Raw genomic sequence first — 126,272 nt, forward strand, 5'->3', positions numbered from 1 at the left:
TTAACCGTGGGGGAGTTGTGATGTGACAGTCAATCCCACTATTCGCTGGTAAAAGAGTATCCCAAGAGTTGGCGGTGAGTAGTAATGACTAACTGACTTCCTTCTAGTCTTACATTGCTAAATTAGAGAAGGCTAGCGCAGATAGTTCTCGCGTACGTTTGGGCGAAATTTTTTAAAAAAATCATAATTTAACAAGTAAATTATTGAACACAAAACTTCTGCTATAATTTTAAACACATATTGTTTCTTTTGTTACACAAAGAAATACAACGTTCGATACACTGATTTACTGTAAACCACTGATGTAGCAAGGATCTGGTAAGTTCTACGGGTTATCAGTGATGCTGTGCTGGCAATGAAAATGTTGTTTTGTTGTTTAAGAAATGTGATAATGTTTCTAACAGTGTCCTATATTACAGAAACTGAGGTAAACTAGACAATTGGCAAAAATGTCATTTATAACAAACAGCATTGGCATTATTAAGGACAGACTGAAATGTTGTGTAGCAGAGTTCATTATTTAAACATATATCTATTTAAATATATATATTAGTGAATATAAATACATTTTAATGAAGTTAAATAGTTAAATAAGTAAAGTCATAAGGAAGGAATGCATTAAAAACAACAAATCCAAACCTCTGATTACTTTTATTACTTTGTTATTTTAACTGAAAAACAAGCCGAAGGTAAAACAAATAAAAAACACACTGCATGAACTATAATGATCCAAGGGTAAAAGCTACAATGTGGGATTATTAAATGTACTCTAGGTTTTGGTTTTGATTTCATTAAAATGTATTTATTTTCACTCTGAGATATTTTCAGTTGATGCAGCGTTTTTATTTAATTTATTTTTGTTTTCGTTTGTTTTTGAGTTATAGCAAACTAATATATATACACTTTCACAAAACATTCCAACCTATATCTTTACTGGTGAAACAATGTTTATAATAAATGAAGTATTTTCGAAACGTACAATTGTCTTGTTTTTTCCCAAGTTCTCTAATTATGTAATTTCGCCAAACACCGACGGCTTCATGTGTATTATGTGATTAATGTCTAATAGAAATGTCACCTGTTTGCTTTATTTACTTACGTACGTTAAGGTAGGATATTCATATTCCAAACACCATACACACAAATCTTTGGGCCCGGCATGGCCAGGTGGTTGAGGCACTCGGCTCGCAATCTGAGTATCGCGGGTTCCAATCCCCGTCGCACCAAACATGCTTGCCCTTTCAGCAGTGGTGACGTTATAATGTGACTGTCAATCCCATTATTAGTTGGTAAAATAGTAGCCCAAGAGTTGGCGGTGAATGGTAATGACTAGCTTTCTTTCCTCTAGTCTTACACTGCTAAATTAGGGGCGGCTAGCGCAGATAGCCCTCGTGTAGCTTTGCGAGAAACAAACAAACCAAACAAATTAACAGCGCCATCAATAATAGCTAATACTACTTGGGCATCATTTAAGGACAAATGTGAGTTGATAGTATTAGCAATATATTTTGTGTTTTAAGAAGCGAAGTCGTAAAGGTGCTCGGTTTTGCATTCAATAATGAACTAGAGACCAACGCGATACGGAAATTACTAAGTACTGCTATGTATATACCCCCTGCTTAAATCAAACAAAATAAAATCGCCTGGTGATTAGCAAGTAGAATCGATGAAACCTCTAGGTGGTGGAATTTATAGAACATAAAAAGAAAAATGAAATAACAGTACGTCGTTAGTCATTCGCATTACTTTCAAATGTATATAAATACATACATTTTACAAAGAGTTAGATGTTTATACCTGAATCTTCCACAAACGTCATTTGAAATGACGCCACCGTCATCTTCATCATATAAAACTTCTGCAACAATAAAAGAATTTATAACAATAAAGTTATACTGAGATTAAACAATAAATTGTCAAACAAACATCTTTTTAAGTAAGGTTAATTTTCTGAATCGTTGAAAAATCGGTATGAATATATAGTTTATTACGCCTTCATATCAGTAAAAAAATAAATCACAAAAATAATAAATCACTGAACTGAAAATTAATAACACTTTAACGTATTTGTTCGTTAGTTTTTTTGTTACAGCCAACAGATACGACAGGCTTACAAAGTTCATATATTATCATATCGTACAGCCAAAAGACCGAGTATTTCTCTAATTTTAATTAAGAGTGTTTGACTCCATTTAAGGTAGCGCAAAATCAAAATTTAAAACGAGGCTTAGCACGATATAACGGTTTAGATCAGTATTAATTTTCTACATCCTGGTTGTAAAGGTGGGATTTAGTTTGTTTTGAATTTCACGCAAAGTTACCCGAGGGCCATCTGGGCAAGTTGTCTTTAATTTAGAAGTTATGAACTAGATGTGTGTTTCAAAAGTCTAGTGTTAAAAATAGTTAATATGTTAAATATAGAGTTGCCGGTGGGTTGTGATGACAAGCTGCTTTCCTTCTAGTCTTATACTGCTAAATTAGGGACGACTATCGCATATAGGTTTCGCGTAGCTTTGCGTGAAATTCAAAAACAAACACAAATCTTTACGTTTTTTTATTACCAAATGTCAAACGAATTGATAACATCTTCTATATTTGTTTCTGTTATGGCACAGCTTCGATCGAAAGCGTCCCTCCACGTCCATATTTCTCAGATACAACAACTAGTATAACCTTGTATTACATTTCCAGATACAACAACTTTATTCTGGAACTCAAAATTTAGACAGAAACGTAAATCACATCAAAGAATCAACTTATACGCTTTCAGGTATACTGTCATCTGATATTGGAGTACAAGATTTATGTCAAAAACAATAGAATTTGCAACTCGTATGTCGTCAGAGAGATGAAATATTCCAATATAGTGTCTTATATACCAACAAAACGGATTGTCTGTGATGCAACTTGAAAAACAAACGGTTTTTTGAGGTGAATATTTAGACGAGATAGCTTTCCCAACCGTCCAGTATTAACATTAGTCCAAACATAACACACAAAGTTTGTTCTGTAAATATTCTTTTACTATTTTTATCCTATTTTCCAACACGTAAAATACAGATATTTTAGTCACATATTTTTTTTACAAGTGAAAGAAACGGATGATATTTTATTTCTCTTACAAGCTTCCTCTAACTTCTTTCGGTTAAGCCTTATGACAGCTAATCGCACCTGTTTCAGTTATGATTTCAACATATAGGGTTCCATGTTATCGAGTACTTGTTTGTTTGTAGTCAAGTGCAAAGCTACACAAGTGACTATGTGAGCTGTGCTCGACGGGAATCTAAAAAACAACAACAACCATTTCTTTTGAGCACGTGGTAAGCCATTACCTAACTATTAATCCACTGATGTGGGTGTTATACAAACTTATGGCTAATACGGTGCTCCTATCTTGCTTCATCCTAATTCAAACATTAACATCATACACACGTACAAAACTAAATAGTTATCGTAAGGTTGTGAGTACTTATGCTATACACACAACATGATAAACGAGTTTCTATTTAGAAAAACGTTCTCTGTAAACGGTAAGTTTAATTTTGTTTCCTTTAACTTAACATAAATGATTACTTTACGCGGAGAAATGAAACGTTTAACTAGCATTTGTTTGTTTGTTTGAAGTTAATCACAAAGCTACAGAATGGGCTATCTGTGCTTTGCCCACAGTAGGTATCGAAACTCTATTTTTAGGGTTGTAAGTCCGTAGACATATCGCTCTGCCTCTGGAAGGCATTTTGTACGAAAGAAAAGCTTTTGCTACTCACGAAACGTCGGAATTGTTTCACAGATGATAAAAATATGTGTTGTTTTTGTAGTGAAACAGATGTTGGACACAAAAACAAAACGAGAAACGAAGCAGTAAAGGAGTGTTCCAAAACTTGAAGGAACATGAAAGAAAACTAATCTCAGAAGTAATGACATATCTTTCACATTCAAAATATACACATTTCGCATGTTTTGAAATCAGTTTCAAATGTTTCTATCGTACCAACAAGATTAAAGAAACGGTATTTCAATCTATTTCGTCGAAGGATGATTCACTTCCAGACTATAGCTATTGCGTTTCTGTGACTCTGACGAGACTCACTTCTTGATTCAAGTCTCCAGTGTAAAACTAGCAAAACTACTTGAAGATACCTACATTTACTGTATTTGTACGTTAATTAACAGTATCTTTTTTTTTTTTTTCGCGAACTCTGCTTAATTTGTGTACTCATTAGCTAGAGCTGATAAACGCATTTATTTAAGATTGGGGGAAACTGCGTCGTTAGCCATTACAAAGAGTTCGATTTTAGTAACACGCGCTCAGCGAAATGGTGTATTAAATTCAGCATAGTAAACGCGACGTGGTGGGAACCTAGGGTTCCTAAAGTACGCGATATGACATATATTTAAATAAAGATTTCTGTATAACGGAGGCTTAGAATGTGAAGTACGGATCTTATTTACTGAGCTAAAACAGGTTCAAAGACTCTATACCTGATGGAATTATGAACGTAAAGCAAGCAACTACAAGACGTGTGATCAGTTCCTTCATTCAAATGGCCTGATTAGGTTTTACTGCAGTAACACTTTAACGAAACTGACGCCAGTGATACGTTCGAGTCTATATCGTTCCCGCAGATGATCCACACGCATACGTAAAATCTTTCTTTGCACTCAATACAGATCATCCATTAATGGTAAATTTTTCTATTGAAAAAAAAATATTATCTCTTAGAACCTTTTCAGAACTTTCATTTGTAAAATAAAGAACTATACAACTAAAGTACTCCAAACGTAAATTCCAGTCTCAGTCTGTTATAATTTCTTACCAACAATGTAATTATGTCATAATTCGATCGATATACTAACATCTTTATATCTTATCAACAAAAACAATTACAAACACAGAAATTAGAAGACTGAAATATTCCTAAAAAATTTAAGAAGTAAAATCCAGTAATATAATATAATAAAATTATTGTAAATTTCGTGATAAGAATGAAAACACGATTAACACATCAACACGGTGCTAACTGTTACTAAATAATTAAAAGGCTTTAAAATTTAAAACTGTTTTTTTTAATTCTGATATTTCTTTCATTAAACACCGGTTGCAATATTAAGCATAATACATAACACATTCAAATTGTCCTTAATAAAAGTGTTAAATGGATAGACAACAACGATATTTTCGTAAACAATAATAAATATTGACATTTACGTTAATGTTGTCGTGTCTTTGGAATCCTTATAACATTATGTATGTCCTTGTCAAGATCTCCTCTTTGTTGTGTTCGACTTCGAATTTAAGCATTTGGAACAAGACTAGACGGATTTCTCGTATTAGTTAAATATGTAGTTTTGCTTTTATATTGTACAAAATTGCTTTCATTATTCCCTTAAGTATTGTTAAAACGTTTTATACATTGTTGGAAGACATGTTATACTATCTGATATATATCTGTTTACTAAAGTCATTTGATGAAACCCCAAGGGGTATTGACCAGAGTAATAATTATATATTTATTAGAATAATACGTTTACATATTTAGATATATTGCGTGTTTCTCATCCATATAAATAAAATGTTGTGTTTTCAAATTATTTAATCAAATGATTAAGTTTTAAAATTAATCCTGGTTAATTTGTATGTAAGTAAGCACAAAACTGCACAAGAGAGTATCGAACCCAGTTTTTAACGGCGTGAGTCCGCAAACACACCACTGTGAGTCCACAAACAAACCACTGTGCCACCAGAGGTGTTTTCTGATTTAAAAACAATACTTTTTTGGCTAATAATAATGTGTACTTTAGGTATAAGGCTTATTAGGTATTGTGAAATTCTAAAGGCTAGATATAGTTATGGAAACTATTTGAATAACTGACAGGTTTCTATCGTTTTTCAAATCTCTTTAAGGTTCACTACGATTCAATACTTTATGTATTATTGAAAACCTAATTAATTAGTAGTTTCTCAATCAAACCTAATATTAATGTCTGTGGTATCTTATATATCATCTTATAATCATGTGTTATTATCGTTTGCGGTTTTCTTTCCCTGTTGTAATATATATATATTATAGATTTATTGGAAAGCTTTCAGAGAATGGCTACTATGATGATTCTAAAGATGGCGGGGGTTTCTTACAGGGATATTTTATGATTTTTGACTTTTTATATTTTTGAGAAAAGATTTGTTTGTTTGTTTTTGTGTGTGTTAATTTCGCACAAAGCTACTCGAGAGCAATCTGTGCTAGTCGTCCATAATTTAGTAGTGTAAGACTAGAGGGAAGGCAGCTAGTCATCACCACCCACCGCCAACTCTTGGGCTACTCTTTTACCAACCAATAGTAGGAATGAGCGTCACATTATAACGCCCCCATGGCTAAAAAGGCAAGCATGTTTGGCGCGAAGGGGATGCGAATCCGCAACCCTCAGATTACGAGTCGCACGCTCGGCCATGCTGGACCCTTTGAGTAGAAAGGTAATCTTGTTGAACTTTACAAAAAGAACTGAAGGAATGGAGAATGAACACCCTTGATCTTTGTTTTCTATGTCCTGAAGATATGTTTATATTATGGTTGTTACAAAAAACTATTTTAAGACAACGGTCCTTAATTTTGGCGTAGACAAAGGGTAGATAGTCAACAACACCCACTGTCTACTTTTAGTCTTTTCTTGTTTTATCAAATCTGAAGTTTGATTGTCACCCTTACAACCACCCACAACCCCCTATTTTTTATTTTACTTTTTCTTGCGGTAAAGCGACGCGAACGTTGAACTCGTATATCCACTGGTCTGAATGTTAATCACATAATAGACAAAAATTCAACACCACTAGGTTTACATTCTCCATATTATTTTTAACTTTAATTTTAAACTATTATTCTCCAACATATTCTACAAGAAACTGTTTTTTTTTCTGCTTTATCATTTGCTTTCACGCTGAAACTTTGAAGTCCAATTAGTCTTTACGTCATCTGGTCAATCCAATGTAAAAGTTGAACTCTTTACTTTCACGTATGAAAAGTTTCACATTCTCAATAATAGCAGCAAGTAGGTGTAATAAACAGGCAGTAACAAACTAAGATCGTGATTACAGTATTACAGATTATATGAAACAAAATATCAAAATCGATTTTCTTTCTCGTGTAATTTAGACTTTTAATATGTATCGAATTATTTATCCACAGAGAGTTTAAGTTTGCAGAGATAGCGCTATACCACGTTTTATTTTTCGTCGTTACCAGATAATGTTTAATTGCTATGTTTATCCATATGTGGATTTTAAAGCATATTCAATAGTCATTAGTTGTAATTACTTTGGTTTGTTTTGTTTTGAATTTCGCACAACGTTACACGAGGACTATCTGGAATAGCCGTCCCTAATTTACCAGTGTTAGACTAGAGGGAAAGCAGCTAGCAATCATCGCCCACAGCCAACTCTTAGGTTACTCTTTTACCAACGAATAGTGGGACTGATAGTCACATTATAACTCCCCCACGGCTGAAAGGGCGATAATGCTTAGTGTGAAAGAGATTCGAGCCCGCAACTCTCGGATTACGAGTCGAGTACCTTAACCACCTAGCGATGCTGGGCTAAGGGAAACGAAGTTGTTTAGTTAGTTTATATCAATTGGTTCTACGAATACACTGATAACTGGCCCGGCATGGCGAGGTGGGCTAACCCTGGAGCAAAGGGTTATAAACTGGACAGCCAAGTTCTTCTACATCAACCTCGGCGAACCATGTCTTTATGAACCTCGCTTTGTGCAGCGGGGTATTGTCATGCTGAAACGAAATAGGGCCTTCCCCAAACTGTTGCCACAAAGTTGGAGGCACTCAATTCTCTAGAATGTTGCTGTATGCTGTAGCATTAAGATTTCCCTTTACTGAAACTAAAAAGCCAAATTGTGAAAAACAGTTCCAGACCATTATTCCTCCTTTAAAAAACTTTACAGTTGTCACTGTGCATTCAGGAGTAGCGTTCTCCTGGCATCCGCCAAATCCATCAGACCGCCAGATAGTGAACGTGATTCATCACTCCAGAGAACGCGTTCCCACTGCTCTAGAGTCCAAAGGCGCTGTGCTTTACACCATTTCATCCGACGCTTGGCATTGTGCATGGTGATCTTAGACTTGTGTGTGTGGCTGCTTGGCCATGGAAACCTATTTCTTCTGACAAACAGTTCTTATGCTGACGTTGCTTTCAGAGGCAGTTTGAAACTCGATAGTGAGTGTTGCAACTGTGGACAGACGATCTTTAGGCACTACGCGTTTTATTTCATTATCGGTCCCGTCCGTGAGCTTGTATGGCCTACCGCTTCGTGGCTGAGCTGTTGTTGTTCCTGGACGTTTCCACTTCACAATAACAGCACTTACAGTTGGCCGTGGTAGCTCTAGTATGGCAGAAATTTGACAAACTGACTTATTGAAAAGATGACATCCTGTAACAGTGCCACGTTGAAAGTCACTGAGCTCTTCAGTACAACCCATTCTACTTCCAATTTTTGTCTGTAGAGATTGTATGGCTGTATGCTTGATTTTAAGCACCTGTTAACAATGGGTGTGGCTGAAATAGCGAAACCCACTAATTAGAAGGGGTGTCCACAAATATTTGACCATGTAGAGTATATAGAGAGTAAAATCAATTACAAATGAATTTGTTTGTAACTAAAATATGGTGAATATTTCAAATACAGTCTTGGCCAGAATTTTTGCACACTGTTCTATATTGAGTTCTTGCCTACATTCATGAAGTAGTTATTAAGTAAATGTCTTAGTAGTAACAGAGAAGGTAGCGTATGGTTGGACAAACATGTAGGAGTTGTTATTCTGGTTTGTGTAAGTTGTTTTGAGCAACTGTTTGTCAAAATATACAAACACACCTGTTTTATATAAAAGGTTGTATTTTTGATATAATGCTTTTCAACACAAATCAACACCTTGCCCAGACAGTTTCTCTGTGATTAATCTATAGTCACACCTTGTCACGTACCAGAAATTATAGGTTGTCAAATTACTCAACTGTCCAGAAATTCTTTGAAGCAAATGGACATTACCAGAACAGTAGGGTACCTCAAATATACTGTATCCAGAATTCTGAAACGTAATCAGATTACAAAAACCGTTGCTCTTGTAAAGTACACTGGTTGAACCGAAAAAATAGTCTGAGGTGATCGTATTTTGATCAGGTTAACATGTCAAAATTGAAAGAAGTCTTACAACATCTTACGACAGGAAAGACCCGAACACGTTCATTCCATGGTATTCAGAAGAACAGTGAATAATAGACTGACCAAAACGAATTCACAGTAGTCACCGTGCACTAGAGCACTAGCAATATGTCAATATTTACTTCTGTTTCCGACTTATTAAAACTGATGGTAGGATTCATGTTCATCGTTTATCAGGAGGAAAGATGTTTTTTTCCCACAGGAGGTGGCGCAGTAAATCTTTGGGCAGCTATTTATCATGGAAAGAAAATGTTCTTCCTATCCTCCATGGAAATATTAATAGCGCCTTGTATATGCATCACTTGTGGACAATATTTCTGCCACGTGCTCAGGTCAGGCTTGTAAACAAACTTATGCTTTGCAATGACAATGCCATTGTTAATAGTGCACATATTGTGTACAGAATTACATCGACCAGGAAATGAAATAATTGTCACAGTCATCAAGTTTTCCAGATTGTAATCCCACTAAGAATTGTGCAAAAACGAGCCATAAAATTGCTATTTACAACCATAAACCAACTACTGTAGCTGAGTTGCAGCGCCTTCTAGTGGCAAGCTCAGATGAAATCATTGTGAATTACATCAGTAATTTTAACAGGAGCATGTCCCGCCACCTAGCGTACGTTATTTGAATTTAGAGAAGGACCAACCAAATAATGAGTGTTTAATATAAACTGATATAAGGTTACAAGCGCTATTTATTATAATTTGTGCTATATTTTGTTATTATATATGTTTTGTTTTGATAGGGAGAGTTCTGAATTACACTTCTTTCTATAGCTGTCTGATAAATTGTTTGTCGTTCGAATACGTTGTTCATGATGTCCATAGAACCTGTTTCATTGTACAAAATAAATGTGTTGATATTTGATGTAATATGAATTTATCCAGTTGAAAAAGCTAAATGTGATTGTCTCCTACTTTAATAATGAGGCTTGGCATGACCAGGTGGTTAAAGCACTCTACTCGTAATCTAAGGGTCATGCGTTCGAATCCCCATCGCACCAAACATGCTCGCCATTTCAGCCGTGGGGGCATTATTGTGTTACGGTCAATCCCACTTTTCGTTGGTAAAAGTGTAGCCCAAGAGTTGGCGGTGGGTAGTAATGGCTAGCTGCCTTCCCTCTAGTCTTAAACTTCTAAATTAGGGACGGCTAGCGCGGATGGCTTTCCTGTAGCTTTGTGCGAAATTCGAAAACAAACAAACTATCAAAACATGTGAATTAGTAAAAAAAAAAATCTAGAAACGATTTTCGACCGCCAGGAGTTGTTTCAGTTATTTCTTTGGTTTTAAAGGAAACTCACCATCAGCTAACCAATATCAATGACTACCAGTACTTGGACTATTATTGTAAAGTAGGATTTGACCATCATTCTTAGAACACACCGACGGCCAGAAAATGTTATCTAGAGGTAAATGGTGAACTATTGAGCAACATCAGTCGAATAACGCCTAATATTTGCAAAAAAAATAAAAAAAATACGCCATCTGCAAACATTCTTCTTGTCACAAATTTTTTTATTTATCCATTTCTGAATCGAAATCAGGTGCGTGCGTTTAAAAACAGCATTTCAAATATTTTTCTTATCTCCCACAATGCACTATTCAGTAGGTTTATTGGTCATATAATAATTCATCAGTTAGGAAGGGTAATTACAGAAAGAAAATTATATATATATATATATATTGTAATTTCAACTCAATCCAGAGCTGTCGGGCTACCAGAATGTTATGTCCTCTTTTCGTTCAAAAATGTGACGAAGCCAAAACAGGGATGTGTAAGAAGCTCTGGTTTATAAACGAAATTTAATTGTATTTCAAAAAGGAACATAATGGATAACTGCGAACAAAAAAAAAAAAAAAAAAGACAAATAAGCCAACTGTCTGGATAATTTGGTTTGTTATGAATTTCGCGTAAAGCAACACGAGGTCTATCTGCATCAAATGTCCCTAAATTACGATTGAAATCCCAGAAGGAAGGCAGATAGCTATTAACACCCACTGCCATCTTTTGGGATACTTTATTACCAACGAATAGTGGGATTAACCATCACATTATAACGTTCTCATGGCTGAAAAGACGAGTATATTTGGCGAGACGGCGGATTCGAACTCACGACCCTCAGATTGCGAGTCAAGCGCCCAAATCACCAGCTAATTCTGGGGCTCTGTCTTGGTAAATACAACATCCAATGTGAATATAATGTTGTATAATTTATGTTTCTCAGTTACTTATGAGAAAAATGCAAACTGTAAAATGTCTAAAGGGGGCACGGCATGGCCTAGCGCGTTAAGGCGTGCGCTTCGTAATCTGAGGGTCGCGGGTTCGCGCCCGACTCGCGACAAACATGCTCACCCTCCCAGTCGTGGGGGCGTTATAATGTAACGGTCAATCCCACTTTTCGTTGGTAAAAGAGTAGCCCAAGAGTTGGCGGTGGGTGGTGATGACTAGTTGCCTTCCCTCTAGTCTTTGCTAAATTAGGGACGGCTAACACAGATGGCCCTCGAGTAGCTTTGTGCGAAATTCCGAAACAAACAAACAAAATGTCTAAATATTTTTTTTCTTTTCTGTATAGAATAAACTGTATAGAACAATCCTGGAATAAACTAATATCATGAGAACAATCCTGGAAATATTAAACTACAGATTTATTTATGTGGAACAAAAAAGACACTGCAACATCGAGTAAAAGTAATCATTGTTCAGTTCAAGTATTTTTTTTGTATTGAAAATAACGTCCAAGTATCAAGGATTAACTGTTTGTTTGTTTGTTTTGAATTTCGCGCACAGCTACTCGAGGGCTATCTACGCTAGCCGTCCCTAATTTAGCAGTGTAAGACTAGAGGGAAGGCAGCTAGTCATCACCTCCCACTGCCAACTCTTGGGCTACTCTTTTAGTAACGAATAGTGGGACTGACCGTCACATTATAACGCCACTTATGGCTGAAAGGGCGAGCATATTTCGGTGCGACCGGGATTCGAACCCGCAACCCTCGGATTACGAGTTGAACGCCTTAACACGCTTGGCCGGGCCAAGAGGACTAGCTGTACCAAGATCATTCTTGTGAAATATTCACGTATTTTTATCAACTTACACCTTTTTTAGCTGTTCTGTACTTACGTATAACCTTCAACGTCATCCAGTCTTGTGTGGTTTCTGCCGTAAGGTTCTTAACAGCAACGTAAATTCAGAAATTCGAAAACGAGATACTTGCAAAGATACTTAGGGTATTTCCAAAATCACTAAAATATCTAGAGAAATGTTATGAACATATAATGTTTTACAAAAAAATATTATAAAAATAACACACATCGAACTGTTTAGAAAATTGAGGATTATGGTTTAGTACAACTGATGATAGATATTTTCTAACTGAAATAAAGTTTCTGAGAATCACGACTTAGTACGACTAATAATCAATATTTTCTAACTGAAATAGAGTTTCTGAAAATCATGACTTAGTACGACTGATAATCAATATTTTCTAACTGAAATAGAGTTTCTGAGAATCATGACTTTGTACAACTGATAATCAATATTTTCTAACTGAAAGTTATGCTTTTCTCGTGACCACAATAAATAGTATATTATTGTTATAAAGAACATTTTATAAATAGAGAAAGCTGAAAGTTCTGAGGACAAATTAGTTTTCATTTGTCAGGTGCCCTCACTTCAAATTCTATGCTCCAACTTTCATTTTTTAGCATTTTGTTCCCTGTTGCCATTATTTTGAGAAACATTTTTGACTTCTGACAAGTAGAATATTTATGAAGTTTTCAGAGAATGTCATTTTTGTAAAATTACATTAAAGAACATTTAGATCATTTTCAATGTTCTATTTATTCACCCAAATATCTAGATATCGACGGATTCCGAGGCGTTTGATAATGGTCCATTAGGCGTACTATCACAACAACACTCATTATGGTCATATGAAAATCGTAATGTCCCTCTGTGGCACAGCGGTAATTTTATGGACTTACAATGCTAAAATCAGGGGTTTGAATCTCCACTGGGAGCACAGCAAATAGTCCAGATACGGCCTTGCTCTTAAAGAAATATGTTTTCAAGAAATGTATACGTCCAGTCTGTAATGCCACATTTCTTTTGTATTTGTGGCAAAGTTTGAAGACGTAATAAATCAGTCTTCCTGTTATCGTGATAATCTCAGTGATGTCGAGAAAACCCACTTGTAGAGAAATCGTCATCGTCAGGTTCACGACCAAAGAAGGTCGAAACGTTGTTCGCTCTTCTATGTAAAATATTTTCTCAACCCAAACGAGCCGTTTTTTCCATATATATTTCGTGATAAACTCAGTTGAAGATCAAGCAACTGCGGTTGATGTCCACAACAAATAAAACCCGGAAGTACAAGTGTATTGGTTCGTAAGTTTGTGCTTCATTAAATCCTCGTTAACGTCTAGAATATTAGATATTATATAAGATAAAAATTAAATAAGCAAATGAGAAACCAATATAAAACCAATTATTTCATGAAACTATTACGTAGTTTAATTAACAAAAAGTGCTTTTTAATTTAATATTTTTGTGACAAACTAAAAACAAGGTGTCGCTTCCTAAGTTTGTTTGTTTGTTTTGTTTTTGAATTTCGCACAAAGCTACTCGAGGGCTATCTGTGCTAGCCGTCCCTAATTTAGCAATGTAAGACTAGAGGGAAGGCAGCTAGTCATCACCACCCACCGCCAACTCTTGGGCTACTATTTTACCAACGAATAGTGGGATTGACCGTACTTTATAACGCCCCACGTCTGAAAGGACGAGCATGTTTGGCGCGACGGGGATGCGATCTCGCGACCCTCAGATTACGAGTCGCACGCCTTAACACGTTTGGCCATGCCGGCCTCTTGGTAAGTCAGAGGTAAATTTATCATTTAATTTTGTGTTAAACCAAAGAAAATTAAAATAATTACGTTCATTTATATTTTCTGTTATGATTCTGGCAGTTCGCCAAGAAGTAAAATAGAAATCTAGTGTATGTGTAAGCGGGCCGTATGCAGTTAGGTCAATTTTAATTACAAAGCAATTTAACTGTGCGATCTGCAGGCGAAACGTCATTTGTTTGATGACCTAGTTAATTACAATACAAAGAGTTGAGTTCTGGATAAAATTAATTATTTACAATATTAAAAAGTCTAATTTAATTAAAGATGTCATTTGTCGTTTTCCAGGTGAAAGCTAATAATTTTTCCTGTCAGTTTATTACGATACCTCAAGGAAAAAATTAATCAAATAATGTTAATTCGTGTTAGGAAAATAAATAATTCTATAAGATTGTTTAACCCTTAAAGAGCAGGAATGATGTAAGTGGTATCATCAATTGATGGTAACCGCCGTTTAAGGGTTAACTATTGGAAAGGAATTGTATATAAGCTAAAACAATGTGCAAATTGTAAACATAATTAGTGGACGTCAGGATGTAGGTGAGTGATGTTCGTGTAAAGTAACACGTGTATTAAATAACTATTTAACGTTAGACTACAAATTCTAATAATGAAAATTTCAGTCTTTTGAATGTCACATACAGCTTCATGAAGCCTATCTGCACTAGCCGTCCCTAATTTAGCATGAAAGACTAGCCATCACCACCTACCGCCATCTCTTCAGTTACTCTTTTAACATCGATTAATGTGATTGACTACAAATTATTATAACACTCCCACCGCTGAAAGGGCGTCCATGTTTGGTGGGACAGGGATTCGAACCCACGACTCTCGTATTTTCAGTGGAATTGCTTCTTTACTGCGTTTCCAATGTGTTATGTTGTAGTAATACAGATGATATTTAGATTATTAGAAACAGAATAAGATGTTGGAATGTTGTCCTTACTAGAATTGTGCATTATCTCAAGCTTTATGCAGTTTCAAATCACTGTTATTATATAGTGACATATAGTTTGTCTGTAGAGCCTAAAGTGAGTTTTAAGACCATAAGACGAAGAATGATAGAGTATAGAGTACCTGGAGCTCGATTTTTGTTTGGTTACATGTCGTTTGAAACATTTGTTTTCCTTATATCAGCTAAGATTTAACACAAAATAATATTTGTTTGTATAGTCATCATAACACGTGATATTAGTTAATAAAGACGTTTACTGAAAGATATTCAATCCACTTACCAGAAGTTATCAAGCTATTTATTGGAAGCTATTAGGCCATTTACAGGACGTTATTCATCCATTCAGTGCAAGCTACCAGGGCTATTTATATGAAACTATCAGAAAATTTGTATCTCAGAACGACTGGTATGGACATTAACACCTTTACTAATAAAGCAGACAACAACGTTTCGACCTTCTTAGATCATCTTCAGATTAACAAGTAAAAGTGTTAATGCCCTCAGATTACGAGTCGTATGCCTTAACCCACCTGGCCATGCCAGGCGTGTAAAAGCTGTAACTTGTAATAAAATGATAATAATCGGTAAGTAAAGTCGAAAGGAAACCATAATATATCACTCAAAATAGATTTTTTCTTCTCATAACTACGATGTATTTGTTATTCACATGGAGTATACATAAGAAATGTTACTTATACAGATTGTATACAATACTGTGCAAAAATAGTAGGACAAAGTAAAAAAAAATTGATTTTAGGCTACTTTCAAAGAACAATGGAAAGTAAATCCGAGATGAAACATTAAAACTCAGTGGAAGTGCTTGTGTTCAGCAAACAGTTAATATTCTGCATGCCCACCTATTGATTTATTAACTACAGAGAGTATTTCAGTATTGTTGCAACATATTTAATCAAAGTGTCCTTTGGAATTTTACTCCAAGTGTCTCTAATACATTCCCATAAAGTTTCCTTTGAAGTAACTTTTGATTTGTCAAGTTTTTGACCTATGAAATCCCATTTCTGCTTAGTTGGGTTGATATCGGGGTTCTGTGGGGACCATTGCATCAGTTAAATGACGCCAGAGACGTTTTTCTTAGTTAAGTAGCTTCTACATAGGTCTGATGAGTGTTTGGAGTCATTATATTCTTGGTAGTGGAATTATTTACCAATAATACACGAACCACTGAGTATACTATTACAGTATTACAGATTAGTATCTGATGGTACTTGTACTGGTACATTACTCCATCTATTGTTCAAATATCTTCTGTCGTCTCAGCAGAAAGAAAAACCTTGAAACCATCACACTGCATCCACCAGTCTCCATGGTAGGTGCTATGCATTGAGGTAATTAACTTTCATCTCTCTTCCATCCGATATACAACCTACACTTTTAACCAAATATTTTAAACTTGGACTCATCCATTCATAACACCCTTTACCAATCATTAACAGTTTACTTTTTTGTAATTTTCAGCAAATTTCAGTCTCTTGACAATATTTGGAAGATTGAAATAAAGTTGTTTTTAACTGCTACATGACCAAATATTTCATTCTAGTTGAATATTATTGATACTGTAGATCTGGACACTCTTCTGTGATCTGGCACATGTTTATCTCATGCTTGAGATAAGTGGCAGTCTTCCTTCTGTCCCAAAGGCTACATAAACAAAGATACTTAACATCAGTATCATTGAGTTTAGGTGTTCTGGCTCTTTCTTTCCTATTTTAAAATTTATCTGTCTCAGTATTACGATCTAGGATGTACTTGAAAGAGTTTGGGGAGCATTTCAAGTCTGCAGCAATCTGTAGGATAGTCCAACTAGCATCACATAAAGTATGTGGCACCATGGCAGTTATTTCACACTCTAAATTTGATGAATATATTCATTCAAGCAGAACTCTCATAAAATTTCATTGGTACCAGTACATAAGAACTCTAAAAAAATGATAAGTGTTTTCATTCAATTGTCAACAAGGATCAGTGAAACATTACTATAGTGTTGAAATTGATGACAATTCCAAAATATAGTAGATGCTTCGAAAGAAAGAGATGCAATATCTTTTAGTTTATAACTATTGTATGCTGTAGTGGGCGTATTCAACTTATTAGTGTCGTGAATTATTTTACTCAAACTCAAAAAGTGTTTTTCTGTTTGTTTGTTTGTTTGTTTGTTTGAAATTTGCACAAAGCTACATGAGGGCTGTATGCACTAGCCGTCCCTAATTTAGCAGCGTAAGACTAGAGGAAAGCAGTTAGTCATCACCACTCCCCGACAACTCTTGGGCTACTCTTTTACCAACGAAGTATGATTGACCGTCACTTTATAACGCTTTCATCATGTTTGCTTGGATGGGAATTCGAGCCCGTAAACCTTTGATTGCAAGTAGTGTTCCCTAATCACCTGGCCATGCTGGGCCCGTATTAAATCTAAATAATTATACGTGAACTGCATAAGACTGATAATTCTAAAAACCAAGTTTCAATACCTGTGTTGAGAACAGAACAGATAGCTCAATGTGTATCGTTGTGCCAAACGAAAACGATTTGCTAAATAATTAATTTTTGTAAAGTTTGGTAGACTGAACACTTATTATATTATGCAAAAGTACTTAATATAATTCTCAGTTAACAAGAAAACTTGTATTGTATTGTGCAACAAACTTAATTTACTTTATTTCAATGATACGTGCTTATGAGCTACATTATCTCTCAATTTCACCATTGGATAAACCTTAACTTCTGCTGTAAATTTGACATAGCTTAATTAGTGGTAGTAGTCGATTCGCAATCTTTGGACGACTTGTTTCAATTCTCTTTACTGAGCCTTTAGTGTTTGATACCCCCCACGTGCGAATCCACATCTAGATGGAATTAGGATCTAACACAGAATAAGAACCAATAAAAAATTATATCTTGGAATCAAAAGAAATTACATACTTGAAGAACTAGAGAACAAATACAGAATATTTATTCAGAATAAAAAACAACAAAAGAATTTATTTTGGTGATTCACTAATCAACAGTCAACTCTGTCACCATGTTAAGTGTTTTAAGCCCTCTTGTTACGTACATTGAAGATGTTTTAACTCGTATAAAAATGATCAGATTTCATCATCTTACCAGTTCGCTCAGGTACAGAGCTCTAGATATGAGGTTCATTGGTTGGTTTATTGTTAAGGGCAAAGCTGCACAATAGACTATCTGTGCTGTGCTTACCACGCGTATTGAAATCCGGTTTTTAGCATTAAGGGCCTTAAGAGTTATCGATGAACCACTGAGGAGGTAGAAGTAAAATGGCACAAACAAAATTATACAGAAAATTGATATGTGATAGAAGCTGATACCTTTCTATTTTAGCCTTAATTTATCTTAGTAAGAAAATAGAACGTTATTCTGATAAAACTTGAGTACTCTAATTTGGATAAAGTGCTCTTTTCTATAAGAATTCAAAAGCTATTTTTCTTTTGAAAATAGTTGCATGTTCAATGTTTATATGTATATATAAACACACATGTTTACTCCAAGATGATGAGAGATTGGATGACATCAATATTAAAGATAGAATTTTTTTCCTGTTTGGTGTAACCAGATCTTCCACCGAAAATGCTCTGCGATCGAATAGGTTTTTCAAGATCGATTTGGTTGTTAGTGTAAAAAATGTTTTTCTGAACACTATGTGATTTTAATTCAACAATAAAGGAAATTAGAAACATGTGAAGTCGCTTTGATTTCCTTTTGCTTTTTTTAAATTCTATTTTCATGAGCTCAAAGAGTCACGTCTGAAAACTCCATCATTCTAAGAACCACGATTGTTGTAATGTTACTAACTGTATTCCATTTTTAGAGGCCTGGCATCGCCAGGTGAGTTATAGCGTTCGATTCGTAATCTGGGTTTCGCGGGTTCGAATCCCCGTCTCACCAAACATTCTCGCCCTTTCAGCCGTGGGGGTGTTATAGGGTTACGGTAAATCTCACTATTCGTTGGTAAAAAGAGTAGCCCAAAAGTTGGCGGTGGGTGGTGATGACTAGCTGCATTCTCTCTAGTCTTGCACTACTAAATTAGGGACGGATGTCGTGTAACTTTTATCCCAAATAAAAAAATGTATAAACCAGCGTTTCGCATTAGGTTTGTTTGTTTTTGGAATTTCGCGCGAAGCTGCTTGAGAGCTATCTCCGCTAGGCTTCTCTAATCTAGGTTAATGGGAATAGATATAGTTCATATTACCCACCGCGAACTCTTGGGTTACTCTCTTTTGAACGAATAGGTATGATTGACCGTCATATCATAACGCTCTCACAGCTGAGCATATTTAGTAATACAATTCAAACTTGTAACCTACCGAATGCGAATCCAGTATCCTTAACCATCAGGCCATTCTGGGCTCTACTTTGTGTTTTCGTTGCATTTTGGCCCCTCAGTGACACAACAGTTTGTGTGAAGACTCCCACCCATTAGAAACCGGGTTTCGATACCTGTGGTGGGCAGAGCACAGATAGCCCGTTGTGCAGCTTTGTGCTTAATTCCAAAAGGAAACAAACAGAACAACTCGTCGAATTTTGAAACTTATGTTATTTGTACTTTTGACAAATGTCATAATTAAGTAGACAATACATATTAAGAAATGTTAGATTACTCGACTGTTCATTTTAAGTTTAATAGGAGGATATTATTTATTTTATATAGTGCGAGCGTTGGAGTAAGCTAATTCAGGAGCGATAGTTTAAGCAAGTTCATTTGTTGTGTAGTTCAGTTGTTGTGAATTTAAATCAAGTTACTCGAACCTTTTGAATTTCTCTGGTTGTTACATCGATTAATATCTAGTGGTGTATAGAAAGTTCTAAATTACTATCTGGCGTACATATGTATATACACACACATATATTGGTGTGTGTCGAAAGATAGTGAAAAAAAGGAATGCAGATAGATATAAACTGGGTGATCGTAATTTTCACCATAAAGAATGTATAGTGGTGACTTTTAAAGTGTAATAATCACGGATTACATTGTAATAAGAGGCTAGAAAAGAATAATTCATCTTTCCACTTGGTCTCTTGAACCGGACTTTGTGGACTTTTGACATAAAATAAAATTATTTAAAGCTCCGTTTTAACATAATATTTTTAAACAAGTGGACTATGTGCGTTTTATTGTTTACATTTATCGCCATAAAGTCACATACACCTACTGTAAAAATCGCTGCCCTATAAACGCCTGACAAGGAGATTTTGCTTAAATATGAGAATTGAGCCACCTCAAAAAATACACTGAGGCTAAATTCTTAATAAAAAACACAAAAAAGTACAAAGTTATATGTTTGCTTAATATTGCGGTTCCTAATTTATTATCATCCAAGTATATAAAATTCAGAAAGAGCTTTTTTTTTGCGAATTATACTAACCTCATTAACACGCAGACAGCTACACTTAGTTTTGCTTTGATTAAAGTTTCAGGCAACATACGCATTATTTCTACAAGAGTTCCATCTGTAGAATTATTAGTACAATGGTCTCCAGGTAGTTATAACAACAGCAACCTGTCAGCACGTGTTTTACGTGTTTGTTATTGATAGCATCATCTGATAAAGTTTGTTTGATTCTGTGCGACCCGATTGCACTTCGTCTAACGCTGTTCGCTTATTTCAGGAACCTCAGCGTACAAAAAAGTAGTAAGAAATAGACAATCCATGAAGTCTCTGTATTTCACCTTCTTTAACGTATCAAACGCCAAGAGCTTTGTACTTGCCTATAAATGAAAAGAAACCTAATAAACCAAAATCGATCACTTTAACAGACTGCTACTACAAACAACAAGTACTCATTTTCGGTCAACGTGAAATTGATGGTGTTACAACTCTAAAATTCGTGGTTCGATTTACCGCGTTAGAGCGATCCAATTCACTTGCTTTAATATTATTATTAAGAAATAGTCTCTTATAAAAGATGACAAAATTTCACCACGTGGCTTATGTGCTGTTAGTGCTATTATTGATAGATACAAGAGATACTTGACTGTTCTGTTAACTGTTATGTTTGTTTTTGAATTTCGCGCAAAGCTACATGAGAGTTATCTGCGCTAGCCGTCCCTAATTTAGCAGTGAAAGCCTAGAGGTAAGGCAGTTAGTCATCAACATCTACCGCCCACTGTTGGGCTACTCTTTCACCAACAAATAGTGGGATTGATCGTCACATTATAATGCCCCAAGGTTGAAAAAGCGAGCATCTTTGGTGTGACAGGGATTCGAACGCGCGATCCACAGGTTGCGAGTCGAGCACCTTAACCACATGACCATGCCGAGTCTGTGTTGCTAATAAAAAACTAATAGTAATGATAAGTTCAGCTACTAGTAGCTGACGTTTGTTTATCCAGTGAGAATGTTTTCTTCACATTAAAATTTAGCGTGAAAAATAATCCTGGTATAAACTCGTGTTGTTTTGGGAAATCAAAAGTGGTGGTGCCAATTATAAAATTAAAATAAAATCAGTTTACTATTACTTTCCACACTTAAACCTCGGTTAATAACATTTCAAAGTCTGGTTTAATTAAGTTTTTAATCTTTACACTGTAGGAAAAGTTTGCATTTTAGTTACTTTTGTGTCTAAACCTTATTTTTTCGCATGTTTGTTTCTCGGAGGTTGAATGTTGCAGTTTTCATATATTTCACAATAACTTTAGTTGTTTTTTTCTCGATATAATAAAGAACTTTGGAAAAGCCAGACGTAATTATTTTCATAATAGTAGTTATCTATTGGTGAATGTGGAAATATAAGAAAATATTTTGCGTATTGCTATAGTTATCTGAAGATTTAATACTTCCACGTCAGTTGTCTAGCCAACACATGCATGTGTGTTGGGTACGTTTCTCAAAGCAGATAGCTATAAAGAGTATGTCGCATCAGATCTTAAGTCCATTAACTTCTTTGCGAAATAGTTTCTATCTATAATTCTTTGCTCTTTTGCTGGCATTATTTTATACATGACTCAAGTGTCACAACCTAGTGTGAACGGTGGGATATGGTTGTACAAAGTAGTGACTTTTGACAAGGTATTATAAAATAACGTTTCTTTTCTAGCATGAATAACCAAGTCTTCTAGCTGTTTTTGTATAAAATTGGATGTAGTCAGATTAACATTTTACACAATCCAGTTGCTATGTTCATATGTTTGATAACAAACTAAAATTTGTCATTGTTTCTCTTATAATCTGAGCTCTTGTACCTTAACTGATGCTAGGAAACGTCGTTATTCGAACAAAGCTGACATATTATACGTATTAGTTCACCAGCGCTTATTTACATTTGTCACCAAAGTTTCATCTAAATCTTTTCAATCCGTGCGCGGGATGAATTTTTTCCATGTCCACCACTCTCGAGGCAAAGTGCGCTACCTTTTTTTTTGGGTGGTGGTGGTGGTGGATTTTTAGAACATCGATCCTTTGGGATCCGCTATCTTTGGTTTATTTGAACTTTAGGCCTATAATTACCAGAGTTATTAAGTCCCTCATCATGTTGAGACTCGTCCCCATTAACGAGGATGTGCCTGGATGAAATAATAAAGTGCGATCTCTTGATTGGTTGTGGTGCTGCCGCACAGCTAAGCGAGAACACACATCATGACACTCATCTTACTTGTAAAGTCATGGACAATATTACGACTACTTATATAATTCTACTTCTACTGGTATAAAATAAACATGAGTAAAGACGTTTCATAGTAAAACAAAACATAGTAGAAGTATTTTCCTGTTATCTTTTAGAGGCGTTTACTGGAAACAAGTAAAATTATGTACATGTATATAGTTTTCAGACAGCAACAATGCACCACATTCCACCATGAAATGTGTGCTAATTTATCTCATGGTTATCATTTTCTTTCCAAGCACTTTGAATAGGTACTTATGAATATTTAATAAATATATATTTATGTATGAAAATATAAAATGCAGAGGTTCATTACGTCTAGACTGTTGTAAGGACATTTTTTTTAAATATTTGCGTAAAGTTACGCGAGTGGTATTTGTATTAGCCTTCTCTAATTTAGCAGTGTAAAGCTAGAGAGAAAACAGCTAGTCGTCACCACCCACCGCCAACTCTTGGGCTACTCTTTTACCTGAATAGTGGGAGTGACCGCACATTATAACGCCCCTACAGCTTAAAGGGCAAGCATGTTTGGTACGATGGAGGTTTAAAAAGACTAGAGGGAAAACAGCTAGTCGTCACCACCCACCGCCAACTCTTGGACTGCTCTTTCACCAACGAATAGTAGGATTGACCGAATTTTATAACACTCCCACGGCTAAAAAAGCGAGAACGTTTGTTGAAACGAATCCACGACCTTGAGGTTACTAGTCAAGCGTTCTAACCTCCTGGCCGAGCCAAGCCTCACTGATTGAGACTTAACATTACCGTCGCCGTTGAATTATAGGAAGTTTTGATTTATAATTATCACCGTAGGCTTAGATTAAGTCTCAGGTGAAAAAAATCGATAATTTCCCAGTAATAAAACTTCATTTATTATTACTAAACTAAAATACTGTAGGTCCTATTCACTCAAACAAAAATAACAAACGTAACAATCACTTAACTCGTATTGTAACTTTTTTTTTTACGGAAACATTAGACAAAGGGCGGCTAGTCAGCAGAGGCTTCTGCCATCTCATGGACTACTTTTGTCTAATCAAGTGGTGAATTTTTAAAGAAACTGATTTCGCGCTCACGTCTTGAGCAGAAGTAGAGAGTTAGATTATCTTACTTATCTTGTAGTTAGTTTTACTGACAAAATCGCAGACCATTTGATTAACAACAGGTGTTGAGAGACACGTTTAATCAAAGCACATGCAGTAACGTTAATGATTTATAAACTAGGATCTCAGGTTCCAAAGTAACAAGTTGCGTGTTACTCGCAACAAATTTACTTATTTTGTTTCATATTCCATGTTTTATTTTAGCTACTAGTAAAAACACGTTTTCTTATTTTGTTTCATATTTCATGTTTTATTTTGGCTGCAAGTGAAAACACGTTTTCATATTTTGTTTCATATTCTATTTATTATTCTGGCTACTAGTGAAAACACGTTTTTTTATTTTGTTTCATATTCAATGTTTTATTTTGACTACTAAGAAAAACACGTTATCTTATTTTGTTTCGTATTCCATGTTTTATTCCGGCTATAGAGAAAACACATTTCTTTATTTTGTTTCATATTCCACGTTTTATTCTGGCTACTAGTGAAATCACGTTTTCCTATTTTGTTTTATATTCCGTGTTTTATTCTGGCTACTAGTAGAATCACGTTTTCTTATTTTGTTTCATATTCCATGTTTTATTCCGGCCACTAGTGAAAACACGTTATCTTATTTTGTTTCGTATTCCATGTTTTATTCTGGCTACTGGTGAAAAAAAAGGTTTTTTTATTTTGTTTTATATTCCATGTTTTATTTTGGCTACTAGTGAAATTACGACTTCTTATTTTTTTCATATTCCACGTTTTATTTTGGCTACTAGCAAAAACACGTTTTCTTATTTTGTTTCATATTCCATGTTTCATTCTGGCTAATAGTGAAATCACGTTTTCTTATTTTGTTTCATATTCCATGTTTTATTCTGGCTACTAGTCAGAAATCGTTTTCTTATTTTGTTTCATATTCCATGTTTCATTCTGGCTACTAGTGAAATCACGTTTTCTTATTTTGTTTCATATTCCATGTTTCATTCTGGCTACTAGTGAAATCACGTTTTCTTATTTTGTTTCATATTCAATGTTTTATTTGGCTACTAAGGAAAACACGTTATCTTATTTTGTTTCGTATTCCCTGTTTTATTCCGGCTATAGTGAAAACACGTTTTTTTATTTTGTTTCATATTCCATGTTTTATTCTGGCTACTTGTGAAAACACGTTTTCTTATTTTGTTAGGCCTGGTATGGCCAAGCGCGTAAGGCGTGCGACTCGTAATCCGAGGGTCGCGGGTTCGCGCCCGCGTCGCGCTTCACATGCTCGCCCTCCCAGCCGTGGGGGCGTATAATGTGGCGGTCAATCCCACTATTCGTTGGTAAAAGAGTAGCCCAAGAGTTGGCGGTAGGTGGTGATGACTAGCTGTCTTACCTCTAGTCTTACACTGCTAAATTAGGGATGGCTAGCACAAATAGCCCTCGAGTAGCTTTGTGCGAAATTTCAAAAACCAAAACCAACTTATTTTGTTTTATATTCCGTGTTTTATTTTGGCTACTAGTGAAATCACGTTTTCTTATTTTGTTTCATATTCCATGTTTTATTCTGGCCACTAGTGAAATCACGTTTTCTTATTTTGTTTTATTTTCCGTGTTTTATTCTGGCCACTAGTGAAATCACGTTTTCTTATTTTGTTTTATATTCCGTGTTTTATTTTGGATACTAGTGAAAACACGTTTTCTTATTTTGTTTCATATTCCATGTTTTATTCTGGCTACTAAGGAAAACACGTTATCTTATTTTGTTTCGTATTCCATGTTTTATTCCGGCTATAGTAAAAACACGTTTTTTTATTTTGTTTCATATTCCATGTTTTATTCTGGCTACTGGTGAAAAAAAGGTTTTCTTATTTTGTTTTATATTCCATGTTTTATTTTGGTATTCCATGTTTTACTACGTTTTTTATTTTGTTTCATATTCCATGTTTTAATTACTTATTTTGATTCCTTCTTACTTCTTATTTTTCCATATTCCATGTTGTATTTTGGCTACTAGCAAAAACACGTTTTCTTATTTTGTTTTATATTCCGTGTTTTATTCAGGCTACTGGTGAAAACACCTTTTCTTATTTTGTTTCATATTCCATGTTTTATTCCGGCTATAGTGAAAACACGTTTTTTTTATTTTGTTTCATATTCCATGTTTTATTCTGGCTACTTGTGAAAACACGTTTTCTTATTTTGTTAGGCCTGGTATGGCCAAGCGCGTAAGGCGTGCGACTCGTAATCCGAGGGTCGCGGGTTCGCGCCCGCGTCGCGCTTCACATGCTCGCCCTCCCAGCCGTGGGGGCGTATAATGTGGCGGTCAATCCCACTATTCGTTGGTAAAAGAGTAGCCCAAGAGTTGGCGGTAGGTGGTGATGACTAGCTGTCTTACCTCTAGTCTTACACTGCTAAATTAGGGATGGCTAGCACAAATAGCCCTCGAGTAGCTTTGTGCGAAATTTCAAAAACCAAAACCAACTTATTTTGTTTTATATTCCGTGTTTTATTTTGGCTACTAGTGAAATCACGTTTTCTTATTTTGTTTCATATTCCATGTTTTATTCTGGCCACTAGTGAAATCACGTTTTCTTATTTTGTTTTATTTTCCGTGTTTTATTCTGGCCACTAGTGAAATCACGTTTTCTTATTTTGTTTTATATTCCGTGTTTTATTTTGGATACTAGTGAAAACACGTTTTCTTATTTTGTTTCATATTCCATGTTTTATTCTGGCTACTAAGGAAAACACGTTATCTTATTTTGTTTCGTATTCCATGTTTTATTCCGGCTATAGTAAAAACACGTTTTTTTATTTTGTTTCATATTCCATGTTTTATTCTGGCTACTGGTGAAAAAAAGGTTTTCTTATTTTGTTTTATATTCCATGTTTTATTTTGGCTACTAGTGAAATTACGACTTCTTATTTTTCCATATTCCATGTTGTATTTTGGCTACTAGCAAAAACACGTTTTCTTATTTTGTTTTATATTCCGTGTTTTATTTTGGCTACTAGTGAAAACACCTTTTCTTATTTTGTTTCATATTCCATGTTTTATTCTGGCTACTAGTGAAATCACGTTTTCTTATTTTGTTTCATATTCCATGTTTTATTTTGACTACTAAGAAAAACACGTTATCTTATTTTGGTTTATTTTCCGTGTTTTATTCTGGCTACTTGTGAAAACACGTTTTCTTATTTTGTTTTATATTCCGTGTTTTATTTTGGCTACTAGTGAAAAAAAGGTTTTCTTATTTTTTACATATTCCATGTTTTATTATAGCTAGCAGTAAAACACGTTTTCTTATTTTGTTTCATATTCAACGTTTTATTTTGGCTTCTTGCAACAACACGTTTTCTTGTTTTGTTTCTTATTTGATATTTTGTTCTAGCCGCTAGTGAGAACACGTTTGCCGTTTGTGTTTGTTATTTACAAAAATTTGAACTTCTTATGTTATTCGCGACAAAAGGTAAAAAGTAATATATTAGCAAACATTTTCAATCAACTAGTGTTTTTATCTCCCAGAATGTTTTACTACAAATCATACTTTTAAACAAATATTCAGAAACTAGAGACGAAACACGAATTGTGTTCTGCGATTACCTTTTGAAGGAGAAGATTTTAAGGCCTTGTTAATAAAGTTTGTGTTTTCAAAACATATGTCTGAACAACGTTTTGTTACCATGTACTATAATCACAAGCCTCGCAGTGGCTTCGCGGTATGTCTGCGAGTTACAACGCTAAAAATCGGGTTTCGATACCAGCGATGGGCGGAGCACAGATAGCTCATTGTGTAGCTTTGTGCTTAATTCAAAACAACAACAAACAACAGGTATAATCACAACTTACGAAACTAATAAAAATGTTTAGTTACTACCTATGCTAATTAAAATCATTAGATTTCAATGGTAAAGTTGCCGCCTCTTCTAGTTAAAATGATTAGATTTCAAAGGTCAAGCTACCATTTGCTTTAATTAAAATAATCCTACATTAATTAGTTTTGTATTTCCCAATAGTTTTGTGAGCCAAGACTTTTTATATCCGGGTAGCTGACAAAGTCAGCATCCATGAAGGACGAGCACGAGGTTACAAGTGAAGTTCTCTAACTACCAGGACATGTCAGGCCCATCAAAATAATTAAACTAAATAAGTTAGCTTTACGACGAACTTTAATGAAACACGAGAAATGTCAGTTTAAAATGTGCTCTGACTGAAAACTTATTGGACTAAAAACTCTAATTTTCCTTGAGCTTTAATCAAACTTAACTGAGTTCAGTTATACATCATTACTCAAGAACTGAAATCAAACTATTTAGCCTGAAACAAATGTCAGGTTACAAAGTACTCTACACAAAATACACTTTACATAGAACAATAGCATTATAACGTTTCCTTCTAATAATATCTTATTAGACCTAAAAATGTTTTGTTACCACGTACTCTTAAACATATTCACCATTATAATTAACCAGACAAAAAAAAAAAGACCACAAAACAGATTATTCTAAAATACTAAGGATCGCGGGTTCAAATCCCCGTCGCACCAAACATGCTCGCCCTTTTAGCCGTGAGGCCGTTGTAATGTCAAGTCAATCCCGCTATTCGTTGGTAAAAAAGTAACCCGAAAGTTGGCGGTGGGTGGTGATGACTAGCTGCCTTCTCTCTAGTGTGACACTCCTAAATTAGGGAGGGCTAGCGTAGATAGTTCTCGTGTAGCTTTGCGCGAAATTAAAAAACAAACAATCGAAAATACTGAACGCGTGTTTTTATTGAATTTTGTACGAAATACAACACATGAATAAATATATATATATTTTAAACATTAAACGTCTTTGATGGAAAATTAAACAAAATAGCATGCCTTGCGAAATATCAAACAATTTATTGAAATTCCGTAGTAAATATAACATTTTAAAGAGACTTATTTTCTGAAAGTCTAAATTCACAAACAACTATGTCTTAATTTCATACCTCCAACTTTATACTGAAATATCAGGGAACCAAACTATCTTCGTATGGAATTTCTACACAATTTCATGACTTCCTTTATTTACGTTGCAAAGTCAAAAGCAGCATTTATGTGTTCGCATCAAAACACCTTATCGTTAGGGGAATTTACAAACTATTTTACGACTCAATAGTGTTACGTCTTATATTTAGTCGTATATGTATTATATTACAAAGTTATAAGGGCTCACATTAAAATGATAACTAAAGAGAAAAACCTGTCTGTTTGTGTGTTTTCTTTTAGCAAAGCCACATTGAGCTATCTGCTGAGCCCACCGAGGGAAATCGAACCTCTAACTTTAGCGTTGAAATTCCGTAGAGTTACCGCTGTACTGGCGAGGGGCATGAGAAACACCATGTTAAAAAAGAATTTGCGCAAGTTCTTAACGAATTGGAGATAAATCCGTGGTTAATGTTAGGCCATAATATCCATGGAAACTTGAAAATCATACAACATCTTTGTCCATTAGAACTGACTGATATGTGGTTTATTATACATGTATTGACAAAAGCTGAACTGCTATATCTCACTCTCTTCTACATGTATGTAGACGTTGTTGATATAACGTGTGGTGCGGTTGTAACGGTAGTCTTTAAGATGTAATATGTTATTTTTGTTGTTCTCTCTGACGGTGTTGTTATCAACCAACCTTATTATAAGGAAGCTGGTTTAATACAAGCGCATTACCCATACTGACGCTGGTTGTGTTAAGAGAATTTGCTTATTTGCTTTGTGAACTTCGCTCAAAGCCACATGAGGACTCTCTGCTTTAGCCGTCCCTGAATTAGCAGTGAAAGCTAGAGGAAAAGAAGCATTAACGCCCACCGCTAATCCTTGAGCTACTCTTTAAGTAACGAATGGATTGAACGCCATATTATCACGCTTCCACGGCTGAAAGAACGTGGTATGGGGAATCGAACCTGCGACCCTTGGAATGGGAGAGAAGCACCATAACTAGCTAGCTATGCACTCGAATCAGTTTCGTTACTAGTAAACCTACCAATTGTTTTACAAAACGAATGTAATCCATCCCTTGTCCTTCTAATGAGATAAACGTGAAAAATACGGACAAACGTATGTATGCGTGTGTGTGTATTTTACAACCGACTCAGAATAATATGTGTGCATTCATATGATCGAATACCATCATATTAAAAATATATTGAACACATGTTCTGTAGAGTCTGATTTAGTATTTATTGAGGGAAGCGATTACCTTTCGAAAGATTGACTTGTATGCAAAATTAAAAATAGCCAGGTGTGACAACATGCATTTACAAGAGCCTGACAGGGAAAAGTCTTGTATTGATAACCATGTGTCACCTTGGGGGAATTTTCTCTACAATCTATTTTCAAATGAAGATGTGGATTTGAAAGGAACCCAGTCTCATGAAGAACAGCTTAATGTACTCTATACGTATCGTTTCTATATTAAAACATTACTAACTTACATCAAATTCAAAAAGTTTGTATCTGTCTAGTACACCGTGGTACAGGACACCAGATGCAGTTCATGAATTAAAACATTAGTTGAGTCAGTTAGTTAATCTCGTCTCCTCCCTGGGACAGCAGTAAGTCTACGGAATTACAATGCTAAAATCAGGGATTCGATTCCCCTCGGTGGGCAGAGCAGATAGTCCGATGAAGCTTTGTTGCAAAAAAACACACAGAGTTAGGTTAATCGCACCTCTTCATTAGAGGCCCGGCATGGCCAGGTGGCACTCGACTCGTAATTAGAGGGTCGCGGGTTTGAACCCCTTCACCCCAAACATGCTCGCCATTTCAGCCGTGGGGGCGTTATAATGTAACGGTCAATCCCGCTATTCGTTGATAAAAGAGTAACCCAAAAGTTGACGGTGAGTGGTGATGATTAGCTGCCTTTCCTCTAGTCTTAGACTGCTAAATTAGGGACGGCCAGCGCAGGTAGCCCACATGTAGCTTTGCGCGAAATTTAAAGCAAACCAAAACCTCTCTATTAGAATTTGAGGAATCGTTCACTTATATATTTGTGTCATTAAAGACGAGTTTTACTGAATAGAACGAATGTGCAAGTACATTTATTATGTCAGAAAGATAAGTTTTATTTTTCAGCTTAATGTTGAAAACCTGCAACCGAAATGGTTCGCCATGACCAGGTGATTTGGGCACTTGACTCGCAATCTGAAGGTCGCGGGTTTGAATACCTGTGCCACTAAACATGCCAGCTCGTTCAGCTGTGGTGACGTGCTAACGTGATGCTCAAACCATATGTTGATAAAAAACAATAAGAATAACCCAAAGGTTGACGGTTTGTGGTGAAAACTAGCTGCCTACCCTCTAGTCTTCCACTGCTAATTAAGGAATAGCTAGCACAGATAGTGCTTGTGTAGCTTTGCACGAAATTAAAAAGAAAGAAAAAACCGATTCGAGCATCTGTCATCATCATTTATTTTAGATTATGTCCCGAGGCGACATCTTGCGCCCGCAATCAAAACTATTTTTAAAAACCTTTTGTTCTGGCACGTTTATCCACGTTTCAGAAAACGGTACAGTGACATGTCTCAAGGAACCAAATAGATTACCAATAGATTGTGCAACCTCTGTGATGTTTCATTCTAGTAACCACACTGTCTGGATAAAAAAAACAAAAAAAAAACACCTGTAGTGTCTTGCTGCTTACAGCAGGCCTAAATATTACACTGACCACAAACCATGACCTTTTATAAAACATAATGATATTATGAGTTATTCAATCATTTAGCGAAGTGTTTCTTCCCTGATCGTCACTTATATTCATTTTTATCACTCGAAATTGGTATCTATTCAAAGATATGTAAAATGGAGAAGGAAAGGTCTGAGTTCTAATGTTCATTTCAAAGCAGCAGGCAAGGCATGTCCTCTACACTTGACACATGAATGATTAGCTATTGCAATAGTAACCTAATAACGAAGCTTGTGTGGCATACTTGGCTGTTTGTTCATTTTGTGTTTCCACCGGCATTTCCAATATTTTAACTAGACTAGATTAAAAGAATAGGTTCAAATACTCTTGTCCTATCGATCCTCGACCATATTTAATCAGTTGAGTTCTCGGGTAAGTGAACAGAGGAAACTTTAGATTCTTTCCAGGTGTGTTTCAGCCATTTGATTAATGGCCGAAAGAAACATTCTAATGGAACTGCCATGCACAGCTATTTGACTGAATATGGCGCCATTGTGTAGTAATGTGGTAAGTCTATCTGACGTGTCTAGTAATATTGCCCAATTAAGGGGGAAATGTATTTCGCTTAATCCAACTTTTCATTTTGCACCAAACGCCGTAATTTAATCGCATGGTGTTGGTGTTGAGGTATTGTGAGGATATCATAATTTTTTCGAGTTACTACTAGCAACACATACAAGTGGTTTATCATTGTTTAAACCGTAAAACATAGATAACTGAATTCTTACCTAAATGAGGGTATCCGCTATCAGTTTATGTTTCACATGGGAAGGAAAAAAATGCAGGAACAAACACGTGCACTGAAGCCACTACTAATAAAAACTGAACTCGGCTATCTATTAAGGGCGAATTATCAGAAGTATCAAAATAAGTCAGTAACCTTAAGTTAACTTACAAAATAAGTCAGTAACCTCAAGTTACCTTACAAAATATGTCAGTTTTGTTTGTTTAGAATTAAGCATAAACCTACACAATGAGCTGTCTATACTCTACCACCACGGGTATCGTAACCCAGTTTTTAGTGGTGTAAGACCGCAGACATACCACTGTGCCAATGGGGGGACGAAAATATAACTATAACCATAGTTATCTAACCATAGAAAACACTCAAATACTAAATAAAGAAACAAACATAAACAAATGCAAAATTAAAGAAGCCTTACTTATACAACAACTTAAATCCAAAATAAACCAATATAAAGGAACGCCTTTATACTTATATTAAATATAATAAAACAAATAATATAAAATTATATATTCAAACATCAAACACCGCCCTCTACATTCCGACACTTAGTCACACAACCCCTTCCATACATGTGGTCAGCTTCCGGTCAGTTACCTCTTTCTTTCTTTGTGAACCTGACGATGACTGAAGAAGGTCGAAACGTTGTTCGCTCTTCTATGTAAAATATTTTCTCAACCCAAACGAGCCGTTTTTACATACATATTTCTCTACAAGTGGGTTTTCTCGACATTACTGATTATTATTTCATCACGGTAGTTGTACGAGAAGTGTAAGTTTTTGTGTTTTTCTCAGTGTATTTGTACTTATCCATTACCATTATGTCTGAACTAGCATACCGTACACCACTATTAACAGTACACGCTCACACGATCGTTAAGAAACTAAGAAATTTAAACCAAAGAATTATCAATAGAAGAAGTGACATCTATTTCATTCAACAATGTAGAAAAAAACAACTAACCCCAAATTTTGTAAAGGTAAAACTTTCAAAAAATTTTAATAGAAACACAAACATTATCCAAAATTTACAGAAAAAACTACTTAAAGCCATGTTGAACACAAAATACAAAGAACTACATGACTTACAAAAACAAATAAATGAACCTAGACAATCAACTGGTATGCTGCATTAAACCAGAGATTTACGGACTTATACCACGAAACATAAACCAAATCAATACTAAGAACGACAGAGACAAAAAGATCTGCCACAACAAAAAACTAAAAAAACTAAGATGCAAACAACAGAAAAGACATCAACATGACAAACCGTTGACTAGCCTCATAATTGACAGATCCGACCGACAATTAAACACAGACGAGATACATCTACTTAACAAAGGACTCAACTTCGCAATAGCAGCTAGGTACATTCCAATCTTAGAAATAAAAACATGTTTAGAAGATCTAGCCAGGAGACTTGTGATACTTTCTACAGAAAACAAAAACAAGGAAACAACCAAGAACAACCAACAGAAAGAAAACAACTTCGACAATTTTATTGACATCCAACAGCCAAACTTCCCAGGTAAAATTAAAAATTTATATTTTCCAGAAACACCTAAAAACAACATCTTACACGATTTTTTCAAAGAATTTTCTCACAAAACCATCAACATAATTTTACAAAACAGAAAGCTAAAAAACAATCTTACAAAAAGAGACATTAATTCCATTAAAAACCTAAAACAAGACAAAAACATAAAAATTCTAAAAGCAGATAAAGGTAACGCTATAGTCATAATGAACATAAATGAATACATCCAAAAAATGAAGAACATCCTATCAGACACTAACATATTTAAACAAATACACACAAATCTAACAAAGACACACGAAACGCAACTAAACAAATTACTACTACAAATGAAAAAAGCCAACACAATTTCACAAACACTTTATACCTACCTACGTAAAACCGACTCACGCACACCACATATATACGGCATCCCCAAACCTCATAAACCAGATTGTCCATTACGACCAATAATGTCCACATATGAATCATTTATTTACAATTTTGGTAAATACACAGCATGGGCATTCTCCAAATATGCAACATCAGCCAGCTCATTCATCAAAGAATATTTTAATTTCAAGTCTAATCTAAATCAACTTAATCATAAAGCCTTAATGGCCAGTTTCGATGTTATATCCCTCTTTACAGAAGTACCAACCGCTGAATCCTTCAAGATAGCCTTAGAACTCTACATCCAAGATCCTAACTCATCAATAGACATTTCCAGCAACCAATTATCTACCCTCATAGAATTCACCGCGATAAAGACAAACTTCATGTTCAACAACCACAACTATATACAAACAAATGGCCGAAGCATGGACAACCCAGTATCACCAGTTCTAGCCAATATTTTTATAAGACAAGTTGAAACACAAGCAATTAACACAGCATTACAATCACCACGATACTGGTACAGAGATGTAAATGACACGGTTGCGGGATTCAGATCTACAGAACACACACTTAATTTTTTCAATCACATTAACTCTATACATCCCAACATTAACTTCACATGTGAACAGGAAGAAAGCAATCAAATATCATTCCTTAACCTCAAAATTACAAGAACCGATACACAATTAAAAACAGAAATCCACCGAAAAATAACCCATACTGGACTATACATTCCTTGGGACTCAGCACATGAAACAAAACAAAAACTCAACATACTAAGAAACCAAATAAACACAGCCATAAAACTATGCTCACCAGGTAAAATTAACGATGAATTATACAAAATAAAACAATACTTCATCAACATCAATAAGTTTCCTCCACAAACCGTAGAAAACATTATACGCACACACATAGACAGAAAGCAAAATCAACCAACTAAAGTAAATATATCCCACGAATAAAAAAATCACGAAACCATATACTGCTGTACACCATATATTCCTGACATCAGCAGACAAATAACCAACATTTGGCAAAAATTAGTAACAAAATATGACATTCCAGTTAATACCAAATTTATTCAAAAACCAGACACAAAACTGAGGTCTTTTCTATGTAAAAACTACACTGACAAACACCACACCAACATTATTTATAAAACACAATGTGATAACTGCCACGACTTCTATATTGGAGAAACAAGTAGAAAAATGGAAATCAGATTCAAAGAACATAAAAAGTCACCTTCACACGTTTTCGAACACTGCAAGTCAAATAAACACAACATAAACGTAGAAAACACTCAAATACTAAATGAAGAAACAAACATAAACAAACGCAAAATTAAAGAAGCCTCACTTATACAACAACTTAAATCCAAAATAAACCAATATAAAGGAACGCCTTTATGCCTATATTAAATATAGTAAAATAAATAATATAAAATTATATATTCAAACATCTAGCACCGCCCTCTACATTCCGACACTCAGTTACACAACCTCTTCCAAACATGTGGTCAGCTTCCGGTCAGTTACCCCTTTCTTTCTTTGTGAACCTGACGATGACTGAAGAAGGTCGAAACGTTGTTCGCTCTTCTATGTAAAATATTTTCTTAATCGAGCCGTTTTTACATATATATTTCTCTACAAGTGGGTTTTCTCGACATCACTGATTATTATTTCCATGATTGCAACTTCTACCTTAATAATGTAGAGGACGTCGAGTTCCTGCAAGGAGAGTTGAGCTGAATTTGATAAAGGGGTTTCTCTTGTGTGCTTCTACAATTTTACTCCTGAATGGACTTGCACATAAATCCATTGGTCTTACAACGCAGTTACCTTTGCTTTCTGTCATCCATCTGGGAACCAACCATTTTGAATTTTACTCATTACTGGCAATGAGTCAGTCACCAATATTATGTTAGTAGTGCTGTTCTTATGTTTGTTTCTTTCAGTTCCGTTTTTTTGTTGTTGTTGTAAGGAGCTTGAATATTGTTTTATCATTATATGATGAACACCTAACCAGTTCTCTTGCTACTTTTGGTGTGGAGAACAATCTGCGGCTACAGTAACAAGTGAAGGTCTGCTGATAAGTTTGTTTATTTTTCGCGTAATCTATTGACCTTTTTTTTTTTTTTTTTTGTCTACACTGTTCTTCTTAGGTCTCAACAGCGTCGCCTATTTATTTCATGTGCAAAAGATCTCAGACAAGTTAGTGATTAATTAATTTATTATTGGCTGTAGAGTACCCGTAACTTATGGCTCGCTTTTGAGTTGCCTTTTAAGCAATCTCATGTTTGGTGCCTATCTGCTTGTTATAGATCTGGAATATTTCATCTCAGCTTATATTGGGTAAAACTTTTGTTAGCCTGTTTAGTTGATCAGCATGACAGAAAACAATGAAATTGAAGCTAAGTAATGCATAAGTTAGGTACAACAATGTACATGTTGCTCCTTCTATACCATATTATCAAATAAACAAAACGTTATATAAAATTAAAAGCCAGTCATTATAATTCAGGTATTTATCAAATTATCCCTTAAGCTCAGCCTTGTTTTTCGTATTTGTACTGTCTGACAAGTAATAATAAAACAAAGTTTTACAGGCGTGTTTTTTAACGCGTTTGAACATTATTTTCATATAATTGTCTTAATTACAGGATTCATGGTATTAAAGGTGGAAACCATCTTTTCAGCTCTTACGACAACTTTATATTTCTAACACTGTTTGGGGATGGCCTTTGAAAAGTTTTTTTTTTCTGTCATATTGATCAACTGAGGAAACTGTTTAACAGTTTTTAACCTATTTATCATTTAGTTACTAAGCCAGTTAAATTTTAGGACATTCTATCTTCGTGTATGATATTTTTGTGTGTGTTCTGAAACGCATATTTGAAATAAGCATAAGTAATTTTGTAGACAACCAAAAATTAGGCTTAGCTTCGCCCATCGACGTCAAAAGGCACGAGTCGAAGTGTAAATAGTAATGCATTTATTTTTTTATGTACATTTTGTACTTACTGTTGCGAAAATAACTAAACCATACAAATCAGGAATTTATTAGTATAGACAATTAAACATAGATTAAAAATATTAAATAAGAAATTTCTTTTGATAGTCAATATTTTAGCACGTGCAAAATGCAGGCAGTGCGTGTGATTGTATTTTTTTTGCTTATACGAAGCTGTCCCACTGTGATAAATAGTTAGCGTGTTGTTATAAAGGGTTTCTGGGTATTTTGAGATGGTCTAAGTACATCTACAAAGCAATAAAACTTAATGAAAGCAAATGTAAAAGGACAGTAGTTTAAGCTGTTAGAATAGATAAGATAAGTGTAATTGTCTATTACAGTTCCAAATATTCCAGAAGGAAAACGACTACAATTAAATTTACTTTTCCTATTTTCCAAATATCCATTTTACCCTACATTATTCATTTCACTGCATTTAGGGTTATGTCAGGAAAGATAATATAAAATAGAACAGTTTACTAAAAAATATACATTTTTATATTCGTGTAGAAGGATCTGGAGGCTATGAAAATGAAGTATGAAAGATAAAAAAACGCATTTTTAAATCTTAACATAAAAATCACTACACTGAGAGAGAATGTTCGTTTGGTTTGTTTTCAATTTCAAGCAAAGCTACTCAAGGGCTATCTGCGCTAGCCGTCCCTAAATTAGCAGTATAAGACTAGAGGGAAGGCAGCTAGTCATCACCACCTACCGTCAGCTCTTGGGCTACTCTTTTACCAACGAATAGTGGGATTGACCGTCACATTATAACGCCCCCAAAGCTGAAAGGGCGAGCATCTTTAGTGTGAGGGGGATTCGAACCCGTGATCTTCGGATTACGAGTCGAGTTCCTTAACTTCCTGGTCGTGCCGGGCCTTGTTTGTTCGTAATTAAGCACAAAGGTGCACAGTTGTGCTCTGCCTATCACGGGTATCGAAAACCGATTCCTAGTGTTGCAAGTTAGCAGAAATACCGCTGTGTCACTAGAGGGGTGCTCTCAAAGAGACTCACCAACATTCTATTGCAACACTGATAATCCTGAAGGCTTATAACTGTAAAAACTGGGTTTAAATACCCATATTAGATACATCATAGAATATTCCTTTGTGTAGATTTATGCTTAACAAACAAACATACAAATTTGACTATTCGAAATCCAGCAGAAATCTAAAATTGAATTAACAAAAGCTTACAAACTTCGGACACAGATTTATAGCAAAAACATTCTGTTAAAGAATCTGATTTGTCCGTACAAAGTATTTATAATACTGATTAAAATCTTGGTAAATTTTGAGACTACGCTTGGCGCATTCAGTGTCATGGTAGATGTAATTTCATGGTTTCCTAGTGGTCAAAATGAAAACAACTCTAGGGAGGTGGTTGCTATATAGAAGCACAATCAGCGATTTTAAACTAGTGACTCTGATTATAAAGGTGTATCAAACACGAGGGTTTTCTGTGACTTTATTGTTTATTGTATTGTTAGGTAAGTATTGCTCGAAATAATAATGTATTTATCTATTATAATAAAAGAGAGTGTCTGCGTGTTTGTGTGTGTTTAACCACCATAGCTTCAACAGGAAAATATATTGCACCTATACTAAGTGAACCCTGACGGTTTGCATCTGGGCATTATTTATCTTATTCACGTGCGTGCACATCTTTTTTTACGACCCAAGATAGTGAAAAAGCACGTGGTTTCTTATATAATAACATCTAATATGTAAAAAAGCCAGTACGTTTTTTCAACAATGTTATCCAACAATGAATTTCATGTTATGTCGCTTAGCAACAAAAGTATAATCTAATATTATTATTAGTCTGTGTACGGAACATATAAAATAAAACTCATAAACAACGAAACTGAAAAACAAAAACAATATATTTGTTGAATTCTTGTTTTAGAGTCTCCATTGATTAAATTTAGAAACAATTTAAGTTTAAAAATGGATAAATATTTTATGCACTTGATCTAGGCTAGGTAATCTCACATTATGTTTTCACTCTAGGCATATTTATTAATTTCATCGGCCTGGCATGGCCTAGCGCGTTAAGGCGTGCGCTTCGTAATCTGAGGGTCGCGGGTTCGCATCCCCGTTGCGCCAAATATGCTCGCCCTTTCACCCGTGGGGGCGTTATTATGTGACGGTCAATCCCACTATTCGTTGGTAAAAGAGTAGCCCAAGAGTTGGCGGTGGGTGGTGATGACTAGCTGCCTTCCCTCTAGTCTTACACTGCTAAATTAGGGACGGCTAGCACAGATAGCCCTCGTGTAGCTTTGTGTGAAATTCAAAACAAACAAACAAACAAACAATCCATAAGGACACAAGAGAGAATCCTCGATAGCTGCGGCGCTTGATGTTGTTTTAGGCAGGATTAAGGTAAATTAATGTATAATACTTTTTTTTCTTTCTCTTTTCATTGGCTGTATTTCTGTATTCTAGTAATACCAAGCGTGGTGCGCGCGCATATCCGATTCGATTTTATTACTCATAAGGATTTCTACTAGACTAACCTGAAATTGAAATTAGTTTAGGCAGGCTTAGAATAAATTAATTTATGATACCTTGGGAGAGGTTAAATAAACTAATCAAAAGGATTTGACCTTCTGGGTCAAAAGCTGTAATTAGATCTCAAATCGGTCAAGAAATGAAAAGCTATGGGCGAAAAATGTGTACTTGAGAAAGCAAACCCTGATCCGTTTTATGAGCCACACAGCCGCGGCTGAAAGTGAAGTTCCAGTTTTTCACTCTGTAAATTTGGTAACCTTAGATAAACTGCTTTTGAATCGCTTAAACATACACGTCTTGCTCGTGCAACTGTTTATCAGCTACCTCGCAAACATGTAATATATATTACCCACCAAGCCAAGGTCAAGGACGTTTTTCCTCTCAGTAATATAATTTATGTTATAATGTGTCTTTATGGGCAATATCAGTGGCAGATCTAGAGTTTAGCTTAATCTATCATTCTCTGTTTGTGATTTCGAAATCCTCTGTATTTAAAGTTATTAGTATTTTTTAACTTGAAAACAACTTTTTTCAGTGTGTGAGACCGGTAGCTGAGTTCGCTGGCCAATGATGTGTGCCTGTGAAAACGAAACGAAAGACTTCTGCACGAGTAAATAGATAATCTAATATCAGTAAGTGAGTTTGAAAAAAGCAATGACAAAAGCTTACAATCTGAACTGTCCAGAACAGTATCTCCAGTTACTAAATGTCATCTGTTCAGCTAAATTTGTCTGACATGCACTATTTTCTACTTCATTCATAGTTTTTCAAATATAGATCGGAATAAGGCTCAAAAAATAGGATTTACTTGCTTATATATATATAATATTCTTGATACACCATTTTTACCAAAAATACCACAAGTTGGTTGATTGATATATTGGCATGGAAACCAGATTTTCAGTTTAGTAAACCTAAAGACTTATCGCTTAGCTATTACGGAGCTAATATCATAAATAAAATGATCATTTTCGGAAACTCTTTCCAGATGAACACATAGCATGTGGTCTCAGTTTTGCTACGATTTTAGGTAGAAAAATTCGATCTGTAGAAACAAAAATCGTTTATTTACTACTTTATCTTACATTTTATAGTTAAAATTGTTGTCACGTCAATTTATTTTTTATAAAGATATCTAAAATTACTTGACACTGTGCGTGTGAACTTATAAAACAACCTATTTATATATATTCTGTTCACGTAACATATTCCGGGTTATTCGTGGAGTTCTCGCAAAGCTACACGAGGGCTATCTGCGATAGCCGTTTCTAATTTAGCGGTATAAGACTAAAGAAAGGCAGCTAGTCATCATCACCCACCGCCAACTCTTGGGCTACTCTTTTACTAACGAATAGTTGGATTGACCCTCACATTATAACGCCTCCACGGCTGAAAGGGTGAACATATTTGGTGTGACGGGGAATCGAACCCCCGACCCTCGGATTACGAGACAAGTGCCTTAACCACCTGGCCATGCCGAACCTTAAGACTAGGAAGCTATGTCGTTGGCAATGGAGTTGGCTATTGTAGCGGAGTTCGCGTACTATTAGAATGCATTTTCTAATTCTTGAAGATGTTGGAAAGAACTCAGAGGATGGCTACTAGGATAATACCCTGGATGGAAATGATATCATATGACGACAAGTTAAGATTTCCTCATGAAAAAAAAAAGGTTAGAGTGTATCTCACTGAAGTGTTTAATATTGTTAAAGCAATTATTTGTGTTGGTGAATCATATTTATAGATATTTCATGATGAGAATGGAGGTAGGGGTTAAATCACCTATATATATATAATACAGCTTTATTTTTCTAACAGGGAGGGTGGTCTCTAGAGGAGGTCACATTCAAGTGTGGTGGATGTACTTAATTTAGGGATATTTAGGAGAAAGTATGATAACTATTTAAATAACGCTTTAGTTTAACTTAGTGGATAAGACGGCCCACCTGAAGTAAAACGTATCTTGCCGTCCTTCAATGTTACGTTATTTAGTATTAATCATACTTACGTATGTGATGTTTATGAGAACATACACGAACTCTCCAGAACGAAGATATATCATTGTTAAAATTGGTCTCGAAAATCACTTTCACTCAACGAATTTACTATTGGCTTTGTTTCTGTAAGTAACAATATAAACTTGATATTATTATTGATAAGAAACTCAGAAAATAGGGTATTTGAACTTAACAAGAATCCTCACTTTACTTCACTTTTCAAAAAAGTTGTAGGATTGAATGTTAAGCACAAAGATACGTAATGGCCTATCTCTGCTCTGCTCACCAAAGAATAAAATCATTTTAAGGGTATTTGTCTATGTATTAATCTTGAGCTGAATGGTGAAATACTAGAGTCTGTATTATCAACATTTCTGTGTTTTTTTATTCATTTACTTGTATAAGTTTTGACAAAATAGCCTAGCATTTTTTAAGGAAAAATAGCCTAACATTCAGCTTCTGAGGTCTTAATCGATACAAAATGTTAGCGAAAAAATTCGTGTGGGTTCGAGACATTTGGAGGACATTCAGATGTTACTGTCATTAGAAATTGTTAATATAAAATCAGAAATTTTCAAATTTTAACTCTGATCGAGAGTTAATATTTTAGAAATTGCGTATTCTTCAAATTAATTACCTTAAATTATTCAGACCTCAAATAAGGCAGATCAACTTGGTTTAGAGGACTCTCTGAAACGGCTGGACAAATTTAGAAGATGTGAGTGGTCCAAGAGAAAAAGTTCGCTATTTTAGAAGTCTAATAGAGCAAGGCACGCAACAGTTTCTGTGTTTGCTGTTGCCCGTGAAATTACACGAGGAATTTGTTCGCATTTATTTTATCAGGTTATGAGATAGTATGAGAGTCAAATCACAGTTTTTGATATTGTTTTACAAAAGTTCTAGTGCTTACTGAAAGGATTTACATATTTGAGAAAAACGTTTATAAAAAGAAACGATCTTTCTTTAAAATCCAAATAATGAAAATAGTTTTATTTTAACCGACGTTTCGCTTCAGTCGCTTCTTCGAGACCAGTACACAAAATTCTAGCCCTGAAAAACATGTAAAGTCGCTTTTTTCTAGCTTCATTATTAAAGCAATTTTTGGAATATTTTAGTCTTCTAGCTTTTGTATCATTAACTGTTTTTGTTGATAAGATATAAAGATGTTAGTATGACGAACGAATTATCACATAATTACATTATTAGCAATGTAATTATAATTTAATTGCAATTAAAGTATTATAGATAATATCAAACACCACAGGCCCGTAATGACCATGTGAGTGAGGCACTCGACTCTTAATCTGACGGTCCTGGGATCGAATCCCTGGCACTCCTAACATGCTCACCATTTTAGCCCTGAGAGCATTATAGTGTCATAGTTAATCCTACTTTTCTCTTTGTAAAAGAATAACCCAAGAGTTGGCAGTGACGACTAGCTGCCTTCTCTTTAGTCTTACACTGCGAAATTAGGGACTGCTAGCGCAGATAGCCGTCGTGTAGCTTTAGGCGAAATTCAAAACAAACAGAAGCATTTTTTTTTTTACAAGTGGTTATTTAATAGACGATGACACCCGGATAATATGATACAAAGAACAAACAGGATTCACTACACCGTACAAGCCACTACAACAGAACAAAACAAGTTGAAAATTATGCTTTTATACCCTGAGAATTATATAAAGTTTATGTTCAATACACAGAAACAGAAAAGGAAACAAAAAGGGTAAACCTAATTATGTCATACTCCAGTAACACAATAACTTCCAAAGTAGGAAAATTAATGAAATATTCATTCGCCGTCATACTAATAAAGTTACCGGATAAACACCTCAAAATAATAACAGTTTCATTCTTTTTCTATCCCGAAGTACAGAGAGAGAGAGAAAAAAACAACAACATTTGCTTTGTTAAAGAAAACAGAATTAGAGAAAATGTGTAGTTAACAACATACTCTATTAAATTACGACAGCTGAGCACGTTGTATCAAAACGACGTCAAATATGCAAATCACCAAATAACGTGACGAACGTAGTTGATACGTGCCTGCGGCGGAACAACATTTTGTAAACGATGTAATAACATTAAGCAATAATCACTCTTAGCAAGCGTATACAATTAGATCTGTTGAAAGGATGTTCAAATGATGACGTCCCTCGTGCGTAATGGCTTTGGAAAAAAATTAATATGGCTCGAGTTAATTCACCAGACTTGCATCACGTTGTACCTGAGCCGTAGTTGAAATTTGAATAACTAACTTGTCGCGAAAAGCCAAACTCATTGATGACCGGTTCACTTCAAGAACAGTTGGGCGTATTTATTATTTTATTCACACTTTTTTAACTATGCAAGCTCTTAATAAATTTTGTTTGTCTGCTGTTTTGAAAGGCAATGTAATAAATGTCCAGTTTGTGTGCTACTGTAATTTCAGTTCAGTTACAGTGTCGTTCCATAAGAACGACTCGGCATGGTCAAGCGTGTTAAGGCGTGCGACTCGTAATTAACGTTCCACAACGTTTTGTGGAACGTTAGAAAATTGGCCAATCACAGGAAACCTTCTCTCATGTTCATTTATTTTTTGAAGTTAAGCAAAAAGCTAAATAACGGGCTGTATATGCTCTGCCCATTATGAATATCAAAATTCGATTTCTAGCGTTGTAAATCCGAAGACACTTCTCTGTGCCACTGGGGACTCTTCCCTCATCTTCAAAATGGCTACAGTTTCAGCATTCGAAACTATGATAAGTGGATTACGTTTTTCATTCAGTTTTTAGAAGGTGAATAAATTATCTGGCCCCACATGGCCAGGTGGTTAAAACACTCGACTCGTAATCTGAGGGTCTCAAGTTCGAATCCCCGTCACACCAAACATACTCGCGGTTTCAGGCGTGGGTACTATATAATGTGACGGTCAATCCCATAGTTCGTTGGTAAAAGAGTAGCCCAAGAGTTAGCAGTGGGTGGTGATGATTAGCTGCCTTCACTCTAGTCTTACATTGCTAAATTAGGGATGGCTAGCGCAGATAGCCCTCGTGTAGCTTTGCGCGAAATTCAAAACAAAACAATCCAAATTAGCTATGACGAACTGATCATTCAAAAAATCTTGCATTGTATTGTATCATAACTGTAACCCAAATTCATTTTTAATTTCTTTTTCATCTCCATCTGCTAAATCTGTACTTGAAAACTAGTAAACATTATGAATATCAACCATTTCTGTTGTCCTCACGCCTTAAAATGTTTCGCGAAAGGCTGAAAGTTAAGCCTCACGCTAGTGTAGCGGTAAGTCTACGGATTTGCACCGCTAAAATCAGGGGTTCGATTCCCCTCGGTGGTCTCAGTAGATAGCCTAACGTGGTTTTGCTATAAGAATACACACACACACACACACACACACTGAAAGATTAAATGTAGCTCCTAATTTCTAAGTTTCTTACTTCTCACAACGCGAAATAACGTATATACAGTGTTCTTGTTGTTTTGAATTAAGTACAAAGCTACACAAGGGGCTATCTGTGCTCTGCCCACCACGGGCATCAAAACCCGGTTTTTAGAGTAGTAAGTCCGCAGACATACCGCTGAGCCACTGGGGGGCTATACACAGTGATACAAGTCAGTTAGTGTGACGTCGACAAGCAAAGAATCTTAAAGATGGAAAAATTCCTTTATTGCTGGGTAGGTAAAAGATGATGAAAAACCATTTATTACGACTAAGCCACTTTCTATCCTCCGTTACCTTTTATTATAATTACATTTGTCAGATTCGTATTAGGTCTATTACGTTTTAAAACACCGCATTCTTTATCTTAACCCTCAGGTGTTTTTTTAAGAATTAGGATAATTATAATAATCATATTCCAACCATACCATATTTGCCAGGAACAAGAAGCCATTATTGGATGCCAGTTACACCAGGTGGTATTATAACGACCAATCAAGAGCAAAGAACAATGTGTTACAATGTGCTATTGATATATGAGCTCTATCAGCACGAGCTACATTACAGACTTCAGGACATCAGTGACTTTCGTGTGTAGCGGCTTGACCATGTTAAGTAGCAGTACTGGAAGTGCTTCTTTTACTGCTTTATGTGGTACCAACTTCCTAGATTTGATCCTCATTATGGCTTTCCGGAAGTGAACTTAGTGGATTATGAAGAATCTAGGATTAAATCTAGATATTTCTGTATCGTAGAATGTTCCAAAGAGTGTCCATAGAAGCAGACATCGAATTCACGTTTAGCAAAGGAGTTGCTTAAGTGAAAGCACTTGACGTGGAGTTTGGTCAAAGCCTCCACTTCAGGAAGTAAGTTGCAAGAAGCTTAAGGTCTCATGTAAGATGTGCTTCAATCTCATGGAAATAAAATGACTGGACTTTGAGAAAACAGATCGTCTACGTTGGTTACTAGTGGGTGTACTTTACTGTTTATCTCTATGACCTTCTATTTCTTTTCCACCAGAAGTGGACTTGGTTTAACGTATGAACCAAATAGAAATGTGCGAAAGCAGTGTGGTTTACAAGGCAGCTCTTGACTATCTTCTTGGCTGTGTTGACCTCAGAGAGCAGAACTGAAACTTAGGTCAAGTTGAAGATACGATGATGTTTGCACTGACTAAGTTGTCTCCAGATAGCATGGATCATATTCTATAGGCAGGTTAGGCATGAGCGCACGTAAATATATGGTCAAGGAGCTTGACCACGGGCTTATTGCTGAAATTAAATTTTACGCTAATGTTTAATTTGTTAGATGAAGTTAAGTATTTTCTGTGTTGCTATCAATCCTGACCTATACGTTACGTTAATAACCTCTTCCAGAGGTATATATATGTATATATATATATATACAGGTATATTATTATTTTCACAGTTAAGTAAATATTAACATTTGTTTGTTTGAATTTAAGTACAAGGCTATACAACAAAATATCTATGCTGTGCCCACCGTGGGTATCGAAATCCGGTTTCTAGCATCGTAAGTTCGTAAACCTACCGCTGTGCCACTGGGGAAGAAATATTAACATCAAAAGGAAGGGTTGTGCTAAAAACTACGGGGCTAAACCTGTGATAAAAAATGTACTATTATCAAAACAGCTACAATAGAAACGCTGGACACTTCAGAAAGCTCACCACATAAAAAGCGTTTCGTTGTAGCTGTTAAGGCTCGTTTTCATAATTAATATGTATATATATATATATATATGTATGTAAATGCAAATCATAAAATATTTCTTTCTACTCTTCCACTGGTTAAATCGGATTTCGATGCCTGTGGTGGGCACAGCACAGATATCCCACTTTGTTGCTTTGTGCTTAACAAGTATCGACCAAATAATTTTTTATTGTAATAAAAATAGTAAGTTCCTATTTTAAAACAATACTTAATTAGAAACGTAGTAAACAGCAAATGTATTGTAAATTAATGTGTTGAATATACTATATGCTAAAACTGACACGGCAGCTACAGGTTTAAAAATTTGATGTGCGCATTACGTTTCTGTTTCTCTGTTGCGGCCCCTTGATGTAGGTATTCAACTGAAACTTTAGTGAATAATGGTCTGTTACATTTCAAGTAAAAGGTGGTCTAGCTACTCAAGCATGAGTGGAATATTTTATATCGCACTATAATAACTAATAGCTTGAAAAACATATCCTCGTTTTATTTCCTTCAAATTTTATTTGTTTTTATTAAAGCACAAAACCACACAACCTTTTTCCTAGCGGTGAGTCCGCAGACATGCCGCTGGTGAGGGGTTCTTCAAATTCATAATAAAACCAGAATTTTTGTTTCACAGCCTCTTTATTAACGTTACGAAACTTTCTATAACGTAAGCAATCACTCATATTTTTAACCTTATAATTTAAAGAGAGAGTAATTAAGCTATTAATTAAATTTGAATACGAAAGTTTGGAGAAATGTTTCAAATTTTAATTAAACTTGTTTATATCGCTTCATTAGGATCGGTGGCTATCGAATTACAGTGATTTACTAAACTCAATAAAAAACGTTGTGTCTGAATTAAATTTGTATCCAAATGGTTAACTGAACATATGTTTCACAATGTTTTAACTGTTCTAATGAAATAACAGAGGGAGTAGGGTTAGCCATTATTGCTATACGGTGGTTCATTACATTACAAATATTACAACATTACTTTTGATGTAAAATAATAAAAAACAATAACTAGGGTTAGTATTTTGATTAATACGTAAATAAACTCGCAACAACCACAAATTTACAATAAACTCAGAGTCTAAAACGCCATACACTGGTATTATGTGCATGTGTGTGTTTTTCTTCTTATAGCAAAACCACATCGGGTTATCTGCTGAGCCCACCGAATGAAATCGAACCGCTGATTTTAGAGTTGTAAATTCGTAGACTTATCGCTGTACTTGGTGGGTTCACTGGAATTAAAACGTTAGCATAAGATTATTGTTATAGAAGTAACTGACGTGTGAATTAGAAACTTATTAGGTTAGATAAGACAGCTTTAAAAAAATAATTTTTCGTGATATTTGTAATTAACTTTTCACAGACTGATATGACAGCAAATTTTCTTAACATAAATAGTTTTGAGTATTTAAAGACATTAGCTAAATGTAATCTAAAACAATTATTAAATAGTAGCAATATATCTTTATGATGGAATGATTTAATATTTCAAAGTCTCATGTACAATGCAAGACAAGATTTAATAACACAATTTTACACTGTATTACATATGTACAATGCAAGACAAGATTTAACAACACAGTTTTACACTGTATTACATGTGTACAATGCAAGACAAGATTTAATAACACAATTTTACACTGTGTTACATGTGTACAATGCAAGACAAGATTTAATAACACAGTTTTACACTGTATTACATGTGCACAATGCAAGACAAGATTTAACAACACAGTTTTACACTGTATTACATGTGTACAATGCAAGACAAGATTTAATAACACAGTTTTACACTGTATTACATGTGTTCAATGCAAGGCAAGATTTAATAACACAATTTTACATTATATTACATATGTACAATGCAAGACAAGATTTAATAACACAATTTTACACTGTATTACATGTGCACAATGCAAGACAAGATTTAATAACACAATTTTACACTGTATTACATGTGTACAATGCAAGACAAGATTTAATAACACAGTTTTACACTGTATTATATGTGTACAATGCAAGACAAGATTTAATAACACAGTTTTACACTGTATTATATGTGTACAATGCAAGACAAGATTTAATAACACAGTTTTCATTGTGTTACATGTGTACAATGCAAGACAAGATTTAATAACACAGTTTTACACTGTATTACATGTGTTCAATGCAAGGCAAGATTTAATAACACAGTTTTACACTGTATTACATGTGTACAATGCAAGACAAAATTTAATAACACAGTTTTACACTGTATTACATGTGTACAATGCAAGACAAAATTTAATAACACAGTTTTACACTGTATTACATGTGTACAATGCAAGACAAGATTTAATAACACAGTTTTACTCTGTATTACATGTGTACAATGCAAGACAAGATTCACTAACACAGTTTTACACTGTATTACATGTGTACAATGCAAGACAAGATTAACTAACACAGTTTTACACTGTATTACATGTGTACAATGCAAGACAAGATTAACTAACACAGTTTTACACTGTATTACATGTGTACAATGCAAGACAAGATTTAATAACACAGTTTTACTCTGTATTACATGTGTACAATGCAAGACAAGATTCACTAACACAGTTTTACACTGTATTACATGTGTACAATGCAAGACAAGATTAACTAACACAGTTTTACAATGTATTACATGTCGTTGTTTTTCTGACAGCGAGAACAAATTGTTGTCGATAAAAATGTTTGTCTATTCTCTGGTTTCTCTGCTTACCTTTAAAGAGGCTTAGAAGAGACTTGTCCCTTATACTTTTCGAGTGTTTTAAGGGTATAAAAACATAAAATGTATGTTTATCTGTAAGAAAAACATTCCAGTTTCCTAGCTATTCGTAAGTTCAGAGGATTATAACCTTACAATTTGGGTTTCATTATTCGTGATTGACATAGCACAGATAAGCACAACGCTACACAATAAACTAGCTACAAACGGGCAAAGTTTCATGGATTTATTGGGATAGTAGTTACAGTTACTGAGTTTAACTTCTCTTCACTATTATGTCGGAAGACTTGCAACGAACGCTGGAAATAGAATTTCGATAACCGCAACGGGCAGAGCACACGTCAAAACAACAACAATCTCCCCCTAGTGCCTATTTGATAACATTCACAAAATAAAGTACAATATCAAAAGTGTATATATATATTTATATTATATAATATTTCATGGAAAGTTCTGTACTTCCAATCACAAACTAATATTTATTTGCTTTTCCAAACCAGCGAAGATAATGACGCAGGTACCTTTTATTAGATATTGTGTACCATTACCAGTTATAGTGTACCTTAACTAGTTAGTGTATATCTTTACTCTACCTGATGTAAGACATGATGTTATTTGAGGTAATACAAATGACATTATGTAAAACATGATATATGAGTTAACACCACTAATTTAATGTAAAGCACAATGTTATGTGATATGAAACCAATAACCTGATGTAAGACATGATGTTATATGAAATGATATAAGTAACATGGTGAAACACATAATATGTTATATGAAATGATATAAGTAACATGGTGAAACACATAATATGTTATATGAAATGATATAAGTAACATGATGAAACACATAATATGTTATATGAAATGATATAAGTAACATGGTGAAACACATAATATGTTATATGAAATGATATAAGTAACATGGTGAAACACATAATATGTTATATGAAATGATATAAGTAACATGATGAAACACATAATATGTTATATGAAATGATATAAGTAACATGGTGAAACACATAATATGTTATATGAAATGATATAAGTAACATGGTGAAACACATAATATGTTATATGAAATGATATAAGTAACATGATGAAACACATAATATGTCATATGAAATGATATAAGTAACATGGTGAAACACATAATATACCATTATTACTTCTTCATCGTTTTTAAACATTTCTGATTTCTGATATTCAGTTTTCAATTGTTAGAACACTTTTTTTACAAATTCTTGCTCTAACCCTTAACATATTTATGTTACACGTGTGTTTCAAGGAACTGTGATTTTAAATGTACATTTTCTAATGTTAAGGAAAACTAAGTTGAATATTTTATGTGCTATATTGCTATGATTAATTCGGTTATTTTTATATGAGCTCTAAAAACAATTACATTAAAATCTGTTATTCGTTAATATTAGTAAGTTAGTCTGTATGTTAATTTTATTCATATTCGCTTATATTGTTATATGCAAGCACGTCGTGTGTTTTTCATCTGCTTTAATGATATATAAGAATTTTCTCAGATTTCCATTTATTTGATTTGTGTACAATTTTTGCATAAAATCGTGGTCGAAAAGGTAAGTTTGATTGCTTTTTTTTAGTTATTTTGTTTCTCCGTTCTATATACCAGCGCCTCTGGAGGGTCACCAGTAAACTTAAAGTAGTTTAAATCAAGGGCTCGATTCTCTATAGTGAACAAAGAACCCGTTGTGTAACTTAGCACTTGGAATTGATTGTTTGGGATCAAGCGCAAATCTGCACATTGGGCTATCTGTGCTCTGCTCACCACGGGTATATTGGGCTATATGTGCTCTGCTCCCCACGGGTATATTGGGCTATCTGTGCTCTGCTCACCACGGGTATCGTGGGCTATCTGTGCTCTGCTCACCACGGGTATTGAAGCGCGGTTACTAATGATGTAAGCCTGCAGACATATCGCTGTGACATTTGAGGGGCGGCACTGAAAAGTAAGGACGTTTATATAAAAACGACAAAACCCTGTTACATGAGCGCTTTTGTTCTTCTTCGGGGGCAAAATGGGAATGGTGTTGTAACAGAATAAGTAATATATGTAAATAGAGTTGAGTAACGTCATGAAGGTCATCTATTCTTCAGACCATTTTTTCATGTACTGTTGTAAGCGTATTTAACTTCTGATAACAATGCCGGTAACAAGAGCGTTATGTAAAATAACACATGTTAGAGATATTTGTTTTAGTTTCTGAATTTCGCGCAAAGCTAAACGAGGGTTATCTGCTCTAGCCGTGTCTAAGTTAGCAGTGTAAGGCTAGAGGGAAGGCAGCTAGTCATCACCACTTACCGCCAACTTTTGAGCTACTCTTTTGCCAGTGAAGAGTGGGATTGGCCGTCACATTATAACACTCCCACGGTTGAAAGGGCGGGCATGTTTGGTGAGACAAGGATTCGAACCCGCGACTTCAAGATTACGAGTCGAGTGTCTTAACCATTTAGCCAAGCCGGGCTAGGGATATTTAGAAATGGTTTGTAATAGACGGTATTTACTCTACCTAAAACATTATTGTAGTAACTGTTTGCTTATCCAGTTGACATATACCAATGCTATGAGAAAAGAAATGTTGATTGAAAAACCGGGGGCCAAAAGGATGTTGGATACTATTCTTTTCTGAGTAACTGAGTTAGTTTTCTGATGCTAAACACCATCCGCTGTTCTATAGTTACTTCAACCATGCTATTGAGTTATAGGGCTTTTGAAGAATATATCACTGACACTCGCTAGATTTTTCGTAGAGCTACATGAAATTCATTACAGATACACGATAAACGGAGGATTCTAGCTTTCTTTGAGTGCGTATTGGAGCGACATTGTAACAGCAAGAAGCTTAATCTTTATCAGTATGCCGTAATTTCAAAACTTTTGATTTTTCTGAAATTTACCGTATATTACGTATTGCGTAAAGCGTGAAATACAAAGTAGTTGAAGTTGACAATCTTTCGCTTATGTTACAATAACTACGAAGCATACCGTTGGCAGGTAACTGAAGTGGTTTGTGTGGTAGTTTGGAAACAAGCTGTGCAAACTAAAACAGTACTTTATGTGACACGATGGTGAAGTATGTAAATACACTGCTGGCCAAACTCTTAAGGCCAATGAACATAAAGAAAAATTATGCATTTTGCGTTGTTAGACTCAACCACCTATTTGAGTAAAGCTTCGAAAGATGAAAATAAGAAAAGGGAAAATAAAAATAAAAACGTTTTTAGCATTTGATAGGAAAAATGTGAACATTATTAAATTAGCCTAAATACTAGCTGGTCAAAAGTTTAAGACCATACCGAAACGAAGTGTTAATCGGTAAACACGAAACGAAATTTAGTCACTTGTGTTCAAGCATTAGCGTTGTCAACATCTCCCATTCACATCTCCTGTGTTACATTGGGTAAAAACATGGCAAAGGCTAAAAAGTTGACAGAGTTTGAACATGGCAGAATTGTCAAGTTGCAAAAGCAAGGTCTCTTAACGTGCTATCGCTGGTGAGATTGGGCGTAGTAAAACTGCTGTTGCAAATTTCTTAAAAGACCCTGAGGGATACGGAATGAGAATTTCAAATGGTCGGCCCAGAAAATTTCGCCAGCATTGAGCAGGAGGATTCGATGGGTTGTCTGGCAAGACATCAACTGATCGTCGAACGAGATTAAAGCCCTTATGGATGCAGAATGGAGCTCAAGAACAATAAGACGGCATCTACGAGAGAAAGGCTTTATAAACTACAAACGTTTTCAAAGGCCACGCCTCCTTCCACACCACGAAAAGTTCGGTTAAACTTTGCTAAGAAGCACAAAACATGTGACGTAGAAAAGGGAAAGAAGGTTTTATGTTCTGATGAGAAAAAATTTAACCTGGATGGTCCAGATGGTTTCCAACGGAGACATTTTCTACACGACACAGTGGAGAAGGTTCCATCGTGATCTGGGGTACTTTCCCTTTCCATGGAACAATATAGCTTCAGGTTATACAGGGGCGTCAAACAGCAGCTGGCTACATTGGCATGTTGGAGAGAGCATCCTTATTGACTGAAGGCCCTGGCTTGTGTGGAAATGACTGGATCTTTTAGCAGGACAACGCTGCAATCCACAGGACAAAGGACGTTTTCATGGCGAATGACGTGATTCTTTTGGACCATCCAACGTGTTCGCCCGAACTGGACCCCATTAAAAATGTTTGGGGGTGGATGGCAAGGGAAGTCTGTAGAAATGGACGTCAATTCTAAACAATGCATAATCTTCGTGAAGCATTATCACGAAGTGATAATGATAATAATGAATAATGAAGTGAATTATAATGAAGTGATAATTCAAGCATTATCAAGTGTTCACCACTTGGAGTAACATTCCAGCCAGCCTTCTGCAAACGTTTATATCGACCATGCCAAAGCGAATGTTTGCAGTTTTTCGCAATGATTGCCGTGCAACTCACTACTGAGATCTCTTGTTGAGCATTTACCCTGTTTAGGACTTCTTTTTGATATGGTCTTAAACTTTTGACCTGCTAGTATTTACGCTAATTTCATAGTGTTCACATTTTTCCTATTAAATGCTAAAAAGCTCTACTCAAATAAGTGGTTGAGTCTGACAACGCAAAATGCATATTTTTTCATGTTCATTGGCCTTAAGATTATGGCCAGCAGTGTATATATATAGATATTTTGGGTTTCCGTTTCATATTAGTAATAGCGCACCCTGGTTATTTCATGTTATATAAACCTGTGTAATAGAAAAATATTAGAAATGTTCATGAATATTTTTTTCAAGTGTATGAACTTTCCACGTGCTGCTTCATGGGTGCATGCAAGCAAGAATCTGTTCGTTTATGGTACTTTTACTTATTGACATGAGGGTTCTAACTTTTACTTTTTAAGGTTTAAGGATGTCTTTGTGCATTTAGTTTTCATGTAACTATGGATATTTTTGAAATCATTGTTAAAGTGTCATTTTTGGGAATGAACTAACTTTAACACGCTCCTTAATCATGCCACAAGTTTAACAGCCGCTATTATAAAAGTTGAACTGTTGACTTGAAGTTAAGCACGGAAACAAGAAGAGAGGAAAAATATTGTTCACAGTCATATCATACGTTTACCTCATCTGATATAAAATATTTTCATATCTTTAATTTCAGCGCAGTCTTCGCAAAAACATGTGCGCTTAAAATCTTTGATATTTTTTTCCTCTAAATTATTTGGTTTTTGTATTTTGCTTACCAGGATTTTGTACTGGTTTTTATCATTTAGCACTGCAATACCCTTTGGTAGATGGTCTGGTTTTTCACTGACCAAGTGTGACAACCAATCAGTGCTGTGGAAGAACAACAGGTCACGATGTGATACTTGTAATTAGATAAAGAATCTGAGTTCACATGTGGAAGTCAGGACCGCTTTCTCAGCTCACTTCTATTAAGAGGACCCTGGCCTGGCCAGGTGGTTAAAGCATTCGACTCGCAGTTTGAGGGTCGTAGTTTAAGAATCCCTAACCATCAAACATACTCGTCCTTTTAGCCGTGGAGGCGTTATAATGTGCGGTCAATCCCATTATTCGTTGGTAAAAGAGTAACTCAAGAGTTGGCGGTGGGTGGTGATGATTAGCTGCCTTGTTCAAAATAATGGATTGATGCTAGTAAGTTTGTTTTTACTAATCTACTAGGCACAATTAAACGAATATATTACTATATAATACTTGTCTTTGTGTATTTTACAAACTGAAATTAATTCCCAACTTAGCAAATTTCTTCACCAACTTATAATAGGAACGATACATAAGAGACTAATTTTTTGATACTACATGATTTATCTTTTTTCACGAGGTACTACAAAATATCGCAAAGTAACACAAAGTACCGCACTTGCACGTGAATTAAAATCAAATATTCTCGGCCACTACTACATTGTAATTTCATTTGCAAAAACCATCAAATTACAGCGAAGGTTAAGTCTGTTCTTTTTATCAGTTCATAAAACTATCTTCTTATAACGCGTTTTGCTAATATTTTATGTTATCCAATAAGCTAGGATTTTGTTTATTTCCATTATTACTTGTAATCCGAAGGTCTCGGGTTCGAATCTCCGTCACACCAAAACATGATCGCCCTTTCAGCCGTGGGGACGTTATAATGTTAGCCGTCCCTAATTTAGCAGTGTAAGACAGCTATTCATTACCACCTACCGCAAATATTCTTTGAGTAGCTTTGCGCGAAATTGAAAGACAAAACAAACAAATTTCCATTATCTATATTAATGATGTATATAAAACATTAGTAAAGTTACGTTTTTTGTATTTTTATTTTAGAAAGTTTCTTATTGTAAAGTATTTCTCTGTAAAGTAAAAAAGTATAGTTTTCGAAATTATATCTACTTACCCATATATTGTATCTTATTTAGTGTGTGTATGTGTTTTCTTATAGTAGAGCCACATCGGGCTATGTGTTGAGTTTACCTAGGGGAATCGAACCCCTGATTTTAGCGATGTATATCCGTATAATTATCGCTGTACCAGCGGGGGACGTCTTACTTAGTGAATTTGTCATTTACTTTGTGGCCTGGCATGGCCAAGCGCGTAAGGCGTGCGACTCGTAATCCGCGGGTTCGCGCCCGCGTCGCGCTAAACATGCTCGCCCTCCCAGCCGTGGGGGTGTATAATGTGACGGTCAATCCCACTATTCGTTGGTAAAAGAGTAGCCCAAGAGTTGGCGGTGGGTGGTGATGACTAGCTGCCTTCCCTCTAGTCTTACACTGCTAAATTAGGGACGGCTAGCACAGATAGCCCTCGAGTAGCTTTGTGCGAAATTCCAAAACAAAAAAACAAAAAACATTTACTTTGTAACAAGCTGTGGTACTTTATGGTTAGTTGGTGGTAATCTGTGGTCAGTATGATACCTCGGGGTACTTAATAAGTCCCACTGATTGGTTAATAACACAGAAACGCCTAAAAAACAAACTAGTATTTGCGTTGCTGCAGAAGATTCAGAAAGTAAGCATATTCCAATTTTTAATAAATAAATATTTTTATTTATAAAAAAACTACAATATAAAACTATTATCGACCATAAACCTAAACCTTCACTAAACTTCTAAGAATTCTAAATTATCTAATTATTTTGTTTTGAATCAACTACGTTGTAACTCATGCAGCACCAATCAGGATCATTATTCTAAAAGTAAAATAAAAAATTGACGAATATTTAATTTGAAATGTTACAATTATTGCTTACAATATATAGAAAAAAGCGTGTTTTCTTTAGTAAAATGAGTTAGAACACAAGAATCTTGCAAATTAATGAAGATTTTAAGATATGCAACCAGGCTATCTAGTTATTGTTGTTTTTAATTAAGCACAAAGCCTCACAATGGGTTATCTGTGCTCTGTCTACCATGGGTATCGAAACCCGGATTTTAGCGTTGTAAGTCCGCAGACATACCGCTTAGCAACTTGGGGGGGGCAGCCTTTTTAGACTTCTTCTATTTGGAGTACCATTTAAAGGCATGAGGGAAACATAGGGCTGTCATATTTGAACGCCGATCCCCCAGATATCACTATATGGGGGTTCTAAGAATACATTTCATTTCTAAGAAAATTCTAATAATATTTCAACCTCCATGACCGAAAATGCTTTACTTCCACCAGAACCAAGTTTATTTCCTTAAACTAAATATTTTTTCTTAGCGATTCACAAATATAGTCCTGCAGAAACGTAAGTTACTGTAAACAAAGAAAAGGTGACCGTGGAAAACGACATCAAGAAAGAAACATTTTTCAGACATAAAACATCTTCATATTTCACTTACTTCCAGTTGTGTCATCAAGTTTTCCGATATGGAAAACAACCAAAAGAAACGATGGATATAGATTACGGAACGGCACTGTGTGTTATCGATTAAGAGACCAAGTATGAACGAACCAGTCCATATCCATTCTGCTTACGGCAGGTCCTCCAACAGAACAAGTTTGGCACGTGACAGTACGGACTGCTCCTTCCTTTCTCTTTCAGAGAATCACGGTCTGTATTGGAACTACCAACGTAGTGCCTGTTCTGGTCTTTTACTGGTTCTTTTACATTTACGGTCACTTGAAGTAATTAATGTAGGTTTGGAGAAAATTGAAACAGGTGGTATGCCGCGAATGGAAACATGTTGCTTTTGGAAATCCCCCAAAACAGGACCAATGATCTGTGGATGCTACACGTTGGTAAGTGAAAATAGTGTTTTCTATACTATTAACCTGTACACGCGTTTTATGTATTCTAAAGTAATGATTTGCCGTGGAAAAAATAGGTGTTATAACACACATTAATTCATCTTCTTTTATCAGACATTGTTTTATTATTGTTTAGTGTTTTAAAGAAATAATACATAACTACTTTACACAATATATACTTTTAAAAATAACTGGTTAGTGAGACTTTAAATTCTACTGCTCTAAATGTCTGATCTCGAGAAACGTACAACATTAGACGACAACGAAATATTGTATAACTTATTGTATTACTCTCATCAATTCTGTTAATTTGGAACGTGTAACATAACGTTCCAAAAATGTTCGCTGCAATTTATTCATTTTCGTTCGAGAGAACGTCTTCAAGAAAAGCCAAAAAAAAATTGTTCTCGTTGGAACAGGAAATGTCACACAAATCATATAAACGTAACGTTTTTATAAGTAATATACGGACATTATTAATTTTTATGGCATTAGCTTAATTATGTGCTTCAAAAAATGTTACCTCTCTAGTGATATTATACAACTGAATAATTTAAAATATTACAAGAACGTCAGCACATAACTGGTACAAACTGTTTACTATATTACAAACTACTTTAATTAATAAACAAGTAATAGCTAAGAAGGCAAGCTAATTGATATTTAGACATTTGTAATTAAGTACAAAGCTACACAATAGGCTATCTATGCTTTGTTTTCCACAGGTATCGAAATCCGATTTCTAGCGTTGTAATTCCGCAGATATCCTGCTGTGTCACTGGGGATATTTAGACGAAATAGTGATATATAGTTAAATAACACGAGAAAACCAAAATGAGAAAGATGTAAATAAGCCATGTCACATACAAGTATTTTAAACGAACTTGAAGGCATCTTCTTTGACATACGGAGAAATCTATAAAATTACATGCTGCTAGCCAGAGAACATTTCTCAAATCGAAGATACGGCATGGCCAGGTGGTTAAGGCACTCGACTCTGAGGGTTCGAATCCCCGTTTTACCAAACATGTTTGCCATTTCATCCGTGGGGGCGTTATAATGTGACGGTCAATCCTATTATTTGTTAGTAAAAAAGTATCCAAGAGTAGGTGATGAGTGGTGATAACTAGCTGCTTTCCCTTTAGTCTTACACTGCTAAACTAAGGACGGCTAGCGCAGATAGCTCTCGATTAGCTTTGAGCAAAACTCAAAACAATCCTCGAATCGAAAATAAAAATTATTCTTCTGAAACGTGTAATTAAACCGATGCATGTTTAGTTATTTTCAAATAAAGTTTTATTTATGTATAACCAAATATCATTTCTGAACTGAATTAGAATGCAGATAATCCCCAATAAACTAGACATGTTCCAAGTTAACGATCCCTACAATGAAGTATATTAGCCTAATTTATTTCAAAGCTTTATGTAAAGGTATTGTGAAAGAGTTAGGCTTAAACTTGTGTGTGTGTGTATTTTTATAGCAAAGCCACATTGGGCTATCTGTTGAATCCACCGAGGGGAATCGAACCACTGATTTTAGAGTTATAAGAGCAAACAATCAGAAGTAAAAAAATGAGGAAATATTAAAAATTACATTTCACACACGTTTGTAGAATTTTTTCACCCAATCGACCGCTTGGTACCGCCTTACCTTGCTTACCTTTAACTAAAAGAAATAACGACGAGTGATGCAACTTAGTTTCAAGAAAATTGTGATGTATTTGTCAATAAAGCTTTGAAGACGAAGGAATTGCTTTATTGTGCGAATTGGCGACATTATGGGAAAGTACCAACGCTGCAATAAATATCGCAACAACAGCGCCATCTTTAGATAAATAAACTAAAAAGAATTGTTTGTTTGTTTTTGAAATTCTTGCAAAGCTACATGAGAGCTATCTGCGCTAGCCGTCCGTAATTTAGCAGTGTAAGACTCTTGGGCTACTCTTTTACCAACGAATAATGGGAGTGACTGTCACGTTTTAACGCCCCCACCGCTGGAAGAGCGAGCATGTTTCGTGCGACGGGAATTCGAACCATCACCTCTCAGATTATGAGTCAAGTGACCACCTGGTCATGCCGGGCCAACTAGAAAGAAATCCCACGATAAAAACTTTTTCTATGTTACCTCAGTTGCTTTATTAAATCTTGTAATAAACCACAATAGAGATAGAGGAAATAATGCATATTTAAATATTTATTTTAATATTATTTTTACACTATGTAAAGGTGTTTATTTCAATATTCATGTTTTATCAATAATAATTAATATTTTAAAGTTATTGTTTGCATTTACCTTATTAACTCTAAAGTCTGGTGTAAAACATAATAATGGTTATTCTTTCGAAAATTGGTCAACAGCTAGATACATTTACTTTAGAGATATTTTTACAGTCGTAAAAAGCTAATATTCTACGAAAAACCGAGCCTTTCAGGAAAGATAAAAAACAGTACAATGTAATAGAGCATAATTTAATAACCGGTTTGATATGATCATTTTACTGCATTACTTACTTTATGACGCGAGTCCGGAAAATTACTGTTATCGATTTAATTAAACCAGCCTCAGTTGTTATTGGTTGGTGTTTTTTGTTTTGTGTTTTGGCGCAAAGCTGCATTCTGTCCACCCCAGAGTATCTACATCCCATTTGTGTTTTAGCTTTGTACGTCCGGAAACTAGTCGATGATCTAGTGGGGCAATTAATTATGTAGTGAAATTATTACAAACGTTTTTACTATAATGGACGTAATGTGTATGTCACTATTTATGTGTGTACCAAAAATGTCTGCGCCGTCTATTGAGTAAGACCACAAACAACAATTCATAAAAAATTTCCACGCTTTCGGTAAAGACGATTCAGGAAGTTAGAAAAATAACTACGGCATGTACAACAACTATTTCTTCATCACATAACACAATCTTAAACAGAAGTACTTTCCTCACAACGAAAACACTACTTTCGCTCGGACTGTACGTGAGGACCTGATTATATTTTTCTTCACGTAATTTGTAAATATCACTTTTAACGTATAAAAACATTACAGATTATATTACTGAAACTTATGAAAGTTCTGAACACTGTACAGTGAATTAATTTGATGTAATGAGTTGCGTATGACTAAAGAAAGACAATACGAATATGTTTCCTGTGCAGTAGTTCCCCGGAGCAAGCATTCTCATAGAGGTATGAAAATCACATTTAGAAATTAGTAGCGCAAACAATACCACTGAGTATTTTAACGCGTTGTGTTGCAAACCTACATGTTTTTGTTGTTAACTATTCAAATTTCTCTCTATATATTTATAACTGTTTTTTTTAACTTTCAATGTTTGAAAGCAGTTATTATTTTAACACAATGCTTGTAAATGCAGCAAAATTAATACGAAGAAATGAAAAATGAAAGATAGTTTTATAAGAACGAGTAAGAAACGAACCAACAATAAATATTTATAATAAATTATTTATTAATAATATTTATCACTAGCTAGAGTACCCGTTCCTGGGTCAGCATGGCCAGATGGTTAGGGTGCTTAACTAGTAATTTAAGTGTCGCGCGTTCGAATCCCTGTCGCACTAAACATACTTTCCATTTCACTCGTAGGGGTGTTATAATATGACGTTCAATCCCACTGTTCGTTGGTAAAAGAGTAGCCCAAGAGTTTACGATGGGTGGTGATGCATTCCCTTCAATCTTACATTGTTTAATTAGGGTCGACTAGCGCAAATAGCCCTCGTGTAGCTTGGCGCGAAATTCAACACAAACCAACAAGTACCCGTCACCTGGAGGGAAGTTATTTAAATTTGAGATTAATTAGATATTATTTTAAAGCATGAAAATCTGTTTTCCTTAGAAAAACGTAAATACTCCCGTTAAAATCTCTAAAACATGAAAAAATGAGACCACGAAGACCCAACACGCCTTCACGCCAAATTTCGTGAAAAATCTATCAGCAAGGACGAAGTAGCGTTAAAACAAGCGCCCATAAAAACCACAAAACTGAAACTGGACCCAATGGACCACCACGACAGATTTGGTGAAGATAGACTAACAGGAGGCAACGTAGTGGTAAAAAAAAAACACGCAAAAATGTCCCAAAAAAACCCACACACCTCAAAATTAAAAAAATGTATATATCCTCCTAGGAATCTCCAGACCAATGTTGATGAGAATCCAGCAGCTCTGCGAAGTTGTTATATAGACATAGAACAGACAACTCCTTGTTTAATATAGGTTTGAAATTCACTTTTTTATTTTCAACTAGGCAACGGTTAACGGTTTATAATAAGATATTACATATTTTGTAACCTGTTCAGCCAAAACAACGCACAGGTAAAAAATTAAGCCTTCAGTTCCCGTAATACTCACCAGGTATTTCTGAAGAAACATAAAATTTTAGTTGTTTTTTTGTAATTTTAATTTGCCTTACATTACAGTAATATAATTTCTTAAAAAATACTCACATATGTAAGGTAATTTTAACTTTATTACATTACAATAAGGCTATTGCAAAGGCCTGTTTGTTTTTGAATTTCGTGAAAAGCTACACGAGGGCTATCTGTGTTAGCTGTCCCTAATTCAGCAGTGTAAGGCTAGAGGAAAAACAGCTCGTCATCATCAGCCACTGCCAACTCATGGGCTACTCTTTTACCAACGAATAATGGGATTGACCTCCACATTATATCGACCCCACGGCTGAAAGGGCGAGAATGTTTGGTGTAACGGGAATTCGAGCCCGCAACCCTTAAATTACGATTAGAGCGCCTTAACCACCTGGCCATGTCAGGGCCCTATTGCAACGGAAAAGTTAGATAATCCGATATGCCCACACCTTATGAGAATACATAAGCTGGAATTCAAATTTCAGTTACAAAGAGCTACATTATTGTTTTTAATGTGTATGACAACAAATCTCATTAAAACAAGGTGAATCCACGACAGTGTTCCTAGTTTCTATATACATTGTAAATGTATAATTCAGATTATATTTAGTTATTTTTATTACACGTATGTCATTACCTTTTCTAGACTTAACGTGGTTTTTCTAATACAGACTGTGGATGATGTTTGTAATTTCCCACTAGATATCACAATTGTATAGGTATAAGCTCATGAATTAGGTATTGGCGATTTTCTCTATTTTACATGGGGGTGAAAATTTGATACCTTTTACGTAAAATTGGGAGTTATATTCACGAAAAAAAGTAAATATACTTAGTGATAAATTATATTACTTATAACGTGTTGTTCAGTGATAAATTATATTACTCATAACGTGTTGTTCAGTGATAAATTATATTACTCATAACGTGTTGTTCAGTGATAAATTATATTACTTATAACGTGTTGTTCAGTGATAAATTATATTACTCATAACGTGTTGTTCAGTGATAAATTATATTACTTATAACGTGTTGTTCAGTGATAAATTATATTACTTATAATGTGTTGTTCAGTGATAAATTATATTACTCATAACGTGTTGTTCAGTGATAAATTATATTACTTATAACGTGTTGTTCAGTGATAAATTATATTACTCATAACGTGTTGTTCAGTGATAAATTATATTACTTATAACGTGTTGTTCAGTGATTGAATTATGATTTTTGGTTGTTTTTTTTTCTAAATACACTCCTTTCAGAAGCTTTACTGTACAGTTTAGTTTTTAAAGCAAACACAAGTTTCACTTATTATTCCCGCCAACATTAATTTTTTTTTTTACGAAGTCATGAACTAGACACCGATAACATCACACTTGCTGCATTTCCAGACGTTTGGAGAATCAATAAACGACTTTGTATTAGTCTTAGTTTTCTAAATTAAATATTCTTTATTTTTGCAAAGAAAAAACAGCTTAAATAGTTTGTGCCTTTTCAAATGAATTGATATTATATGCAAAACAACACCTTCCTTAAACTTTACGAAATGACATTGTTTGAAATGTAATACCTTCGGAATATAATTACTGCTACCAAACTAGTTGTATTTCTACAAGGTCTAAAATTTGTTTCAGGAATTTAAAATAAAATTAAAAGAGAAACATATTTTTATTTCTTGCTTTTGAAGCTCCTATGCTGTGTTATAGTCTGCCGAGTACATAATTCTTCTCGTGATTCAGGGCATGCGCACATTTTACTGTCATCACTTCAGTACACATTGTTATGTCAAGAGTCTTTTATGTGACATTATTTCAGTGACTTACGGACAATACACTACTGTATAGTGGTGCCAGTAATTAAAATAAGTGACCCCTCCAGACGACTTTAGAGCCCTTTCAGGGGTTCCTTGCTGATACAACGGTGAATCTACGGGTTTATAACGCTAAAATCAGAGGTTTGATTCCCCTCGGTGAACTCAGCAGATAGCCTGTTGTATGTGGCTTTGCAACAACAAAACTCACACTCATCTCCTTTAAATAAGATATTTTAACATTACTTTCATGTGCATTTCAAGAGATTATTCAGTATTTTTGCAGCCTAGTTACGAATGTTCAAACTAATAGCTCAGGGTGAGTTTCAGATCCTACTAGTATCGTACCAAACATGCTCGGCCTTCCAGCCATGGGAGTGTTATATAGTGATGGCCAATCCCACTGTTCATTAGTAAAAGAGTAGCCCAAGTGTTAGCGGTGGGTGGTGATGAATAGCTGCCTTCCATCTAGTCTTACACTGCTAAATTAGGGATGGCTAACGCAGATAGCCCTCGTGTAGCTTTGCACGAAACTAATCCAAAAGAAATAAAAAAACAAACTTGTGCATGTTTAATTCTTTCGACACAAAGGTTATATCACATACTTATAATTGTGATCTTTCTTTTGTAGTCACAGTTTTAATGTTGTTTCAAAACCTATTTTCTAGCATTTTAAGCATGCAAACTTAACGTTGAGACAAGAACGGACATTCTTTAATATACTTTTCGTTTTAAAATGATATCCTCGTCATTTCGTGTAAATAAAAAAGACAAAAACTATTTGATTCCGAATATCCAGTAAACAGATAAATATACATGTGTTTGGGACAGGTACCATTCACGAACAGAATGGGATTGTCTACTTGTAACGGATTTTATCAAAAACATACTAGTACCTTAACTACTTATTTTCCATTACATAAAGATGTAAGATGCGATCTTAAATAATTCAGCTCTTCTGAGCCACCGAATAGTTTGTGACAAGGTACAAAACTATTGCTCGTTTGAGGTTGATATGTTAAGATAAAATTATAGTTTTATTATTGATTTAAATGGCACCTTACGTGACACTTGACTAAGTGGCCAAATCAGGAACCGCAGAGAGTAGTACAACTGTTCGTTATTTTTGGTTGTGCGTTGAATTTCGCGCAAAGTGGCTCGAGAACTACCTAATTTAGTAGTGATAAAATAAGGGGAATAAAGCTGATCAATATTACCCAGCTTAAACTCTCGGGCTGCTTTTTACCAACGAAAAGTAAAATTATCCATCACATTATAACGCTCCGAAGGATGAAAGAATAGTAATTTTTGGTAACAGTATTCGAACGTGCGATCTCCCGTTTGCGAATCAAATATGGTACCCACCAACCCATGCCAGACAGTGAGAGCAGTTAAGAATGAGTGTAATTAGTCAACAGCGTTCTTAAACTGTCACTTTTTAACGTGATAACAACTGAAACAAGGGAGATTTTACCGGTATATCGTGGGATTGAATCTTGGATTCAACGATACGCAACCCGAATCAAAACAATAGACCTGATATATATATATATATATATATTACAAGTGTTAAGAAGACCTCAGTTAGGAAGCCATTGTCAATCCCAGTCCGACCTTAAAGTCGTAACAGATAACACTATGTAACACAAATTTTGTTCCTGGACAGTATGTGTTATTTATTAACTGCTTATGTTGTAAAAGTACAGAAAATAGCCATTATTCCCTTCAAACTTTTCTTTCGTGATATAGATAATGAAATTTAGAAATTAACCTATTTTCTATGCAAAAACGGGCAAATTTGCACATTTTCATTTACATAAGGTCTGAATAAAACAACATATAAATCAAGATTTACATGTATTTATACTAAAGTTGAACAAAATGTTTAGAAGTGAGTAGTTTTTTTGAGATTTGCGACTGTAATGTAAATCACTTTTACGTATCAGCCCCCAAATATATTCTCCCATCATGTTTTCGTTATACGCTCCCAGGTCACAAAAGCAAAGTTTGAAGAGAAAAGTAGGTCTTTTCCATTTACTTTAGGCATAAACAATTGTGAAATAACACTTTCTGCTCAGGAACAAGAAAAAGTAAAAATTTTGTTACATAGTGTTATTCTTGTGGTAATAGCTCACAAATACGTTAGGCATATCCCATCTGCAGGACAAAATAAGGCTGATATTAAACTAACCAGTTGTCATAGTAAATCTATTAAATCTATGGAGATGAATGTTTACATCTACAACGTCTCAACTCCTACTGCTTTTCATTGCTTGTAGCTAGTTGTAAGAAGGCAGTTAGTTATACAAGATCTTATAATTCCTAAAGTTGAGATGAAATGAAGCAACCCTAATATCAAGTTCGTTATTCTTTTATTCTGGTGATTTTAATCGCCTATTAAAGATTATTGTAAGTATATAAGGTAGAAAACTGTGGCCACTTTTATGGAAAAGAACAATAATGTTTGAAGCGTGTGTGTGTGTGTTTTCTTTTCGCAAAGGCACATTGGGCTAGTTGCTGAGTCCACCGAAAGGAATCGAACCCCTGATTTTAGCATTGTTAATCCGTGGGAGGGACGTGTTTGAAGCGAAACCTTAATTTGAGGACGGAAATCGATGTTAAAACCTAATATACATAATTCTGTTTTAGAACTAAAACACTCTTTCTACGGCTGGAGGATGGAAAATATAACATTAAATCAAATATAAGTTTATAAGTTTGAGTTAAGAGAAGCGATGGCACATAAAAACATTCCCATAAAGATGAAATGTTGAGAGGTTTGAAATACATCATAACACATGTAAACAAATAGCTATTACTTACATCAGAACTAAAGAAAGTTAAAGACATTATTTATAAATTAATGAAGGACTCACAATCTGAAGGTCACGGATTCGAATCCCATCACTGAAGATGTTTACTCTTTCATCTATTATATGGCCAGTTGGGTAATTTCGCCATAAAGGATAATTTTGGTCGTAATCCTAGTAGTATCCCTAAAAGTTGGATATTTAGGCTTATTCTAAATTTTTATCCTTAGCCAACAATGTAAGATAACTGGCATACGTGTGACATTAATTCGAAATTTATTTATAATTTCTTACGTATTAGGATAAAAAAAATTGAGTAAACCAACCACAATAAAAACAGGAATAGGGTATTACTTATGTACGATAACAGAAATTTGTTAATATTCACACTACTTACAGCAAGTAAAATAATATTTGATAAAACTTCTAAGGAACTGGTTTCATAGATATTACTGGGAATGTTGTAATTATTCTTGTAATTCATTTTTTGATAATTAAGTCATCTTTGAGAATTTCTGGATAGCTTACGTTTGAACAAAACTAAATTACTTTTGCTAGTTTGTTTCTGAAATTCGAGCAAAGCTACACGAGGGCTATCTGCGCTAGAAGTCTGCAATTTAGCAGTGTAAGACGAAAGGGAAAGCAGCTAGTTATCACTACTCATTACAAACTCTTGGGCTACTCGTTTACCAACGAATAGTGGGATTGACCGTAACATTTATAACGCCCCACGGTTGAAAGGGCGAGCATGTTTGGTGTCACGGGGATTCGAACTCGCGTCCCTCGAATTACGAAATTTTCCTGGACAGGAAGTTAAAAGTGTAATATATTTGCCTGTATTTTTTTTTTATCTTTATGCTGTCAACAACGTAAAATCAATTACTTATCTATCCATTTTGTGGTCATCGTCCTAACCAAGCACTTTGAAGCATGAATAAAGACCTGCCAGACACGGCAGCACCACTTTTATTGAAGTAATAAAATTCTTAATTTGATTGGAGCAGTTAGTTGAATGAATCACCAATGAAAATGTTATTTCCCACGTCACAAGAGAACAAACTACGTAGATTGGTGCTGTTGGGCCAGCAGACGTTTCATTAGGGGATGATAAACTTTTAATGTTTGTGGAAAAGATGTATATATATTAAGCCTTATTTAGACAAACGATACCCGTCCAATGGTACAGCCGTATGTCTGTGAACGTACAACGCGAGAAACCGAGTTTCGATACCCGTGGCGCACAGAGCACAATCAGTTGTGTAGTTTTGTGCTAAACTACAAACAAGTGAAATGCATGACTATTTATCTCCAATCAGAAGTATTTTAAAAGAATGAGAAATATAATTTTGATGTTACTGTTCGCTCAGTAACCATTATAATACACGAAAACGACACAATATAATTTTAAGTAGTCTTGCTGAATAATATGACCATACAAAACGAGACAATATAATCTTTAATGTTACTTTATAAATAATGTGACTGTATGAAGCGAGATGGTATAACTAAACGTTTTATATTATCAATTTCGCTAGTATTTAATCTAATCAAAATCACCTGAAGTATGAAAGAAATATGCGGTTAAAAGAAAAGGATTCAGTGTGCAAATTAAAGGGACTAAGTCAAAAGTGGCAGTCAAACTGGTAGCTTCATTATAACATTGAATATTTTACTTGGGATAAGTTGGCGGGTAAAACAAAATATAAGGCCTGGTTAGCGAACGCTTGAATACTTGTAAAAGTCTTATCAGTGGTACAAGTGTAGCTGTTACTAGTTCGGCCATCAATTCTGATTTCCTTTTTCTTCTTTTTGCTGCTCCTGTTTTTTACACCTATGGTATTTATTTGATTAAATATTATAGCTTTTTGTCAGTACACATCAATTAACCACAGCAAGTAAGAGTGTGACACCCGATAGTAACCAACATTAGCTTTAGAATCATAACTCTATTATTTGGAACAGCCAACCAGATTCTTTAAATGTAGTTTTTTTCTCTTTAAAATAGTGTTAATACTTTATTGATAGTAACGCCATGGAATTTCGATTAACAGTTTCTTGCCATCACCCGCATGCACTCAATACAGCCGTATTAAGCACTATTATTTAAGCACTAAAGAAAGTTTACTTTTTTTAATTAAGATAATTTCATAAAAAATAGCAAATTTAGACTTAAAAGTTGGCAATGAATAATAACCATCCACCCATGTGATTCTCTTAAAACCTTGAGCTAGACACTGCTAAACTAGTTTGCTTGGCCTAACCAGTACTTAAGTATCTGCACGTCTTTTCACCTTATAGTTTTCATACTTTAAATCAGCCTTCTTTAACCCAAATGACAAAAAAGTAAAAACGGCTCACTTTTACTCTTAGGCGAAGCTTTAGTAAAAACGATAGACCAATATACATTTCGCATAGGCAATCGCTAAACATTTCATCAAATTTCAGCGGGTTTTGGTGAATAACTTTGGACATGTGACTTATATATACACAAAATGTGACACCTAATTGTAGGCTGTAAAGATCTATTAGCTTACCAAATATCTACTATCAAAGTTGCAAAAAACTCCGTGAAAGTTAAGTTTTTTTATGAAATATAGTTTTTGTAACTTAGGTACGAAGAAAACGAAAGAAGAATCATAGTAAAAAATAGATATTATGTCTTACGTATTTCTTAAAGTATTACCTGGAAACTGTGCGTGAAGTACGTCTATTAGGGTATATCTTTTGAATTTTTTTTTGTTTTGAATTTCGCGCAAAGCTACTAAAGGGCTATATGTGATAGCCGTCTCTAATTTAGCAGTAAGAGACTAGAGTGAAAGCAACTAGTCATCACTACCCACCGTCAACTCTTAGGTTACTCTTTTACCAACGAATAGTGGGATTGACCATCATATTATAACGCCCCCACGGCTGAAAGGGCGAGCATGTTTGGTGCGACGGAGATTCGAACCCACGACCCTCGGATTATGAATCGAACGCCTTAACCCACCTAACTACAAAAATATAATGAAACAAGCATTGAAACAAAATTTAGAAATGTACAACATACAATTCTTATTCTGGCCTACATATATGTGTATAAAGCTGTTAAATCGGGAAATACAAGTTATAGCTATAAGGGATTTGGATATACTAAAACTTTATAAATGTTGTATCTGTTCCATAGAGTTATAAAAACTGATTAGATCAATAAGAAAAATAAAAATCTAAACTAAATTAGGAATCGTTTGTTATTCATAGAATTAGTATAAGAATTATCCATAACAAAATAAGTTCTGTAGTAAAAAGTTCACAAACAATTAAAGTGATATCAGGTGGATACTTATTATAGCAATTCTACAAATAACCAACGATTCCTTCTTTGTGCTAAAACTGTATTTTGTTTTTCCTATTTATAATTATGCCCCCCGCTAGTACAACAGTAAGTCTACGGATTTACAAAGCTAAAATCAAGGATTCGATTCCCCTAGGTAAGCTCAGCGGATAACTCGATGTGGCTTTGCTAAAAAAAAACAGACGTTGTTTATAAGTTGAACGATTTCAGGAACAGCGCTACCTCGTGACGTCATCCTCTCAAAATAAAAATATTAAAAAACATGGTGATTATTTCACCTATTAATAAATTTCGATATCTATGTAACCTATGAGGTGAGCTATAAATATTTCTTCTTATAGAAATAATTATTGTGGTTAGAGTAAATATTTGATTATTTGTGTTTATATTGGCAACAATTACAGTTTTTGCGGATTTATTCTCGGTGAACTACAAACCTACAGTTTTAGAAATAATACATCAAGCCTACTAAAGATACCCCTGCCAAATAACGACAGATGAGTCAAACGAGGTGGGTCTGGCATGGCCAGTCGGTTTAGAAACTCGAATCGTAATCCGAGGGTCGTGGGTTTGAATCCCTCTCACACCAAACATGCTCGCCCTTTCAGCCATGAGAGCGATATAATGTGACGGTCAATCCCACTAGTCGTTAGTAAAAGAGTAACCAAAGAGTTGGCGGTGGGTGGTGATGACTAGCTGTTTTCCTTCTAGTCTTACACTGCTAAATTATGGACGGCTAACGCAGATAGCTCTCGAGTAGCTTTGCGCAACATTCATAAAGCAATCAAACCAAGGAGGTGAATTTGTTACTCTGGTAGACAAAACTTCTCACATCACCCCAGCCAGAATTGCCAATGTTTCTTGACTATACAGTTCCCAGAAACAGTGTTACAAATATCCTTAACTTAACAATTATGGTCACAGCACATGACCAAGATTATATCTTGTAACGGCAACAAAGCATATAACAGGAACTGCACATGAATCAAGATACAAGCTGCTTGTTATATAAGATGCAACTTATATTACTCTCGTGATGTGATGAAGTACTTTGCCCCATGGGGGGTCGTCTTATCGTCAGTAAATCATCGTATAGCTATAAACATAAGAAAATCAGGGAAGTTGAATTGTGCATCTTTCACAAATGCATCTGTATGAAATATTTCGACCAAATAAGGGTTCACCTAGAATAGTTTGCTGAAGAATAAGTTCCAAGATGGGATAACTAGAAAATAAGCAGCATATGTGTATGTAGTTAACATAATATTATTAGCAGTAACTAGAAAACTACCCTTTACTGACACATTTCTTGGTGAATATTTGTGGTCCACATGTTCACAGCCAAATACTGAAAAAGAAACACTATTAAAACATTAGACTTAAAGATTTATAGGAACGTTATTGATATCAAACCTTTAAGGTCTGTACTAATAAGACTGTAGGTAGAATATGGTACAAACATTTGGATATAATGAGTATCTTCCAGCAGTTCAAGTATATGACTTTTTTAAGCCTGCAAGATCTATAATGGTGATACTAAATTTCAAAAACACCCCCACGTTGCCTTCTAAACTTTGTGATACAGTATATTATTGTATATTAATATTATTTAATTATTCGTAAAATATTAACAGAATGCATAAGCATATTGTACATTTTATTAAACTTTCCTCCAAATTAATATTTTTATTACATTGTTGTAATAAACAATTATTTAGCTACTTAGAGGTTAGTTAGATATATGTAAAAATGTATGCAGGGTTGTCCACACAAGGAGGATTATTTAGACAATATAGAAAGTATTTACATGCAACAACTGCTTACAATTTGCAGGTCATACTACACTCATCATATTCCTTCTCACAACACACGACACTAACAATACAATATGATGGGTGGTAGTGGTCTGTATAAGTTTGAAGCTGCATCTTGGTCAAGTTTGAGAATTGCATCAAATTCATGGAACCCTAAACTCTCTGTATGTAAAGATTTTTATAATGACACTCTCTCTGGCCGTGAGTGTTGATGACAAGCTGCGTTCCCTCTAATTTATCACTGCTAACTTAGGGAAAGCTAGAGCAGATAGCCCTCGAGAGCTTTGTGCGAAATTCAGAACAAAGAAACTCCATAAACGTACATAAAAGCTTAAGAGTTCAATGGGCAACAATAGTAAAAAAATGATAAATCTTAAGAGAGCAATAACAACAATATATAATGTTCTATGTAAAACAAAGAACTCACACAAAAATATTAACACATTTAAGATCTGCTTTTGAAATAAGTGAAAAAACATATATCTTTATGAATTTTCAAATGCCGACGTCATATTATTTGCATGAAATAGTATCCACTGAAAGCGACTTGCACATTTTCTTTAAATAAAAGTTTTTACGAAGTTTTATTGAAACAAAGCCTTAAAATATAATAATGAGTTATAACCCAATAACTTCTAAATTTCACATCTTCTAGAATAACATTACAGAAACTTTAAGATAAGCGTGTCTTTTTAATTAATTTAATATTTATTCCCTTTACACATTAACTTAACATACATTTAATCCTTATCAAAATCTAAACTAAGTAAATATACAGCTATAGATAAAATAGATATACTTTAATTTTTTTTAAAGATTTACTAAAATGCTTGGTCAGTTGATTAGGGCGCTGACTCGTAATCTGAGGGTTGCGGGTTTGAATCCCCGTCACATCAAAGATACTCACACTTTCAACCATGGGGGATTATAATGTTACGGTCAATCCCACTATTCGTTGGTAAAAGAGTAGCTCAAGAGTTGGTGATGGGTGATAATGACCAGGTATCTTTCTTCTATTCTTACATTTCTAAATTAGGGACGGCTAGCGCAGATAGCACTCGTATAGCTTATTATGAAATTCAAAACAAACAAGCAAATTAAGATGCTTTTGCAACAATTAAAAGAGTAATCTGGACAAAAAAAAGAAAGAAATATTTCAGGAGGAAATAACAACCATTTCTTATAAAACAACATTAATCTCTATTACTACATTTCTAGAAATACTTTTTATCCTTTCCAACAATAAGTTCAAGTTTGAAGATAAATTGTATGAACAATGTAGTGGACTAGCTACGAGTAATAAAATAGTGGCAGTTTTTGTTTGTATCTCTCTCTCTCTATATATATATATATATTTCTACCTCAGAAATAGAATCCTTGAAAAATGATGAGAAACAACCGAAACATATTGATATAGATATATGGACGATATTTTTTTCCGGGACCACGACTTATAAAAACAGTAACAATTATAGAATTTTATAAATGGTTTCCATCCAAACATAAAGATCATTTTAAAAAAATTGAAACTAAACAACACCTTAATAATAGATTAACATGAATTAACAATAAATCTTAAAAACACAAAACTTTTTACTCCTATCAACTAAAGCACATGAAAAACGATCAATAATTGAATAGCTAAACATAGTTGTTAGAAAGTGATCCACTCAAGAAAATGATACTCTTATACACCATAAAACATGCACAAACAAGAGAAAATCGTGATCGACTGATAACACCAAATTAAAACAAAAAATTTCTAGGCCGCCGTAACAGGTGGCCATAATGGATGATTATGTAATAGAAAAACAAAATGTAGAGAACATGTTTCTCATACAATGCACGTTTCAACATGAACATAATTAATCGTTAATTCGATAGTTAATTAAATAATTTATAAACAATTCATTCTAAGACGAATGCGTAATACTAATATAAATTATTTATAATTAATATGTCCTAAAAAGGTTGCTTAACACTAACTGAATCACTTAAATTAAATTTAATCTTGAAAAAGAACTGAAAGCACTAATTCATTAATGCCATTATATAGCTAATTCTCAATGATGCAATAATTACAATTTAATCAATCAAGTATTTGCAATGACGTGAAATATTATTTATTGTAACATGATCACAACAAACAGTTTTACCATGCATATGATACATGTCTATAGGTTTAATTCAACATTCTGCAATAATTAAAAGTTATGCAACAAAATTGTTAATTAAATATTTATTGTGCAATAATTAAACTTTCACTGGTTTGAGACAAAATATTTTACATATGTTACACGAGTCAAAACCATTACTTTAATGACTGTCTGTAGACAAGACATCAACGTGTAAAGGTAAGAAAAATTATTTGTAATAAAAATAAAAATTGACTGAGTTATTTTTATCCGTCCATTTTCTATATAGCCACTTACCACCTCCAAATGCATATTATTCTTGCATATGAAATACATAATTTATTTTAATGTTCTATAGGACAATGTTTCACAAATCTTGCATAACCCTGTGCTTCTATTTAAAATATCAGAACTTTCAGACTGTCTATTATGAAACACACAAACAAGTCTCTATATGTTGTACCTATAAGTAGAATGCAAGATTAACGAACCCAAAATGTTGTTCATCTATTTAAACCTTGATACTGTTTAACTTTATTTAACACATAAATAACTTCTGTCGAACAGAAGTCTGTTTAACATGTCAAAACAAAGGAGTATAACAACACTATATGATGTTATCAAGCTTTAACAAACCAAATATACTAAACATGTGACCCTTTTCAAGAATGACAAATGGTCAGATCTAACTTGACCATTTGATTTGTGATGCATTGCAATGCAGTGCAAAATTCGATAAGTTAAGTGTCACTGACAGACATGGAGGAAACAAAAATCATAGGATTAATTTGTAATACTACACACTACATAAACCAAGTTATTAAAGTTTTGGTATCAAATTAATGTTTGTAGCAAAAGTAACAACTACTATAATAAGAAACTGTAATTAATATAAACTTTACAAATTGTATTGAATTATACACTGTTTTTGAATTTCGCGCAAAGCTACACGAGGGCTAGCTGCGCTAGCCATCTCTAATTTTGTGGTGTTAGACTATATATATATATTTAATAATATGCACCAAACTTTAAATAGTTTTAGTGAAATCAATAATGTAAGTGAAATCTCAGACTTAACTGTTAACAAAACTTTAAGATACACTGATATGGTATTTAGAAAACTTCTTAGTTTATAAAATATTGATATACGCTTCAATATAATAATAGCTGTCGTATATTAATTCTTAAGTATATTGTCATAAATGATACGTAAGGGATGGGTAATCTAACGTGTTTTTTATTTTATATTGTATAAAAATAGTTGAAAACTAAATATGCCGTGCGCGTCATTTACATCTTGCAATTAGAGATTTCTAAAATGTCACATATTCTAAAAAATATGAAATATGTATACATTTATTCATTATGATGACATAAATAAGCCAATCTATCAGACATAAATAAACAGAAAATGCGCCAAAAACAACGAGTATTTTGATCGTTTGCACAAAAATGGTGAATAACCCAGAATTTCTATTTTAGTAACTTTGAAGTTTTCTATGAGAAAAGACAACACATACGTATCTTTTACCTCACATTTGATAAATCCACTATATTTGCAATCCAGATAAATGTCCATTATACGACATTTCAATCTAGAACTTGCGTAATTGTTGTTTCAGTAACAAGTATATACATAGTCTAACTACTTGAAGGTGTAATAATTTAAGCACATAAAGAAATACTGGTATCGTCCTTCTTACTGTTTAGATAGTTTATAAGTGAAAACATAATGTCCTCAAATATCTATTGATTAATTTAGTTTTCATATAAATTAGTTCCTTGTTTACTTCTGTAGTTACTTAATAAAGTAAATTATAAAGCACTGTCATTATCTATGTATGTAGAACATATTTCAAATAGATGGTTCACTTTACAAAACTGGTTAAATACTTTATTTTTGTATTTAATTAAACTGCAAATTTCTAAACTGTTTATATCAGTAATAAAACGTTGTCACTATCTATGTAACTTCATTAGATAGTCATAAAAAATACTAACTGTATATTAATGTATCTCAGAACGGCTGGTATGGGTATTAACACTTTTATTCATAAGCAGAGAATAACGTTTCGACCTTCCCAGGTAATATTCAGGTTAACAAAGAGAGTTTGGAACTGACCGTTGCCAAACACATCTTAGGGACGAGAGTATAAACGGGTACCGGATTCTATGGAACGTTGCAGTTGGATGTTAGGTTATTAATTAGTATAGGTATAAAGTTGTTCCTTTATACTGGTTTAATTTTGGTTTTAGTTGCTGTATAAGTAGGGCTTCTTTGAATTTGCATTTGTTTATATTTGTTTCCCCACTTAGTATCTGGGTGTTTTCTATGGTTTCGTTGTGTTTTATTTGATTTCCAGTGGTGAAAAACGTGTTGAGGTGTTTTTTTGTGTTCTTCAAATCTAGTTTCCATTTTTCTGCATGTTTCTCCAATATAGAAGTCGTGGCGGTTGTTGCATTATATCTTATAAATTATATTGGTGTTGTGTTTGTCAGTGTAGTTTTTACATAGTATAGACCTTAGTTTTGTATCTGGTTTTTGGAATAAATTTGGTGTTTACTGGAATGTCGTGTTTTGTTATAAGTTTTTCCAAATGTTGGGTTTTTTTCGCTCATGTCTGGAACATATGGTATACAGCAGTATACGGTTTTATAGTTTGTTGTATCTTGGGATTTATTGTTGTTGATCTAGATGTGTGCGTATAATTTTGTCTACGGTGTTTTGAGGAAATTTGTTGATGTTGATGAAGTGTTGTTTTATTGTATTGATTTCATCATTAATTTTATCAGGTGAACTAGTTTTGTGGCTGTGTTTATTTGGTTTCTTAATATGTTGAGTTTTTGTTTTGTTTCATATGCTGAATCCCAGAAAATGTATAATACAGTATGGGTGATTTTTCTGTAGATCTCTGTTTTGAATTGTGTATCAGTTCTAGTGAGCTTGAGGTTAAGAAATGCTATTTGATTAATTTTTTCCTGTTCACAGGTGAACTTAATGTTGGTGAACATTAATAATATATGTCGGGCACAACATGTAATAATTGTACACTAACTGAACAGCTTGTATGGATTGTAAACATCATGGATTTATAAATGGTGAAATAGAAGATGTGAATTTTCCTTATCTTTTATCCTAAGAAGTTTGAAAGATACGAAAACAGAATTTCTGGTTTGTCTGTCTCTTCTTAGAAACAAACATAACACTTTTTTTTTCTCAACCAAGATATCGGTCAAAACACAATATGAGTTATTAATATTGCATCATTTATTAAGGTATTTACGTTTTGATGTAATATTTCCAGTCGACACTACACACTAAAATACTGACCAACATGTCACTAATAAACAAGAGTCAAATCACTGGTCACTTTTTAATGTATTTTTATAGAAAGGTCCTTTGTTCTAGATATACATATATATGTATATATATACACGTGTGTGTGTAAAATAATAAACAAAAATAGATAGAGCTTTGGGTTATGAATGTATTCTTTGTTATGTAAAATGGTATCAAGGTTTAATCCTTTCATAACTGCCTATTAGAGTATTAAATAGGGTATTAAATAAAATCTGTTTAGTGATGTTTACTAAAGTCTACCAGATTGTGTGATTTTCACTGAATATATTAGAAGTTAGGAGTATGTAAGCCGTAACGGGTAGAAATGTTTACGACGTTGATCATTTCGACCTATGCAGTGTTAAAAGTTAGTAGTATGTAAAACCTAACGAGTACAAACGGTCACGACGTTGGTCATATGGACCTATGCAGTGTTCAAAGGGTCAAATAAATTGACATTAGTTATGGCCCATTACAACATGTATCTATAATAAGTACAAAAAACAATTAGCTTGTACATGTGTTTCGTGATAGACAGCTTGAAAGTTCTGTTATTTTAAATAGTAGCATAGGGTTATGCATGATTAGTGAAACATTGCTCTACAAAACGCTGAAAGAAGTTATGCATTTTATATACAAGACAGGTGTACATTTTGAGGTTGTAATTGAGTACATAAAAATGGACGGATAACCAGTAAGTCAATCTTTCATTATTTTTGTTACAGGTAACGATTAACTTGTCCACAGGCAGTCTTTAAGGTAATGGTTTTGCCTCGTTTAACACGTGTAAAATATTTTGTTATAAACAAAAAAGTTTTATTTATTCTATAATAAACGTTTTGTTAACGATTTTATTGCTTAAGCTCCTAACGACGCACCCCTGGTGGCAAAACGTGGGGCTATAGCATTGTCATATTAGATGATGATCCGCACATGTCGCGCCCTTTAGCGGTAAGAAATGGAACATTGACTTTGTACTTTTTTGATAACATCACTCCACTATACATTATACACTATATCACTATATTAAAACAACCATCTCATTTCATTAGTAATCCACATATTCGATTTTTTTAAAGTTTTGTATAAATTGATTTAAAGTATATTTATATATATAGTTACCGATCAACGTTCTATAATAAACAGTTAAAATGATTTCAATATCAGTGTTAGGAATCTAAAATTACTGCAGCAAATAAGAAGCGAAGATTTTAAAATTACAGCAGCGAATAAGAAACGAGGATTTTGAAATTATTGCAGCGAATAAGAAGCGAGGTTATAGGTGCAGCGTCAAACAACACAAATCGACATAAGCTACTAAAAGTAATGTTAGATTTTAATATCTTTATTATTATTAAACAAACATAATGTAACTGATATTCTAAAACCACGTTATCATTTCAAAACTGATTATGCGTCGTATAAGTTCATGCGTACAAGTTCATGAGATGCTATTAACTTCCAGAGATGTAGAATAGATCAGTTGTGACTCGATATTTTTCTTAAAAAGTTAAAATTCTAGGCACGTTTAATTGTTTAAAGTATATTAAAATATTCTAATGGTTATTGTTGTCTGTTACTCACTTTAACTGTTTATTGAAGACTGATCAACGACCATGAAAGACACTCCACATTTTTTTACTTAGATTTACGTCATCTCCAGTAGTGTTAAAAATACTGTAAAACCTGATAAATACCACATGTGACTACTAGTTTACATATTTAAAAAAAGATCACGCCACCTACTTCATCTTTATTTATGATTAAATTATTTTTACTGTGTTTTATTATTTCCATGGCTTCTCTGACACTTTCATTTCTAGCTGTCACATTATTCAGTTGAGCTAAAACAATAGTTTTCTCCCATTTGTTGATATGACCAGTATAATTTATATATTCGGCTGGTGTATAGTTTTCTCTTTTGGTTTGTTTGTTTCTTTCGAATTTCGCGCAAAGCTGCACGAGAGCTATCTGCGCTAGCCGTCCCTAATTTAGCAGTGTAAGACTAGAGGGAAGGCGGCTAGTTATCACAACCCACCGGCAACTCTATATTTAACATATTAACTATTTTTAACACTAGACTTTTGAAACACACATCTAGTTCATAACTTCTAAATTAAAGACAACTTGCCCAGATGGCCCTCGGGTAACTTTGCGTGAAATTCAAAACAAACTAAATCCCACCTTTACAACCAGGATGTAGAAAATTAATACTGATCTGAACCGTTATATCGTGCTAAGCCTCGTTTTAAATTTTGATTTTGCGCTACCTTAAATGGAGTCAAACACTCTTAATTAAAATTAGAGAAATACTCGGTCTTTTGGCTGTACGATATGATAATATATGAACTTTGTAAGCCTGTCGTATCTGTTGGCTGTAACAAAAAAACTAACGAACAAATACGTTAAAGTGTTATTAATTTTCAGTTCAGTGATTTATTATTTTTGTGATTTATTTTTTTACTGATATGAAGGCGTAATAAACTATATATTCATACCGATTTTTCAACGATTCAGAAAATTAACCTTACTTAAAAAGATGTTTGTTTGACAATTTATTGTTTAATCTCAGTATAACTTTATTGTTATAAATTCTTTTATTGTTGCAGATGTTTTATATGATGAAGATGACGGTGGCGTCATTTCAAATGACGTTTGTGGAAGATTCAGGTATAAACATCTAACTCTTTGTAAAATGTATGTATTTATATACATTTGAAAGTAATGCGAATGACCAACGACGTTCTGTTACTTCACTTTTCTTTTTATGTTCTATAAATTCCACCACCTAGAAGTTTCATCGATTCTACTTGCTAATCACCAGGCGATTTTATTTTGTTTGATTTAAGCAGGGGTATATACATAGCAGTACTTAGTAATTTCCGTATCGCGTTGGTCTCTAGTTCATTATTGAATGCAAAACCGAGCACCTTTACGACTTCGCTTCTTAAAACACAAAATATATTGCTAATACTATCAACTCACATTTGTCCTTAAATGATGCCCAATGAGTCTCAGTTATCTAGAACTTAGTGTTAATTAACCAGCTGTGATGCTATTAACTTGAAATTATGAGTTAAGTTAGTTTTGTTTGAAAATAAATCTAGAGACATAAAGTACGGAAATTAAACATAGACTAGCTTACTTGTAAAATTACTTTATAAAGTTGTCATCCACGAACTGTGTAGAAAGACGTGAAATTCTGCACTTGAAAACAACCTAGTGTGCTTACGTGCGATCTCTTCAGAACTTTGCATTAGTACACGAAACGTAACAACAGCACGTTGTAGGATAGTATGTAGATATATATTTTTATATATACATTAAGTAGTGAAGTTTAGTGTTACCTGTTTAATCCACTATTAGAACCTATATGTAAAATTCACATGCAACGTGTCGAAATTCAAATTTAATGTTGTGTGGCCGAAACATAATTAGGTACATACACAATGTCGTGCTCGGTAATTTTTAACCAATTCTCACCAAATTATGAATAAAATAATTCTAACAAACTACATTTTACTTAATGTTTTTAAACGCTTTTAATTTAGTAAGAATAAATTAATCTTTAATATTTTCGTAGTATATAGGAAGATATAATCAGTTCTAAAATTAAGACAGTGGAATTTGGTCAACAGCAAACACTTATCTTAATATATACTTACTAAAACTTACGTTTGTACTTTCAGCTAACGACAACTTCTAAGAATCTATTCTATTGCAGTGTAACAAAACGTAGGTAAAGTGAAAATCGAACTAAGCCTTGCGAAATAAAAGTAAGTTCGTTCAATTCAGTGGAGAAGGCTTTCTCGGATAAAAGTATAGGTCCGAATTTTTTTAGTATTTTTTGAAGCAAAAATATGATAAAAATGGTACTGAGCTAAGATATAATAAATCAGTTACCTTCAGTATAGCAGAAGAAAATTTGTTCTGTGGAAGTATGGAGAGGTGTTTCTGTTGTTTTTAATGGGAAAAGTGACATCTAACCCTAGAGAGGACAAAACGATATGATTTATGGAGATCTCAGATGCTCTGATTAACCTTAAGAGGTAAGAAAAGTGGTTATAGATAACACGAATAACAGTGACAAATGTATGTGAAATTTAATTCATTTTCTAAATCTGATGGAGATTGAATAAAAACAAAAGACAAAACACGAAGTGAAACAAAATGTCAAGTGAATCTTTATTGATACAAAAAAATCAAACTTTCGAGTACACGAAGACAGTCTTTGAAAATTCTACGGTTATCATTCGCTGTATTTCAGTGCTGACTAGTGCTCCAGGGAAGGCTATATGGTGGTTGTCTGAATAGTGCTCCAGGGAAGGCTATATGGTGGTTGTCTGACTAGTGCTCCAGGGAAGGCTATATGGTGGTTGTCTGAACAGTGTTCCAGGAAAAGCTACGCGGTGGTTGTTTAAATGGGCAATCCTCACCTATATCAACATCGTGGCGAAAATGGTCACTTGACTCCGCAAACAAATCTACATATCCAACAAGCAAATATAAAGCACCACCAGCACTGTGTCATCAACCTCCAGGACTCTATCATCAACCAGACTTATTACAGTTTCAGCAAACGTTTTATTTCCATCACTGTAATAAACAGTGACAATCATACTACGTCATTGAACACTACTTGATGAATTTGAGGCACTACGACTTCTCACTCAACATGCACAGCTGAATTCCGTTGTACCTGGGTTTAATCTGGATTGTACTGAACTATCCACCCAGGAAATACAGTTTTTCTGTTGCTTAGACAGAGGTAGTTTGTAATTTCCATATAATCTCCAAACCCAGGATCCGAAAACCAGAACCAAGATAACTTTTCAATACAAATACAATTCACTTGTTTCTCAGGTAAAACTAGTTAGTAATTTCCATAACAGCTCAATCATCAATATTCTAACGCCAGAACACAGATCAGAGACAACCGTCTTCTTTCTTCTTTCAATAGCCAAAATCCAATAAGATCAACCAATGCTTTGGTGGCTCCGGTATCAATCACAAACTATAAACTTCAGGTCCATGTATTTTTAACAGTACATATTAAAAACCACCTAGCCATAGAAGTTCTGGACTCACCACTAAATGGTTTAAATGTAAGCTCACATTTTCATGACCCCCAAGGGCACGATCCAAATCCAGCTTGGACATCGTCAGTTTCTTACCAAACTGAGTTTTAATACAAATAAAAATGTCGTACAAAAAGCTGGTACCTCTTTAGCAAATAATGATAAACAAATTAAATACCTTTGTGGAGAAAGGTAATCTGATTAAAATTGAGGTACGAAACGGCTGTTCACAACATACAGTAGAGTCGCATTCCTCCAGAGCTTATACGATGTAAAAGTAATTGATTTTTCCACAACAAAAGGAAAATATATCCTTAAGGTGTCTCACAACTCGATACACTATCTCAGTCCCTGCAAAGATTACACAGCCTACAAATCTGTGTGGTTCTACAGAGATATTTCAAGGTAAGGCTTTAGAGATTGTATTTCAAACAAACCATAGAAATACGTTAACAATTAGAATTCGTTGCAGAACTGATTTATTTTCTTAATCTTATATGTTTGTACGTATGTGAAAAAATCCGAGAACTTTGGGTGACAAATTTAAGCTCAAAGAACGAGAAATATCATAATAAATTCTATTAATGTACGGTGAAAACCGGTAACGAAAGAACAACTACTACATTCATTATAGAAGGGAAGGTTATTTTCATAAATAAGGAGACGAGGCTTAGTTGTATTTTTATCATTACTTCTGTTTATAAGTTAGTAAAGGTACTTGTTAGAATATTTCGTGTTTGAAAAAATATATAGATCCATAAATCTTATTAGAACTGACTGATGTACATTTTGAATATCGTCTGTTCTAGAAGAGTGAATTTATGTAAACAATAACAAATATTTTTATGTCATTTGTTTACAATGGTAATTTTTCTACCTTTCAGTATACATGGCACTCGCAACTGTTGTTTGTAATCTTTCCCTATTTTGTGTTGTGTCTTCTGTTCTCCTGTTCATTGGAATTTGGCGGGTGAGTACAAAAGTATTCATTAAAATGTTTTTTCTCCGCAGAAGTGGTTAAATGACAGTTGGTTGAGCGGTTTATACTAGATGTGAAAATAATAAAAGTTTTCAAATCTTACTTTTCGAAGAAACCGTATTCAAAATGAAACTCATGTCAGTTACTCGCCCAGAAAACGAAAAATACGGAACCCAATAGAGAACAGTACTTTTGTGTTAAATTGATTTATTGAAGCAACGTGTTTTGTAACACCACAAAGTTACACAGAAGAGTTATTTGGAAATAAGTTTGACTTACGTGTAAACTATGCCGCTATATATTTTTTTCTCTTTTCAAAAATTATTTTTAGGAATGCTTTCAGTAAAAATAAACTGTCTGTAACATATTTATTGCGTTCATTCGTAATATCTAGACAAAAATATTTTAAAGTCGGTGAACGATACGTTTATGGATTGATTTAGTTAACAGACGATCGAACTAATTATTGATAAATTTATCGGATTTATAATGCGAGTATATCACAAATAAAATGCATTTACTATTTTCCCAGGTTCTATTCGATGGTTCATATAATGCGTTTTATTTATTTACTTTACAAACGAAGCGAAAACCATTAGTTCATACAAACTGAGAAGGGAAAGAAAAAGCGAAGTATTTGCTCAAAACATGTGTTTCAGAACTAGTGTTTTTGACGGAAAATAAAATGACCTGCTAAGAGCAGTTCCACGTGTAATAAAGCAGCACACAAAATGGATTGTTGTAAACGTAATGGAAAGCACAACGGTTACGTTTGGTTGTTTTTATTTCGCTGAAGCAATAGATGTTAAAATTCGACCACCTCTACAACATGTAACTCAACAAAGATCAAATTATAAGGTTCGTCATAAAATTTTCTCTTCATTCATATTTTGGTCATTCTTGAGCACAGAGCCACACATTAGATGACCTGTGCTTTGCCCACTATTGATATCGAAAACCTAGTTTTAACATTATAAGGCCTCGGCCTTTCTCTTGGGTGGCGAAGATAACGTAGTTGGTTTGCTCCATAAAACGCCAACCAATCAAACAACCATTCTCTTGGGCCTTAAAGGCATTATATTATAGAAACTTTTAACTGTAAAGTGTTATTATACGATTTGGTATATGTGTACAATATGTGTACAAGAATATAACTCTATAATAATAATAATACAACACAAACACTTGATATTAACAACAAAAAGGAGTGAATATTAAATAAAATACATTATCTATGTTTATTTTTCTTACTTAGACCAATCCGTGTATAATATAAACTTAATTACTGATGTTATCATTGTTAACCTTCTTTGGACTATTTGTAATATGGTGGTTACAATCAGACTAAATATTCTAGATATTAGTGTTTGCTTCAAGATTACATTTCAGTATTTTCTTGCCAGCCTAACCATCATCTTTTGTCCTTTTGTGAAAGAGTTGTAGTTGTTTTTAGGTACTTCAAGCAGAACCGCCACCACCAAAAAAGTTTGGAATTAGCTACACAGCGACTTGTTGATTTACTGATATAAAATTAAAGAAATTTGTATCAAATGTTTACTTTCTACCATTAACCTTATCTATAGATGGCTGTTTAATGCTTCACGGCAGCGACCAAAAAAGATTTATTCTATTGAGTTATTATATGTTCCCTTTTCCACTTTGTTTATCTTACCCTGAAACCCTTGCATACTTCAGAAAAGTGAAATGTTATGTTATTTAGTAAAGGTGAAATACTTTATCTGATACCAGTATTTACAGAGCTTGGCTGCTTGTCAGGGTTTTTGCCACCTACCATCCATAAAACACAATGATCAGCAGCTGACAAATAATTTCTTGACGACACTGAATATAAGGTGTATGATGCACGTACTTCCAATGACAATAAGTATACAGACAAACGTGAACGCTACATCCATGTTTGTTTTCTTGAACGGGGACATTTGTTTGTCCATATATTGCTCAGCTGATTGATTAACTATTCTCTGTGTTTGCGTTTTTTTATAACAAAGCCATATCGGACTATCTGCTGAGCCCACCGAGGGAAATCGAACCCCTGATTTTAGCGTTGTAAATCCATAGACTTACCGCTGTACTAGCGCGGGACTATTCTCTGTCTACTGAACATAACCAGTAAGTGTATGTATTGGCTTTACTGTAACATGATACTGCAGTGGTGGATTTGGAGAGGGGGCATGACTAAGTTGGCTAGCTATAATGTTTAAAAATATATAAAAAGGGGTATAGTCACCACCACCCCAAATCTGCCAATGAACGAGGTGGAATTAAACAAATATTACAATGAAAACAAATCTGTCTAGCATAATTAAGCATGTTTGATGATCTTTCTCGTGCTCATAAAGTAAATTACAATTCACAAATTATGCACACAAGAGAAACGTTATAGCCATTCTTAGTAAAATGATTTTACAAACTTTAATAATAGAACCGTGAAACAAGCTCTATACTTCTAAAGTCAGTAAATGACGTTTCGTTAACTTCATGTGAAAATATAAATAAACATCAATATATGTGTTTCTGTGTATCTGTTCCTTGTACATTTCTCAGTCACTCAGCACCAAACTTTACACAGTGATAAGGATGACATGAGAGAGGTCATGGGGATTCGTCCCCCTCATCCAGTTTCATATTGATGGAAATCTTTTTAAAGATTTCTTTTCAGTACTGATAACTTCAACTATTTTCATTATTAGTGTTTATTATGTCAATGATAAAAAATAAAAGTACAATTTCTTTGTTACAAACTAGTTTTTATTTCGCCTGTACAACGGCCGGATACTCCAGTTCGTTTTCATTTTTTTCCATCTACTATTTCAAACGTATCTGGCGAGTGTACAATACTGGATAAATTTTTCTCAGATGAGAAAACAGTGTCTATGATATTACTTTTGAAAATATCTTTCGTTTTTTTAGTTTGGGGGGGGGTGTTTTTGTGCTGTACGAGATAAAAAGCAGAGAAAAAGTTGTTTTCGTATCTGTTAAAAGTTGGTTTATTTCAACACAACCGCCTACAGTTTTCTGAGAACTTTGTCCGTCTGTTACAATCTATCTTTTCTTTTCTTAGCAGTTTATTTACGCCCGGCATGGCCAGGTGGTTAAGGAACTCGACCTTGCAATCCGAGGGTTGTGGGTTCGGATATCCATCACACCAAACATGCTCGCCCTTTCAGCAGTTGGGACGTTATAATGGTATGGTCAATCTCACTATTCGTTGGTAAAAAAGTAGCCCAAGAGTTGCCGGTAGTTCCCTCTAGTCTTAAACTGCTAAATTAGGGACGGCTAGCGCTGATAGCCCTCGTATAGCTTTCGCGAAATTCTAAAACAAACAAACAAACAGTTTATTCTCTCTAGCTTGTATAACATTCCACGTTTCACCCTTTAGTTGAATGATTTTCAAATTGGGTTGTATAAACTATTTCATGGTTTGAATTCTTTTCATGTCCATTACAAATACTGTCTCTCAGTGTACTTGGAATTTTACGCAACATACTTTCTGATCCGGATCATGAAAATCTCGTGGAAAATTTAATTCTGGAAAATTGCTATAAAATTCATAAAATTTCGCCCTCAGAATTTCGCAAAGGTAAGATACCTTAAGTTAAAACAGTGATAAGATTATGATTCTTTTAGTGCAAGAATATAACTTTTCAAAGGTATTTTTAGTCACTTCTCCCAAAAGAATAAATCTTTTAGAAAATACCTGGCATTGTTTCGCAAAATAGTGACCTGTAGGTAAAATAATCTAGCTCTATTTAACATAAATGTATTTCAAAATTGATTTAAATACCATCGAAAGTCTTGGAATGTGAATCAGTCAAATGTAGTGTATATCTATTTTGTAATATCTCTTCCCTCCAACTTTTCTACCCACTATTTTACATTATTAAGAGTAAACTTCCATCAGTCTGTAACCATTATTTCTGGAATGGCAGTCTATATGTTTTTTTTGTTGTTTTTTTTAATTTCGCGCAAAGCTACTCGAGGGCTATCTGCGCTAGCCGTCCCTAATTTAGCAGTTTAAGACTAGAGGGAACTACCGGCAACTCTTGGGCTACTCTTTTACCAACGAATAGTGGGATTGACCATCCCATTATAACGTCCCAACTGCTGAAAGGGCGAGCATGTTTGGTGCGACCGGGATTTGAACCCACAACCCTCGGATTACGAGTCGAACGCCTTAACACGCTTGGCCATGCCGGGCCCGGCAGTCTATATTAACTATTAAGTGCGTGGAATAATATTAAACATACTTTTAAATATCTTAGAAAGAACCGATGGTGACTAGAGCCTGTATATAACAGAAAACCATAGATTAACAAAATATATATGCCTTGAAGTTATTCTTTGTTCTATAGCCCTAATCGAGGAATTCTACGGTTATTCGTAAGCAAAACGTCCCCCTCCGGTACAGCGGTAAGTCTTCGGATTTACAACGCTAAAATCAGGGGTTCGATTCCTCTTGGTGAACTCAGCAGATATCTCGATGTGGTTTTGCTATGAGAAAACACATACGTAAGCAAAACCAACTTCATGTTGAGCGGTAACTTTGTTACCTCGGACGTGAACCCATTGATAAATATGGTGTACATTTCTTCCATTGGAAGTATGATCTGCTGATACAGGTAAGTCAATCACCCACCACATCAGTTCCAGTATTTCCAGTTATCTATACATTTTGCTCCTGTTTGGTGGTTACCTTCTGGTCATAATTTAGTTTATTTAAAGAGCAGTCTTCCACAGAAGTTTCTGTTGTTTATTACCAGAGATCGTGCAAAAAACGTCTTATTTATTGCGTGTTTGTAAGGCCACATTTGTGTATTATTTGAGACCACAAATCGTCTGAATGTCTGTAACATTTTTGTAAGAGCTTATTGGCTAGCCTCAATGCTTAAATCACGAAATGAAAGTTGTATCATTTCAAACTAAGATTTATTTCAAGAAAGTTTCTTCAATATTTAGTAGAGCTTAAAACGTTATACCATGAATCATTCATTCTTACATCTACTGGAAAATTAATATTCGAGTTAGATCATGATTTTTTTACAACTCAATTTGAAGATTCGTATGTTAGCATAAAGATTAGTTTCCATATTTTAACAGCGAGTCTCTACGTGAACAAATATAATTTGCTGTCTCTCGTGAAGTACTCTCTACTAGGATAAACTACAGTTTCTGTGTATTGTAAATTACTCTCCACTAGGATAAACTACAGTTTCTGTGTATTGTAAATTACTCTCCACTAGGATAAACTACAGTTTCTGTGTATTGTAAATTACTCTCCACTAGGATAAACTACAGTTTCTGTGTATTGTAAATTACTCTCCACCAGGATAAACTACAGTTTCTGTGTATTGTAAATTACTCTCCACTAGGATAAACTACAGTTTCTGTGTATTGTAAATTACTCTCTACTTAGATAAACTACACTTTCTGTGTATTGTAAATTACTCTCTACTTAGATAAACTACAGTTTCTGTGTATTGTAAATTACTCTCTACTTAGATAAACTACAGTCTCTGCTAGGATAAAATGTAATTCCACATATTATGGACGAACTTATGCCAGAATAATTGTTCTTTATCGTATAATGTGAACCATCCTGTGCTATCACAAACGTCTATAACTTTGTACCATGTTATCAGACTTTATTTTTTAAATCAACAATCAAACGAATCTGGTTGACAACTCTTAAAGTGCTAGTCTCATCGTTGACTCTCTGACTCGAGAAAGTTAGTTTATCTTATTATCGAAATAATCTTCTGTAAGACTAACAAAGTTCTTTAGTCTTTGGTTTCATAAATATCTGTTTATCTAATAAACTGTCTACTCAGTATTTCAATTCACTTGGTTGACTTTAAATAGAAACGTTGAGCCAAAGATAAGTACTTAGTGAAGTTTTTGTTTGATACTGAACGTATTTGGTAATTACTTTTCTATTCAGAAATGTGAAGACAAGGTCTTTAGATTAGTTACTGCTCAAAGCTATAAGGACGGGAATGCTATTTCACACGTCGTCATTGTTGAGTCCAGAAATGAAACAAAAATATAAAGAAAGTTGAATTAATATAGTGTTGAAAGTATAACATCGATTCTATAGTGCCATCTTGTGTCTGTATTCTGAACCTTAACGGCATTTTGTACGTGACACATGAATTAAACAGTCAAATCAAACACAGTGACGCATGAGTTTGTTTGTTTGTAGTTAACCACAATGTTATACGATGGGCTCTGTTAACCCTACTCTGTCTAACGTACATAACCAGTAAGTGCATGTATGTGCTTTACTATGGTAGGATGTATACCATTGTTTGTTTGTTTTGGAATTTCGCACAAAGCAACTCGAGGGCTATCTGTGCTAGCCGTCCCTAATTTAGCAGTGTAAGACTAGAGGGAAGGCAGCTAGTCATCACCACCCACCGCCAACTCTTGGGCTACTCTTTTACCAACGAATAGTGGGATTGACCGTCACATTATAACGCCCCCACGGCTGGGAGGGCAAGCATCTTTTGGCGCGACTCGGGCGCGAACCCGCGACCCTCAGATTACGAAGCGCACGCCTTAACGCGCTAGACCATGCCAGGCCGATGTATACCATCAGAGGAGTTTAGATGATGCATAACCTGCTTTGATTTATTAAGAAGAACCACAAACACCAGCTGATACTGTAGTAACGTACCGTTGTGCCACTGGAGAGAGACACGTGTGTTAAGTAATCACGTCAGACACAGTGATGCATGAGTTAAGTAATCAAATTAAAGACAGTGAAACACAACTTAAGCAGTCAGATCAAAGACGGTGACACAAGAGTTAAATAGTCAGATCAGAGACAGTGACATATGAGCTAAATACTCAGGTCAAAGACAGTGACATGTTAGTTAAGCAGTTGAATAGTGACAACTAAATTAAACAGATCAGAGACAGTGACAGTATTACTAACCAATGCCAGAGTATAAGAACCCTAAAACATAGTGAATTTACTTCTGACAACTGGCAACACGAAGAAATGAAATATATATGGAAAAGTAAAATGTCTATCAAAATTTATGTTTCTGTGTTTCTCTGTCTGATGTGATGGCTAGAAAATTTCCGTGAGTTGTGCCAAAATTTAATCATGTCAAGACTTCTATTACCATCAACTTGCACGTGTATCACATGGACATAAAATTTTGGCGGAAAAGAAGGAGTAAATCTCTTCTAATCTATAAGCATCTCTAACAAAAAAAGGAGTAAATCTCTTCTAATCTATAAACATCTCTAACAAAAGAAGGAGTAAATCTCTTCTAATCTATAAACATCTCTAACAAAAGAAGGAGTAAATCTCTTCTAATCTATAAACATCTCTAACAAAAGAAGGAGTAAATCTCTTCTAATCTCGAATTGTTTTATAAACATCTCGAATTGTTTTTTAACGAGAAAAACAACTTAAACCTAACGCTCGTAATAGAATCACGGCTGAAGTTTAAGCCGTTATGAACATTCAACCATTTGCGTTAAATGAAGCTCATTTAAAATAGGTTGTTAGAAGATTAGATATGTTAGAACTAAATGCGTCCCGTCTCATACGACGTCGTATTAATAATAGACAAATTTACTTGCACAGTTCGTTCTACTTTCAGACACGCCATGATTTCATATAGTACGGCACGCAACTTACCAAGAAGCGGGAAGTAAACCTTGTAAGCTTACAAAATGAATAAAAAAATAACATTAAGCGCGCACTGTACTACATTAGGTGAAACATATGTTATAAGGTTACAGTGTGCAGCTAAAATAAGAATTAACACGCACCGTCAACATCAGGGGTGTGTGTTTTTTTATAGCAAAGCCACATCGGGTTATCTGCTGACCCCACCAAGGGGAATTAAACCTCTGATTTTAGAGTTGTAAATCCGGAGACATACCGCTGTACTAGCGGAGAGCCAACATCAGAGGAAGTATGCTTTGTAAGTTTACAGAATGAAACTGAAATAACGAAAAATACGCACCGTTTTTAAACAAAGAAAGTATAATTTCTAAGTAGATGTTTAAATAATGAATAAGTATTCATATGGTTGGAGTTTGTTTCATACGTTCTTGTTTGTGCAAAAACATATAATACAAAGGATCTGTAGCAGAAAAACTTAAAATATATATTTTAAACACAGACGTAAGTACAATGCGTAACTAAATTTTTAAATGCATATATTATTTTTTTCTATCAAAAAGGTTTAATTCCTTTTACCCTAAAACTGTTTAATAACCTTTTTTTTGGGAGTAGGGTTTGTAAATAACAAAACTTGCCGATTAGTATATAATTTTATAAGCCTAGACAACTGGAAAACTAATAAGGGAATGATCGAATAGCGTGACTTATCCACGTAACACCTATAAAATCGATCTTATTTCTCATATTCGACCTCCTTCGGTAGAGGGCTCTCTCACTGAAGCTCGTGATCGTCACTGCTTTCGGGCAATCGTCTGCGTCAAATTTCATTTCTGTTCATATAAATAAAAAAAAAAGAAGCATTTTCTTAGTGTATAAAATGATCTGTTTTTATATCAATAATTCTATATTTTAAAGACGATAATTAATATTAATGCATAAACATATTGTTTGTGGAAACGGCTTTAAAGTCATTATGACAAAAACCTTTACACTGGATAGGTGAAGTGAAGAAAAAGTGTCATTGGCCACTGTTAAGTTTTTCACGTCACACAGTCGCATATTTAATAAATACACTTATTATTTCAAGAGAGGTCCAATGCAGTCTATACTTTGATCGACATGTGTTATTGAGGTATCTTAGTTTTAGAAAATTCCACTAGAGAGACAGATAAGCCATTGTGATGACTATGCATTTTGTCTTCTTACAGTTATTACTCTAAACCCTTATTCTCGTTTTCAAGCCCAGGTGGTCAGGGCGGAGCACTCGTAATTTGAGGGTCACGGGTTCAAATTCCTGTCACACCAAACACCATGCTCACAATTTCAGCCATGGAAGCATTATAATGTTACGGCCAATCCCACTAATCGTTGGTAAAAGAGTAGCCCAACAGTTGGCGGTGGGTAGTGATGACTACCTGCCTTCCCTCTAATCCTACACTGCTAAATTAAGGACGAATAGCGCAGATAGCCCTCTTGTGGCTTTGTGTAAAATTAAAAAAAAAGAAATTTGATTTCAACAACAAGTTTATACAACTTACTTTTCAGCTTTTCTTCTGAATCATCTAATAAAAATATGTCATCAGTACAACACGAGCTGTTTTGTCATCAGGATAACACGAGTCATTGTGTCATCGGAATAATGCGAGTTGTTATGTTTTACATCAGTATAACGGTGGCTGTTGTCTCATCACATCAACATAACACAAGTTGTATTGTGTCATCAGTATAACACGAGTTGTTCAGATTCAGCTCTGGTGAATTTTCGATCTATCCTAGGATTTTCTTACTGTGCAAATTAAGCAAGTTGTGTAAAGACACCATCTTACCTCTCTCAAGTATTTACCATTAATATCTATTTCATCCTCAATTTTCATTAACTCCGAATGCTTTGCTGTATCTAAAGCGTTGGTATAATCAATAAAACAGAATAATAGGTTATCTTCATATTCTATTGCTCTCTTAGAAACCATTCGTGCCATTTCTTGTACCACGAACGTCAATAAAAATCACAGTAAATTTTTGCAACCTTTGGTATTTTCTACTTCTAGCTGTCACCCTCAACAACTTTATTAGGACCTTTGTCACATGACTCATTAAATTGATGGTTTAGTGACGTCCACATTCAGTGGCTCCAGGTTTATTGTGGAGCGAATTAAAGATCGATTTACTGATATCCTAGTGCATTTAACCACTTTCATAAATCTCATTAATCATCGTCTTGAAATTTTTCTGCATTAAATACTTCCAAATGTTTTACTTGTTCCACTACTATTTCATCTGGTCCTGTAACCTCATTGGTTTTCATTCTATGAATAACTTTTCGTACTTCTGACTTAAGAATTTCAATCCGTCCATGTTCTTCTGAACAGATGGCTTTTCTGTATGACTGTCGTGGATTAAACCAGTTTTTCCTTTTTTTTATTATTACACACTGATTAATTTTACTTATACTCTTCTATACTACAAGTTTTCATCTTTCTTTGGTCCTCCATGAGTTCAAGGACTTCCCCCATCATTCATTTGTGTTTCGTGTTTCTTTTGCCCTAATTTTAATGAAATGACAAACACACGGTTCTTTAAGATATTTATATTTAGATGTACAAGACATCTAGTGATTTAACTAACAATTTCTCGAGGGCCTGGCATGGCCAAGCACGTAAGGCGTGCGACTCGTGATCCGAGGGTTGCGGGTTCGCGCCCGCGTCGCGCTAAACACGCTCGCCCTCCCAGCCGTGGGAGCGTTATAATATGACGGTCAATCCACTATTCGTTGGTAAAAGAGTAGTCCAAGAGTTGGCGGTGGGTGGTGATGACTAGCTGCCTTCCCTCTAGTCTTACACTGCTAAATTAGGGACGGCTAGCACAGATAGCCCTCGAGTAGCTTTGTGCGAAATTTAAAAAACAAACAATTTCTCGAGATATTTATTTTTATTTTCCTACTTTCCTAAAAAATAAAATACTTTAGAACCCCAATTTAATTCTATGGTATATTTAGATATAATGTATATTAAGTTTGAAAATCATTTTATCATTAATGTAAACGACCAACCATGTCACAAGTAATTACTCAATTCTCGAACATCACATTCATAAAATATCTCTGTGAACAGAGAGAAACGTGTTAGTTTTCCATTTTCATGGTTTATAGAATTATGTTCATTTTCAGAACGTGGAGATTTCACGTTCATCCGCAACCCCTTCTGGAATAAAATGCTATTAAACTGTTTTAAAATTAAACAGCATTTTAACAACCTCATTATCCGAACTTTCATACATATTTCAACCATTAACTTAAGTTTACCATTAGTTCCATAATAGTAAATTGAGAGCTAAAGTTTCAATTTATACTCGAACCATATCTTGATTTCTGCATATTAATTACATCATATACAGGAATTTTATACATATATACACACACAAAATGTATATATGTATATGTTAATAAAAGGAATGAGGTATTGCAAAGTCTGCAATAGAGGAAAACGAAATTACATGTAACATAGTAAACCTTTCTTAATGATTTTATTGTATTTGCTTCGCGGCCGAACCAAACTAACATTGCAAACATTCACAATATGTAAACCTGGTTATTTAATATTCTTTTACAAAAACTTTATGAAGTAAAACAGAAGTAATATTTCTCTTGAGCGATTTGCTATGGCTCTTTGTGTGTACAAACGGCATGTCTTTTAATATTAGAACTAATAGTACCTCAGATAATATGATTGTAAATAACGGTGACTTGTGACTAGGCCTAAAACCGTCTATAATACTAGACATAACGATCATTTTTTTCTGTTCTTTTGTTTCGCCTCCAGTGTTCTAAGATGTCTATTTTGAATTTTCCTTGCACCTTAAAAAATAATATGTTGACAGATGTTTTTGACCCAGTTCCTAAAAAGGCAAGAAATTCTTAATTTACAAAAAAAAAAAAAGACCTTTAATACAAATGTTAAGATGTTTGTTTTCCATATTGCGTTGGAATATTAAGCCACTCGTGCGTTCTAGCTCACTAGTTCAAAATTTGGAATATATACACGTATTTTATATCTTTTTATGAAATTCAGAAGCATACAAACATATATTGTTCTGTCTGGTTAAACCTTTTTACTTTGTAGTATATATTCACGCTATTAGTAAGAAACACATTGAATTTGTATACTTTACATATACAATAATTTAGGGTATCATCAAACTATTCTGTGTCATCCACTAAACTAAGCTTTAAAATAAAACACTGTGAGCTAGCCCTTATCATTTCAATATATATTAAGCCTTTTATTAAATTTCATCAAATTGATTGCCACTTCAACAACATTGTAAGCCTGGCCACCATATTAGAACAAGATTCAGATGTCTTAGTTGAAAATTAATCTTATCTGCCAAAATTTATATTTGTAATCTCTAGTCCTACAATTTTCACTATTAATCACAAAAAATTGTGATGTATCAATAATATCAAATCCCTGAACAATTTTAAAAATCATTGTGCATTAACAATATCAAATTCCTCATCAATTTTAAAAATTAAAAATCATGATACGTCAGCAATATAAAACCCCCAACAATCTCACAAATTATGATGAATGAACAATATCAAACCCCCAACAATCTTACAAATTATGATGAATGAACAATATCAAACTCCTCAACAATCTTAAAAATCATGATGCATCGACAATATCACCTTTTGTAACAATTAAATACCTCAAAAGGTTATCCATAACTCTTCTTTTTTTTAAAAAAAGAGAAAGGATCAAAGATCTCAGTCTGCCCTCACACAACAAATTTTCCATTGTAGGTACTATCTTAATAGTGTTATTGTGAACAATTTCCAACAGTTTAATATTCTTCCAATGTCAAAAACATAAGAATGATTGTAATACTCCAAATATTATCTAACCAATAACATGTAGTGACATTAAAACCTCTTCAGACTTGTATTTAATGTTTTTGTATATAAAACCTAAAATCCAATTTTCTGTCCCACTAGCAGCATCACACTGCAATGATGGCTTAAGACAGTTATCAATTAGAGCACCGAGATCCTATTCTTCCATAATACTCTTAAAGTTATTTCTATCAAATTATACTTAAATTTAAATTAAATCAAAAATACTCTAGGTGTGGAAAGAAAGCTTGGTCAATAAAGAATTGAATGTGTCACTTAGAGAAATGAAATCAAAATTAGCAGTCAAACTGGTAGCTACTTTATAGCATTGATAAAAATAATTTTCCAGTAAATATTTATTTATTAGTTAATTAGATCATGTATTTTGTTTTACCTACCATCGTGACTTTTTGCATAGTTGTGCGTAACAGGTTTGGTCAAAATGGAGTGGTTTATGTTGAACAGCTTTGCAAAGCATTTCTTCTTGGAATTTCAAAACCTTTTCCACCTCTTAAAAAAAATCTAATAAATATATAACAACCAGGTCGATTTTTATCACCTCGTTTCAAAAGGTGTTTTCTGGCACTTGCTGCCTATTCAAGAAGTTACAGAAATATTAGAAAATGGTTCAAAGACTCTTTTACAGTCCTAACAGTTTGGTTGCCCTTAAAGCATTTTAAATAACTCTTTGCTAATGATTTTTAAATTTTCAGCCAATAGTTTTTTCTATAATCTTTTGTTTGACCAAGTTCTTTGATTTTCAATTCAAATTTCTTAAATTTATAAATATTTTCTTAATTTTTTACTTTGTATCCATTGATAGTCAACCTGGATTTTCGCTTGTATCCATTTTATAAACAAATGAATTATAGTTAACATTCAAGAATTTATTTTTAAATATTCTTCGCTTTTCAGATAATTATGGTCTCCTATTTCAAAATGTTTTTGTTAATTTAAAACAAATTTTTTTATTAATTTTCATATCTACCAAAACATCGAATCTAATTGTGCAATGATTACTTAAACCTAAGTTTTTTCACGACCTTCACCCTGTGAGCTATTTTTATATTAGAAGTTCACAATAAATACAAAATAACATTGCTTCTAGTAAGTAGCATCTTGAGCAATTTACAAAATTTTTTCTTCCTCATTAATCAGTGACGAGAAAAACCACTTGTGGAGAAAAATATATATGTAAAACGGCTGGTTTGGTTTGAGAAAATTTTTTATTCAGAGGAGCGAACAACGTTTTGACCTTCTTCGGTCATCGTCAGGTTCACAAAGAAAGAAAGATAATTGACAGATAGGTGACCACACGTTTGAGGGGGGTTGTATAACTGAGTGTAGGAATGTAGAGGGCGTGCTTAGATGTTTGATTATATTTATTAATATAGGTATAAAGGTGTTCCTTTGTATTGGTTTATTTTAGGCTTGAGTTGTTGTATAAGTAAGGCTTCTTTAATTTTGCGTTTGTTTATTAACACAGCATTACATCCACCACTATACTGGTACAGATATGTAGACGACTCGGTTGTGGGATTCACATCTACAGAACACACACTTAATTTTTTCAATCACGTTAACTCTACACATCACAACACTAACTTCACATGTGAACAGGAGGAAAGATATGAAATATCATTTCTTAACCTCAAAATTACAAGAACCGATACACAATTTAAAACAGATATCCACCGAAAAATCACCCATACCAGACTATACATTCCTTGGGACTCAGCACATGAAACAAAACAAAACTCAACATACTAAGAAACCAAATAAACACAGCCATAAAACTATGCTCACCTGATAACATTAACAACGAATTAGACAAAATAAAACAATACTTCATCAACATCAATAAGTTTCCTCCACAAACCATAGAAAACATTAGACACACCTAGACAAAAAGCAAAATCAACTAACAAAAGTTAATATACCCCACGAATAAAAAAATCACGAAAGCATTTACTGCTGCATACCATATATATTCCCGACATCAGCAGAAAAATAACCAACATTTGGCAAAAACTAGTAACAAAATATGACATTACAGTTAGTACGAAATTTATTCAAAAACCAAGCTCAAAACTAGGGTCTATACTGTGTAAAAACTACACTGACAAACACCACACCAACATTATTTATAAAATACAATGTGATAAGTTCCACGACTTCTATATTAGAGAAACAAGTAGAAAAATGAAAACCAGATTTAAAGAGCATAAAAAGTCACCTTCACACGTTTTCGAACACTGCAAATCAAATAAACACAACATAACCATAGAAAACACCAAAATACTAAATAAAGAAACAAACATAAACAAACGCAAGATTAAAGAAGCCTTACTTATACAACAACTCAAGCCTAAAATAAACCAATACAAAGGATCACCTTCATACCTATATTAATAAATATAATCAAACATCTAAGCACGCCCTCTACATTCCTACACTCAGTTACACAACCCCCTTCAAACATGTGGTCAGCTATCGGTCAGTTACTTCTTTCCTTCTTTGTGAGCCTGACGATGACCGAAGAAGGTCGAAACGTTGTTCACTCCTCTGCATAAAAAATTTTCTCAACCTAAACCAGCCGTTCTTACATATATATTTTCCCCTTATTGTTTACCTCTAACATTCCCCAGTCTGTATGTCTGAAATTAAATTATCCCATAATTATAACATCATTAACAACTGAATTATTTATGCCACTCTATAGTTTTATCAACTAAAAGCCTTCTTCCCTTACAAATCCAAATAGATTCAACCACATTGTTGTTAGTGTACATGTCATTACTTTGAAAAGGCTTAGCTCACATTCCACATATAAAACCATTCCTCCTCATCTTTTAGTACCATATCCTTTTTAAAATAACCTATTATCCCGTATTTCAAAGAAATTCCTGACTTTAAGGTTGTCTCCATTTAACCAGGTTTCATATATTCCCATTAAATTAAAGTAATTTATTCCGAATGGGGTTATAAAGCCATCTATTTTATTATTTATGCTTCTAGTAAGACAATAACAACAGTTTAGGCTACCACTATACCTCGTTCTTACGCTATACCTTTATCTGCCTCTCATTTTTTTCTTCACTATTCTGGCCCTCACCACTCTCTAGTCCTGGTTTAAAACTATCTTTATAGTTGAGTTTACAGTCCTTACCCCATTTAAACGTGAGCCATCTTTTCAAAATAGCTCCCTCTTTTTATTGAAGTGATCCTACAAATCCAACCAGTAAACCTTACATGTTAACTTAATTCTGGCATTCACTCCTAGCAACCTACTTATAATTTCATCCCCATGACTAAGTTTTGGCAGTAGTTTTGACGGAATTTGTGACATGATAAGCAGAGTTAATAAGTTAATTTTTTCGGATAGTGCAGATATCCGTCCATAATTTATCAGTGTAAGACTAGAGGTAAGGCATCTCGTTATCACCAGCTTCCACCAACTTTTGTGTTACTATTTTACCAACGAATAGTGGGATTGACTGAAATGTTATATCGCCCCCACGGCTGAAAGGGCGAGAATGTATGATGCGACAGAGACTTAGTTCGTATTTCTATTATGAAGCCTCAGCTGTCCACAATTTCCAGTGGCTTATCTGCGGATTTGCAACGTTAGAAACCGGCTTTCTATATCCCTGGTGGGAATAGCACGAATAACCACTTCTGCTTAATTCGCACAAAAAATGAATAAAAATTTCTCCATTGATCATAAGACTTATGTTTTTATCACTATATAGCACCTACATCAATAATTTCATGTTTAAAATTAATTTTTAATTTGATATCATATTTATTTTTTTTCCATTTTATTCAAAGTTACTTGCAAATGATTTTTTTAGGAAAAACATTGATTTGGACATGATTATACACTTATATTTTTATGCACACTTTTCTTATACTCAAATAAGCGGTCATATATCTCGACGATAAGTTTGTGGTTGAACTTTGGGTTTCAATACCCGTTGTGGCCAAAGCACAGACAGTCGACTGTGTAGTTTCGTGCTTACAAACAATCAAACCTAACTCTAATAAATCCAATTTTCTGTTGGTTTGGACAACAAAATAATGTAAATAAATTCTTATACGTAATTATTTAATTGCACTAAAATTTATCCAACGTATGTGAATGGTTGCTGACTATGTCGCACCTTCCATGCATAAACGGTGGGTTGTATCCCTACTGCAATGTGGGTTCTACTTTCGCAGTTACCTCCCAAACTTAGGATACATTTTATAACCACACCTTGTAGCTTGTACCCTTGGATATGCAACGTATTTTGTTTAATTTTAATGTATTTTGTTTATGGCTTAAACAATTATGGTTATTATATATATACACACATGAATTTTCTTCTTTGCAGAGCAATCGAAAGTTTCTGGTACCATGGATGTGGTCCTTGTCTGTAACTACTTTTGTGGACATTGTAATTTGTTTCTATCTCTTTGCACAAGCGGTAAGCAATATTAACCATAGATGTAATACCTGTCTACAACGACTTTAGTGAACATTGTAATTGGTTTCTATCTGTTTGCACAAGCGGTAAGCAGTGTTAACCCCAGATGTAATCCTTGTCTGTAACCACTTTAGTGAACATTGTAATTGGTTTCTATCTGTTCGCACAAGCAGTAAGCAATATTAATCGAGGTACTATTTAAATTGTCAATTTGAGCTTTTTAAAAATTATAGTGAGTTTTATAAGCCCTTGCTACTAAAACTTGTTTTTAAAATGAGTTTCTTTTATCTTAGGAATTGCGACAGTTTTTTATTATTATTTCAGGAAAACTAACATAGTTTTCTCAAACTTTCATTGCTGCCGATTTTGGAATGACGATTTCAAAGAAGGTATAATTTTAATTATATGACCACATTTTAAGAAGTTATTTGTAGAAACTCTTTCGTATCTTGTTTATTACTAATATTACAGTACTTGAATATCTGGTGGTTGTTTATAACACAAGTAGTTATAAAACTTATAACACTGCTTTTTTTCCCAGATCATTAATGAGTCATGTTTAGAATTTTCACTTTAATTGCAAGAGTATGAAATAGTCTAACTGAAATCGAATAAGGTGGCAGAATAAGTGAATGCAAACACTTGAAACAGAAGAGAGAATTACCAACGTCATTGTCTCAAACACGTGCTCAAAGATGGAAGTGGCTAGTGTGAAATAAAACAGATATATTATATTTTAAGATAAAAACAGCTGTATGAATTGTACCATATATACAGACGATGTAATTTTAGTACAAAGAAAATTCTAATTGTTAGTAAAGAGAAGACAACAGGAAAACATAACTCAAAAAGCGTTTTGATTTTTAAAAATGTTTGTATCACGAACTGAAGTTCCAATAGATTTGCTGAATATAATACTAAAGCATATTGTTATATTTTTTTTTATAATAGGTGAGATTGTTAGGAATGTTTAGAGAACTGGATTAAACTTTCACTTTTAGCCAGTGATTTTCCACCACATATTACACTGCGATTATCATGAGATATTACTATACATTAGGTATATATATTAGTGTATAATTCGTATTAGTTCCTTAATATTTGTTAATACGTAATACATCTGTCTGATGTCGGTTAGTGATCACCGTATCGAGCTATAGATCTGAAAGTCCATGGTTCGCGTCTTAAAAGTGATTCCATACCTATATTAGAAAATAAGTATCATAACAGTTAGTGGAGGATGCTGTTGACTGGCTATCTTCACTGTGGTTTATCGGTTCAAAATTAGGGACAGCTAACGCAGTTAACCTTCGTGTGGTTTTATGTGCAAGCGTGATCAACACACTTTGTTTGATTTCGTTATAAGATCGAGTTTCAAAAGTCTCAACCGATGAAAGTGGTTTAAGATTTCAAAAGTTCTTTGTTGGATTATAATTGAATTTTCAGGCCTCTGGAATGACTTTACAGCAACGATGCCCAGCATGGTGTGAATACCGTACTTATTGATAAAACCAGATCACTCATGGAATTGATTCGCCATCCGAGCGAGAAAATTCGCGTGCCTTCTCCTTTCCATCATACACGAGAGTTTTCATGCTCTAATTCGCATTCTGTGCAGATCTAACTGAATAAATAGATAAGAATAAATCGTATTCATTATTTAATAACCTTCAAAAATAATTATCGCAGAATCGTGCCTCAATCTCATGCGGATTATTTACGCTAGATATATCTATAGACGAAAAACCCACAAAAGCCCAAGAGGAAGCCACATGTATTTCATGTTGATAGCTTGCTTAAATACGTTAGGCCTAGTAAACAATCAAACACTGTTTTCCATCCTATTTTTTCCCTTATTTACATACATAGAAAAGTTCTGCATAACTTAATGGTCAAACAAGTAACGTCAAATTACTACTTTAAAGTATCACGTCTTTATAAGACTAGCCGCCATACTTTCAGGTGAGACATATTTTCTTACACCTGCAAAATCGTTGGATTATGTAACATCAATGGTGCTTACAAGGAAAAAAAGATATATTTCGTTTGTCCACATAAATAGCTCCTGTTAGCCATTTCTTTGGGGGCATGTATTTTAAGCTTCGCTTCCGTTTCGTGTATAAACTAATAACGTAATTAATGTATTTGTATTGAAAATATTTAAAGTTTAAACTACATTACTTAAAGTTATGATGGAAGAGAAGATTTTTTGGAATTGTTTATCAAACAAGTGACGCTTACTTCACTACTTAATTTTTCGTCTTAGACAAAACAAAAGATAAAATGTTTAAACATTTACACGTATCTTTGATATACTTGAATATCTCATCTTAGTTAGATGTTCTAACAATATTTTAAACGAGTGACAGTAAATAAAAATACTTTATGAAACATACGACGTTTCAATCACTGTCTCGATTATTTTCAAGCACACAAATTTTAGTGTTTAAATTATCTTTTTTCAACAATCTAAGAATGTAATTAAATTTTATAATTGGTACAATTTAAATTTATCCATAGAATATATCTTAAAGTTTATAGAGTTCTAGGATGCAAATTGATTCTTAATTTGTTGAAATCTGACTTAAATATTAAAATTTTCGTTACTGTTTAAACCTGTGCCTTTAAGAATGATCGCATCAGTGATTTCTTTATTTTGTATCTCTCAGAACAAAGTCACGTTAAACTATCTTCTGCGTTTACCTCGGGAATTGAACCTCGGATGTTAGTATTTAAGCCCTATTTTTAACATTTTTGCTTACTGTGGAAGCTATAAATTGTAATCAAATAATATTTGTAATCAGTAACTAAACTGAAAACGAAATTTTGTTAATGTATTTTTAACGTTATACCGAGACAATATTTGATTTTATGTATTATGTCTTCCAGTTATGACAATAATATATTTTTATTACATTTTTTAGAACTATATCCCTTACGTAGGACTAATCTTTCTTATCGATGTTTTCATCTGTTCTTTAAACGTAAGTAGATATACTCTTGCAACAGTGTTTTAATAACTAAGTTATTTTGTACTGACTACAAGTACAACTTTATTAAAGCATTAACGTATGTGATATTTCTTGTACTGCTTCTAGAAGAAAGAATAATACAGTTGGAAAAATTATTACTGGCTTGTTTTAATTAGTACTACGAAATATTTTAATGATAACCGTTACTTGCCTTTAAACATGGAGTTTATCGGTTGAAAATAGGATGACAATTGCCATTCATATTGAGATTTATGTTTGATTGTTTTTGCTCACCAGTTTCACATAAAACTGTGTTTTTAAATTGGATTTTTCAAGTAGAGTAAACTGCTCTCAGAGTTACTGTAATTCAAACACAAATAACTAATATGCATTACATTTTAAAGTCAAGGCAATTCAGTAAATTTCAGAAATTTTCAGAGCTACTATTCATCATTGAAGTGTAAGATGTGTATGAATAACGGGAGTAATTGTAGTAGTTTAGAGACACCAAGTGAAAACAATATTGGTAACTGATAAGGTGTTCTACAGTATGTACACATAAACATGTGCTGGAAGCTGTTTGTTGAGGACAGGTGTTCTACAGTATGTACACATAAACATGTGCTGGAAGCTGTTTGTTGAGGACAGGTGTTCTACAGTATGTACACATAAACATGTGCTGGAAGCTGTTTGTTGAGGACAGGTGTTCTACAGTATGTACACACAAAACATGTGCTGGAAGCTGTTTGTTGAGGACAGGTGTTCTACAGTATGTACACATAAACATGTGCTGGAAGCTGTTTGTTGAGGACAGGTGTTCTACAGTATGTACACATAAACATGTGCTGGAAGCTGTTTGTTGAGGACAGGTGTTCTACAGTATGTACACATAAACATGTGCTAGAAGCTGTTTGTTGAGGACAGCTTTTCTAATGTTCTATAAAAAAATATTATTTAAAAACTATAACTATAAGTAGAGGACCAGGATAATCATTTATGGTACCTTAACTATTTCAAAGTCTGTACCTTGTTTCCTGTTTAAATTCTTAACGTGTTGAAACTTGACGTTATGGATTAAAGCTTGGAACATGTATAGAAATATAAGTAATATTCTTACTGTGTAACCAAACGTTGTTTTAAAGCTTTGTTAAAGTCGATTAAGAATTATATCACTAACATTTTTGATGACCCCTTAGTTGTCATTAAGTTTACCAAATGGACATCTAGAGATTCATTTCACTCGTACACCAACATTTTTTATCCAGTCTTAGATATTTCCATATTTCATGAATATTTTGCTTCACTAACAGAAATTCTGTATACCAAAACAAAGCAGATTCATTCGATCTTAGCGCTATCTACTGGCAGATTGACAAATAATCTCTAAAATTAACATATTGGCACTCTTTCTTACATTGTTTTTTCTGATGTATCACAATTTTCGTTTTCATTTAATAACATTCGCTACAAATGATAAAAAATATTATTTCCACTTGTAACAACACGTTTAACGTGTATTGTGTAAAAGCAAGAAAATGCAGTTTTAATCCTATTAGAGTCAATAAACGTTTATCTGAAACATTAACCTGTTGATTGTCAAGTATTTCAGCATCTACAATACAACTCTAATGCTTCTTCATTTGTAACTTTTTTCGTGACGCCATTTTGGATCGAAAGTGAAACAACTTGTAAGTAGGTCAAATACATGTATGGTCCTGATATCTAGCGTTGAAATTAGGTATTATTGAGAACGAATTAACTCGTCCGTGGCACTGTGTTACCAATCGGCTTGGACGAGTTATCCCATCTATGGCACTGAACAGGTTAAAATTTAAGGAAGGGTTAACGGTTTTTTTTTTAAATTTTATCTTGATAGCGTTTAAATTGTAGGCTAGTGAAAAGTTGGTTATCTAACTTAGGGAGAACTTGTTCTAGGACTGCTGAAATAGATGTAGGATATAACTTCTGAGATGTCCAGATAAGAAAGGAATGAACTGAGCAGCAAGTCGTAATAAAATAGAGAGAGTATAAAACATTCGTTTAGCTGCTATCGTTATGAGCACGTTCTTCAAAAGATATCCCTGCTCTTTAATTATAAACATATCTAATTTGTAATTACTTGCAACTTTCAGGCATTCTGTTTCTTTTGCGTGTCGTCCCGATATCAAGATCTCTGTCTGGAAGAGTATAATATCAAACAACAACTTCAACGGGTAAGTTTATTTGTATGCTGTCAAGCACAGAGCCACATAATGACCTATCTACAATCTGCTCGACTTAGGTAACTAAGCCCAAGTTGTATTGTTATAAGCTTTCAGTCTTACGGTTGCTAAGTAGGCTTAACACTCGTTTAACATCTAAAAACGAAAATACATTTATTTACAGTAAATTATTAAGGAATCCATTTGAAGCTGTTTCGAGGGCAGAAAAAACAAATGTGTTTATATGTACAAATAGTTTTAAATGTGCATTATATATTTTTAAAATAAGATATTCTTAATATCCTTTCACATGCATTCTCGCCTTTGGCTACGTTGTACTGGAAGTAAGACATTTACAACAGTACATAGAGAAATAAAAATTTCTTGGAAAACAGGACGACCTTCATGATGTCACTAAACTCCCTTTGTATGTACCACTTAATCCATTACATCACCATTTCTAATTTGCCCCTGAAGAAGAAAGGTCCACGTTTGGGTTAACGGGTTTTTATTCAAAATTATAAAATAATAATCATAGAATACATGATTACATCTAAACATCGATGATGTAATCATATGTTGAGACATGTTGAAAAACAGTTTGCCCTTAGTAATACAATGATATATAGAAACTAAATAATGCATTCCATCTGATAACACCATCTGCCCACAGACCTTGTAATAATAACCTCGTCCATCTATCGAAACACTATAAGACATATATAATACATGTATGAAGAATATATAAAATCCTTCAGAACATTATCCGCCTTTCTAAAGCACAAGTAATACAAATAAATATATAAACGAAACCAAAAACATAAGATGAAACCTGTATGCATCCCTGTCAGCCTGTGCAAGTTGTATCTAATGCTTTACTTATAAAGTAAAACGGAACTAAATCTAGACAAGGATGATATGATGTGACACCTTGTGATGAGATCATCATGAAGGTCTATCAACACGATTTCTGGACAACTTCCATTGTCAGGTCAACATTCACCTATGTCCTCCGGTTCCACTTCGTGGAACTAAGTCGTCACATCTAGCAACATTTTCTCCCTTTTTTTGCCAATCCTAACAAAACACCATATGGCGACATTTTGGACAACTATAGACGTCTCTAGTGTCTATGACATCATCGTCTTTTCCCCTCTCTCCATGCGATCGTTTCACTTCTGTCGCTCTCTAGCGACGTAGCTGGTACCAGCCTCCTAACTACTTTTGTCTGTCAGCCAGTTAGTAGAAAATATAATGAAGTCACATAATGGATCCTGAAAGTTGAAATTTTAATGTTGTGGCGTCAGTAAAACGTATGCATGTTATCAATCACAAGAAAAATTGTGCACTCGTTAGACTACAAAAAAATATGGCATATGAGCTTCGGAAGCAAGAAATATAAATATTTGTTACTACTTATTTTAAAAACTTAAAATTACACAAAAGTAACTATAGAGAATAACAAAAGTGCCTGTAAACTTTTATAAACAGTCTTTGTAAGCATAGACTTTAAGACCGAAGTTGAATTTAAACCTAACTTCGAACAATTTAAGATGCTTCGATTCTATCGCACCAAAGTAAATCGACTCATAAAGGCAACAAAAACAAACTTTAATTTCAATTAATCCATTAAGCTAATAAAAACAAAACTGCTATTGATCCATCAAGCTAATAAAAGCAAAATTTAACTTGAATTGAACCATCAAGAACCAAAACAAAACTTAACATAAATCAAACTATCATTAATTTAGGACTAGCATGTGAGTTTATATTGCTTTACTCTCATACTATTGGAAAATACAGACGTGCATTAGTGTTAACAATGGCAACAGCTGCTGTCAAAGCTAGTGAACATTATACTTGTAAAGCTTTGCAGACGATTTTGTTATTTTCTGTATAGTTAGGTTCTATTCAATTTTGTCATGCTTTTCTCTGCTTAAAAATTAGTTTATTTACGTTTAATAAAGAAGGACTATCTATTTACATGTTATCATAATTTAATCCTATCACACACACAATTAACAAAATACTCGCTGTATTAGTATGTAACAACTAAATTATGCTTTATTTGTTAAGCTAACAGTATGCTTTGTCGTTTGCATTCAGTACACTCTATGAGATTTTGATGTCTTTTCAATCAAAGTTCGGGAAAATAATGTTGATGGTTTGTAACAGTTTAAGTGGCTAAACGCATTTAGTAAACTAAAGAGTAGCTATTGGAGATACAAAACCAGTTATATATTTTCTATAGATTTTCTTCTATACAGGTCATCAGCAGTTAGATATGAAAAACTACCTAGTATAGTTGCTCTATCTCAGGTGATTTAGCCGCTTTTCAGCTATCCAGAGCATCCCAGTCGAAAACCGGCGAAGGACCATAACCGTTCATCATCATCTGATCATGATTATGTATAATGGGTTTATTGAGTGATTTAAAATGTTTCGTTGCAAATTATTTGTTTCCCGACTTCAAATCTTGTTGATTGATAAAATGTGAGAACAACATAAAAATTCAACGTTATGCCAGAATAGTTTTCTTCCCAGATGCTGTAGAACTCAGACTTCACTTCAATCTACTCCCCCACTCAATGTATGTTTAGTTCTAGTTTGGTTTGGCGTGTTTTGAATTTCGCGCAAAGCTGTTCGAGGGCTATCTGAGCTAGCCATTCCTAATTTTACACTGTGAGACTAGAGGGAAGGCAGCTAGTCATCATCACCCACCACCAAACTTTGGGCTACTCTTTTACCAATGAATAGTGGGAAGTGGGATTGACCGTCACATTATAGCGCTCCAAAAGCTGAAAAGGCGAGCATGTTTGGAGTGACGGGGATTCGAATCCACGACCCTCAGATTACAAGTCGAGTGTCTTATCCACCCGGCCATGCCGAGCCAAGTTCTAGTTTAAAATTGGTACCAGTGTTTAGTTCGAGTTTAAAACTAGTATCTTTGTTCAGCCTGCTTTTAAGACTGTGCATCATGTGTTTTGTTTAAACCCCAAGTTCCTTATATCATTAGTATTTATTTTATTTTCACTCGTGCTAGTTCGTTTAGAATTATATTACACCATTAAAGATTATAATTGACGTAAGTAAAAGCTTTGAAATATGATAAGGAATCGCCGTTAATACACCTGATACATCTTATGTGAGATAAAAGTCTTGCCTATACAGGACGTTAAACTTTATGTATGTTCAGAAGACACGTGTGGTGAGTGAACAACAGAGACACGGAGGCTAATTTAATCTCGTCTGCTCAGGTAAGGTTTCTTTTCTCTAAATAAACTGTTCATATTACACGTGTTTAGCGCTATCTGGGCAATAAAGATGCACTCTGATTTTGATAATTAGTGAACCAAGCTTATCATAGAAGAGCTATTCAGTCCGAAAGAAGGTGGTTCCCATTCCGTATTTCGAAACGTTTTCAATTTCTGTCTGAATAGATTAGGAATGAAGTCTTCTACAGAGTAAAATTTAGGTTGACTTAGTACAGGTAAGCCTACTATAGTTGTTTCGTGTACTTATCATGCATATTATGACACCATTAGATTTCACTCACCGACAAATTAAACACACACACTACGAGTCTTTAAAGTTATTAGACGTAGGTGTGGTCATATATTACTTGTTATTTAGGCTCGGCATAGCCAGGTGGTAAGGGCGCTCGAATCGTAATATGATGGTCGCGGGTTCGAATCCCCGTCATACCAAATATGTTTGCCCTTTCATCCGTGGGGGTGTTATAATATGACGTAAATCTCACTATTTGTTGGTAAAAAAGTAGCCCCAGAGCTGGCAGTGAGTGGTGATGACTAGGTGCCTTCTCTGTACTCTTACATTGCTAAATTAGGGACGGCTAGCACAAATAGCCCTCATGTACCTTTGCGCGAAATTAAAAAAACCCAAAGAAACAGACAATACTTTTTATTTGTGTGTTTCGCTTTAGAAAGCTACGTCACTGAAACGCCTCGGTTCATCTAAGGCTACAGATTCCCCATCGAAGAAAATTTCTGTTTCAACAGATAATGAAGGCTCGTCGGAGACGCATCACCACCCGGTTGTCCAAAGAAAAGAAACATCTCTCTCAAAAACCAGACAACTTCCTGACCTAAGTACTATTTCAGAAGAACAAAGCTTGATGAATTTCAACCGGAATCTGAGCACAGACGTCACATCTTCCGGACCTGATAACCAAGCTTTATCGCCCATTGTCATTAAACGGACTTCAACTTTAAGTCCACGTATCCTACTACTATCGAATGAATTTGACTTTGAAATGTCTAACGAAGCAAGTGGAAGCACGAGTTTTCAAAACCAAATTGAGGATTTGTGCCCATTGGATACACGAAATGGGTCTATTCAGTGTTCTCAATCATATGAATTGGTAAATCTCTGTTGTACGGAAGAGACCATTCATTCTTAATATCTAAACCAAATGTAAAATTATTGTCTTGCTTAATGTTTTCTATTACTTAGACAATAATTTAACATCTGTGCGCCTGTGAATGTTGTGTTTTTATTGTAAAGATAATTTGTCTTTAAGATTTCATTATGCTGAAACCATCTTTCCATGAAAATAGAAATATTAAAATTTAGAATCAAAGACCATGATAATTAAATTAATACGAGTTTCTCTTTAACAGGTCTTATGACAGTGTAGAGCTGAAAACAGATACTTGTTTAGTCTGTCTCGTACACTTGACAACAATATAGAATTAAAAACAGATTTTTGTCTATTCTGTTTCATATGCTTGATAACAGTGTACAATTAACAACAGATTTTTGTCTATTCTGTCTTATATACTTGATAACAGTGTGCAATTGAAAACAGGTTTTTGTCTATTCTGTCTCATATACTTGACAACAATATAGAATTAAAAAACAGATTTTTGCCTATTCTGTCTCATATACTTGAAAACAGTGTACAATTAACAACAGATTTTTGTCTATTCTGTCTCGTATACTTGACAACAGTGTACAATTGAAAACAGAGTTTTGTCTACTCTGTATCATAAATTTGTTAATAGTTCAGACTCGTTGATGGTACCGGTCTAAATATGTTTCTATATCATATATCTTTAAACTGTCCAGTCTTGAAGAACGGTTTCTGTTCTTCTGTGTCTAATGATCAATCAACAAACTAAATATCATGACACTGAGATTCCTTTACGTGAACTTTATCGGTGAACAAACTGAATATCATGACACTGTGATTCCTTTACGTAAACTGTATCGGTGAACAAACTAAATATCATGACACTGAGATTCCTTTACGTAAACTGCATCGGTGAACAAACTAAATATCATGACACTGAGATTCCTTTATGTAAAGTTTATCAGTTAAGAAACTAAGTATCATCTCTCTGAGATTGCTTCATTTTTTTCCAGTATTACTATGGAAGTTCCTTTTGGCAAAGAGAGTACATTTTGCCACTTTGTTCTAAAGAGAAACAATCATAAATTGTTAGGTTTTTCCTTAGAAAAGTTTGACAAAACTATTTCTATATTTATTCCTCTCATTTTCAAAGTTTGTCAATTAATCGAGATAACGTGTTAGTCATACATAATTATATATCTATATAAAGGTTGTGGATTGTTGGTTAGGAAACTGAATCTATTTGTAAAGTGGTAATGTTAGGCTTAGTGAGCAGTTATCATATTTTCTCATTTTTTCTGTTACTTTTATTTAATTGCATAAACGAACATATCTTAAGCGGGTTTCAAAAATTAGAATTAAGTGAAATGTTTCTACAAAAAATAATTTGAAAATGTGTATAGAATTTTATATTATTATAGAATTTCGCAAAATCCCCCTCATGTTTGATTTTCCTTCTAAAGAAACATTAGATGTTCTGATGTAAATTTTCCTACTACTGCCCTCTGTTTTACTGATTTAACAACTGAATTGAAGTTTTCACTTGGATATAATGTTGTAAGTTAGTTATTCTTTGATTAAGGTTCAGCAACTGAAACTTGTCTTGCCAAATCATTAGTTCCATTAAACAGTTTGAAATAAGATTTTTGTTTATATAGAACGAATCCATGTGGAAATCATGAGATGATGTAGTCAAAGACACATGAAATTCAGTGTTCTAGTTTTGGATATCGTATGTATACTGCTTTGTCTGACGAAAATAAATACATTTCGTTTATGGAATATGTATAAGTTCCATGTTTTTTGGAACTAGAAGTAACATTATCTTCTGCACTTTCTTACAGTTTCCTCACACAAAAGCAACCCATTTATTTTTACATTCATATCAGAAGTTCTAATATAAGTTATAATATAAGCTAAGGCAGTTTTAATGTTTAAACTACACTTACAGATGTACCTGAACACTATTCTTCACATACTCTTTTCTCAATCGACCGTCATTTCTTCATTTATTGGTGGATTAGTTTGAAACTTGGCAAGGTTATTTTTACCTTGTTCAGATTTGTCCAAATTTTTTAAAATTGTTTTTAGTTAAGCCTTTTATATGATTTTATGCGGTAAAATTTTTTTTGGCGCCTGTGCGGTCATATTTAGAGCAATCAGGATGAGAATTGACATAAATTATAAATTTTCATACATTGACATATAAAAAATTAGTGTCTTCATTTCTAAGTTGTCCCTCACTGGTACAGTTGTAACTCTACGTATTTACAACGAGAGATTCGATTCCCTTCGGTGAACACAGCAGATAACCCGATGTGGCTGTGGTATAAGAAAACACATAATTTCTTGTTTTTTTAATTTGGATAGAGCTCACAGAAAAAGCATAATTTCGGAGATTTTAGTCAGTTATTCGACCACATTTTGACCAGTTCACGTGGAATTTGGTACAAAGAAATTGTAAATACTTTTCTACAGGTCCTTTACATGTATATACAAAAATGTGAGATACGCATATTTTTGGTAATTTAGGAAGTAAAAACGTCACACAAAGGGCATAATTTCAGGGGTTTAGATCCGTTTCTTGGCAATATTTTGACAAAATTATGTGGGATTTACTATAGGTCCTAAGAAGAGATATTTTTAAGTCAGCTAATGTATGTAAAATTTCAAACACAGATAACTTCTTTCAAGTCCGAATCAGTGACATAAACAGTTTTGATTTCATCGTGTTTTCAAGATTTTTCTGGTATTAAAATTGACCATGTTTCATTTGGCCGCTAATGTTGGTCTCTTTAATTACATTATATTTAGCATTCTTCTACTAAGATTTAAAAGATTTTTTTCACTTAAACATTCTTTTTCGTGTAAATACATTAAAGTAAATAAATATAATTATGAATTTACGCTTTGAGATAGAAAATTTCAAACTGTCTTTTCTTATGTAAACTTAATGAGGCGTAACAGAACCATATTGAATGTATGCTTCAACCTAGATACTTCAAATTTTATCTTTACCTAAATTTATAAAGGTATAAAAATTATATAATAATAAAACTACCCTTTAACATAGAGGCTTGAGAGATGTATCTCAAGATGGCTGGTATGGGTGTTAAAACTTTTGTTAAAATAATTTGTTTGTTTGAATTTCGCGCAAAGCTACACGAGTTTTTTGTTTGTTTGGGAATTTCGCACAAAGCTACACGAGGGCTATCTGTGCTAGCCGTCCCTAATTTAGCAGTGTAAGACTAGAGGGAAGGCAGCTAGTCATCACCACCCACCGCCAACTCTTGGGCTACTCTTTTACCAACGAATAGTGGGATTGACCGTCACATTATACACCCCCACGGCTGGGAGGGCGAGCATGTTTAGCGCGACGCGGGCGCGAACCCGCGACCCTCGGATTACGAGTCGCACGCCTTACGCGCTAGGCCATGCCGGGCCAAGCTACACGAGAGTTACATTCGCTAGCCGTTCCTAATTTAGTTGTGTAGGACTAGAGGGAAAGCAGCTAGTCGTCATCACCCATCGCTAACTCTTGGGCTACTCCTTTACCTTCGAATAATAGAATGTACCATCACATTATAATACCCCCCACGGCTGAAAGAGCAAGCATGTTTGGTGCGACGGGGATTCGAACCCGCGACCCTCAGATTATGAGTCGAACGCCATAACCCACCTGGCCGTGCCGGGCCTTATTAAAATAAAGTAGAGAACAGCGTTTCGACCGTCTTATTTCAACTTCAGGTTAACAGAGAGAATTCTTGTCATCACGAGAGGCTTGAAAGCTTTACTTTATGCAGAACGAAGAAAGTATAAAAGCATAATAATTACACTTAGCCAGGCCCCGATTATTTGTTGCAATAGGCACAGTGCCTATAGCCTATGAAAATTTTAGGTCGTACGAAAACTATGGGTCCTGTAAAAATTTCCTTAAAAGTTAATCATTGGTTTAACTTATACGGCACTTTTGCATAATAATAGCTTAATAGAAAGATCGTCTGCTGGTGTTTTGCTATTAAACGATATATGAGATAATTTAAGCCATGGAGAAATAAAAGATTTGTATTAATAAATTATTTGTGTTGGATACAGTAGTCACAGAGAGGTTACACTTCTTCAAACCATATAACATGTTGAATGTTATGTCAATCATCAAGGGTTGATATCTTTCATTAGACGTTTTATTTAAAAACGTTGTTGAATAGTAAATCAAATATCTATATTTAGGTTCTGTATTATATGACGGAATATAACCAACATTATAATTATGATAATAAACGATCTTATAACGCCAGGTTTATTTGCTTTCATTCAACCAGACATATTTTGTTTGATAGCTCTTCTAGGAACATTCCTTTAAAATAGAAATGATAACCTACTGTACCAAGATTCAATCTCTGGGTTATTCAGTAGCGTACATTTGTAAACTGTGTATTTGATATAGCAAATAGAGAAGATCATTGTTGAAAACATAGCTTGTTATCCGTAATTATCAAAATTATTCATAGGAATAACAACAGTTAAGAGAAAAATATCATAATTATAAGCCTCGTCTTTCGTGCTTATTCTTCTGTAGTAGAGGTCGTGCGATGATAGGTGCACCCATCTAGTGGTGATTTTAGTAAGTATCTTTACAGAAAACGGTGGAATCGTGTCTCGAGTTACTTGGTCATGATTTGTTGAAAATAATCCAAAACTGCGCCTCTGTCATGTTGTAGTTTATAAAGAAAGTCAGTGTGTGTTTTTATACCCTTGTGTATAGGGTTCTTCTGGTCTTCTCAATGACAGAAGTTCGAATCCTCAGATGAATTAAATGTTAAAAACGTTAAATGCAAAACGAAATATAAGTTTATAATGTAAATATATGTACTGTATTCTAAAACATTAATAAAAGCTATTCATTTTCAAACATTATATTTCTGTTACAAAACTTTTTTAATCACAATAAACATCCCTTCTCTGTAACAACTTTAAATATATTAGTACCACAGTTTTCAAGAACAAAACTTACAGAGACGTTTAGCACAAATATGCTTTTCGTATAGAGTTTTGAATTTTTACAAATTCTGTTACATTAGTAGTAAATATTAAAGAAACTAGATGGCAGCACAAAACCACATCTCAGGTTCAGAATAAAACTAAATTTTAATATTAACAAAAATTATTAAATTAACATAACAGCAAGTGAATAAGAATTGTTTCAGTAAAAAATTAAAAATGTCAAACAATTTTAGAAAATATGTTCCTGTTCTTTTAATAAATAAAATAAAATAGTAAAGAAATATGTAATTAACTTGTAATCAGGTTGAAAGGTGAAGTAGTAACTGCTGGACTCTCGCTCAACAACCTCAAAGTGGCTCACCGGTTTGTCTGTCGACTAACAAAGCTAAAATCCGGGTTTCGATACCCGTGGTGGGCAGCGTAGAGATAGTCCATTGTGTAGTTTTGTGCTTATTTTGAAACAACAACTCAATTGATAATACACTAGCATAGTGTTTTAAGCCTTTTTATTTGATACTATATTCCTTACTGGATCACGATGCATTAATAAATAAAATTCAAACATACGTAGAAACACTTTTACTGCAAACCTTTCCTTACCACTACTGATCTCAACAAAGTTAATATGAAACGTTTGGCGTCTCAAACGTCATTAAAAAGTTAGTTTAAAGTTTCCAGTGTCTCAAATGTCATTATAAATTTAATATGAAGTGTTCAGTGTCTTGAAAGGCATTACAAAGCTACTATGAAGTGTTTAGTGTCTCGAAAGTCATTACAAATTTAGTCTGAAGTGTTCAGTGTCTCCAAGGTAATTAAAAAGTCAGTTTGAGGTGTTCAGTGTCTCAAAACTCATTTTAATGTTAGTTTGAAGTGTTCAATGTCACAAAAGTCATTAAAAACTAGTATGAAGTGTTCAGCATCACAAACGTTATTGTAAATTTATTTTAAAGTGTCCTGTGCCTCAAAATTCATTATAAAGCTAGTATCTAGTGTTCAGTGTTTCAAGAAACATTATACAGTTAGTTTGAAGTGTCTGATGTTTCAAAACTCATTAAAAGGTTAGTATGACGTGATTAATGTCTCAAAAGACATTACAAATTTTTATGAACGTATTTGTTGTCTCAAAAGCCATTTTAAAGTTAGTATTAAGTGTTCACTGTCTCTAACGTCATTACAAAGTTAGTTTAAAATGTTCAGTTTCTCAACACTCATTAAGAAGTTAGTAATGACGTGTTCAGTGTCTCAAAAGCCATTATAAAGTTAGTATGAAGTGTTCAGTGTTTCAAACGTCATTACAAATTTAGTTTGAAGTGCCCAGTATCTCAAAACTTATTGAGATGTTAATATGACGTGTTCAGTGTCTCAAAGTCATTATAAAGCTAATATGAAGTGTTCAGTGTCTCTAAAATCATTATAAAATTATTATCAATTGTGTAAAAACTCATTAACAAACAAATAATAACATACTTTAGTAATAAGGTATCCTATGTATATAATGTTCTCTTTCACCTTAACAGTTTCTTAACTAATCAAAATAATAACATACTTTAGTAATAAGGTATCTTATGTATATAATGTTCTCTTTCACCTTAACAGTTTCTTAACTAATCAAAATAATAACATACTTTAGTAATAAGGTATCCTATGTATATAATGTTCTCTTTCACCTTAACAGTTTCTTAACTAATCAAAATAATAACATACTTTAGTGATAAGGTATCCTATGTATATAATGTTCTCTTTCACCTTAACAGTATTTTAACTAATCAAAATAATAACATACTTTAGTGATAAGGTATCCTATGTATATAATGTTCTCTTTCACCTTAACAGTTTCTTAACTAATCAAAATAATAGCTGGAGACGAAAACATACAAATATTTACTTCTATACCTGTGATGTAAGATATATAATGTGCATACTGTAATCACGAATTTTTGTGCTAAAATTAATAAAATACCACCTACAGAATCTAAAAACAAACAAACAGAGCAATTCTTTTCAATCTTACACAACTAGATGTGTTATATAGTATCTGTGTTATATCTGTAATAGATACATAAATTACAACAAAGAAAACAGAATAAAATGAACTAAGCAGTGGAACACGTGACCAGTTGTTATATCGTTAATGTGGTCCTAGACACTAGAATGTGTTATTAGTAACCTTATATTACTAGTAGGTCCTAAACAGTGGAACACGTAACTGATATTTATATTATTAGTTGGTCCTAAACAGAGGATAATGTAAGTAACATTTATGTTATTAGTTGGTCCTAAACTGTGGAACATGTGAGTAATGAGTTTTTATCATCAGTTTTCTTTTCGACTACACTCTAAGGGAAGATATTACAGCTATGATTTGACATAATCTATTTTTCAACAGGCCCGACATGGCCACATGGTTAAGGTACTCGACTCGCAATCTGAGGGTCTAAGGTTCGAATCCTTGTTACATCAAACATGCTCGCCCTTTCAACCGTGGGAGCGTTATAATATGTCTGTTAATCACACTATTCATTATTTAAAGAGTAGTAAAATGACTAGCTGCCTTCCCTTTAGTCTTACACTGCTAAATTAAGGACGGCTAACTCAAATATATCTTTGCGCGAAATTCAAAACAAACCTTTCGATCAGAACAAAAAGATGCCTCTATCTAACGGAAGATATTAAAACTATAATACGACATAATTTCCATTTCGATCAGGAAAGAAAGATGTCTCCATTTAATATATGTGAGTCTGATATGACATGGTTTAGTACAGAAAGATTATGTCATTCAGGTAGTTTCAAAAATGAATTAATTCAATCATTTTTATGCAACGTAATTTTCCAAGTTTCTTTCACTCTCGCAAGTGACTTCAGTAAACAGTTTTTTACATATTTTTGTTATACCTTAATTATTAGTTTATGATAAATAAATTCCAAATGTCTCTATAGATAATACAATATAATATATATAATATAGAGCATGAAGTAAAATTTTTCGGTTGCATTTACACCTTAAAACGCTTGGAATGCTATGAGTTTTTGAAAACTTGTCCGCTATTTTCCGAAATCCGGAGAGTATCAGATATATGATTAATATATCATTGAGACGTAACACCCATAAAAAACACACACACAATCCATTTGCCATTACAAACGTTTCAGGCAACGTTTGCTTCTAAGCATATTTTTGTATTATTATCTTTCTCTCATTAGAAGGGTCCTCACATCTGGTGTTGATTAGTGACACACAAGTGGGTTTGTAGAATGTTCTTCTCCTCTGATTTCAACTCTTTCCCGTCAAGGTTACAACGAATCACTAGAATGCAAAGTACGGTCAAAATAAAACATTAATTTAAACGTTTATTTGTTTGTTTTGCGCTAGTCGTCCCTAATTTAGCAGTGTAAGACTAGAGAGAAAGCAGCTAGTCATCACCATTCATCGCCGACTCTCGGGCTAGTTTTTTACCAACGAATAATGAGACCGACCGCCACATTATAACGCTTCCACGGCTGAAAAGGCGAGCATGTTTGGTGTGACGGTGGTTCAAAACCGCGACCCTCAGATTACGAGTTCATTGCCTTAATCACCTGGCAATGCCGAGCAAATTTAAACGTTAACGCCAGTCAACTAATAGACATTAGAAACTAAAATTCTAAAGTATCCGGGTGTTTATATGAAAAATAAAAACCTTCAGTTCAAGATATTCATAAAATATTTCGATTAATAATTAATTAATCAATAATAATTAATATTTGAGATATTACAGTTCTCGAAATATTTTTTATTACTTTGATTAAAAGAGTAGCTAATAGCTAGCATTATTTCAATAATAAACAATTAAAATACATTAACACTTAGCCACATCTGTTTCCCATATTTTCACGCTTCTCGGAAGATCGTGTGACATTTCAAACTGTTATTATTTCAACTGTGATGTGAAGTTAAGGCCGCTTTGGTTGTTAGTCTCATGCATAGTGAAAAGGTGGATTTAATATTTATCAAATTGACAAGTTGATTACTTGGTGTTTGTTTGGGCTATCGACCCAACCGAAGTTCAGTGTTGTAATTCCTTAGGCTTACCGCCATCCCATCGTAGGACTCGTTTGATTAGAAAGTTTAATTTATATATATATTTACATTACAAAGATAGCTTTGTGAAAATAGAGATTTCTCAAAATATCCTTTCAATTTGTATTAGTTTAATACACTAGTTTCTCACCTCACGATGTACTCTTTGTAACGATACAGAAAAAAGTATGCTGATCATAGCTGAGCAACCATCTTTTCTTTTAAGGCCTAGTGGGTAATGCATGTGTTAAAATACCAAAATAATATTTATCAATTAACATTTATTTACCACTCAAAACTTCGTAAACACTGATTCTATGACTTTGGTAATAGTAGGCCTTATCGTCGTTTATTTCATCAATCTTGAAGTAATTTTTTAATCTCCACGTTTTCAGTGAAAACTGCAGAAAAATGAGTTGCTATCGTGAGCAAAAGTACGTTGCACTCTGAAAGAAACTTAAAAATTTGAGGTATTTTTCCTCTGTGTTCCGAGTCGGGAAATAGAAATCATAATCTATACAAATTTTCAAAAGAATATTTATTAATTAATATTTGTTCACCACTTAAAACTTTGCAAATACTGAATGTATGATATTTGTAATACTAGGCCTATTTGTAGTTTAAGTTATTAGGCCTTATTAGTAAATGTACCGTAAGGCTTAGCTGAAATACTTTTTGGTAAATTTTGTTTTACTTTTGACTACAATTCAATTCCATAAAACTCCTGAATTAAATTATTTTTACTACTATGTCATCGACATTTTAGAAAATAAATAAAAAATAAATCTCTCTAACAAATCAACATGAATATCAAGCATACAACATAAACACCAAAGCTGGCCTTAACAACAATCAGGTGATAATTTTGTTTCTACGCAACAATTTATATCGTTGACCACTACCGAAAGACAAAACGAGAGGATAACAGATGGAATAAGTTTTTACACTTAGTCATAAATTATTAAGAACTGCCAATCTCGGTTTAAAACTTTTATCAGCAACAAAATCACCTCAGTAGAATGATATAGATTAAAAACAATAGAGATATTTTTGCTGACTTATTCTAGAGTCTTCACTGAATACACAAATGTGTTTGTTGTTGAATTACACATGGTATTCCAGTTAATTTTGGTAACTAATGAGCAACCAGAGAGCAAATATTTCTTGAGTAACAGTCTTTGCGATTCGGTTAAAAATATTCAGTTTATTTTTTGCTTTCAATATTAGTAGAGCGAATTATAATTCGCTATATCAGCATATCCTACGTTTGGTTTTATTAATTGATGTGTATGAGCTACATTGTTGTGAATGTATGCCAAATGTGCATGTTAGAATGTTGTTTTATGAGTGTGTGCGTCTGAACTTAATTTTGTGAACGTGCGTGTGTATCCGAAGTTGACTTTATAACTGTGAATTCCGTCTTGTGATGAGGTTGAACTTAATTTTGTGATTACATGTGTGAATTTGATTTTGTGATTAGTCTGAATTTGATTTTGCGTATATGTAGGTTAATTTAATTTTATGAGTGTATGTGAATTTGATTTTATGAGTGTGAAATTGAACTGAGTGGATGTTTGTGGAGATGACTATATATGCCCGGATATGATTTTTTTCTTGTAGATTTTTAAATTTAGTTTTTGCGTGTTTGTGAATTTGAGTTTTTGAATGTGTCTACATTTGACTTAATGATTCTATGTTTGATTTCGTTGGTGAACGTGAATTTTTAATTTTCTTTAAATGTGCGTTTGTATAAATGTTACGTGAGTCCAGATTTAATTTTGTTGATTACTTTTCTGGATATTATTTTAAAAATGCTTGTGAATTGTATTTTGTTCGGATTTGATTTTTTGTGAATTTTTTTGAATTTTAATTTGTGATTTTCTTTCTTGGTAAAATACTACACATTGTAGCAGCAGAGAAAGTATCAAACGTAAACCTGCAACAAACGCACCTAACGTGTGTTTTTACTGAACTTGATGCGTCTCTCATAGTGTCATCACGTGTCAGAGTTCAACGTGAGCTTGAGCAAAAAAACAAAAATAATAGAAGCTAGAGTTTAGAGAGAATTTCAGTAACGTTAATAATATGTTAATAAACTACCACTAATACAACATCAATCTTATGATTATTCACGCGTTTTGAAAATCAGGAATTTAAAAATCAGGCAAGTGGTTTGAAATGAAAATTATTGGTCATTTAGCCTATCAGATATATAATGGTTTTGAATGACCTTCTTTCATTTTTCATAATGAAGTAAGTTCTAGATTTTAAATTGCTTCCTGTTTTGTTTTGTTGTTTTTTAAGCCATTGATATCCCTCATAGGAGAAATCTAGATGCTTCATTCACGTGGTTTCTTTGTTCAATTTTGCGCAAAAGTATTTGATGGGTTATCTTCGCTGATCGTTTCTTCGTCTTTTCTCATAGTGTTTGTTTGTTTTCGAATTTCGCGCAAAGCTACACGAGGACTATCTGCGCTAGCCGTCCCTAATTTAGCAGTGTAGGACTAGAGGGAAGGTAGCTAGTCATTACCATTCATCGCCGACTCTTGGGCTACTCTTTTACCAATGAATATTGGGATTGACCATAACATTATAACGCCCCTATGGCTGAAATAGCGAACATGTTTGTTGTGAAGATGATTCAAACCCGCGACCCTCGGATTACGAGCCAAGTGCCTTAACCACCTGGCCATGCCGGGTATGAAAGCAGACTTCAAGTAACTTTATTTCGGGATATATTTGCAAAGGAATTGTGATGGATCTTAAAGATATAAATAATGTTCGACTTTAAAGCAATCATAAGCTCGTGGTTTCAATGACAGCTGTCTGTTTGTGAGATTATGTTCATCACTATGATTTCGCTAAATATTCCGGTTATGACAGTAACAAAATGCATTATCAGTGGGCGTGTCTTAAGTGGGATTCCGTAAACGTATCACACCAGGATTGTCTAGGATTCCCAATTCAGAAGCACTTGTATAAAACTTACTCATCACGGTAGTACCATACCGCCCACTTCAGGTGGCCTGCAATGTTGATGGCAAATACAGGGAATGGATTCTTATTAATTTGTTCAGTTTTGTCATATTCCAAAAGACACTAAGGGCACCTTCAATTCTTCATCTGCTTGGTTTCCATTTTACTTTCCATCCGTTTATCTTTGTATCAAATATACTTTGTGGCAGGAGCTTTGGATGGTATCTAATTAGGTTGACTTGTTGTTTCTTGATGTATAGCAATTCTGGTTCAGTTTTCATCTTTCCTCTTAAGTCAGTGTTATATAATGCATCTGACGGTAGCACCAAAATTCTCTTAAGGCATTTCGTTACGTATTTTGTCAATGACAGTATCACGAAGAATTTTCTAGAGCGTTTCTTCAGACGTTTTATCTTTGATGGTTACACCAATAATTTTTCTGAGGCATTTCGTCATGTATTTTGTTTCTACTGGTAACACCAATAACTTTGCTAAGGCATTACATTATGTAGTTCGTCTCTATTAATAACATCAATAATTCTTCTGGGGCATTTTGTTTCTATTTCAACAGTCTTCTTTTCATGTCATAATTTATGGTGATGTCAATGTTTGGCACTGATAGCAAAGTAAAGATGAACTTCTAAAGAGTTCTTTGTGTTTCAAGGGATATTTGTTTGTTTTGTAACTAAGATGTTAACCGTCATGCTATTTAGTTTGCTTACATTACTACTGAAAGTATCTGGAAGTACAACGATGAACGTTTAAACTTACACGACTATAAGCTGTTTTCGAATTGACGAAATTGGCGAACATCATACACATGAACATGGTATTGTGAAACAGAAAAATCGACATAAGGTTTGAGCCTATACTGGCATTGTTCTAACGAAATCTTTCGGCTTGTGCAGTTCTTTCAAATGTGCGAATGAAGTTCTGCTTCCACCTTTTGGCAACTGAGCGAACAGTTGTGTCTCCAGAGGGGTGGCTGGTAGGCTTAGCTGATGTCATCAAACAGAGAGCAACAATAAGTTTTCAGTTGTTGGTTTTGATCAGCCTGTTTTACAACCTTAATTTCTTCCTTCGTGGTCTTTAACCGAGGACTATTCTGATGTATTTGATCTGCTAAATCAAGGACTATGATGTCATGTTGAACAATCACAAACAGCAGATTTGATACCATGGTTGTTAATGTGTTTTTTATATAGGGTACTATCATGAATATTTCCAGTCCTTAAAATGTTTTGTATGTTTGCAATGCATATATATATGTATCTGTGCAATAAATGGCCAGGTCAGAGTCTTCAATACATTCCACCACAGCAACCAGCCGACAGCACCCGCTATCAAAATGGCTTGGTTCCAATAATAGAGTTGACTGAGACCTTCATAACGCGTAAGTGTGCTCAGTGTACTTAGTATTTTCTTTTGTCCTTTACTACATATCTTTACTGTGTTATCCACGGGTTTCAAAACCCAGTTTTTGGAGTTATAAGTCATCAAATTTACCACTGAAACGTTAAGGAAGGGGAAGCTATGCTAAGCTCTATCAGTTATTTAACCTAGGACCCTAAGATCCACATATAAATATACAGACTGACTTCAAAATATATTATACGGTACACTGTATGACAAAGTATGCTTAGTAATAAGATTCAAAGGATAATATATACAGGTATTATGTCTTGGTCTGTATGTGAAGGTAGTATATAAAACCAAACCTTTTCATTCTCTAGATTGGTAAACATTCCCTCCCATTACCAACTATCACAAATAGTTTTGTACACGTGACCCTCGAACAACGTCAAAAAATATGTTGTTTACAATTTTGTGATGCATTTGTTTATTTTAAATTATTGCGTATAATATATACATTCTAAGGGAATAAACTGTGTTTTCAGAGTTCGTTCAACACTCGTTTAAAAGGAAAAGGGGATTAACCGGTGATTTTCTGGGAAACATGACCCACCTAAACCTTGAAAGATACGTTGTAAACAAAGCGCTTAAGCATTTAAATCTTACAACTCTCAGAAAGACCTCAGAAATCACAGCGGACTTTAATTATGTCATGTAAGACCAGTTTCACCCAATCAGAAGCTACGTGGCCTGGCACAGCCAGGTGGTTAAGGCATTCGAGTCGTAATCCGAGATTCGGGGTTCGAATCTCCGTCACATCGAACATACTCGCCCTTTCAGCCGTGAGGGCGTTATAATGTGACGGGAATCCCAATATTCATTGGTAAAAGAGTAGCTTGAAAGTTGGCGGTGGGTGGTGATAATTAGCTGCCTTTCCTCTAGTCTTACACTGATAAATTAGGTACGCTTGGCGCAGATAGCCCTCGTGTAGCTTTGCGCGAAATTCAAAACAAACCAAACCAGAAGATACGTAACACGTCATTCCATATCTTAGTATAAAACCATCCAGGCTTTGAAGTTTCACGAATGTTGTTAAGCCTTATAAGTATGTATATATGTAGTTAAGACAGTTGTTTTAAAAGTAAACTCATAAGGAACATTACATACAAATTAGAGCAAAGTCTTTCTACTTTAAGGATTATCTATATATTCTGCCATTATTTAATAACACAGTTTAAATAAAGTCTATTGTGTTTTTATTTACTTCAATCAAGACTATAAATTCATTCACTATCAACGTATATTGAATATAATTATATACGCCAATCAACGAACATATATGTTCGACATGATGAAACTACTGTTTACAGTTATATTCAAATAAAATATATTATACCACATGTGCAACATGTTAGTAATGTTGTTACAGCCAGTGCTTACAGGCATTAGTTCTAGATTAACAAGTCAAATACACTGTCCACAATAACATGAACTAGAACACTAAATTATGTACAAGTTCAACCACAAGATACTTCTACTGTGAACCTAACGTCAACATTTAGCTTCAGGACATACTGCGGAGAATCTACAGTCTTACATCACTGCTCATTTTAATCTAAAGATCCCCTTGTTTATGGCGAATCTACAGTGTCACACTACTGCTCACTTTAAACCAAAGATCACTTTGTTCATGGGGAATCTACAGTGTCCCATCACTGCTCACTGTAATCTAAAGATCACTTTGTTCATGGTGAATCTACAGTGTCACATCACTGCTCACTGTAATCCTAAGATCACTTTGTTCATGAGGAATCTACAGTGTTACATCACCGCTCACTTTGTTCATAGGGAATCTACAGTGTCACGTCATTGTTCACTTTAAGCTAAAGATCAATTTGTTCATAGGGAATCTGTAGTATAGCATTATTTATCACTGTATTTTGATTACAACTTTAATACCTATACCAGCCGTCTTTACATTTTTCACTTTGTTCCTGAGATCACTTTTCTAAATCTCTGACTATTATCAGTATTGTTGTCTTAGCCGAGATTCCTAGAAACTCTTCTCTCTAGCTCATAAGATATAACCAACACAACTGGAAAGACACATGTATTGATGATTTTCTATTGGAAGCTATAACTCTAATGAACGCTTATTAATCGGTAAACTACAGATATTTGAGAAGTAACATTTATAGGTTTCAAACATTACAAACCGTTGAACGAATTACCATGGAACGTTAGTATTTCTACGAAGACATTATATAACTTCAGTTGTTAAAAACTCGAGTGTGGTCAGCGAAGAGCTAGCTAGCTGCCCATTAAGTGAAGTGTAACAATATCAAATTAGAATTAAATTGCTCATCGTAAACCATTGATAAAATATCAAAGTTGTCTCTGGTCAGATATAAAACTCAATATTGTTTGTAAAGTTTCTAGGTATAACTCATTATTGTAATAATTATTATTATAAATTGTATTATTATTATTATTTGTATATTAAAATATATGTGTACTATAAAAAAAAACTGTGTGTACCAATCTTAGTGGCAAGTGTCATAAATGTAATACATATCGACGTTTAATTAACTTCTGAATTTAAATTCCAACTTGACTCAGTGTCACGTTGAGATCGTAATACGTAGCATAATAAATCGCGGAGTTGTCTGAGGTAAATAATAAAACATAACAACATTTCAAGTCTTTAAGATACACACTGGATAGAAGTGCCATAAATAAAGTGTTGCATAGAAACAAACTGATATCAC

At 34.0% G+C, this 126,272-nt stretch overlaps 1 protein-coding gene across 1 annotated transcript; it reads left to right on the forward strand.

Moving 5' to 3' along the window:
* Nucleotides 1–57,515: 57,515 nt before the first annotated feature.
* Nucleotides 57,516–111,893, forward strand: LOC143244396 (uncharacterized). The gene is made up of 7 exons (XM_076488982.1): nt 57,516–57,853; nt 80,096–80,156; nt 83,449–83,534; nt 100,474–100,566; nt 103,491–103,550; nt 105,671–105,751; nt 109,683–111,893. The coding sequence occupies exons 1-7, from the start codon at nt 57,557–57,559 to the stop codon at nt 110,157–110,159; spliced, it is 1,155 nt and encodes a 384-aa protein (XP_076345097.1). The 5' UTR covers nt 57,516–57,556; the 3' UTR covers nt 110,160–111,893.
* Nucleotides 111,894–126,272: the final 14,379 nt, after the last annotated feature.

Source organism: Tachypleus tridentatus, chromosome 2 (genome assembly GCF_004210375.1).
Source record: "Tachypleus tridentatus isolate NWPU-2018 chromosome 2, ASM421037v1, whole genome shotgun sequence".
In the NCBI taxonomy this organism is placed as follows: domain Eukaryota; kingdom Metazoa; phylum Arthropoda; class Merostomata; order Xiphosura; family Limulidae; genus Tachypleus; species Tachypleus tridentatus.

Excerpts from the sequence above, each read along its gene's own strand:
- LOC143244396 (XM_076488982.1), top strand. The coding sequence starts at position 57,557 with ATGAACGAACCAGTCCATATCCATTCTGCTTACGGCAGGTCCTCCAAC. Across the intron at positions 83,535-100,473 it reads TGTTCATTGGAATTTGGCGG|AGCAATCGAAAGTTTCTGGT; the intron begins GTGAGTACAAAA and ends TCTTCTTTGCAG. Across the intron at positions 100,567-103,490 it reads TCTATCTCTTTGCACAAGCG|AACTATATCCCTTACGTAGG; the intron begins GTAAGCAATATT and ends TACATTTTTTAG.